Genomic DNA, 130,083 nt, shown 5'->3' on the forward strand with positions numbered 1-130,083 from the left:
GTATATACACTGTCTACAACATGTATCTTAATAATTCACATTAGGTTCGTCAGCCATCCCGATTTTTTTTTTTTATGATTTTTTTTTATGATTTTATTTATTTACTTTATTTAATTTAATTTATATATTTTATTATTTATATTATTTTAATTTATGTGTCTACAGGATTATTTGATGGAATATTCTTCTTCCATCCAAATAATGGTAACATTACTTATACCACAAAATGATATTAAACAGTAACATTGTATTAAAAACAGTAGAGAGATAAATTTAAAAATTTAATTTATTATAGTGATAAATTTGATCATTATCTTTAAATATAAATTTCCTTGATGGTTCAGCTTTGATGATAGATGGGCATATAGTCTTAATTTTGCATAGTTTTGTTAATGAGGTCACACTGCATTTTAATGTTGCTATTCATATATTAAACTAGTAATTTATTTGTTATTTAGTTTCATTCATCAAGAGAAAAATTGTCCACGTATATTGCATTTGTGTGTATTTATAACCTTTTATGTCTGTGTAATCGTCAAAACAATAACATTTAGAAAAAAGCTGCATGATTTTGCCTCTTGGTCTATTATTGAGTTACATTTTCTATGATGCATGTCTTGAAAATTAAATCAAAATGGAACTCATAATTTATAATTGTATTAGTTTCGGGTGATAATGATAACAATAATTACATTTGATTATTATCAATTTAGAAAGTATTAAAGTAAAATGCGTTGAAATTTTCTTATGTTAGCATTTTGGGTTCCACTATTTTGCTCACTGCTGAGTAGATAAAGCTTAGGTGGCTAGGATAAACATATTTCACTTGCCTTAGCTTGCAGAGTAATTATACAAGAAAGTTTTAAGTGCTTAATAAATATATAAAAAATATATAATCTAGCCTTTGCAACATAGCAAGCACCTGCCAGTGCCCGTGTGGTATGGTTCATTCTAATTAAACAATGCAAACAATTCTCTTTCTCTCTGTCCAATGCATATAGGAATAAGATATTGGTGAAAGCTAGCTAGATGAGTTCCAAATGGGAGCCTCCTTTTGACGTGAGGAGATTCTGTTTTGGCTTGACCATCGCTCGAAGGGGCAAATCCAAAACCAACCAACAGCATTAACAGTCTGTTATATTAATTTCCCACATTCAATTATTTTCTTCTTTGTTTGATGCATGTGGTTATCATTTGATTTCTTTTTTATAACATTTTGGCTTCAATGTTAGGTCATGTTTTGCAGCTGTAAAACCCTCTTCGTGTCTCTGTCTCCCGATTTCTTGGTAGCCAAGTAGCTCTCCAAGTTACGAGGAATACTCTTGACTCAGCTCGTGGTTTCTTCTCTGTTTATAACATTTTTTTTATGTTCTTCTTCTTATCATATGTACATATATATTTGGTCGTAAATTCTTTTCGTGGCTCGTTGAGGGTTTTTAAATACGTTACATAAGAAATTAGCATCATTAGAATACTAAATATAAAATTATAAAATATAAAATATAAAAATTTAAATATAATATACAGGATTAATCATTTTCTCCTATATAATTAGGATTGTTTAAAAATTATATATTCAAAATAATTTTCTTTCAATTAAATATAAAATGTAAAGTATATAAAAAAGATATATTCAAGATAATTTTCTCTTATATAATCAGGATTAATAAAAAAATAATATATTGATGAAATTTTAAGTAATAGTGTAACATTACAATTTATATTTAAGAATTACATAATAATTTATTAATTTTTAAAGATTAAAATCATAAAAAATAAAATTCACATAATAGAAAAAAAAGAATATGGCAAGTAAAAGATAAAACTCATATATGACATAACAAAAAAAAAAGAATATGATTGATGGTTTGTAAAAATTTGGAAAAGAAAATTTATNTCACATAATAGAAAAAAAAAGAATATGGCAAGTAAAAGATAAAACTCATATATGACATAACAAAAAAAAAAAGAATATGATTGATGGTTTGTAAAAATTTGGAAAAGAAAATTTATAGAAACTTAAAACATATAAGCAAATAGTATAAACAAATATAAATAAAAATAATTATATAAATTAAAAAAATAAAAAAATTAAAATTAAGTGAGGCATGTGAGATATTTTTTATTATTCTTTGTTTTTATTAATTATTAAATAAAAAATTATTTTACAAAAGCCTATTAAGTGATTATATTAAAAAAAATTTAATTTTATATGGTATAAAAAAAATTTTAAAAATTTTGAGGGGGCCATGGCTCCCCTAAAGTTAAAAGAGGCTCTGCTCCTGATTTTAAGTTTATTTACATGTGGACTTATTCAATTATAATGACAAACTGGTAAGATACATTATCCAAGTCTTATATAAGCGAGATGATTACAGCTCAAAATGCAAATCCGTCACTTAACCCCACTAATGCAAATATAAAACTACAAAAAGCATTTCTTTGGGACATCACATGCAGTGAATACACACACACACACACTGCCTAATCACCCTTACAGCCATGCACACGTGTGCTACGTGAACCTATGTGAAAAGAGAATGAACTACAAAAGACATCAACCTTCATTTTTTAGACTACTGGTGCACTAGAAGAGAGTAGCTTCCTTGTTGCTAAGTCTTCAATGAAGGTCGTAACTTCAACACTCCTCCTTGATACCTGTTTTGAACACTCCTAACTGCGATCTTAGGAACCTAAATGCCTCTCTAGACAAGCCTTTGGTCATTATGTCAACCAGCTGATCTTTTGTGCAACAATAGTTAACTTGAATTCACCATTCTTCTCAAATTCTCTGATGGCATGGCACTTAACATTAATGTGTTTGGTCTTATCGTGATTAATAGGGTTCTTAGTAATGGCAATGGTTGATTTGTTGTCAACAAAAATCTTAGTGGCTTCAAGTTGAGGATGCTCTAAGCCGAGTAGAATCTTCCGAAGCCAAATGGTTTGATTGGTAGCAATTACTACAACAACATACTTAACCTTTGTAGAGGATTGAGCCACTACCTCTTGTTTTTTTGGAATTCCAACAAAAAGGCAACACTTTCAAGTGAGAATACATAACCTAAAGTTCTTTTTGAATCATTAATACATCTAGCCCAATAATTGTCTCAGAAACCAATTAACTTGAATGTTTTCTAGTGCTCATACTTCAATCCAAAATTACTAATGCCTTGTAGGTATCTAAGAACTCCCTTTGTAGCTATGTAATGGAGTTGAGAAGGGTTTTGCATGAAACTAAAGAGCATACTGACTATGAACATTATGTCATGTTGCACAAGATATAACAAGTACTTAATAAAGCTTTTGTATAATAAGGAATCTGCCTGATCAACTTTGTCACTCTTTGAAAGCTTTTCATTTGCAGCAAGTGGTGTCCCTACTAGCTTGCAATGATCCATTTTGAACCTTTTGAAGATCTTAACGGCATATTTCTTCTGTGATAGAAAAATTCTAGGGTTTGAATAGAGCCTCGTGGACTCTTTCAAAAAAAGAGCCTCGTGGACTCTGGTATATACACCTATACAAATTTAGTCAAAATTTTTGTTTGCATGATCAAAATCTGAAAGCACCCTGTTTTCATGCCATCATTTTGTGGCATCCAGGGGCCTAGAGAAAAAAAAATGCCTTTTTTGCCAGGGTTTTTGATTTGGCCAGATGCTGTCCTGTCTCACTGGCATAGCTAAAAAGTAGTAGTGTTGTTTAATATATAGTTTCAATTTCCTATTATATTAAAATCTGCGAAACAAATCAAGCTGGTGTAAATTTATGTTTGATGGTTTTTAACTTGAATTCAGTGGTTTCATTGACGTGACCTGTGAAAATTTGAGCATATGGCTTCGTCCCTAGGATTCGTGGAGCTTAGAGGAGAATGCAACAGCTTTAGTGACATGGAAATAGTTTCGGGTTAGTAAAGTGGGTGGATGAGGCAGGGCTTTGATTTGATCATGCTTGACGAACTGCTTTGTTTACATATATTATGATTGAATACACAATTAAAAGCTTATCTAAGCAAACAAATTAATATCTTCTTCTTTCATCAAATCAGTGAGTATTTTACCCTTTTTTTCCCATTAATTTTATGCTTCACTTACTACTTATAACAAGGCAACCAAAAAATATTTCTCATTTTGTAGCACTAGCATTAGTGCAACATTCGTTTTGCGCCATCATACAAAAGATAGTTATTAGTGCAGAAACCTATTCATCATTGATCAAACAAAACCTCAAAGCGAAGGTCAACTCCTAAAAAGGGGAGAATAAATAAGGAGTGAGATGAGTCATAATACAGTTAGATGCCGACAAATTAATAATTAAGTGGCGTTTTATAATATTCAAAAAGTTGTAATTGAGTAGCACTTATCTCTTAGCATCACGTCATCACTTCTTGTCCGCTCAGTGATTCTTTTAATTTATTTTGTCACTTATTCAAGTTTCTCTTCAGTAATTACGCAACCAATCTTTATTTAGAGAATCACAAGCTTATTGCCTTAATATAGTTATTTAGAAACTAATGTTAATTAGATCGATGAAGAAAATTCAAGTAAAAAATTCCATAAGTAATACTAGGATTAGAGCTAAAAAGATAGCCATGATTGTAAGTAATGGTTGTTGGACATATAATGGTATTTCATAATGTTTCAATATCCTTCATTGTTAAAAAAAATAAAATTGAGTACTTTAAATAAGCAAATTCATTATAGGCTTGTTATAAGGAAGGAAAAAAGAGTGAACTCGCACGCACATGATATTAAGTTGAACCTTGAAAAAATTCAGATTTCTCCCATTGCATGCAAGTATACACGTGGACTAGGCTCCAATGAATTTTTTGTACCTTGGTTTTTATTTTTACCTACATGCTGATTGAGCTTTCCTGATTTGGTGCAATGTTCACTTCAATTTAACGTTAAATCCCCTTATTTGGTTTAACGTTCACTTCAATTCTCTAAGTTTTATAACTCCCTTGATTTGGTGCAATGTTCACTTCAATTTAACGTTAAATCCTTTGATTTGGTTCAACATTCACTTCAATTCTCAGCTTATAAATACCAGCCTCTACCTTAGCTCACAACACACCTCTCAGTTCTTGCTTTTCTCTATTTTCTACTTCCTCTGCCTTCCTCTTCTCTACTTTCTTGCTTTTGCTGGGTCCTTTCTAATTTTATTTTTGTTGTTCCTAGTATCTTGATAATTTGTGCAAACTAATCAAGAAGAGTTTGTTGAATACTGAAGGGGTAACCACTACAGTATTTTTGCATCGAGTTTAATACTCCGACGGGATAGAAATTATACTTAAGGGCAGTATTCCACACCTCGAACTTTCTTGAATTATTCCTGTGCTTTAGTTTTTTTACAACAATCTTAAGGATTATGGATTTTCACGTCAATAATATTGCCGTCACCATACTTGCTACCACCGCCATCGTCAATGGTTTTAACCCGACTCTTGCTACCTTGTCCATTCCTGCCATGTCCTCTGTGTCTTATGCAAAACTGTTTCCTAACATATCCAAAATCAAGGTCTTTATGGCAATAATTTCAAAAGAAGGCAAGAAATGATCTTTTCCATTCTTGATGTTTAGGGAGTGGCTTTTGTACAATTCGATTCCAAGCTAGACGATGTCAAAATGTTAGAACAATGGACGCATGCTAAAAAGGTATGCAAACTTACAATTATTAGTACACTTTCTAATAAGCCATTGGATGTTTACAGTCCTTACAAAGAAGCAAAGCAAATATGAGACTTAATAATTACCAAATGTACTACTGAAGATCTTTGGAAACAAAAGTTTGTGATTAGAAACTTTTATTGCTGGGAGATGATAGATGACAAGGATATCAAGAGTCAAATTAATGAATATCATAACCTGATGGATGACTTGAAGGCAGAAACATCAACTTGCAAGAAGAGTTCATTGTTGGATTACTTATTGAGAAGTTGCCAGAATCTTGGAATGACTACAAGCAACAATTGAAGCACAAGGAAAAACAATTGTCACTTGTAGACCTCATTGTGCATATCATCATCGAAGACACAGTCTGGAGGGCGATTAAGGCCTCCAAAGTTAAGGAGATTGCAACCAAAGCCAATCTGGTGGAATGCAAAATCCAACATTGTCAACAACAGAAGTACACTAATAAACTTGATTATAAACCAAGAGCATCTCATCACACCTTTAAAAAGAAGGATAGTTGTTTTGTTTCTAGGAAGCTAAGGCATCGTGTAGCATAATGTAAAAAGAGAGTTAAGGGAAATGACAAACCTACTAATTCAAAAGTCAATTTGGTTGAAGCAGATGAATCTGATGATATAATTGTTACGATAATTTCTCAAACAAATATGGTGGCTAGTGTGAAGGAATGGGTGGCAGACTCTGGTGCTATTAGGCATATTTATGTAAACAGAAATGTCTTTACCTCTTACACTCCAATATGGGAAAGAGAAAAGATAATATATCTAGGCGATTCTCGAACTACTCAAGTTCTTAGTAAATGGAAAGTCCTTCTTAAGCTCACATTTGGCAAGACCCTAGCTTTGAATGATGTTCTATATGTTCCTAATATAAAGGCAAACTTGGTTTTTGTGGCTTTTTTGGGCAAGGTTGGGGTGAAAGTGCCATGCGAATTTAACAAGATCATAATGACAAAAAATAAGGTGTTTGTGGGCAAAGGATATTGTAATAAGAGATTTTTTGTACTTAACATTGCAAATGTTATTAATGAAACTGCTAGTTCTTCTACTTATATGATTGACTCAATTGATTTATGACATGGTAGATTATGACATGTTCGCATTCTTTATATTAAGAAAATGCAATCACTAGACTTAATTTCTAATATTAAAAATGCATACTTTAGTAAATGTGTAACATGTGTTGAAACAAAATTGATTAAAAAAACTTGTATTTTAGTAAATAGAGAATTTGAATTGTTAAGTTTAATTCATATTGATTTGGGAGATTTGAAACAAACTATTACTAGAGGTGGTAAGTAATATTATGTTACATTTATTGATGATTATTCTAGATTTACTAAAGTTTATTTACTTAGGCATAAAGATAAAGCGTTTGACATGTTTCTTAAGTATAAAGCTGAGGTAAAAAATCAACTAAATAAAAAGATAAAAAGATTTAGATCAGATAGAGGGGTGTGAATATATACTGATAAATAATATTTGTGAAAATGAAGGAATAATTCATTAAATTACTCATCTATATTCCCCTTAATCAAATGGTGTAGCTGACATGAAAAATAGAATATTAAAAGAAATGATGAATTTTATGTTTGTTAGTTCTAATGCTCATAAAAATTTGTGAGGAGAAGTTATATTATCTGCATGTCATATTTAAAATAGAATTTCCTATAAGAAAACTAGAAAGACACTTTATGAATTGTGAAAAAGGCTATTCTTTTAACTTAAAATATTTAGAAGTATAGGGGTGTGTTGTTAAGGTTATGCTTCTTCATTTTAAGAAAAGAAAAATTGACTTTAAAACCTCTGATTGCATATTTATTGTTTATGCCAAACAGAGTACTGCATATAGATTTCTTGTATTAAAAAGTGATGTTTTTGATAATAATACAATTGTTGAAACAAAAACTGCTAAATTTTTTAGTACATTTTTCCATTGAGAACTTATACAACTTCCCATGCACTTTTTAGTAAAATGATTTTGAAATACAAATGATGATTTGAGAAGGAGTAAAAAAGCAAGGAAAGAAATTTCTTTTAGAAATATTTTTACACTTATCTTGTAGATAATGATCTTTTAACTTATGCTGATGAAATTTCTTCTAAAGAAAGTCCATTTTAAAAAGAAGGTATATAAAATGAGATTGATTCTATTTTACAAAATTAAACCTTGAAATTAGTTGATTTACCACCTGGAGCTAAATCAATTTGTTGTGAATAGATTTTTACAGAAAATTTAGTCCTGATAGTTCTATTGATAAATACAAAGTTAGATTAGTTGTTAAGGGTTTGACTCAAAAATAAAATATTAACTATTTTGATACTTTTGCTTTTATAACAAGAATTTCATCTATTCATATTTTAATTGCCTTAGCTTTGATTTACAAACTTATTATTTATCAAATGGATGTTAAAACAACTTTTCTAAATGGTGATTTAGAAGAAAAAATTTATATGACACAACCCGAGGGATGTGTTCTGCCTAGTTAAGAAAATAAAGTTTGTAAATTAATTATCTCTATATGGCTTAAAACAAGCACCAAAACAATGGCATGAGAAATTTGATCAAGTTCTTGTTAATAATGGATTTTATATTGTTGGAATTGATAAATGTGTGTACACAAAAACTATTGGTAGTGGATATGTGATTATTAGTTTATATGTTAATGATATGCTTATTTTGGTACATGAATTGATGTGGTAAGTAAAACAAAATGTTTTTTAATTTCTAAATTTGATATGAAGGATTTGAGAAAAGCTAATGTTATTTTGGGTGTTAAAATTATAAGATGTGATAGTGGCCTAATGCTAACACAAGAGTATAATGTTGAGAGGCTACTTAAAAAGTTTAGACATTTTAATGTCACACTTGTGAATACTCTTTATGATGCTAATACCTAATTAAAGAAAAATAAAGGTGATAATGTGGCTCAGTTTGAGTATGCACAGATTATTAGGAGTTTGATGCATTTGATGAATTATATTTGACTTGATATAACGTATGCTATGTGTAAACTGAGTAGATACACACAAAGTCTTAATCAAGATCATTGAACTGCCTTGAGCAAAGTAATAAAATATTAAAAGGTACCATACACTATGATATTTTATACAATAAATTTCTCGCTGTATTAAAAGGATATAGTGATGCTAATTGGATCTCAGATTCAGATGAGATAAAATTCACAAATAGTTATATGTTCACTTTTGGTAGGGGTGCTATCACTTGGAAATCAGCCAAACAAATAATAATTGTTAAATCTACAATGAAATCAGAATTTGTGGCTTTAAAGTTGGCTGGGAATAAGGCTGAGTGGTTAAGAAACATTTTAGTAGATATTCAATTGGGAATGAAACCAATACCTTCTATGTCTATGCATTGTGATTGCCATGCAATAATAGCTATTGTAAAAAATAAAACTTTCAATGGTAAGAATGGATACATTCGCTTAAGACATAATGTGGTAAAGTAATTGCTTAAAGATAGAATTATGTCTATTAATTATGTGAAGTTAGAGCTGAATGTGGCCGATCCTCTGATTAAACCATTGAGAAGAAAATTAATTAATGATTCATCGAAGGGAATGAGACTTAAGCCAATTGAAAAAAATCAACAATAATGGTAACCTAACCTATGTGAGTGACGATCCCATGTATTAGGTTCATATGGGTAACAACAAGTTATTTGTTGATAAATTGATACACTATTAAAATTATTGTCCTTTATATGGTGTGTGAATAGTGTAAGACTATAATGTAAGAGAGGTTGAGTTAAACTCTTAATGGATTCCATATTCTTTATGGGTGGTGTATTAAATTGTAGTATACACTTGATGGAATCACCTGTATAAGTGTGGAGTGAGGCCACCTTTATGAGAATAGTGGCAAATTCTTTAAAGCACTTATGAGTAGCTAGGCACGCGTATGACTTATTCGCGTAAAACTATGTTGAACAGTAGAAATTATGGGGATGCAATGTGATTGATGAAAATCATATTTTACATAAAGAATTTTTAGTACATACAAATTATAAACTTCATTAAAATTCTATGATTTATGTTTCATTATTTCTAGGCCTGGTTCATAGCTCAAAAAGCACCAATCTTGATGCATTAGATTCGAGTGAAATTAAACCTAGTAAAAACTTTTTCTATTATGAAACCTTATGAAATATGTGGGGGATTGTTGAACATATAGTGATATTCATAATGTTTCAATATCCCACATTACTAAGGTACAAAAAGAGGTGAGAGCTTTAAATAAGCAAATCAATTATGGACTTGTTACAAGGAAGGAAAAAGGAGTGGGCTCACGTGCACATGAGATTGAGCCAAGCCTTGAGAAAATTTAGTTTCCCCATGAGCGCGAGTATACACTTGGGCTAAGCCTAAGTGAACTTTTTGTACCTTGATTTTGTTCATTCACTTCAATTTAGCGTTGAATCAACGTTCATTTCAATTCTCAGCCTATAAATATCAGCCTTTGCCTCAATTCACAACACACCTCTCAGTTCTTGCTTTTTTCTATTTTCTGCTTCCTCTGCCTTCCTTTTCTCTACTTTCCTACTCTTGTTAGGTCTTTTCTAATTTTATTTTTGCTAATACCAGCCTCTCTCTCAGTTCACAACACACCTCTTATTTCTTGCTTTTGTCTATTTTTTGGTTCCTCTACCTTCCTTTTCTCTACTTTCCTACCCGTGCTAGGTCCTTTCTAATTTTATTTTTGCTATTCTTAGTATCCTTGATAGTTTGTGCAGCATTCACTTCAATTTAACATTGAATCAACGTTCATTTCAATTCTCAGCCTATAAATACCAAACTCTACCTCAGTTCACAACACACCTATCAGCTTTTGCTTTCTTTTTTTTGTTTTTTGCTTCCTCTACCTTCCTTTTCTCTACTTTCTTGCTCTTGTTAGGTCATTTCTAATTTTATTTTTTGTTGTTCTTAGTATCCCTGATAGTTTGTGCAAACTAATCAGTTTGTTGTTCCTAGTGTCTTTGATAGTTTGTGTAAATTAATCAAGAACAATTTCTTGAATCTTAGAGGATAAATGTTACAATCTTTTTGCACTAAGTTTAATACTCTGAAGAGACAGAAATAATCCTTATGGACAATATTCCACACTTCAAGCTTTCTTGAATTATTTTTGTGCTTCGATATTTTTACAACAATGGTAAGGACATAATTAATTACAATGAAGCACTCAAGTATTTGTCTTATTGTTGATGTATAATTTTTCTAATTAAAAAGTAGAATTCGAATATCTCTTTCTCAAATTCTAAAAAAAAAATTAATTACAACAAACACGAAGTTACTTTCTTATCTTTTTCTATTGTTTCTCTCATCAATCCAAACAAAGTGAAAAGTGAACTATTATCCGTACGGAGTTTTTAAGGAAAAAATGTTGTAGTAGTGAGAGTTTATGCAACGTTATCATGAAATTGGGGGCTAAGTTAGTTGGATGAGGGTAAATATATTAATACTGGGCCGACCTCAAGCAAGTCACACTTTAGGTTATTTCTTTTTTGTTTATTTAGAACTTTTGATGGTGTTCTGTCAGTGGCCACCACTATCTAAGGGAAGTTCTAGCTAGGATTAAGGTTTCTTTTTCTAGGCCTTGTTTTACTTATCCTTTGAACTCAATGGAAAGTTGGGTACACAATTATTTATCCAATGGAAAGTGGAGAGAGCAAGGGTGGCCACTCCCCTTCTCTAATTGCAAGCCTCAAATTGAAAGATTTAAATAGGGCAGTCCACAAGTTAACTAATTCATTCTCAAATAATCAATTTCCCAAAAAAAAGGGTAAAGAAAAGGGCTGATGTGTGATCAGGAGACACTGACAAGGAGAAGAGTTTGGTCAGTCTAAACAATGACACAGGATAGAGTAGTGTGCCATCTTCTAAATACAACTAATTTTTTTAAAATAAAAGTTCTGCATTAATTATTAATACGAATTTCACTTTTTTTGAGAATTCTATTGAAAAAGATTGATTAAATTATTCTTGTATAATAGTGCAAAAAAATAAAGGTATATATAACAATATATAGTTGTAGAAGTATGCATCATCCAATTCGTCATGGTGCACAGATTTTAGGGAAGTTAGATGACGAAAATAACACCCAAAAAGAAAACAAAAGAAAAACCCTTCTCCTTCGTTCGGCTTGCTCTCGTTTCCTCTGGAAACGTGTGCTTCCCACTTTTTGGTTGAAGGTCTCTATGTCATGAGAAGCGGGGACGTGTACGCAGCTATGGTGATCACATGCTCATGGTCATGGGAATGATGAGAAAAAAGATTTTGAAACTGGGACTTCGGCCTTTTGTCAGGCCAGCATTGATTTGGCGGCCATTGTCCCACTCGGACCAGACCATTTACTGCCCTTGATGTTCCTTTACATGGATGCTCTTCTCCATCTCTTAATTTCCAGTAACGTTTCTTCTCTCTTTCTTCTGGCTGGTTTTCGAGCGCGTTTCAAGCCTATGATACCACGTGGGTTTCACGTGGACACCATGTGCTTCAAAGCAATTAGGGTTTTAATAGAAAAATTTACGCTTTGCTTGCGTGCTGCTATTGTGATTTTTGCTTTTTAGGAGAATTCTCCTGCTTTTCACATTGACTGCTTTTTCGTCTTGGAGAGGGAATGCTCAAATTTTATACGAGTTCAGTAAATGGAATTATTCAAATTAGTGCGTAAGGAGGTCCCCTTAATTTATTCGTAAATTACTATTGGTATTAGACAGCCGAATTGAAAAGCTTAGCACAGCCGTAAAGAAACAGCCTTTTCCATGCAAATGTGAAAAGAAAGTCCCGAAGGCAGCCTATACATTTTTCAGAGATTAATTTGGACACGCCAGAGATGTAACTAGCCACAGAAACTTCCCATTTTCTAAAGCTTCAGCCTAAAAATTAAGTGCCTCCTAATTCTTGCTACACAAGTTAGCACAATGGCAATTCCAACTTTAATTCTTTGGGCGATGGTCTGATTTTTCTTCTTCGGGTGGGGGCTACTGCAAAACAATTCCAACACAACAAATTTAATGTTAATTTTTAAGTACATTAAAAAAATATAGTATCATTAATGCACTGGAAATTGTATTCTGTTGAGCTGCTGCTGGTAATTAATCGAGCGCAGCTTTCTTTGCAGATCACGTTTCATGTTTGGTCGCGGGCCTTTGTTTTTTATTGCTCTGACTGAAATCCTCATTGGTCTGAGCTTCCAGCTTGACCGAACAAGGCTCCTAATTCATCAATAGGAGAATCAACGAAAACTATAAAACTGATCAATTATCCAAAAGAGGTCATAATAAACCTCAATTAAGTGATCATAGTTTAAGGTGTACATTTTAAAAGCAGCTAGTCAAACCGAGAAAGTGACTTCCCTTGGCATGTTTCGAATGCCTTTTTATTGTGTGTGTGGTCACAAAGTAGAGGAAGAAAATGAAGATAAATAATTTTAAACTTTTGACTTAAGCTCCTCCATTTGCTTAATTTCTTGGATTATTTCACCTCATTGATGATGTATACCATTCCCACCATGCTGATAATATAATGAGTAGACGTTTGGGAAAATCATTCTATATATGGTAATAATTCACAAATTGATTGATGATGCACGTAATTAAACGGTCATTATACTTAAATAGTAGCATTAAGCAGCTGATTAATGGTCGGCCATCGGCCCACTCGTTCTCACATGACTAAATAATCCTAATTATTACTAGTGCTCTTGGTTTCTTAATCAAATCAACACATTCAAAGCCACTTGAAAATATATTGCATATGACGCTCGAACCCCACCTTCTAAATGCCCAAAACAAAAGTCCTTGATTGCGTGCTACGTTCATGTCTTCAGGTTTCTGATGAAGATAAAAAGAGCGAGGGGAAATAGGTTTACACTTCTCCATGTTTTTGTATGTGGGGATTAGAGTAGCAATGGTGGGTGGAATCTTCCGCATAAGCTGACAAAGCCCAACGTGATTTGTGTTTTTTATAGTAAAAAACTTTTACTTCCAAGCTCAGTACCAGTTTTGGAAAAATTAATTCTTCTATCCCTATTTTCAATCAAATCAAAAAAATATATTAATTTAAGTAGGGAACGTAATATTGATGTATCAATATAAAGACAAGGATTGATTATCTCTCCTATGTAATGTAATAAATAATCGACAAATACAAGAAAGCATTAATAGAAAAAAAATAACAAAAAAAAAACTTGCAGTGGGTAGGGGGAATTGACAATATGTTGATAATTACATACAGGCTTACTATCATTCATTGTACTTTGAGCATAAATGTTTTTAGTAATGAGCAGCAAATTTAATTAATTATTATTGCTGGCCTGGAAAATATAGAAGGAACAGCTTTCACAAAAATGTTGACCGTTTAAACTGTTTTTTTTAACATATTTTGTAAATATTTAACAAAATGATTGCCATAACACAACTGAGGCGTCGATCACTTTTTTTTTTATTGAATAATTCAAAGTATAATTAATTTTACTTTTTACTTTCAATTGGGAAGAGTTAGTTATTAGTAGTTACCACAACGGTTTTTATCATATATCAATGATACTGAAAGTAAGAGAATTGGTTTCAATTAATTAATATTTTAAACTCACTATGGAAGGTAAAGGAGATTGATATTGGTCGGTCCATTTGCAAACAAACAAAAGAGCATAATTAGAGCACAGTAATTGGACCAAATTAATCAATGAAATTTCCCAACATGTAGGGATGTGTTACAAATGTATGTCAAAAAATCATTAGAACTTTGATTATTGAGGTACCTGAATCTTTTAAAGAAGTGGATAAAAAAGATTCGTTCGTTTTCCTTTTGTTCACTTTTTACTCCCCTAAAATTCAAAATGTAGATTAGCTACCAAAGAAATAATTAAGATTTAAGAGATTGGTGTACCTACATTTTCTCTTTTATAGGATGATTGGACAACAACAAAGTCTAATTTCTGCACTGTGCTTTAGTGAAAAGAGAAGGTGAAGAAAGAAATTGTAAAGTCATGCTAGAAGAATATTCTCAACACTATATTCCACATGAAATAAAAGGTGAACATGTAGCATGGAAAGATAATTCTTGCATCCATTTTATGAGGGGAATAATGCAAAAAAAAAGGGTCGGTGGAAAATACAATTACCATAATGATTTCGATGGTTGGTAATAGGAGAAAGAAGAGCATACAAGAGAAAAGAAAAAGTTGAACTTTTTTTTTTTGGTGAGTCTATACCCAATGTGATCTTCATTTTCTGGGTGTGAAGACTAGACTTTTTGGACAAAACCTGCGATAAAGCTAGGTGGGACTCGTCTGCAATCCCACTTGCTGTTTCCATTTCTGAATGAGAAGTCACAAACCTAGACATGTAACTGTCATCCCCCATACAACCAACTTTTATAAACTTATGGCCTATATTCATTCTCCGGCAAATTAAAAAATTTTACATAATTAAAAGAACACCTAAAAAAGAAACTCAAGGATTTCATTATTTCATTATTTTTCGTTGGCGAGCTGCATTATTTGTTGTCTTTGAACCAAGAAGACAGAGCCAGCCAAATAGATTCACACGTTGGATAGGTTTTTTAGAATTTAATTATGAAAGAATATATAATTTGTTGTGGTTATATGGTGTTGGTTTATGCCAAAAAGGAGGGATGAATTGACTGTTTTCTTCTTGTTTTTTTTTCTTTAATATTTTAAATTTTTTATTATTGAGGTGATAATATGATTTAACTTAAACGAATAAGAGTTATACATTAATAATATATTAAATATTAATTTATAAAAAATAATTATAATAATTTTATATTAAAAAAATTTCTTCGACCTAGACAAAAATTACTATAACTTCTATCAATTATGCAAATTGCACTTGAAGTTTTATTGAAATTCTTGTTTTGTGTTTTATCTTTCCATCTAATCTTGGCTTGTTGTAGTCTTTATTGGTTTCAATTTTTTATCATCAAATGTTGTCTGAATCTAAGAGAAACCAATGTACCAAAACATTGGATTTCAACAATTTCCAACCGGTGGCCAAAGGCCAAGAGCGTTCAAAACTTTAGTGTTAATAAATCAATTGAACTAATAAAACTAAGAGCAAAAAAATTAAGATTGGATTTGGAGGAAGGCTGTGCAGGTAATTATAGTAGCTGGGTGACGTAGCAACAGTCACAATCGAGTGATGCAAGGACGAGGGAGTCTCTCTCTCCAGCAAGAGCGCATTTATTGGCTTTTGACTGCGTTAATTATACTGAGGCTTGTATGGGGAAAGGGGTCCTCCTCAACCGTTGGGTAGGTATTTCGGGCTTTGTGCCTCCAAAACACTTTTCTTCTAACGCCCTTTTCCCCCATTTCTCACCCAAACCATTAATAAAAGTTGCCTGTCGGTTACTAATGTCAAATGACAAATGCTATAAAGATTTTTGTTAATTAAGAAGAAACATAGTAATCTTAATTAAGAAGCAATCTTAAAATCAACAGGACTCCTAATCTTGAGTTAATTGTGAATCTTAATTATGTTTGTGAATTGATCACTCTGTTAATATACGTTAACCAGATTCTGGCTTTTATTATATAATTTTTTAAATCACTTCAAGTCTTCAGCCGACCAATGAACCATATCATGTGCTTTTTGACTCAGAAAGCTTGCCTATGCAGACAAGAAGGGAAAACAAAGAGAGTCAAATTAATAGCTGCCAAAACCCAAAAGACAAAACAAGCTACCAGTATTGTTTGGAACTGAAACGTGAACAACATTTTTCAAACTTGCAGATAAAAGAGAAGACATGCACAAGTATGCACCCACAAATAATACTTACTAAGCATTAAAAAATGGGGAACAGAGCAAACTCTGTGTAAAATATAAAAACTGGAAATATTTAATTTATTATCTACAATGTAGAAGTGAAAACTCAACAGATGAAAATGAGATTAAAGGAAAGAGGAACATATACCAGCTGAGCTCAAATTCTATAGCTGCATGCGAAAAAGCTACAAGCTGGTTCCTTCAAACATATAACCAAAAAATAAAAACAAAAGGGCTGTTAGGTTTCAATTTCCAGGAGAATCCGGGGATCTGTACTCCGAACCATCCCTCTGGTAAAAATCTCCCAGTACGGTAAAACTTTTTTTTTAAAACTTAATTTACGTCTAATTAAGCTTGATTCACCAAGGCCTTGGCGTCTATAAACGTTCCATGAAAGCCGTATGGAACCCTGGACTGTAATTTAATTGAAGCTTCGAGCTGTAAATTCATGGCGTTCACGATTTGAAGCTCTGATTTCCAAGTTTTCTCATCATGAACAAAGGAAAGAATATACCCATCATCTTCGGCTGACTCACAATTGTCGTCCCTAGGCAAGAAAAAGGGTTCCCCACCATACCGTCTATCACCGTAAATGTGTTTTTTAACCTCCCCAGTAAAAAGATCAACCTTGGCAAATCCCGACACTTTAGGCCATGGTTCAGCAATGGCAAGATAAGCGTACCGTGTCTTTCTTCCAAGCCGGTTCCGGTTCACCATCCCAGCTTCCAAGTTCACTTGCTCCGATTCTGAGATTATGGGGCGGCGAATGGACTCACCTGTCTTTAAATTAAGCCTAATTTCGGACAGCACACTCTTTAAACTCTCGTCACATTCGTTGAAAATAGAGTCGGGAGGTGTCATGCAAGAACCAATCACCACAACTTCATCCGATTCCGGCTCTTCCCAAGCGTTCCATAGATGAAAGCAGAAAGTATCAGGCGATTCAACCCATATAATATCCTTAGCATCACTTGCATTTTTAGAAAGAATCCCAAACCGAGACTTCTTGTTCTTGTCGTAAATCACAGGCGACCCACCGATAATCATTTCTTGTAGCTTGAACACCACTTGCTGATCAGGGATCACCACGAAATTCTCGGTGATGGCAAAATCATGCATCATGGTTGGCACGGGTAGAGGAATCTCGACATTGGGTGATTTTTTACCGTCGGGTAAAAACCTGAAGTACTTCAAGTAAGGCTTGTGTATAACATCGTAACTCAAAGCAAAGAGTTCCTTGGAGAAAGGATCAATTTTGGGATGTGCAATCATTGTGGATTTAAGTTGATCGTCGAAATTGTATCTTCCAACTGTTTCCAGATCACCTGAAGAAGTGATGCGCACGTGGTAAGGAAGATCATCTTCGGACATAGCTAGAAGTCGGTTATTGAAATAGACTAAACCAGCGTTAGCCACTCCAGTGCCTTGTTTGTGATCAACAAGACCAAAAAGCCCTCTAGCATAAAAAAGTAAAAGCCTGGCAATCCCTGAGTGGCCATGTAGTTCGCCAATTGCTTTAGGGAAAACAGGGCGGCCTAATTCTTTTTCTTGTAAAAGTCTTTGCGTCTCGGTAAAACGACAAGCGTAGCTGGCGTTTCCATTGTCAATGGTAACGGCATGTACCATACCGTCACCGTCAAAGAAGTGGTGGCCTGCAACGGGCTCAAATAAAGGGTTGGCGCCGTTGCGGAGATAAACGCCGTTGATGCAAGAAGGGATGGTGCCGTTGATGGGAAGAGATTGCTTGACGGGTTGTTCGGGGACTGGAGCAAAGTTTCCGGAGATTTGGACACGTGGGTCTGCGGTTTTTGGAAGTGGGTGTTGAAGCTCGCGTGAGACTAACGCGCTTTCAGCCATGTCAAGGGCCATAGCTGCAGCTTTTTGGAGGAGGTTCCACTGCGGCTGTTGTTGTTGGGGCTGGTGAGTTTTGGGTTTTGCATTTACGGGGGTTTCTTCCCTGGGGATTACGGGGTTTTGGTACGGTTGCTTTGGGAAATGGAGAACCGACGGAGAGTGCAAAGCTGAATGAATAATGTTGATGTTGTTGGTTCTTCTAAGAGTAGTTTTGTTGGGCTGCCGTTTCTTCCAGGAGATGGAGGTAGGGGAGATGCCCAAATCAACTGTGGAGGAGGAAGCAAGCGGTCGGGAAATCTGGGCTTTGGCCCAATGACCTGTGGAAAAAGCCATAGCTTTTAAAGGAGAAGGAAGTCGGAAGAGATTTTCTGGTTCCGGCGGTGCTCAAATTGCGGGCTAGGGAGAGTGTTTTGCGTTTGTTCGCTTGGAACAAGAAAGCATATAGTGAGAGAGAAGAGAAAGCGAGAGAGAGAGTGAGCTTTGGAGAGAAAGGAAGAGAAAATGGGGTATAAATAGAGTTGGGGGTGGGGGAGAGGGGTGAAAGAGAAGGGGATATATCGTATGGAGGTCCACCTCGGACACCTAAGGGAAGACCACGTGGTGGATACGTGCAAAGGGCACTTGGTGATTGTCAATTGCAAACATTTTTGTAGACTCACACACTCGTAGAGGGTCTCATCTCTTAAAGAGAGAAAAGAAAATTTATTTTAAAAAGATGCATCAGTCCGTGGGGCCAAACCCCAAAATGAAAATTGCGTGAGCCATAATTGGAGGGCAGAGGGTCCCAAAATTAGGGACCAATGAGAGTGAGATTTAGAGTCAGAGACACACTTATTCCCACAGAAAGGCGGAGAGAGTGAAAAATCAAATCAGTCTACTGTAAAACAAACACCCCCAACTTTTTTTTTTCTTTTCTATTTTTTTTGTTGCGTATTAAGCCATTTTTATAAGAAAATAAAAAAAATTAAAAACCCATTATAAAATCCAACTCCGCGTTCCTCCCTCTTCTTGGAGCACCGTCGACTGCCTCGACCCACGTGGCCTTTTCTCCCATTCCTTTCCAACCACGAAATCTTGGTCACATCGCATAGCCCCACACTCTCGGCCTCTTCAGAAAAGCATATGTTCATATTTTGCTCATATCCATGGCTCATCCATGTTAGCAATGTTAATAAAAATTTAATGCCATTGCCCCTTCTTCTCTATCAACAGCCAATCACTCCTCCCTTTATCTCCGACCACCACATTGCTAAATCCTAACTCATTCACCTCTGGCTAATCACCCCACTAAATTATTGTAGTCATTATTGTAGCCCCTGATATTTTCTTTGTCTCTCTTATTCTATATATATCTGGACACTAATAAAACCCCCTTCTTCAAGGTTTAGCAAATGTTTCCTTGTCTAACTTTTCAGCCGCGTATGGACCATAATGCTCATAGTCATGCATCTTTAGGTGAATTTGTCTCGAATTTGGTCATCTTCATTTCTTTTCTTGTTCAATTATGTCCACCTTAAAGAAAATAGAATAATTTTTTAGCAGAATTCTATTGAACATTTGTTGTTTCTTGCAGGTCCTTAGGTATGTAGAAGCTGTGAATTGTACTTATGGTTTCCTATCATATCTTTGTATAGATTAGCTTCTTCTTTTTTTGCATGCATAATTGTGGAATACTTTTTGTATTAAATCCTCGTAATAACAGAATCATTGAGTTACATACTGCAAATGTGCAGTTTAAGTATTTAGAAGAATACGGGCAAAGTTTAATTCCTATACGAACCCTGCCAGGTATACTTCCAAAACCCTTTTGGCTCCATTGCTCTCAAGTCGCAATCTTTCAAGCACAAAGTAGTACTCTATTTGGAGTCACTCAGTGTTGTGTGATGGGCAGTGATAAAAGGATGATTAGACTGCATGTTATCATTTTGCATATATCTCGTTGGCATTCCAAATATATAAGAGTGACATTCAGCTTTCAATCTTTTTCACCGCCTAATTTACCCTCTAAATTGAGGTTCTAAATCCTAACAATTAGACAAGGTCGGTCCTCATAGACAGAAACCAACTGTTGGGAGATTGTACCTATAGTACAATACAGTTGGGGCTCTCCTACCATCACTAGATGTATGTGATGTCCATTGGAGGTACGTAGAGCGGGTAATATTTCATTACTGTTGAGTTTCCTATCATGAAGATGTTAAGATGGATCTGTTTTTACCAAATGGAATATTGAAAAATTAAATGGAATAAATATCAGGCAGCAATTTTTTAAGCCATCGATGTCTAGTGCACTTATCACTTATCAATATCATATTAAATTCCATACCGAATATTTTCAATAGCATCCGCTATGACAATAACATCTTGATCGTTAGCCATGAACAAAATGGTCATACAGCTACTTGTTTAGAGGTCCCCCATCTGATCATAATCCATGCGAAAAAACGAACTCTTGTTGCATATGGTAGCATTCAAGCTGAAAGATGATGGCATTAATGCCTGTGGATGGAGGACGGCAAGGCTGGCTAAATGGTGCAATCGTTTTGGAGTTTAGTGACTATCCTGTTTGTGTTTGAATGCGGTCCTATACCAAGATCGATTTCAGATGCTGTCGAGGGCCAGCGGACAAAGAAGGATGAAAATGATGCCTAATGGGCATCTTTTTCTTCAACTTTCGATTGAAATGTAAGCCACAGTTGTAGATATTGGAACTCAAAGCAAGTGGGGTAAGATTGGTTTCCTGGATTAGGATTACCTAGTTTTTTTTTTTATATGTATATAGCTTTTTTCTCTTTTCACTTTTGGTGTTTCTTGATAAAGCAATGAATTATAAGCTGAAGAATCAAGAAATTAAAGGATGATTTCTTTTGATTTATTTTTCAAGTTTTTTCCCTTTATTGTCCCTTTGCAACTTATTCTAAAAGCTCTCCTCTCTTAAAAATATCTATACTAGTCAATTGGGGAGCAAGTGAAAGTTAGGTGCCTTAATTATATACAGCATTTGTACATCTGTTCAGATTGTCATGTTTCGATAGCAAATCTTTCATATGAAGATTTTATCCTTCTTAAACAAATTAAAAAGGGGATCTGCATCCCCTCTCTTTGAGTTCACCATACAAAGGGGGGGTTTCTAGTATACCCCAGTCACAAGTTACAGCCACGCTCTAATCTTTCATTTTATATGCTCTATAATCGGATTAATAGAAAAAGACATGCTTTCCCTAATGTCATGGATGACTCTCAAACAAGAGCGAGTGCGAATTTTATATGTTAATTTATTCAGTACCTTTATCATCTAATTTGAATAATAAATAGTCAAGACAGAGATGCTCTTTTTTGTTGCCCTTCATGCTTCACATCCTATTCTATTCTGACGTTTATTTTAATTAATACATCTAGATCTATTACTAGGAAAATGTATATGTTTCTTTTGGGATTCTATTGATAGTGAAACCACGCGATGCACAACTTAATTCTCTACTGCACTTTTCCTCTCTTTCTGTTATATACAAATCCATTTTCAACTTAATTTAGATAAGTTTGAAGGTTATTTTGGAGTATTTGAGTGAATAAATAAAGAAGATAGGGTCCAATTCATCTTCCAACTCCATAAATTCTACAATTGAATAACCAAGAAAAGAAGTTTTTAAATAGTAATACGTTGAAAAAATATATGTCCTAGACGTTTACAGATTTGCACTCACATTGGACATTGCCACCCTTATCTTAATTTGTTAATTATGTAATCTTTTCTACATGTCTACTACAAGGTAGGAGCTAAACCTTGCCACTAAATTTGACCAACCTAATTACCTAAACTTATACGGCAACTGGCAAATTATAAGCCTTCCATGGTGGAGGGCTGCGTACCACAAAAATGATTATTATAGTTTCTAGAAAATTTTTAAAATTTCTTTTAGAAAACAAAAAAAAAAAGGTTGAGTGGAGATAAAACCTAGCTAAATCTTCTTGCTATCGATCTCTTAAGGGTCCAGAAACAATTATAGGCAATCTCTATTCTCTAGCGTGTAAAACATGACGAATTCAATTTGCTTTATATATATATATATATGTATATTGCTTGTTATACTCTGTTCATGAAAGATATGACCAACTCAATATAGACAGAGAGCTATATAATTACATTTATCAAAACCTTGAACAAGCTATAACTTGATCAACAATGTGAAATTTAGAGTACTGCCTGGTTGGTATAGTGGAGAGCGGCGCCAATCGGTGTAGTAATCTTTATATTGTAATCTAACCATTATATATTAATAAGCATATAGAGGAAAGTGTGGAAACAAGGAATCTAACAACAAAGGAAACAGCATTCTCTATATCGATTGCTTGTTTTATAAAGTGATATGAATCCAAATAGGATCGCAATGAAGATTGCCTCGTTTGGAAGTATATATATATATATAATATATATATATATATATAATATATATACATATATTTATATATTAATTTGCTCCTAAATTTCTATTAATTTGGAAAGTATATTAATCTTTATTGATCAATACATAGCGTGATATTAGTTGTCAGCTGATGGTAATGATCATCTTAATAATAGAAATGATCATATTGAGTTAGGTTCAACTATTGAATTCGTTTTTAACTTAAAAAGGCAAGATGGAAACATAATCAAAATTAGAAATTGATATTCCATTCAAGTTAAACTTTATACTTTAAGAGTATGTTTGGATATACAATACAGTTCGGTGAGAGTTACTCTGTATCTTTTTTTTTTGTTCTTCCTTGCAAGCAGCCAACGTTATTAAGTTGGTATAATATTAATAACTTAATTTGCCGTTTGGTTACAATAACTCTTATGTCTAAGAGATGAAAGTTCGCTTTAGAAAGCTTGAAACCAAAATACAGCAGCAGTAAATGACAAACTTTCCTTCACTATACAGGCTGGAAAAAGGCCCCATTGCCTCACGTGATTACTGGAGCTAGCTATTCGATTATAACACAGACTTGTTCTATCTACTTTCACGACCATCATTTCTTACCACTTCTAAGGTTTACTACAATAATCATATTAATTTCACTATGTTCTTTAGACATATTAGTACTATTGAACATATTGATTAATTCTTAAATTCGAAACTTTCCAAATTCTATATACGAGAAAGATATTATAAAATTGATTAATTTATCTTATAGCACTACTTTTAGATCACATCAAACAGTTGTAGCTAAAGTCCCGGTAACTTGGATCATCCTTAAACAACATGAGAAAGATTGGATAAGGGCTAGTATTTTTGGAGGCAAAGATGTTGATAGCCAATATATATATAGCTGGGTTTTTAAAAGGGATAATATATAGCATAGACGAGTAGCCTTTCACTACTGTTTTACTTTTTGCTCGAAGCAATTTCATGTCATTTCATGCAAGTTGTGTAAATTTGTCGAGCACGAACAGCATGTTGTCATTCCAAAACCAAGTTCATAATTAGCTGCTTGAAAGACTTCCCCAGGGGTTTGGGGATGGGGCCGCCATGCCGTCAGGTAGGCGCAATTACAAGTTGCTTTTAATTGACCGATACTACAAAGTTCAAGCAACTTGCAAAACTTGCTGCTAATAATATATGAAATATATTTTGCTTCGAATCAGTAGGCAAGTAGTCCTAATATAAGATCGAATTTGGCCAATGCTTGATCATAACTCGGAATTGCTTTTTGTACAGAAAATTTCTACTGCGGTGAAACAACAAAAGAGCAGAGAGGCAGGACGACTATCCATTTCTGCATTATATCGAGTTGCTAGGAAAATATTGCTGCAACCCACTTGTGACAAAGGAATTGACATTTCACTAACCAATGAAGCATTCTCACAACCCATCTTATTGGCCTCTGACATTGACAATCCACCAAGTGTCTTCGTTACATGGGGACAATTGTACTATCTCCTGAAATGACACTTGGACTGATCAATAATGGCTTGTGATTTTGAGTTGTCTTTCTACACCATTAATACTAATCACGAAAATCAAGAGTATTAGTTCTTTTGCTAACTTGTGATCAAAGAAGAAAAATATCACGAGGAAAAGAAACGCGTATTCCTTTGGCATTCAAACTTTATGCTAGCAAAGGGGGCATGATGCTTTTCAATGTTGGATTTTGCTGACCACTAGCCTAGATAAGGCCTTGATAGATATTCCTTATTATTTGCTGAGAGTGGATTACCCATCATCGATGAAAGAATAGGATAGCTAATGTTATTGATACACGAGGCAGGTAGAGTTTCACATGGTTAGCACTGAAAATGTTTGTTTATTTCCCATAAAACATGATGTTGCCCGATCTTATTATTGGGAATTTGGTTTCTGCCCTTGCTGATTTAATCATCGTCGGTTATTGTCGTTATTAACGGTTGTCACATGGAATGCACAATCAAAAGAAATTCTTTATTACAGTAAAAAATTAGTTAGTGCCATTGTTAATGACCATTTGTTTAAGCTCTATAATAGCTAAAGTTATTCATTAACATTAATGGCAAATTTGGAGGAGTAAAGTTATACATAAATTAAACATTGGAGAGAAAGATAAACTTCTAAAAGAACCTACTTACCATGAATGTTAAGATTTGAGTCATATAATAAATTATATGGTAGTAGGTCGAACAAAGCTTTGCTGAGGAATGCTTTTGAGCTTCTAAGTCAGTTCTAAGTAATTTCTGGTTCTTTTGAGAAATATAAATGAAAGACCTTTGCCTAGATTCAATGATCCTTGAGAGAGCATATATAAATGAGGTCAAATTCATTTTGTTCCAAACTTCTCATAGTAATTAATAGCTAGACATGGCCCAAGTACTAACTAAACCACTACTAATCCTGAAATTAAAGTTGGCTGCCATCATTATTGATGGCTGCTAGCACATGAAATGCGCAATCTGTAACATGAATGAAAAAAATCTGGCAGAATTGGCATTGAAAAATATCTAGCTATAGTGCATCTTGCAGATGCATTAATAATGATTAGTGTAGTATTTCTAAATTGCATTGAAAAATATCTAACTATAGTGCATCTTGCAAATGCATTATATAATAAAGATTACTGTAGAGTATTTCTAAATTATTTATTTTCTCAAACAAGATAAATATAACCGCATCATCAACCATAGGTGTCGGATTAAAATATAGATAAGCATAAAGAAGCATACTCGCACAAAAACAAAAACAAAAGAAACTTAATTAATCGAAACATGAAGAAAAAAAAAATACAGTGATGGATGCACAAGGAATACTGGACTTACAACTATTGGCGCTCAACTCCACTTATATATCTAAGCTTGATTCAAATTTCAGTGTGTTAATAATCCTTGACTCACTTAGCTCATGAGGTTAACTAATTAATTAGTCAAATATGTAGTTCATATTAATATGACAAATAAAATTTTTAACTAATGTTTTCTCTAACTAAATGGTTGAGATGCTATTTTTGGATATCATAGGAAGTCTAATGGAAGAAGGGGATAACAAAATTTTAGACTTTAACCCTCAAGGAAGAGGAAAATAACTATTAGAGCAACTTTTGATAAGTAATAATTCTAAATTAAATATGATGTCGTTTTGAGAATTTCATATATAATTAAATAGTTGGATAGTTGAGGTACCATATCTACTTAATTTTATATTTTCATTAGATTATAAAACTTCTTAACTTTTTTCAGCTTAACTTCCTTGTCCATCAAGAGAAAATGGTTTCTACACCCTTTAAGATGTCAATTCACCCTTTATTATTATTATTTTTTGTTATCTTGTTTTCTTGGGCAAGTCTATCAAATAAGGACACAATGATCTCATTGGACAACTAATTAAATAAAGGTAAACTAAGGAATTCTACATCATATGGAGAGATAGTTTACTTGTAGGGCTTGATGATATGATTAGTCAGATTAATATTATCGTTTCTTTCTTTGGTGAAATGGTTTGGCAGGTAAGATTATGCAAATCAAAATGTAAGTATTTGATAATTGCCAATTGACTAATAGTTCCTTCTCTAAATCCATTTCTTACTCCATAGATTATTGAATTTTTTTAAAAGCCCCCAACACTTACTAGTGAATAATGTATGGGAATTGGGATACAAATCATGTGGTCCTCCTTTTCTTTAATCCATTTCTTTAATCAATACTATATTATAGATAATAAAAAAATATATGGTACCCAAAAAGAAAAGAAAAAAAAAACCCCAGGCAATTCCCTAACTGATCTGACTGACCAGAAATAAACTATCAACTGCCATACCCACCTAATTCTATCACCCATTTTTCAAGCTCTCAAATGCCATATAAATCTTGTACACAAATTAAAGGCAAAATGCCATAAGATTTAATTATCTTGTTTTTCTATGTTGACAAAAGGCTTATCTAATTAAAATCTAAAGATGAGCTATTTGCTTTAGAAAAAAGGAGGAAGAAAAAACTGAGATAGAAAGAGGAAGTAAATTCTAAAAGTGGGTAAGAGGGGTCCTCCATTTTCTCCTTATTTCTTGCTATTATCTTAATTACTTTCTTGCTCTTATGTGCATGCACTGGTCAAAAGGGGGTCAAACTCTTCTAGAAAATCATGATCAAGGTATGTGTGAAAACAAAATCCATCAATTAGGTATAAAAGTATTGTTTCGACAAGGGAAATGAGAAGAAAACCAAGCCAATATAATCAGAAGACAATATATAGTCAAAGATGAGAATTAGACAAAGGTAGGTTCATAAAGAAAGAGAGAGACAGAGGTCCATGATGGGATTGCGTTTGGTAGCACATGGTATGCATATAATATGGGGAGAATGTGAGGTAGTTGAATTCTTCATTTCAAAGCATAGCATCTTCCACAAATGGGACATTCCAGCAGAAGGAATAAAAATCAAATCCGACGAAGCTGCAAGATTTTTTTTTTCTTAGTTTTTCATGATTTATGGTGGAATCTAATGTGAGGATAAGTGTGTTTTAAACAATCACGCAATATTCCAACCAAGAGTTTTGCACGTTATTCCTTAAAATTTGTTTTACTACTATTAGTACTATACTACTTTTCCATCTCCATTCCATCATTCTTCAAATTTGCTTTCTTGGCTAAGTATCCAAGAGATTTTCTTGTCCTGATACCATGAACCAGACCATTAATTTGGTCTTCTATTGCAATGGGAAATTACACATCTTATTAGACTATGATTGGCCTTTTTCTATAAAAGTGATCCTCCAATATTTCAAGAAGTAGGTCAGTGGAAATAGATATATATAAAACTTTCCGTCAAAGGGTAGGTCCTAAATTTCTTTCCAATTTCCACTCATACTGAATTTGATCAACAATGTTTTTTTTTTTTGAAAAACGATTTCATTAACACTAGAGCTCTTGTGCCAACCAAAGTCTCTATGCTATTTGCTAAAAACTTCTTTTGACATATGATAACTGGCCCGTGCTTCACCATAACTCTACAATTCCGTATGGAACTATTCAAAAAAGAAGCTCAACTATACAGCAAAATATGACCCTCTGTCACTCCCCTGTAAGTAAGTGACCAGTACACGGCAAAAATTATAACCAGCCACTTTACCTAATGTTCTTTACAATTTGCACAAAACCTGCATGATCAACAACGTTTGAACTCCAAATTCAAAGCAGATTTTGCAGTTAAAATATTAATCCACCTTATGCGTCTTCATTAATTCTTGACATAGAGGTGTTTGAAGGACGCTAAATCATGTATGTGTGAGCAATGAGGCTGATATAGATAATAACTAGATAGGACATATTAATGACAACTTCCTTGTAATTTAACAATATTCAAAATCCTTATATTAGCCTTTCACCAATTTTAGCTATATATGTTTGTCATCAAAGACATTGGTTCCCATGCATCTGCATGTGCCCCATGCATTAATTCCCGAGTTAATATTTCAGGAGAAAAATGTGTGAAAGATTCTTACAATTTGCAGATTCAGCTTTATTCATATCTCTCCATGGAAAAAGCATTCCATGCATATTGAGATTCATTCAAAGTCAGTCGTGAGCTTATCTGGAACAGCCAAGTTGCATCCCAGGTAGATCGACTAGTCCAAGTCAAGAGCTTACAATGCAGCACCCCTTAGCTACAAAACATTCAAAGACGGCCGGAAGTTTCAATTAAAACCTTTCTGCCCTTTTTCGCAATACCAAAATAATTCAATCCAATCTCCACTTGTTAACAAATGATCCAACTCTATTATTTCTTCTCTTCCATGTCATGTTATCAACTTGTAACTGTAGGGCTTTCGCTATCAATCTTATTATTCTTGATAAACTCAATTGAATTTTTTCTTTCTTTTGATACATGCTATAATCGTGACTGGCGAAGAAACTTTTTCCCGTCTAATCGATATTCCTGTTTCGATTCCAAAAAGCTGTTCGATTGCAGATGATAATCTTGTGAAAAATAGCCAAACCAATAAGCCCTAGTGATGGCACTTCAGAAGAACCGCATGGAGAGTACTTGTGTCAACGCCTGCTATTTTGCATTGTCATGTCTGTCTTAATTATTGACTTTTGGGCGACATGTAAGTTGACATTTTCCTAAACAAAACCTATGGTTTAAAACTTTTGCTTCCATTCAAATGTCAAAGTGTTACATGGTTCTCCTACCAATATCAAAGGCGCTGGTAGATGTAGGCCATTATGGCTGCATATAAGTGGGATTAATCCCATTAAAAATCGTTCTTTTTCTTCCCTTATGTACATGAAATAAAGGGTAAGAGGAGTAAAAAAAAAAAAAAGAAACCGTACCCTTGGCATTGCCAATGGATCAAATCTTGCCCCCTGGTAAAATTCTTTTGTTTAAACTCTACTTTGACTTAATGTAAATCTAATCTTTGTAATTACGTCTACTTGAGACAAATCTCTTTAAAGAAAACTCAATAATGGCCCAAATCCAAAAGGAGCAAAATGTATCACATGCTTTCATGGAGGTAAATGGGAAAAGGGAACGTGGAATGCCCATGATCAGGCGCATGGTTCATTGCAGCTGCCTGAACTTATGTCTTTTCATGAAATGATATCACGTAATTTGATGACAATACTACTACGCATCAAGATTAATGTGGGGGTCACCATCAAAGTAAATTGATCAGAAAAAAAATAAGTCAAAAATTTCTTTGAAATTTAACCGTATACACTACAAGCATAAGTTCCTGTCATGTTTGGTGACATTCCACTTGCCATTTTGACATTTGCCATTTTGCTTCGACCAAATTCCATGGATTGTTTTGGTGCCTTCACGCAAAAAAATTTATTTTTGAAATGATAACTCAAGAGACCCAAAAAAATAAAAATCTTGTTGATTTTTAGATGGCATGTCACATATGCTTAGATACTTTTCAAAAAAAAAAATATGTGCTCAGATTATATGAACCAAATATAGAAGGAAGGCGAATAAATATTTTGTTCCAAGCTTCAAGTGTTCTGATTCTGGGTTCGGCCTGCAAAACTTCAGGTCGTCAACTTGGGTTGGTGGTATGTATCAATCAATCTTGATTAAATTCTAGGCCCACTCATTGGCTGTTTTATTAGATTAAGAGCCCAAATAACCAGAAAGAAGCCCATTTATCTACCTATCTTGGAAATGGATGGCCTCATGGGCTGTGGCGCCCTCAAAGAAAATAAGAAGAAAGAGGAAGTGCTTTTAAATTTGCCATGTGGTTTTAGCTTTCCTTCTCTCTATCCATCCATCAACAGCTCTGTAACTGGGCATGGTATTTCCATAAAAAATAAGGCATTCCCATTTCTTGTAGAGTTTTCCCATGGTAAGAAGCTTTATTTCATTGTTCCAACAGTTTTAATAGTTTTTTTCCTTTTATCTTTTGGGTGAATATGAGGGTATTGGGAATGTTCTTGGTATTCTTTAATTGGGAAGTTTTTTCTCTTTTTTCTTTATTTCTTTGAAGTTTCTATTTTTGGAAATTGTCTGTTGTTGTTTCTGTAAATGGGACTTTAGCAAGACAAGCTGCAAGGAATTCTAATCGTCTAGTTGTGAAAAATGTTTTTCTTTCCAAGAAAGTGAAAAATGGGATTTTGAGTTTTCATATTCCTCATAGTAACACATAACATTAGTATATTTTTAATTGGAAATCATCTATATATTGAAGCTAGATAAAACTAATCTGCCCCCTTCTTGTTTCTACCTTATTTGAGACAAAACCAAAAATTACCAGCTAAAGATAAGAATTAAAGATCAGATAAGGGGAAAAATGGTGTTTCCCCCGTTTATCTGATTGTCAAAACCCTATGCCCTGTAACTTTTAATGGGAATAAGCAATGGGGAATGATTGGTTGAGGTGTTGAAGATAAGTACTGGTTGCTGGATTTTTTTTTATATATTTGATGTCGGTTAATAAGATATTCTCATATTTATGATATCCAGTTTGGGGCCTCTTGTAAGAATGTGAGTAATTTTAAAAGTGATTTTTCGGTTTTTTTCAATAAGTGTGGATATTTTATTGTCCAAAATTCTAAATCTTGCTTGTCTTTAGGAATACATATTTTGCATAATTGCAGGTATCAGTTATGATCAATTGTGGGTTGGACCTCTGATTCCTAGGCCATCCTTATTCTTGGTGAGTAAGCTACAGTTGGTATCTAAATCTAATTGTGTTAGACTAATCAAATTCTGTTAAAGCAATTTTATTTCCACTCTTAAATGAATATCTTGAAATCTGCTTTCCCAATTTGCTTTAGTGTTTATCTAGTTTTACAGTTAGGTTCCTTCCAACCCCGTCTTCTTGTTGTGCATTTGCTTCATTGTTTTCCTATTATTTTATAAAAAGATCTAGATTAATTGTGGCTGTTGGCAACAGTAGTTGCAATGCTGGATTGTTTTTGGATGTTCTAGGGCTAGGAACACATGTTGGTAGCCTGTGGAAAATGCTGAGAATTATGTGAAAAATTAAATTGAAAGCTCTGCAAAGTTTACTTTGTAGGGTCAGTTGGATGGGTAAAGGAGAAAGAAGCTACTGTGATCGTGAATCAGATTAAAAGAATATAATATCAACTATAGTTTTTGTGGGAAAGACCATAACGTTATACCTATTAAAGGTCTGGTGAATAGTAAAGAGTGAAGTGATTAGCATAAGGGGGTTCCAATGAATGAATGTTTACTGCTTTACAAATAGGTTTGACTGGTATTTATTGAAGTCTCATTAAAAGAGTTGTACTTGGGTGATCTCTGGTAGTATTGTGTGCTTTTTCCTAAAATACTGTGTATTTAGGCAATCTTCCCCTTGGGGAGTTAATTGTTGTGCTTGTCAGTGGGCTTCCCTTCGATACATTTTGTATGGCACTTTTCGGCTTTCTTCTGGAAAAGCAATTTACCTTAAGAAAAGAGTGAAAAAATGAAAGAAGAAACTCATATCTATTAGGTCTTATTCGCTAGTGCATCTTTTGCTACTCTCTTGTGAATGATTCTGGATCTACAGGGGTTGTTGCAACGCTAAGAGCAATCATATAATAGTAATAGATATAGCGTAGCCTTGTATTTACTGGATATTATGATTTCAATGCATTAAGAGTGAGGTGTTTGTGGCAATTCTCTGTGCAATACATGCACCTTTTTAAGACTTAAATTGAGCTTCAACTCACTAGTCTAAATTTTGCACATTCTAGAATGGACAATTTTGAAGCTGCTGGGTATGGTTAGATCATTACTTTGTAGCAATGATGACCTTTATTACTCCAGCCCTTTTCTTTCTCATAATTTAGTAATGTCAGACGCATTCGATACCTTGAATGGACAATGGCATTTTGGTATGACTTTCTAAAAATTGAGAAAAAATAAAGAAAATTGAACATTCTTACATTGAACATGAGCCAACACTGATGCTAAGTCTAGGCAACGTAGATTGACATTGAGAGTGGGCCGTGGATGCACCAGGTTTCCTTTTATATTTTACTTCATGTTCCAAAATTACCCCTTAACTGACACTCAAAAATTATGTGCCAGATTGTTTTATGACCTTATGAGAGTTGGTGTCCTTTCTACATGGTCTTGACATTTGTTTTGCAAGATTTGATTCTTTCCATGGCCATTTATGACTATTCTAAATGCGGGTTATTGTGGACAAGGCCGCTTTAAAGCTGTTTAAGTATGGATCTTTCCTTTGGCAACCTTTTTTCCAATTTATGCTTTCTCTGGTTTCTTTTCATAAATGGCTTTTATTAGGATTGTCGTTTACATTAATTGGTGTGAACCACTAGGACCTATTTCTTTGCCCTGAAAGGGCTATAAAATGGGGTAAGAAACAATGCCTTCTTCCCCATCACAAGGTTTTCTTTAGCTAGCTAGTTTCGACCTCTTCTTGAAAGGAGCTGAATCGTGCATTCCTTTCTCAGTTTCTACCATGAATTTCCTTTTGGCAAGAGAAGATGCAGAGAAGCATGCAGGCACTAAATCATGCTTCTATTGCAACAAAGTGTTCAACAACTATCGAGCTCTAGGTGGCCACCTTAGGATTCATCAGGAGGATAAGACATCAAGGACCTTGAATTATCCTGGTCGTTCCAGTAATTCCATGGACATTACTAGGAACCCTCCTGTACTCCTACCAAACAGCCAACAGAACTCCTCGGGAGGGGGGAACAACCCAACTCCATTCTCTAGAGCACCACCTGCATTTGACTTCTCTAGGATGTTCTACTCAAATGAAATAAACCAGGCAAGTAGGAGCAAATACACTGGCAGCAATCCTGGAGTTTCCCAAACTCAGTTTATCATGTCTCCAGACTTCTCATATGGCTGTGGTAGTGGTGCAACTTATCACAGTCTAGCTTCAAGAGCATTTGCTCCAGCTGGTGCCAATGCAGTCATGTCTCCTGCTGCATTTGCTTCATCTCGTAGTGTTGTAGCCGCTGGCTTTCCTATAGATTCTTCATTATATTTGGGCACAAATGGAGTCTGTCAGTTTAATACTGATGAATTTCGGATTAGCCGGGATGGTTTGCCACCATCCTCTGGAGATGCCTTGCAGAACGTTCAAGGTTATAATTTTAGTAAGCTTCCAAATCACACATTTGCTATAACTAACCCTGACCATGGTTTTGGGTCATACCAGTTGCCCGGGTTCAATGAATCTATTGCTGTTTGTGCCTTTTCTCCAGGTCCTCATCCATGCTCAAGCGTGGATAAAGGTGGTCAATATGACGGGAGAAGTTTGTTGATGTGTGAAGAAGGTAAGAGGCCCTACTTAGCTGATGGATCAGGTGGTGCTGACGTAATGAATGCATCGAAAAAACCTAAGATTGCCCCCACTGAACATGTGGAACCCAAGAATCCTCAGAAGAAAGAGCTATCACTCTTCATGGATGTTGATGATTCAATTTCTGCATCGGAAACTTGTTGTGGTGCTGAGGAGGAAGGTCCAGTAGATGTAGATTTGTCTCTGCATCTTTAGACTTGTGTGTTTCTCTTTACAATAAATAAATAGTAATGAAGGAAAAAAGGAATGGTCACTCTTGCCCTTCCCTCCCTCCCCTCTAAAAGGAAGATGTTGTTTCTTTGTACTGCTGAACTATGTACAAGTTGCAGTTTGGTTATATTTTATAAAGTAATTTATTAGGAATTTTCTTGTGGATTGTGGAGTTTGATTAATCTTTTTCTTGCTTAGTGAGGATTTGAGTTTGAAAACTTGTAACCATGTTCTTATGATTGGTTTTTATAGAAACATGTTAACATGAGGTAGAGGAAACAACTGGAACTGGTAAAGGAGTTTGATTAATCGTTTCCTTCCTTAACAAGGATTTGAATTTGAAAACTTGTAACTATGTTCTTATGATTGGTTTTTATAGAAACATGTAGACATGAGGGAGAAGAAACAATTGGAACTGGAAAAGCAAGATTTGTTTTATACTTTAGCTCTGAATGCTGATGCAAGGGAACAGGGCTTAGGTTGAAGTTTAATATTTAGCATTATCACCTACAGTTATTGTCTCATATGTGTGGAGCAGTTTATATTCTTCCTATTAACTCTATTATTTATTTTAGTTAGAGTGCTTATCAGCACTACTGCAACTGTTCTAGAGTAGTCATTAGATTTAGAGCAATGGCTTATGGATTGCAATCTTTCTCTGTTCTTGGAGAATGCTTCTCTCCAGAGTGATTGGAAATAATTAGATAGAGATGCGGATGTCTTTATGATAATTTTCTTGGTATAACTTGTTTGATGCTACTTAGCTTGGCCTCAAATGTAAATACAAAATGTCATATGGTGTGATGTAGTGAAGGTGTGCTGCATCATCTCAGCAGTAAACCAAAGCTGAACTTTCAAGCGCACTGCTGTGAGGTCGCCTGCAATCCCTGCTTGTAATTTAGTGCTGAAATCAAATTCTCACAATCAGATCTTTCAGTAGAAATTAGACAAGGTGAGACGGTAGCGATTTTTTTTTTAATCACTTTTGACAGATTTGGCCTAAAGATTTGAATCATAAGTGAAAGGGATTAATTTGTATAGATATTATTGGTTGTCCAAGCAAGTTTCATGATCCCTTGGGTGCTTTTGGTGAGCAGCTGCTGCTTGAGAATGAAGTTGGTTTTGTTCTCAACTTTTCTATTTACCCTTAGATTTTCTCTTCAATTGCTGTTACTATCGTTTATGATCATTTTAGTGTCATCATATCAATATCTATACATAGACTAGTACCTATCATCATTTTCTAAATTTTTTTCAAAGATTTAGCTTAGGGTGATGATAATGATGACTTCAGAAGCTTTCAATGAACTGGTGCAAATTTCATGAAGAGAAGTGATCTCTCCAGAATTTAGTTTATGTTTGAGTTTGGCTTATATTTTGGCTTGCATCATCCTTTTCTTATTTGTAGACATAGGTGGTGAACTTCCATTCCATTTTGTGAATTTTTGTTATATGATATAACATTAAACTATTCATGAATCCCAATTAGGTATGATTTTGAGCAATCATTTTGACTTTATTGTTCTTCCCCTTTTGGAGAAGATTTCTTTTTTCATTTTGATATAAAAAAAAGAAAAAAAGAGAAAAAAATGGAAAAAGGAAAATTCCCACATTGAAGAAAAAGGTATGCATTGAATTGAAAATTCCAGTAACGGTAGGACAATGTTATGCCTCATAAATGCAGAAGGAGGTTGGGCTTATATGAGCCTCAAAGAGTCAAGATGCATGACTTCAACCAAGAGTTTTTTCCAACCTTCCATGCTACCAACCCCTGTGAAAATTAGATCAAAATTAAGATATAGAAATGTAAAAAATTTTGAGGAAAAAAAATAGCAATTTGAATAATCCGAATGTGAGATAAAAATAACATTTTCATTTTAAAATTTTTTATTATTTACATTTCCTTAAGTAATATTAGTTGGCAAAATGAAGTAAGGTTGAAAAGGATGGTTAGGTGGCTGTAAGTATTTGAACCTTATCTTTAGGAAATGTGGAAAGCGGAACCTCTTTCCTTTATGCCTAATGGAACTCCTTTTATAGCATAAACATATTATTATTATTATATATATATATATATATATACGTTCTTCTCTCAAGTTTTAACCCTAACTTATTTCTGTGCAGTAATTGTTTCCAAAGAGAAATGGTGGTTTTGTTGGTTCAACAAATAAAAGGGTGATATTAATAACTTTTACTAATAGAAAAAAACAATGAATAATTGAATATTTATACAAAGCCCACAACTTGCAACTTGCCAGCAAAAGGAAATAACAATAATTGGGGTCAGATTTTGCATATTACACTTGGAAAAAGAAAAAAGAGGTCACTGGTTTCTAGATCATCCAGATATTTTGCTTCTTCAATATATGGATTGAAAAGAGAAAACCTAAAGCTTTATATATATATTTATATATAAAGTATCTAAAGCATGATAATACCTTTGGTTATTTTTTTACTGCCATTAAATATGATATGGACTGCTTGCAGGGAAAACGATGATACAGACATGTCCCTTTGGAAAAAAAAAAACAGAATAATAGGAGAGAAATAATTGTAAAGTGTATTATATCATATCAAGAATTTAATATTGGTTACATCTTTCTAGAGTCCATGACATGACCAGTTATCAAACTTTCCCAATGAGAAGAAATAAACAATCTAAATAAAATAAAATAAATATACAAGCCAAAGGCCCAAGGTTACTCATTAGCACTGTACAGTTGTATTTGAAGTCTCAAGTTTTTCTTTAAGACCAAAGCTTGTTAAACAGATTGTCATTGGTTTGCTTTCTCTTTTTCTTTGATAGCATTTGTCCAATTCTTTTCACTCGTCATTATCCAACTTTAATCTTTTTCTGATTAGCCTAAACTACGCGTTTGGCACTTCGGGTTTGGACTTTAATCTGCCTTTCGGAGCTTGCGGGCTCGGGACAAACAAAAACAGTTTTAACTTTCAACACCCGCAGTTAACAGCGCGTGTCCACTGGTTGCCAACCCTTTTGCTCATTCTCTTCTAGACACGTGTCGGGATTTCTTATGTAGCGCGTGGTTTTAATGGCCGTACACAGAACCCTTTGTTGGCCACCGGAATAGCAGTAAATATTATAATAATCCTATACCTTTGATATTAAGAAGAATAATCCGGTGGAAGGAAGGGGTTACTTCTTTCATGCTAAAACCAGAGTTAAATCTCCTATAAAGTCACCCTCTTTATAGCAACTATTCAAGACAAATCCTTCTTTGTAAGTCTAACATATCGGTTTCCCTTCTCTTTTTCTTCTTCTTTGTGGTATCTAGTTTGTTTTTAAGCTATAGAGGACGAAATATTTTGTGTTTAGCCTCTTTTCTAAATTATCAATCTCTGCTTGCTGTAAATACTTCATTTTTTATGAGATATATGGCAGGGTTTTTATGGGTTTTTTGTTTTCTTATTGGGTAGGAGCAAAAGTTTAGATTTTTTGGTGCTCTGTTCAAGATATTACCATATGGGCTATTGATTTTTCTTTTCACCTTTTTTTTTTTTGTGCTTTTTAAGTATTAGATTATGTTTCTCTCTGCCTTGGCATGATATTTAGTACCTTTAGATTCCTCAAGTAGGTATCTTTGATAGGCCACAGTGGTGTACACAAAGAGCAAGAGTTAAAGTTGTTGTGGTTGATGCATAGGAATTTAAGTTTGGATCATTCAGGAAGGGATTTTATCGGTGGCTTATGATAAAGTCTTGTGAGGATTTTGTGTAAAGGGGAAACATGATTTTCTTTTAGGTGCTACTGTAATTTTAGTTATAAGAATTCTTCGCTTGCTCTGTTGAGTGTGAACGAACAAGCAACCAAGTTGGCATAGATTCTTTGAAGTTTTGATTGGAATTTGGATGTTTAAGTTGTTTGATTCTAAGTAAATCAAATTGGGTGACAAAGAATAGCTGGAAATTTCAAGCTGAAACAAGATCCATTGGGTAGTCTTCAAGGAATCTAGATTGTTGTGTTTTCAGATAAAGATGCAAAGGGTTCGATTATCGTCCCAACAGGCACTTGTGCATAAGCTAGGGGATTCTCAGATGACATTATCCCCAAAATTCAGATTAGCTGTGATTCAATCTTCATTGTTGAACCCTTCATCAGAGTTTGAGCTGTCACTTCAGGGAGAGCCCCTTATTCCAGGCCTTCCTGATGATGTTGCCCTTAATTGTCTCCTTCGGCTTCCAGTTGAGAGCCATGCAGCTTGCAGAGCTGTAAGCAAGCGATGGCATCTTCTGCTTGGTAATAAAGAGCGGTTTTTTACCCGAAGGAAGGAATTAGGTTTCAAAGACCCTTGGCTCTTCGTGTTTGCCTTCCACAAAGGCACTGGGAAAATTCAGTGGCAGGTTCTTGACCTTACCCACTTCTCTTGGCATACTATTCCAGCAATGCCATGCAAAGATAAAGTTTGTCCCCATGGCTTTAGGTGCGTTTCAATTCCTTGCAAGGCTGCTCTCTTTGTTTGTGGGGGTATGGTCTCTGATGTGGATTGCCCCCTTGACTTGGTGTTGAAGTATGAGATTCAAAAAAACCGTTGGACTGTGATGAATAAGATGATTACTGCTAGGTCATTTTTTGCAAGTGGCATGATTAATGGGTTGATATATGTAGCTGGGGGAAACAGTGCAGATCTTTTCGAGCTTGACTCAGCAGAGGTTTTGGATCCAACAAAAGGGAGTTGGCATCCAATTGCAAGCATGGGGACAAATATGGCATCTTATGATTCTGCAGTTCTCAATGGAAAGCTTCTTGTGACAGAAGGCTGGTTGTGGCCATTCTTTGTCTCTCCAAGGGGTCAGGTTTATGATCCAAGAACTAATAATTGGGAGAGTATGGCTGTGGGATTGAGGGAAGGGTGGACTGGCTCAAGTGTGGTGGTATATGGGCACTTATTTGTGGTTTCTGAGATCGAAAGAATGAAGCTTAAGGTTTATGATCCAGACAGTGATTCCTGGGAAACGATAGAAGGTCCCCCATTACCGGAGCAGATATGCAAACCTTTTGCTGTCAATGCATGTGATAACAGAATTTATGTTGTGGGTCGCAACCTTCATGTAGCTGTAGGCTATATCTCAAGCCTGAATCGAACAAGCAGCTCTGAGAAGAAGCAGAGCTTCAGTGTTCGGTGGCATGTTGTTGATGCCCCAGAACGTTTATCCGACTTGACACCCTCAAGTTCTCAGGTTCTGTTTGCTTAGCTTCTGAAGTATTCAATGTTCTGTCTTCTATCTTGTTAAATAAAATGTAATTCTACAAAATTACAAAGGCTGTAGAGTTGTAATGACTTTGTGTTATTGTAACAAATGTATTAACCATAGTTCTTTCTTCTTTTTTTTTTTAAATCTTCTCTGTATCTCTTTGTAATTGATCGGATATGTTCTAATTATCATGACTTCAATCAAAGATGTCTTCCTGTTGTTCTTGTATGAATCATTGTCTATAATTGAAGTAAATATACACCATGACAATGGCTGGAATACGTTGGTACAGTGGTCAGAGAACAGTTTTAGATAGGGAAGCTAAGAAATACTGGGGTCTTGGAAAAGCATTATCTTACATGTTAAGCAAGCTGTTGATGCATCAGCTAAAAGCCACAAGCATAGCCATGTATTATGGGGAAAAAGAAAGGCAGATTTTGAAATAACAAGGAATCTGATTTCGAGTGGTAGCTGCTAACAAAAGGCAAGATCTTCCAGGAATATTTTGAAGTATAATCTTGTCCTTTAACACTTCAACAAATGAAGTTCATTACCAGTTTCACTTTTATTATTGGAAATCTGATAAGGATTTCTTCAGAAGGAATCTTCGTAGTAATGGTAAGTGGGAAAACGTGGGTATGAAATCGTGTCTGAGTTGCTCTTGTATGATATTGCATTGGCATTGGCCAGCTGACCATGCACTTGTCAAGAAACTGCTTGTATGGACCGTTGTTTTATTTGCTGAGATTGGGTAATTGGATTTGGCCAAATTGGAGAGAGAGAGAGAGAGAGATTAATGGGTTTCTGATGATGACCGGACTTGGAATCATGACAAAGCTGATTGGAACCTCTTCTCCATGATAGAGGAATTTTCAGGCTTCACTGCTTGAACATCACTCTTCAACTTCCTTACAAGTGAAGGTTCAACCCCCTTTTTCTTTTAGGAAAAGAAAAAGAGGGTAAGTGAATCCGTATTCTTTGCTCCATTCAGACCTTTTTCTTTCTTTACTATTTCCTTCATCAGGGTCTAATTTTCAATCGTAAAATTACAAAGAGATGGAGGCTATTGTAGGTTTAGTGTATTCCAGATCCCCATATCTCATAAATTAGTAGACTCCCCGGCCCCTGCCTCTTTTGTTTCTTGATTTGGTAATTAGCAAACTATTTATAAAATGAAAATCAAATACTCAAAAGGATAAGGTTAAATTTACCACTCTACTTATTTTGATGTTCAAATTTACCACCAATCTTTTAGTAAGTGTAATTTTGGCACTATAAGTTTAATAGGCATAATGTTCAAAAAATTTCTTAAACTATTCGAAAAAAACTTAAATAAGTATTGATTCTTTTATCACGTTTAATCAAGCTCTTTATATCTTTATTTGGAGTTAAATAAGTCCTTATGACTAATAATTGATTAATTGTTATTAATCAAAATATCACTTGTTATTTTATATCCACATGACGCTGACATGAGATTGATGTAGAGGGTGAAAAATGTCACATAATTATATTATCATGTCAAATTAGCATATGTCATTATTAATTGTAATATATCAATGTGTCACATTATTGTTAATTACATTATGTTAACCTATTACGTTAACATTATGTGGTATAAAATGATAAATAACATTTTAACTAAGTCAATCATTAATCATAAGAGTTTTATTTGAGTTAAAATAAAAGTTTAATTACTATCTCAAAATAAAAATACAAGAGCTTGATTAAACGTAATAAAAATATAAGGGTTTATTTGAATTTTTTATAATAATTTAAGGACTTTTTCAAATGTTTGGCCTTATATATAATGATTTGCAACCACAATTTGATGTTGCCTAAAATAAAATTATTTTCCAAATTACCTAAAAATATACATGTCAATTTTTTTCCATTTATATGGTAAGTTTATCCAAGGAGTTGACTAGACGCATAATTAAATAATATGAACTTATGTAATATCTTCAAAGAAAATTACTTCATCTCAAATTAATAAAATCCTTGTTATTGTTAGCATATATAATGATTTATAATCTTAAACAATACTACCCCAAAATATTCGACAAAAAGAAAGTTGAATTCATAACTAACCGAAAACAAGAACCAAAAGTTCAAGGCCCAAGGAACAACCAGGATAGGACAAACCCCAAGAGAGCCCTAAAATCCTGCTATCAAGCGGGGCACATGTGATGGTGGGAAAGATTGGGCTTCAGACGGCCTGAAACCCAATTGATGGAGAAAAGTCAAAACAGTTCTTGAAAACCCAAAATAATTCTGAAAATCTTTTCAGGAAAGGCAGAGCTGATTAACTGAGTTGAGAGAGAAAATGGCAGCAATAACAAGCGCAGTGATAGCAATAGCAGGAGTGGTATTAGGATGGATAGCAATCGAGATCGCTTGCAAGCCTTGCCTCGAGAAAGGCCGCGAAGCCATCGACCGATCTCTGAACCCTAATTACGACCCCGACGACGATAACGACAACAACGTTCGAGCCCCTCTCAACCCAAGCCCAGATCTCGAATCTAAGGCTGACAATGACACCTCTCCTTCCACTTCAATCAAAGCCGTTTGATGATCGCTTCAAAATATATCTTATTCTTTGTTTCTTTTTTTTTTTTTTTTGGTATTGTCTTTAAATAAAAAAGAGTTGGGTAATGTTGTAACTTGTTCTTTCTTCCTGTCTTTCTTTTTGGTAAGAACTTGCGCCAAGGTGACGGTGTTGATGTCTTAAGGGTGTTTCTCTGTTGATGCTTGATTGAATGAATGAATATAGCTTTGGTGATCCATTCTGGTATACATCGGAAAATTGTTTTGGTTTTGTCTTTTCTTGAGTGAGAAAGTTCAACCCAACCGGGGCTACAAGCTTATGTTTTTTTATACATTGTAAAAGTTGAATGACGACATCGTAGAAAGAGACCGTTGTCGCGTCTGGTGTGAACCAATCAAATAGTAACTCAACTCCAGAGATTATTCGAATTCATACAAGATTTTAATTTAATTTTACACTAGTAGTTGTTCAGCTCCAACAAAGTCCAATCTCGAATCTCTAACAAGGCCCAGTGGTACCAATGTACCATGTTCGAGACTGCTTCCCATAGCCCTGTTAAAAAAATAAACAAACCCGACTGATTCTAATATTTTATGATGATTGATTTGTTGGCTGTTAAACCATGGTCATGCCACAGATTCTTGGGCTTATGAGCAAAGATTATAACCAAGTAAAATGGTAATACACCTTCCTTATTGAGAGGCTGGCGTAACCCATCCTTCCAGTTCCCCCAACCAATCTGATGTGTTTCTAAAAAGCAATTGTCGAAGCCCTTGTCAGCTATTACCCCTGCAAGCTGCTGCAGCCTCATACGGCTAAACCCTCCTTTTTTTACCATATAAAAAAAAAACATGTAAACACACACAAACGACCCAAGAAATAAATAATGCAACTTATTTCAGGTAACTCAAGTGTTAAGTCCGTAACAAGTATCAAAAACAGAGGCTAAATATGCTTTACAATTACAATCTCAATTGCAACAAAACAAATACTACAAGTTACTGTACATGGATCTGACAAGGGATTTCGGCGTCCTGCCTCTTGGAGAATACCAGAGTTTCCCGTGTCATTTACAAGGGGATATCTATCATCAAAAGGCCAAAAAAAAAAAAAGAAAAAGGTAAACTATGCCAGGTAATTGTATATCTGTGGGTTGTTCTTGTCCCGCTCCAGGTACTCCCTGTCAATGAGAGACTCGATTCTTTTCTTCAAATCAGCCGGTTTTATGGGAAACTTAAGCTGTTCAACGAAAGAAACTTATGCTTAATATGAGTATTGTCCAAATGCAACTTCAAAACATATTATCCCTTTAATCCCCATGTCTGGCGATCATCAATTGCAATAATTTAACCATGGTATATAAAGAGAATTTTCACCCTTCAAATAAAGCAAAGCACTTTGGCATGATAACTCTTAATAACAATACAGAAGCACCAACTTTCTGTTTATTTATTTCCAGATGTTGCCGAGGACTCTTTATATATCCCTCTTTTATGCACAATGCAAACAATCAAAACATGCTTACCTGTTGGAAGAGTTCAGTTATCAGAAGAGTGTGACTCAACACTTTCCTCGTCTTCATTATCCGAACAATAGCAGCATCAACCTGCAATACATCAAGCAAAAATGCATACATTTGATTGAGCTCCTTCATGTTAGATAACTTCCAGTTCTTTTCTTTCATTTTTTTAAATAGATAACTACAAAGAGAGAATGTGAGTGAAGCAAAAAAGTGGACCTGATATTGACGGTCTTGAAATACTCTTTCAGTAGTGCTTGTGTTCTCCTCAACTGTCTCTTTCATCTGGATTGCATTTACCTGCATCACAAAAGGAAATGTCATCTAGATGCCATATTATGTGAGTGGCAATCACACAGTATTCATAATAAAACTGCTGGGAATTTAGTGGTGTAGCATGGAGGTAAGCATGACAGGCATGTAGTTTAATCTAACAAAAAATCTTTACCCACCATAGTTTGAAATTACAAATAGATATACCTTTAAACGATAGAGAGGAGCAGTAAATCCCTCATTGAAAACGAATGAATCATCATCCTCCACGTCCCTCCCTTTTGGCAACTGCAGCAAACAAATCCAAAGATATACAGGAATAAGGATAATGGGAGGAAGAAAAAAGAATAATGTTACCAACTTACCAGCGCAAATCAGAAATTAAACTTGAAAGTGCAATAATGCAATGGGCACATACCTTTTGAAGGACTCGTACTTTGCCACAAGCAAGGGACTGCAAGGTCCTTCTCAATTCCTTATCCTCTATGCCAGTGGAGTCCTTAATGTCTTGAAAGCTAAGCTTTTGGGCATCGTTGAACAACATCAGAACTACAGTCTAGAGGTAAAGACAAGAAAACCAGAAAACTGTCAGAACCTCTCTGCTTGTAGAGAGAATTTGAAAACAGAACAAACACTACAACAGGAGAACAATGGTCCCTGAAACACCAAGACACCAACCTGAAATAGGGAAACTGCCAGCTCCTTTTTACCTTTAGGAAAATCTGCTTTCAACACACAATGACCTAATGAATTTTGCCACATTAGGCGCCTCCCACTGTACTTGCTTAAGTAGAATTCCTTAAAGATGTCCTGTTACACCAAGTTGAAGAAAAGGTGTTAGGCAACTGTAAATAAAAACTTGCTGGTGTCCATAAGGGTGAACATTTCATCCCAAAGGCTGAACCAAACCTGATAGACATTCAATTCATGAGGAAGCCTAACATCCATAGGTGGATATGTGGGCCAGTACCTGCAGCTCAACAACCAAAATAGAGTTCAATACCTCGACAATAAACTAATTGATAACTGCAGTTATGATTAATTAAAATAAAATAATGGTGAAATATGATTTTACCCTGTTGTTAAGACATGGACACTCATCTCAATTCCTGATGGAAGTTTTATCCGGGCCTGGGATGACTGCTTGAATGATTCATTTATCTCCTTTGATAGTTCAATATCCTGGATAAAAATCACGAGATTCCACACTCAATATAATTATGAGTCATATTGCAATTGCTCACAAATCAAACCAAACATGCACAGACATAAACACACAATGAAGGGAAGGACTCTTCGTGAAAATATATGACAGACATTTTTAAAGTTGCAAAGAATCTTCCAAGTCCATCCTCCCTTGTCAATTTCAGCAAATGACTTCTGGGAAAGAGCAAGGCCTCTTTGCCATAAAACCACATGCAGTGAGATCAAACATAGATCATGAGGTGATTCAATTACTAACAGAAGCCCATTATCTAGGCAGCAATTGCATTAATACCACATTTAAATTAATATATATTGCTATTTTTGCTCAAACAGGGTGTAACTGGAAAGGAGATTCACATGTGCCTGTCAATGGGCTATTCTTCCTAGTTTCCAGTTACTCAGCTACCAAAGTATAAACAATTTAAGAGTAAATGTGGTTTGCAGTGTAAACATATTCTAGGCACAAGAATCCAATCACATAACACTAAGTTCCAGTATCACAACTCCATCACTTTAGTAGATTGTTGGATCTGCAATTGACCAATTAAAAAAAGGGTAAGCCTAAAAACAAAAGATGAATTTAACTTCCTGAATCCTTTCCTCTTCTCTTCTCACATGATTCTATTACTTTAATGTTTATTTGTATGATCTATCCTCAAGGCACAATAAGAATATTTTTGTTACATAATCATTACATACTGTTTGTGAGGGTTAATCATACTTATCCAACTCATGTCAGGGGATATAACACTCCAGGTGCCAATACCACCAGCATTAGGGTAACATGTTCCTAGTGGTTATAACTTATAAGAGTTATTGAACCACCCATGTTTACGGACTTAAAAAGCACCAGCTCTAATTAGAAATTCCAGTGGCAACTTTTATTGACTGCATTTCTTGGACAAATTTATAGAAAATGATATATAGGCATACCTTGAACATTCCTTCAAGTTTGTTTGTAAACTGGCTGCCACACTCAGTCTTCAGCTGCAGCATCATAACAGTATAACAATTTAATACAATATGTAGAACAAACATCATCTGATGCAAAAGAAAAAGATACTGACCTTAGAAATCATGGATTTCTCCGCATCAATAGAAGCACTCTTTCCTAACAGCAGCCGTTTTGCAAGATCCTTCTTATAGAATGCTTCAAAGACATCCTTGCCCTTAATTACCAACAAAAACATCATTCACATCTCTAGCATTAACTTATAGGACAATAAAAGCAAGACATTAATGCACAAAAAGAGAACTGTTTCAAGGAAAAAGTAAATTTAATGATTTATAATGTGCAAACATGAACTCTACCTGGATGAACCTAAATAAAACCAAAACTTTATCAAGTGTACCCTCTAATTCCTCTTCAGAAGTACCCTTATTACCAGCACGGAGTTTTTCATCCAAAAACTTTGCAATCAGCTCAGCAGGTCGATTCTATTAAAGACAGCACAAAGTTAAACCATCAGTCAAGTGTGAAAGTATGGTAGTCTAAATTAGGAATATTACTTCACCAACTTAAAACTTAACAACAAGAATGCAACTTAAAAATAAAACAAACTAATGACCTACTACAAATGACAAAACATGCTAACCTGACGAAGGTTAATTAGATGCTCAAATGCATCCTTGATAGTATTGCAAAATGCCTCATTCTTGGAAAAGCTTTCTTCCCATATCGAGTCAAGTGAAGCCTTGAATTCTAACAAGGAAGGCACCATGTCCTTGTCTTTCTCTTCATCCAAGACAATGCCTTGCCCAGTTCTCCGAATATATGAGCTTAGGGCCTGCCTGAGTGATTCAAGAGCATTGACCCTTGAAAATAGTGAGTACATCCTCTGAAGGTCCTCAATACGATGCCCATCCATCAGCATCATAAATCCCTGAAAAAATCAGAGAAAATATAACTACTGAAAAGACGCAAATCCAAGCAGGCATACAAAGAGTAAATAACAACTGAAGATTCATATTTGCACCTTATCAAGAATGGCAGGTATATGACGTTCAAGAAGTTGCCTCTCTGCTGTTGCTATAAGTGGCTTTCTTGTAAGAGCATCCAGGTAGAGTAAGCATCTTTCATGTTCTTCATGTAACCTCATCTGCAAGAATACACCAAAAATCTTACAAAGACAACCTTACCTAAAAATCTTAGAGGGATAAGCATTTATATTCCATACAAGAGAGGAATAATATGGTAAATAAACATTCTTATTAGAAGGTAAAACATGTAAAGTTCAAAACACAGCAGCACCAATCACTGCTTATTGAGAAAAAAAAGATATTGAAAAGCACCTCCACATGCTTCAGGTAATCTGGAACATCAGATTGCTGCATGTATTTCATTCCTTCAGCTGCATAAAACTCAGATGTGCACTCCAGGAATGGCTTCTCAAAGCTTTCTGAGTAAATACCTAAAGCAGTAAACATCTTCAAAAGATGGTTAAGGAGCGTCCTCTCAACTGCTTCACCTAATCTGCATGGTCAAAAACAGAATGCTGTGGCTTCAAAGATGCAAAGAAAGTTAACAAACACTCAAAAGATGGAAACCAATCATCTAACAACTTTCATAAACTTTAGGTGGTGAAATTTATGCGCATGGCAACTATAAGTAAGAGGGAAAAATGTGTGAGAATTACAAGCAAGAAAGCAATACAATGATAAATTGCCTATCAATTGCTGGGTTCTTTCCAAAATGCTTGGAAGTACTAGGTTAGAATTGCATTGATCAGACATCCCAACCAGCCCTTCAAGAAACATCTTTCCACAATAGAAAATATTTTACCCTTCTTGCTGTTTAGCCTTTGCTAGGTAGCAAGAATCTTATGTCCGTTAGGCTGCTAAAATACAAGAAAAAAAAAGCAAAATAGATAGAGAATAATGACATTAGAACAACAATTTATGAGCTAATTCATGTTCACTCATATTCAACATGTTGCAGGTTGACTTTTTCAATTTTTGCCTCTCTACTTATTACTTGCACAGAAAATTCAGCATGGCATCAAATTGGTTTGATGGCATTAAAACAAGTTACTCCATAGTATAGTTTTATATCTACTACACTGTTTCATCAAATCATGATATGATTTATGTACTATAAGCAAAGCCAATCCAATAACAACCAATAGGGCAGCCTTTTTCAATTCATACCTTTTCTGCCTTTGTTCATCGCTAGTACTATTTTACCCCTTAAAGGTAGAGAGACCCTGCAAAGATAACATGCACCAATGGTGCAACAAACTTTCCACCACACCAAGAAAAGGATAATTCATCCATAACTTTTGCAACACTTAATGATACACAATCCATCACAACATCCATCTAAAACTATTATTCATCTTTTGCATAGGTTGATATTTTGGAACATACAAACAAAGACTAGAAATAAACAAATTGTATATTTCGAATTAAAATTCATTAGAATTACCTCTCACTCTCAATCATTCTTAAAAGACCAGTGACAGTTTTGTGCTCAACTTCAGAAGCAAGCGATAGATGTTTCCGGAAGAGCTGCAAGCCCATGTCCCACAATGAACGTACATTTGGGGTTTGTTTAACATATGTTCTGTCTAGATACAAGGCTATACCGCGAATCATCAACATTTGATCACAAAGATCTTGCCAACATTTCTCAACAAGTGATAAGAAAACCACCAGATCTGGGCTTTGCCCAACTAAAGATCTTAATGCCGCAGATATATGTTCTTCACACTCTTTTTCAATTCGTTGATAAAGGCTTCCTCCCATCTTGTGCAGGCAAAGATTATTGACAGCCTGAAGGGAGCACAGTGGATATATCAAGAGACAATGTTGCTCAAATTGAAGAAGGCTATCATAATCAAATAGAGAGGAAGAAGAAATATATGTGAATTTACCTGATAAAGCTTCTCCAAGTCACAAGAATCTGGTTGTTTCAAAAATATAGCATTTATGGCTGACTTCAGCTTTGCCCATGTTTCCTCCTCAAAATTTGTGGGCAATGTCGGTTTTGCTACAGAAACAAAACAAGAAGTTAAAGTTGCATTAGGAACCTTTCTGAATATATGTTTTATTTTAATTCCATTTCAGCAATGCTCTTCTCGTTTCCTACCATTAGTTCACATAAACAAGATAGTTTTGGAAACATATCTGATTTGCAAATAGAACCAAACTTGCTTCAACCCTTATATATTCCTTGCAAGTAAACTTACAAATAACAGGTTAAATCACCTGCTAACTAAAACCCATATTTATCTGTTTAGGAAGATGTACTGATTATACTTATGTGAGCACACACATATATGCTTACACCAAAATGATCTATAAGAGAACACAAAAAAAAAAAAAAAATTTAAGAAGATGAGGGGGTTTCAGAGTATGTCTCCAACACAGTATTCACACTACATTTTCCTTTGATAAACTGACAGAAACCGCAAACTGAAAAACAATACAAAATGAAGGAATAAATCGTTCAGAGCTTTTCATGTAAAGCTGCATAAGCAGTAGCCCTACATCTCAAAGATAAAAGAATTAACAAAGTAACCAAACCATATAAACTAACAAGTCAATTTGTACCCTCTAAATTTGTTTAGCACGAATAGATTGACACCAAGAAACCAAACCAATTTCGATATCATAAAACAAAATTCCAACAATAGTAAATGGTTGAAGTATTGACCACATTCACTGACAATGTAACAGGTATTAAGATCAGTTAATAGACCTCTTTAAAAATTTAGTTAAAAGCTACATAGGAAGTGATCCAAAGTACTTGGCTACTAACAGATCTCCAAACTGAAAAAGCTTCTAATTTACAAGACCAAAATGGCACAACTCAGAAAAAAATTCAATAACCAAATGTCCAGTAATTAGTATTAGCTCAGTAAAACAGTAACAAGAATAGAATCAATTAACCAATATCAAGATCCTAAAATCAAACAAACAAACAAACAAATCTCCAATGTCTACAATTCTCCTCCTGCAATCCCTAATTTTTCTATTCCAAAAACGACGCAACAACCAAAGCCCCTCAATTTCTAAGATCAAACGCTCATACTAGCTCAGAGAGGCAATTTTACAAATGACACGAAATAAATTTCACAAAGAAGACAACGAAACAATCAAATGAGATCAAGAAAACAGAAACCCAACCTTTAACGAGTTTGATGACAAGCTTCTTGGCGGGTTGAGGGGGGGTTGCTTTTTTGCGAGACAAATTAGCGGCGGCGGGAGCACGAGCATCGTCGGGCTTGGAATCATCGTCGAGGGCCATAGATGAAGGGTCGAAAACGACGTCGTTATCGTCTTGGTTGTGGTGGTGGTGAAGGCCGTTCTTGTTTGGGTCTAGAGAGCAAGCGACGGCTTGGGACTTGGCTTTCTTCATTGATGGGTGGAAGTGAGGAGAAGAGGAGGAAGAAGAAGAAGCAGTGGCGTTGGAATTAGCGTTGCTCAGAGAGCGTTTGGTAGGGGGGAGAGACATGAAAGTAATCAAGAGAGCATTGTAGAAAATTTTAGCTTCTTTTTTTCTTTCTCCGTTTTGGTTCCGCCTATTACAGTGTGCTTGCCTCCCCCTTTTTAGAGAGAATGGGGATGATTTGAGAAGGCAGCAAAAAGATAAATACTTGTGAGAGTGAGAGAAGGAGAGATCAACACAGAGAAGAAATGTTAATTTTTTGTAGGTTTTTCTTTTTTTTCATGTTTTTTATTTGAGCAAAACGTGTTTCTCTTTCTTCATTATTCGGCGCATTGGGCTACTTGGCCTTTAGGCTCATTTGAGGGCTGGCCCAGCTTTAAGAGGCCCATCACAAACCAAATATTTTACTCAAAATCTTAAAATAGGGTAAAGTTGTGTAGCCCATAGTTTATTTGGGCTAAACTTCAAATATTCCCGAAAGAAATAGTAATCCAATTGGATACAATAACTTCAAAATTTTGTTTTTTGTTCAGATAATAATCACTTAGAAACTTTTAGTCCCGATGACCTTGTCAACACCTTTTATAATAACATTGATTTTAGGAGCGCCCCAATTAATTATATATAGCTTTAAGATTATGTATATATATTATTCACCTTCAAATCATGACACAGTTTTTGATTTATATGATTTATAAAACAACCCTACTCTATGTATGTTTCTTTTTATTTAAATCAGTTCATATGTATTACTCACGTTTAACACAACTGTAAATCAAAGTATTGATGGAGTTTCTTCAGAGTTAATTCTAAAAGGTATCATTGCGTTTTTGTTTTTGTTTTTTTTTTCTCTCTATATTATGGATATTATGACTTTACTAGTCAAGGTAGCCTTGGCTAATTAAACCAGGCTCTTGATGAAATTTCCCGGATGTAATCATCACCTACTACATCATCAACCACGAGAGCCTTCACATATAGCTTGAGGAGGAGAATGGAGGGTAAGATAACAGATATTTGAAAGTTTTTAAGAAGAAATATGAACGCTATGTACTTGGGAACTTGAAAACCAGGGAACTCTGGCAGCCGCAAGCATGTACTTGATGACCAAATAATCTCGATTTTCAACTTCTCTCACTTTTCCTTTGAACACATGAGCACGAAGGTTCCTTTCTCCCATGATATCGGGCTTGAGTGTTTGCATGTGGAACAAATAAGGAACATGTTAAGTACCTTCCTTTTCAGTTTTCTACTCGCATAAAGAAATAATTTAAGTTTGACAAATTTCAAAGATCATAATCCTGATTATCATGTGCAGGGACAGAGTTAGAATATTTTTAAAAAAGATTAAATTAAAAGAGATTATTAACAGTTTAAAAAAACTTTATATATAACTCAAATTTCAATCACATAAAAGATTAAATAAAATTCACAAAACATTAAAACAATAAAAAATACATATTAACAATAATGATAGTATCATATATATATATATATATATATATAACTAAATAAAATTATAAAAGAAGTCTCTCTCACTTTTTGCGAACAAGAGTGAGAGAAAAAATAATTTTTTAAACTCAAATAAATTATCTTTTTAGTTTGTATGTTCTACACGTAATTGGTAGATTTTTGAGAAAGTTCTCTTCTTATTTTCTACTTGATTCTTGAATTGCTAATTAATATATTAGATTATTAGGTTGAATTGTTGAAATATAATATATTATGATAGGTTATTGGACTGAACTGCTAAGATATAATATATTGTGATAGATTTAGATTTATATTAAGATTTAGTGGGTTTGGATTAGTAGACTCACCTTTATTTTTTTAAAATTTGATAAAATTAGCATATTGGGCTAGAATTTATATGATAACTTTCTAATTTCATCAAATATATATAGTAAATAAAAAATTTTAAAATTTTTAGAGGGTCGTAGTCCCATGATAAGATCATTTTATTATTTTTTAATTTGTATTAATTATTCAATAAAAAATTATTTTGAGAAAATTATTAAAAATATATATAATATATATAAAATTTTAAAAATTTTAGAAGATCATGACGATGGTACACTCTGCCCTTGATTATGTGGGAATGAGATCAGGGAGAAAACAAAATATGAAGCAATGATATATGAAAGGGAAAGAATCTTTGGAAAATTGAAAACTTGAAAACAGAGGCTGCTGTCACAAGGTGGAAAGGAATTAATACTTATCAAAGTTGTTGATTGTGTTGTACTAATCTACGTTATGAATTGTATTAGAATACCTAAGAGAATATGCGATGAAGTAAATGTTGAAGTGTCAGTTTTGGTGGGAGCTGCAACAGGAGTAGAGAAAGATTCATTGGGTAAGTTGGCAAAAACTTACCTGTATTTGAAAGAAAATGGGGGAATGGGTTTCAGAGATTTGCATCATTACTATTGCGTTGTTTGCAAAATAATGTTGGAGGTTGCTTAATAATCCCAATGCTTATCGGGCAAAAATTATTAAGGGTATCTATTTTGCTGAAAAGTTCTGTGATGGAGGCAAAAAAGGGATCAAAAGCTTCCTGGACATGGTGTAGCCTGTTAGAAGGAAAGGATTTTTTGAAGGAACTCTTATTGCGGTAAGTGATGGGGGAGAGAAGATTAATATATGGACTGACAGATAGAAGCCCAAATGTAAATCCCTTAATATAAATTTGGAAGAGCAGAATTGTAAGTATCCTCAAAAAGTGGCAAAAATAATGGATAGAAGGCGAGGAAAATGGAAGTTGGATGGCATTCAAGGGGTGATATCTGCTGAAGACAATTAGGCTATTCAAAATATTCCAATTTGTCAAGAAGGTGGTCCTGACAGAACAGTATGGCCTGCAACGGCAGATGGTTTGTATAAAGTAAAATTTGGATATTATTTGTTGAAGAAAGATTATTGTAATGTCAATATAACTGGACCTTCTTCTTCTCATATAATTAACAAGGATGTTTGGAAATTAATATGGAGTTTGCAAGTGTCACATAAAATTCGAAACTTCCTAGGGACATTATGCATAAATACATTGGCAACTTCTCAAAATCTATGAACGAAAAAGGTGAGATCAAGTCCTTTATGTCCTATATGTCATATGTATGAGGAGACAATAGAGCATGTCTTGCTGCAATGTGATTGGGTTAAAACAGTGTGGTTTAGTATTGGACTTGGCTGTAGGGTGGATAGTAAGTATAGCAATCACTTTTAACAGATGATTTCAAATGGCTATGAAGATGGAATTATTGAGTGTTAACGAGAAAAAAAATGGTGTCTATCTTAATTGCTTTTACTTGCTGACATATTTGAAAGGGTAGGTGTGAGGCTAGTTTCCAAGGTGCGAATCCAAATGGGGAAAGGACTGTATCTAAAATAACATGGGCAGCGGCAGAAGATTGGAATGTCGTTGTTAAAAATGATGTTGCAAAGAATGTTAAACAGATGACAGTAAAAAAAGAGAAATGGGAAAGACCAAACGAAGGTTGGGTAAAAACAAATGTTGATGGGGCCCTTCAGTAACAATCCACTAACAGCCGCAGTTGGTGTGGTGGTAAGGAATAATCTGGCACTATGGTTCTGGGTTCGGGAAGAATGTAAGTGCATGCTCAATCAAGCTTGGAAACTGAAGCCATAGCAATGAAAGAGGTAACTAGATTTGCAAATGAAAAAAAAAATTAAAAAGGGGTATTGTAGAGGCAGATTCATAGTTGTTGGCTAAGAATTTGCATTCAAATAACTTTTGTTCTGTTTGGAAGTTGTTGCTTCTTGTAAAAGTAATTTGAAGGTGTGAAAGTTGAGTGTGTGAGTCGCAAAGCCGATAAGACTGCTGATCGAATTGCTGAGCAAGCCAAAAAAAGGGAAACATCTCATCCTTGGTGCCTATTCTCGATAAGGATGGGTCACATACACCCCTAGTAAATCAGTTATAAGTAGGGGAATATTGAGAAATTGATAATCCTGGTCGTTGTTTCTCAATGTTGTTCATATATGTTGTTTGTATATGTAAAAATTCTAAAAGGTGCCGCAATGTTTTTTTTTTTCCCCCCAATCATGGATATTATGACATTACTAGTCAAGGTAGCCTTGGCTAATTCAACCAGGCTCTTGATGAAATTTTTCGGATGAAATCATCACCTACTACGTCATCAACCATGAGAGCTTTCACATATAGCTTGAGGAGGAGAATGGAGAGTAAGTTGAAAGTTATTAAGAAGAAAGTTCCTGTTCGAACGCTATGTACTTGGGAACTTGAAAGCCAAGGACCTCTGGCTGCCGCATGCATGTACGTGATGACCAAATAATCTCGATTTTCAACTTCTCTCATTTTTCCTTTCACACATGAGCACGAAGGTTCCATTCTTCCATGATATCGGGCTTGAGTCTATGCATGTGCAATAATAAGGAACATGTTTAGCACCTTCCTTTTCGGTTTTCTACTTGTAGAAAGAATTAATTTAAGGTTGACAAATTAAAGGATAAAGATAAATATATAATCCTAAAATAAAATGTTTGAACAGAGCTCAAAATCAAAGAGAAATTTCTAGCGCCCGGACGACTAATTTGTTCCCTTAGAGTCAAGTACCAAGATTTTGTGTGCGGGATACACTTCTTGGTACACATATTGGATATGCCCTTTACCTTTCTTTGGAAGTGTGCTACTTGATCTTTTCCATGTCATTGTTTTCATGATAAATCCTTTGAACAACTAAAATCTTCGGGAATGAAAATCTGCCCTTAATGAGTGCCCCGTTTCTTGTCTTAATATTACGTCTTGTGTATTCTCACTAGTAATAACATATGTTAGGAAAAATTTTTCAATATAAAATATTTTATAAAGAAGTTTTATTTTTTCTGTTATTTGGATAAACTGTCAAAACATTTTTTATCGTTTGTATCATCCTGTACAAAATATTTTCCACTAGTAGAGTTATTTGGGTGTTAAAGATGATAAATAGGAATTGATTACAAAATAATGGTATCATTTGGTTTCTTTAATTTAAAATCAAATTAAAAATGGATATGAAACTCGACAAAATCAATAATGATATTTTTTAAAACATTTAACCACATATTTATAATTAAAGTAAGTTTTAATTTTCAAAAAAATTTCTATCTCATCACTTTTTTACTATAGCACTATAAAAATATCAATATTCATCAATTGTGTAAAATATTTAAAACCTATATTTTTGTGTAATTATTAAATAATGATCATTGAAACATTTTTTATTATAATTATTAGTAAGATTTATTCAATTTATAAATGAAAAATTTAATTGCATTGAATGATTTTATTAAAAAATTTATTTTTAAATTTTAATAATATCAAATAATTTAAATATTAATATTTTAAATTAAAAATTATTTTCAATTAATATTTTTTTAATATTTTAAATTAAATATTAATATTTATCAAACCTATATCCCTATGTTAAGAATAAGAGTTTTTTTTTTTCTTTGGAAAATGTCTTATACCATTAAGAAGTGTAAGATATTTTCCATCATCAATAAGTGTTTTTCCCATTGACTTGTAAAATATTTTATATTTAGAATTAATTTTTCATCTTCCAAATAAGTATAAGTTCTGAAAATATTTTTCAAAAAGTATTTTACGTCTAAACAAATTGACCTTAAAACTCATTTGTTTCCAAAACTCATTCTTTCTCATTCATTAATTTCTTTTTTCCTTACTTTCTCTCTTACAAAATGATTTCTCATTCATTAAAATGACGTTTGGTACTTTACAATATAATATGATTGCAAGTAATGTGATTATAGAGAAAATAACATTACAGTGTTTAGTATATAAGTAAAGCAATAATTAAAATATAAAAAAAATAACATTACAGTTTTTGGTTTACAAGTATTTTAATGAGATTGTAATGTCAATTTTCAAAATTATCTCTATTTATTAAAATGTAAGTTTAATATACTTGTATTTTTTTCTTGTTAATTTTTATATAATATCATCTCTTAGATATATTTTTAATGTCATATGTTTTATTTTTATTATAATTTTATATATTTTATTTTCATTTCTTAATATAATTTTCTGTACTATATATTTTATTTTAATTTCTTTTTCCTTTAAAAGATAATATAAATTTATTAATAAGCACTAAGGCAACTAAGAATAATAAAAAGACATTCTTGAAATCTATATAAAAAATAAATTATAAAATATTTTTAATAAAGTAACAAAGTTGAAAGGTAAAAATATCATTACTAATATTGCAAAATGCAATGTAATCTGATTACATTGGTTTTAAACTACAATCACATTACATCCATTAACTGTAATGTAATTGCATTGCAATATTACATTGCAGTGGTTTATTATAAAATAAATACTGTAATGTAATTTAATTAGACACGTTGTAAAGAGTGTGCTCTCACTTCCTATATACCAAACGCTACCTAATTTTTTTCCCTTATTTGTCTCTCATATTTCCTTTTCTCTCTCACAAAACATTTCTGGTTAATAATACATGGTGTTATTGAAGTATTTGTGTTTTGTCCTTTTTTTTGTTTTCTTGTATCTTTTATTGGTCTCATAGCAAAATTTGATCCTTTTTCTCAAAAGATCATCTCTTTGTCTTTCCGTTTGGTTTCTTTGGCTTTTGTTTGGGTTTTTTGTTTTGTTTTTTTTCTAGGAGGAAATCAAAGTAAAATCTTATTTCCATCAGATCTCAACCCAAGGCCAGATTCATTTGCTTTTCTTGTTGGAACAACAACGAGCAAAAAGATTCATCTATTTTTCTCCTTGTTTTGATTTATCTACGAACCCGAAACCATGATTCATCTGCTTTTCTTGCTGGAACAATTTGTGAGAGAAAGAGGAATTAAGAGAGGGAAGAAAAAAAAATTAATGAATGAGAAATGTTTTATGAGAGAAAAAGTAACGAAAAAAAATTTAATGAATGAGAAAGAATGAGTTTTGAAACCAATGAGTCTTAATATCATTACTAGTGAGAGTACACATAGTATCATATTATTGAAAGGGCAAGAGAAGGGGCACCCATTCGTAGCAGGAGATTTTCATTCAATCTTCGGTAGGGGTTTAAATCTCCTCTCCTTCCTTTTTAGTAGTCCTTAATTACTTTTCACCCTTCCTCCAAAAAAAACATTATAGAAGGTATACGTACAATTTTAATACAGATTTTTTTTTTATCATAAAGTAGTATGTAGAAAATTGGAAGGTTTTAGTGACTAACATATATTCAATGTTCATATATAGAATGGTTAAATTCTTAGTGTTATTGATATCAGAAAAGTACTACCATACAGCTGGTTGGAATTCTCCCTCTAACAAATGATCAGTACCGAACCACTAGCTGTCTTAATGGAGGAAGGAAAACTTATTCTCCCCGCCTCTCTCTCATTTGAAAATTACTTTTTATCTACGAGAAAAAGGGTTCAGGAAATAAAGCTAAATTGATATTTTTTTTTCATTTCTTCCCAATACTAATTAAATGCAGCCATATATGAGATAAAAACTCTAATTTCCCAATTTCAGCAAAGGATGCAAAATAAAAACATGGGCATAGATTCCATGCCACTAATATGTGGATTGTGTTCTCCTTTATCTCCCGTGAGCACTGTTTCAGTAATTACACAGTAGTATAGTATTGGAAGATATGAAAATGTTTGTCCTAAGCAACAACTGGCATATAATTACTGCTGCTGGTTTCAAGAAACTTGGCGCTGCGGAACAACTTGACAAGTTGTTCATCACTTTGACTGGGCTGACAAAGGTTTCAAATAATTTGACACCAAGAATCTTCACTCATCGAAATCTACGGAAAAACTCATACTGCCAAAAAAAAAAAAACCACCGTGAATGTATTTGATTTTAAGGGAACATGCATGAATATACATACATATTGATCATGATCAATTGTTCCCTTAAACTTACGTCAAACAGCAACTCATCCAAGGACCATGTTCTATGTTTCTCCTAAATATGTGGAGCTCGATCTTACAACAAGTGGAAGAAAAACAATTACTTAATTAAATGGTTTATATATAGTATAATATATAAAAAAAGAATTGATCTACTACTAATTCATTACCCTATTAGTCAAATATTCAATCATTGAGCGCTGTCAAAGTGTTAGTATATATTAATTTATAGTATTATTGTATAAAGCGTAACTTGCAAAAAGAAAATGCATAAATTTTCTCAAGTGGTCTAATAAAATACAGTCGTCAATGATGGAGTGAGTTGAGCGGAATCAAAACCCGGCTGTAATCTTGTCTCTGGTTCCAGCACGTGAATGAATAAAAACCCATGCAAGAGGAAAGACTTTCTCCTATTCCTTATATGCGTGCTTTGACGAAGAATTCTTTTGTTTTTCCCTGTTTACATACCAAAGGGTTTTGCTTTGACGAAGACTTCGGTCCGACCAGACTGCAAATCTGCCTTTTAACAGTCAACATGCTACGGTTTCTCCAATAAGTGTACAAAGCCCCCAACCCCACCTTTTTGGTATTGGTCCCCTCACCTTTTCCCTATATAAAACCATTTCCTCCCAAACCCTCCAACCACATTGCAACTTGCATGACATATCTCTAGCGCAATACCAAACTTTCAAGCAAAGAATTAGCTGTTAACTCCAGTTTTTCTGTATTCGTTTTTGTTCAATTTCCTCGATGGCGGCTACTGCTACATCTCAAGAAGATGTTAAAGTGGTGCTTATCGATACTCAGTACGTTGAAACTGACCCCGTCAGCTTCAAGTCTGTAGTTCAAAGGCTTACAGGCAAGGATTCTTGCGTTGCATGGATAGAGGAGAGCTCGTTTTCCGGTGGAAAGACCGAAACAAGGGTTGCCCTAAAAGGTGCAGCGCCTGAGAGATCATGCGGCCCTCTCGGAGGCGGCTTTGGTGGTGGTGTTTCGATGTTAACTAAGGGTTTATCCTTCAAGGACTTGGATAGAATGATCTTGGAGGCGCCGCCTGTGGACGAGTTGAACTGGTTGTGGGCTAACTAGCTAGAATTAATCTGCATTATTTTCAGATGTGTATGTATATATATATATATTCATTTTTCTTTTTTATGATTTCTGTATCAATTAATTTTGATTCTTTAAATTAATAATGAAGTTTTTGTTCAATTTAGAGTAGTTCCTGGAGGTTAGAGGAATGGTTTTTACCCTCTTGGATTCTAATCAAACTGGGTTAACAGTACAAAAGTAGTACTAAATGCATATCAATATTAGGAGCTTTTTTTTTATTTTGGAGTGTAGTCGACATAGCTCTAGGGTCGTAGAATGAGTGGTGGTTCAAGACCCCACGCCTCCACGGCATGCATAAGCAAATAGCAAGCAAGATTCCGCGTTCAAAAATATTTTATCCATAAAATTAATTAAAAATACAAATGCGATTATATTTGGAAGAAAAAAAATTTCTATTATTGGAAAACAATTAGTGAATTAATTTTTATAGTAAAATAATAACACCAGCTATAGTGCACACACATCCAAAAAAAAAAAGCTAGACTGGTTTCACCAATAGAGAAAAAGTATATAATAACCCATGGTAAATATTGCTAAGGAGTTTTCTTTTTTCTTGTTTTATTGGAGTAACAAATTCCTTTAAAGACAAAGAAACACATTAAAATCATCATGAAGTAGGGGCCTTGGGGAGGGGGGAGAGAGCGGGAGGTGAGGCTAGGGTGCTGGGATTTTCATCTGGGGCTAGAGGGGTTCGCAATGCAAAAAGAGAAGGAAAGGCAATGGGATTTAGGAGAACAAATATCTCTGTAGGACTATCCTTCTCTTCTTTTGAATTAAGCCACAGTCAATTTATTGATAAGGGCGGAAGACCACTGTTTCGTGGAAGGGCTGGGAAGCGTCACGGCGTTGCGTTATCATGAAGAACCGACGTACTGGTTTGGTTTTATTGAGGCAACAATGCTAAACCGGTAGAGATTTGGTCTTGCGAGGGAATTGAATCAAATTAGCTTTCGTTTTTTGTTCAGCAAACCCACAACTGGTCCTACTTTTGGATAGGTTTTTAGTTTTGCTGCAATGTGTTCTATGATGCCGTTTCTGGTGAAGGGCTGACAATATCTTTATGGGTGGCTGCAATTTTTGGATGAAACTGTACAAATCTTATCCAGCCTAAATCAATATTTCATGCCATAACAAGTCTCTCTCCACCTTGGGCTTAAGACTTGAAATGCCAGGATTGATTGCTGGATTTAATAAAAATTGCTTTTCAAAAAAAAAAAAATTATCCAAAAGAAGAGAAAACTGAAAATCAACTTAATCGAATAAGAATACTAAAATAGATAACACAAACATATATAGATAAGATAAAATCGGTTAATTGGAGCTACTTGAAAAGATACGGTTAAATATGATTGCAAGTGTACTGTCAACATTACAATTATTTAAAAAAAAATTAAAGTTTCATTTTAATTGATATTTTTATTTTTTACTAAAATAATAAAAATATCAACCAAGCAAAATTTAAGAATATTTTTTATTCTATTTAAAATTTATATTCGACTTGTCTATGCATTATAGAACTTTTAATATGGAATTTCAGCTTATAGCTAATTAATTATTTTTGTAGAAATTAACTAAAAAACGTCTTTTCAAAATCTTGTTAATTTGACCCAATTACATTAACAACTTTTGCAGTAGAGAAGCCAACTCTTTACAAGCTAGGACAACAAAAGGCACTCAATTAGGTGGTCAATGGCATCTATAATCCCATTAAAACAGAAGCAACTTCCATCGCAAAAATGGAAAAAAAAAAAACAAAATGGCACTGTAAAGAGAGCAAGGTAGCTCAGTGACCTCAAATAAACAGAAAATCGTAATATTTTTTAGATGGATAAACCCAAAACTTCCATGCATATTGGCCCATTAAGCTGGGCCATTTAATGCTGACAAACAGGCTCGTCCCATGGGCTACCCTACTACCTTTGGGCTTCTTTACCCCATTTAGTCGAGTTCAGTCTGCCATTTCCCTTCCATCATTGCCTGAGATACGTTTTAGCGAGAAAATTAGTATATGATTAAGCTGTACCGACCAGCCCTTAATTAAATATTGTCAATTTATTCAATTAACCCCTCAAGTTCCTTCCTGCAAAATATATTATTTAATCATCAATTTTTCTTTTGGAAAAATCATCAAATTTCAATATCCCATTCAATTTAATTTAATTTATTTTAAACACTTACATTAAATCAAAACTTGAATTGTTAGGACGATATAATCTGGAAACTCGGATTACATAACAGTAACCGTCCTCACCTTTCAATAATCTCTCAATTGTTGATGAATACCCAATCTGATTTCATCTTTCTTGATACAATTAACCATGATAAAAGGATTTTACCAGGTAAGCACGGACGACTAGCAGGCACTTTCGCATAATTACCTTTTACTAATTCTTTTTCTTCAAAGGGTTATGCTAACATTTATTGATGGGGCAATTCATGCACCATCACCATCATAGTGCCAAGATGTACAACGCCGGGCTGGAGAAATTTTCCTTTGAAGAATTTCCCTTTGGGCAATATATATATTGAAGAATTTTCAATTCTGATGATGATGATGATTTAACTGGGTCTTGCCTAGCTACTACAAGTACTAATTAATTAACTTCATCTAGTGGTCGCATCTCAATATCTTTCCTTTTAAATGAAGCATGGATCTCTGATTTGGAAGGAGTTGCGGGAAGGATCGGCACCTCACAAAGTGGAATGCTTCTATTGGCGATTGTTGAAAGGGAGGCTGGCGGTCAGACAAAGAACTTCATTAACCAAAATTATGTTTATGGTCTTTTGTGTAAATCAGGTATGGAATCCATTAACCACTTATTTTTTTCGTGCACTAAGACTTGGAAATTGTGGTATTGGTGCTCTGGGTTTTGGAATGTTAAATGGGTAGTGCATGAAGACCCAATGATATGCTTCCAATCTTGGTATGAGTTAGGGCATGGCATGAGAAATGGGAAGGTGTGGAAGATGGTTTTTTATGCCATTGCTTGGTCTATTTGGCTTTTCCGTAATGAAGTTGATTTCAAAGGAAAAGGGAACAGTGTTGAGACATTTGATCTTATTAAATTGAGATTAGCATGGTGGGTGAAAGCCAAATGGCCTAAGCTTAATCTCTGTGTAATTCATTTAGTTAGAGATCTTAGATGTGGTTTAAACACTCTCCAAGACTAAGAAAGCTAAACAGATTATAATGTGGGAAGAACCACCGCTAGGGAGTTTGAAATTCAACATTGATGCAGCTTGTAAGGGATGTATGGGAGAGGCCGGAATAAGGGGTGTTCTCAAGGATGATAAGGGCAGCATGTTACTTATCTTTTCTAAAGTAGTGGGAGTGATGGACTCGAACGCTGCTGAACTGATGGCACTGTGGGAAGGATTCCAGATCATAGTTGCTTCAGATTGGGCAAGGTCACACAATATTATTTTCGAGAGCAACTCCCATAATGCTATAATATGGGTTTTAAACCCACATCAAGTTTCATGGAGAATGAGAAGCACTATAATGAAGACTGAGGGGCTTAAATTAAAGATTGTAAGCTGGAGTGTGAGGCAAGTGCCATGGTCCGCATACGGCAAACGAGGTGGCTGACAACCTTGCAAAGACAAGTATAGGTAGGCAAAGTAAGTTGATGTGGTATAGTGGGGAAGATGTTAATGTTGATAGTGAAGGTGGTGATTAGTCAAGTCCCATCTTGTTTCAGCTGGAGATTTTTTTGACACCAACAGAAGGCCATCTAGGCCACTCTTTTTTTGTATTCTGTATATATTATTGAGATCAATACAAAGAGCTTTTTTTTTAAAAAAAAAAAGTATGGATTTAAAATGCATTCTCATCACATATATATTTTGTATTAAAAATTAATTAATAGAGAATATAAGAGTTATCAAACTAAAATTCTAGCTCATTAATTGAATTATATCAAAGAGCTTTTGATTTGATCCTACATCAAGTCACCACTAACCTAAAAATTTTGAAGTTATATGAGATAATTGGCCCCCGAATAATATTGGGTTCTACATCTTAGATGGGCGCCACCGTGTATGCAATGAGGTAAGATCCTTTTGCCTGCAAGAAATTCAGCCTATAACCAATAACCATTCTTGCTTTTCAATTCTTTTCAATCAGCTTATCTTATCATGATAACCTTTGTTGCAAAACTAATATTAGCCATTGTTTGTCTGCCCTTCCTTTTCAAAGTAAAATCCATTCAACAGTCCACTTCTCGGGAAATTAATTGGGTGATAATTTCTTACATTTTTAAACCAATTCCTGCTAGATGGGTCTGGAATCCCTGGAAAGAAGCATGTCTTTGGGCAAACATATTCATGTATAAGTACTATTGATCAAACCTTTCATGCATTGAACCTTCAATAACCCCTTTTTTCTTCCATGAATAGGTGCTTCCTCTTTTGTACCAAAATGTCTTTAACAAAAGTATGTCTCTTTGGTAATCTTCTTTCTGATATCTCTCAGTTCTCTTGGATATGAAAGAGAAAGAGAAAGAGAAAAAAGATGGCATTGACCAGCTAACAAAGGACATGTTGGTCTTCTATTTTGTATTGATTTATATCGGTGGAATTTAGAGATATGTATCTTTCTTTTGCCCTCTACTTTTTTTAGCATAGAGAGATCTAGAGAGAGAGAGAGAGAGAGAGAGAGAAAGCTTNACTTTTTTTAGCATAGAGAGATCTAGAGAGAGAGAGAGAGAGAGAGAGAGAAGTTGGTTTCTTAAAGCACCGAAAATGAGATAGAAATATTCTACAATCGTATCCATATAGAATTGATGAAAATGTGTCTCCTTTTAATCAAAGGCCTCTTTTTTAACATGAAGCTTCCTTTTCTTTTTTGATCTCTTTTACCAGTCAGATCACATGCATGGCCGGGGTTATGCCACTTAGTTCACAAGGCCTAATGGGAGCGCTTGGGTACAACTTGTCTCTCTTGCCGATCAGATATAGTATAAAGGTCTTTGTCAAAGTTGAGTACGTATAAACAGATTCTGGTGCCACCGTACATGCACTACTCCCCATTGAATCAGGCAGCTAATTAATTACGAATTGCCAATAAACCAGAAGCTTACAACCGTCCGAGATGAAACATTCACAAAAGGGCTTCAACTTTTGTATATATGATGAATCTGGTGCGTACTAAGATGATAACCTTCCTTTACCTTACACCGTTACTCCATTACAGTAATACAACTGCTAAAGAACATTTAGTTTTGCATTTAATATATTAGTCGGTCGACATATGTGTTTAATCAGATGTCATATCTCTGACAATCGCTATACTAAACTACATATCCATGATTTCGGATAATTATTAATTTTATTCATTCTTCTGTAATAAAGTATGGCAATGTAAGAATAATGGACAAAATTGAAGGTTTCTCAATCATCACCTGATGGCTTAGTTTTTGGAGAGTGGAATAACCAGTATTTTCACATACTTGGACTGTAAATTGGCTGCTCATTACATATAAGTGCAATTGGAATCATTCCTTGAAGTTCATAGAATCTGACTCATTTTTTTGCCTCCCAATCAAATAAATTAAACAGCGGTTTTTATTATTTGCCTGTAAGCTAGAATGCCATAACAAGTCTTAAACCTTTAGTAAAAGACTTCTAATGACATAAGAAAACTAGCTTTTGTACACCAAAGTCCTGTACAATTACAAATGTGTAAGCTGCTCAATAAGCCATTAACAGCATCCAAGCACACAGTGCCAGATCGCTCCCTTATACAAAAATTAGTTCCTATATCTGTTTCAAAAAGCGTTCTTCCCGACCATTAACGGCAACCACACAAAACCCAACAATACCCACACTAAGAAAAATTATAACCGGTAAGTTCCTGCATGCCTCAAATGGACCTAAAACAGAATTGGATGGGCTTGTGGTTCCTTATGGAAATGTTTTTGTACTCTCAGTGGGATCCCATAAGCAACCAGTTTTTCGTTCTTCCCCTTGCAGCCATGCTGGTATATTTTTGTAACCAGTTAGGAGCTGTTAATTGTAAAGCTTTTATGCAATGAATCTCATTTTGCCTTTGAAAAAATAAAATATAGTTTCTCAGATAAGTGCAAGCTTTTATTTGACGACTGCCAGACTGGTAGCCGCCTAGATTGATGAGTTCACTTAAATGAGAAGGGTCAAAAGTACGTCCCAGCTCAATTGGAGGGCTTATATGTATATTACTCGGTTTAACTTGAAAACTGCACTAAATCATCAAAAGCCGACCTTTAAATCCACCATTTACATGTGTCAACCAAAATTGTAAAGAGGTAGGGCGCAGGCGAAGGTTTCGTATTCAGGATTACCTATTTCAAATCTTAAGATATACCTTTCAACCTCGACAACGACTCTTTAGATTCTGCCACGACCGCCCAAACCCTACACCTAATAAACAAAAATCCAAACCTTAATGGAAGATGACAAGAACTGACGGGGCATTGAAGAGTCTCGCGGTGGCTGCTGCCATTGGAATATGGCAGCCGTAAACTAGGTAGTAGTAATTTGTGCATGTGCCGTAATATAGAAAGAAAGGTCTCTCTTTTTGACTGTTAACAGGTTGCCTGCGTGTACATGAAATGAAACCGGACCTGTTCTTGATGTTCTGCTCTGCGCCTGCCCCTGGAAAATGGAACAAGTGCTTTCAGGGTCTTTTGTTTTTTTTTTTTTTTTTTTGTGGGTGCATCATCTTTAATTACTTTAAGAAAAAGGATTGAAAAGAACCATGACTTAAGATAAGGATACTTATCTTTGGAAATTTCTACGTATACCATTCCTTATCCACTCACCAAACCTTACTTTTCAATTGGGTTTCTCTTTGGCCCAATTACTTAGTTTTGGTGATCTTTCCAACAATTTTCCCAACAAAAAATAATGTACTAAAACCATTGTGTTATACACACCTTGTTTGTCCCCTTCTCGAAAAAGCAGAGTTACAACTTTATTCAACTTGACCACAATCGCTAGCTAGCTCTTCTGTTACCTTTCATAAGTTGGTAATCCAAACTAAATAGTTGAGTTGGATTTCAGCTTCTTTTTTTTTCTTTCAAGGAGAACCACAACTGTCAATTAACTTATCATTAAAGTGACTCATGGTGCAGCCGTAAATTTAAAACCTCCTACCAAATCGAATGTAATAAAATAAATAAGTACATGCATTAGTCAATGAATGCAAAAGAGTTATAACTTTAATTGTAGTAGCCTAATAATTATTCATTTATCCCTAAAAACTAAGGAGGAATATATGATTCCTTTTTTGATACAGAAGAAATTAATACCCAAATGTAATTTAATTCATTTTAAGGTTAGGACTAAGGTCTCACTATTCGATTTCTGCCTTGTGCATCTAATTTAATCTGCAATGCTTAAAAAAGTGGCTTTACAATGTTCATTTTCTGCCTTCCTTCCCATTGATCTAACTGGCGCACATGCAAAGAAAAAAAAAAAGAGATACTAGTACTACTTGTTTATGCAATTTTCACTCAAAGAAGGCTTCAGTTGGATAGAATGGGTCATACATATAATCAGCTTCTGTTGTCCTCTTAGATAAAAGTGACTGTCTTAGAAGAACCTCTGCCCTAAAAGCTATAGGAATCTAAGGGTAATAGATAGTTTAAATTAATTAGAGTATGGGTTATTATTATTTCATTGATAGCTAAATTTTTCACCCTACTTTGAATATAGGATATGTCCTCCAATTCTTGGTCAAATTCTTGAAATTCTTCTTTAAAAATTATCAAATCAAAATTAAATTTGAAAATCTAAACGAATATATTTATAGAACTTGATGAAAAGATTAATAATGCATATAAAGTCAATAAAAAATAACATTTATGGATAAAATTTGATAAATATTTATTAAATGGTAAAAATCTTGTCAAAATTTTTAATAAGAATTTCTATTTAAAAAAGATATCAAAATAAATTCAAATTATTTCAAATTTTATATACTTTAGATATATAATAAGGTTGTTTAGTCTGTCCTTTAGATTTTTAATTAAATTTAAATTTTATCTACTTATTTTAAAGAGAGAGCCTTACAAACTTGATCTAAGAAACCTTACCTAAATTCTGACCTAATTCCTTGCCTCGAGGTATTTAACTATTAGTCTCTTAACAGAAATTGTAGCAATTAATATATTTAACCATGAGTGGGATTTTCCGTTTCCTTTTGTCTGAAGAAAGTGGGCGGGGCAATTGGGTCATAACGCATAAGAAATTGCGAGAAGTTGGCGTGTGTTGGAAAGAGACAAGCCAGTCCAAAAGAAAGAAATGGAGTCGAAGAAACTGAGAAAACCAAGTCGTTTAAAAACAAGTTAAGAGGATAGAAAACGAAGGCAACATGGTCAAGGCAAGCTAAAACCTCTGAGCCCTTGAAAATTAAGCTCAAACAAGCAAAGAAAAGAATTCATCTTCTTCGTATATTTCCTCCCTCTCTATCTCATTCCGAAATTCTTAAGACTCTCCCCGTCTGTCTCCCCTCTCTTTCTTTCTCTCTTCATGGCAACGTTTTTAAGAAGAGTTGTTGTGATGATTCATGTTTTCGTTCTACTTTCTCTCTGGTTTTCAGGTACTCGACCCCTTCTTTGTTTTGGTTTCCTTCCTTTGATATTCCATTTGCATCTCAATAGTGATTTCTTTGTTGCATAAGCTTAGATATTCCAGTTCAGTTCTGTTTGCGAATGTTGTATATATCTAATGTGTTTCTTGTTGCTTTACAGATTATGGTTTTCTACACGGAGTTACTTCTCTAGGCATCAACTATGGTCAAGTTGGCAACAATTTGCCTCCACCCGACAGGGTTCTTGATCTCTTAAGCTCCCTTAAGCTCACAAAAGCAAGAATCTACGACACCAATCCTCAAATTTTAACAACATTTGCCCACTCTAACATTGAGCTTATTGTCACAGTCGAAAACCAAATGCTACCAGTCGTAATGGATCCCCAACAAGCACTTCAATGGGTGAGTACCCACATCATGCCATATTTTCCGGCCACAAAGATCACCGGAATCGCTGTGGGAAATGAAGTCTTCACTGACGATGACACATCATTAATAGGATACCTCGTCCCTGCCATAGTGAGCATTCATGGTGCTTTAGTTCAATTAGGCCTAGATAAGTACATTCAGGTTTCGACACCCAATTCATTAGCAGTTCTTGAACAATCTTACCCTCCTTCAGCTGGTAGTTTCAAGAGTGAGGTCTCCGGAGTCATGTCACAACTTTTGCAGTTTTTGTCGAGCACCGGTTCTCCATTTTGGATCAATGCCTACCCATATTTTGCTTACAAAGATGCCCCAAACAAGATTTCCCTGGACTATGTTCTTTTCAACAGAAATCCAGGAATGGTCGATCCGTACACCAAACTACACTATGACAACATGTTATATGCACAGGTAGATGCTGTTGTTTGTGCCATGTTTAGGATGGGTTATGGTGGGATCGAGGTTAGAGTTTCTGAGACGGGGTGGCCATCCAAAGGGGACTCTGATGAAATTGGAGCAACCGTCCAGAATGCAGCTGTTTACAACAGGAATTTGTTGAGAAGGCAAATGAGCAATGAAGGGACACCTCTGAGACCAAACATGAGGTTAGAAGTGTATTTGTTTGCTCTGTTCAATGAGGACATGAAGCCTGGGCCGACTTCAGAAAGGAACTACGGTCTTTTTCAACCTGATGGAACCATAGCTTACAATGTGGGGCTGTCAGCCTTGGCCACTACTTCATCAACATCCTCAGCTTCCATTTCTCTTACTTCCTCTGCGACCAAGGTAAAAACATAGGTTTTGTTTTCTTGTAATCCATTTTAGCTTAAACAAAATTGATCAATAAAAAAAAAGGAGAATTGTACAGTAGAGGATAGAAAAATGTGCACATGAATGTATGCACCGGAGCAATATTGCTGTTGTAAAATTATATATAGGAGAAAATTATATTGTTTCTTCAGTAAAGAGTTGATGAGCGATAATCTAATCATTTTCTTTTATTCTCTTTGTTTTGCCTTCCTCTTTGAAATGGCATTCATTGTGAAACAGGCCGCAAATATGGAATATCAAAGCTTGGTGTACTGGATGTTTGTGTATTTGCTGACTTTCCACGTTTTTATGAGAAGACTACATTAAGCAAATGGGAGTGAACGTAAATTTTATATATTGGTAAGAGAAAAATTGGGGCTTTCCTTTTTTAGGTCTTTTGTCCTTCCTGAAGAAAACAACAATGACAAGGCCAAAGGTATCCCAATTTTGCACAAGTTAACCACCAAAGAACCTTTCTCCCAAACCCGATGATTGTTTCATGAGCATCCTTTCAACATACATGTTCAACAAAGGATCAAAGTAACCATCATGATCAAACGGGTATAATTACATAACATACCCTTTGTGAATTGTGTTGATTATTTGTTGATCGTGTTGAAGAATGGAGCAGATTAAAAAAAAAACTAGCTTATTAATTTGTTTCTTAGAGTAAACATAGCATTTTATTTCGTTTCATTGTAGCCCTATGCAAGATGTTGTAGAAGAATTATTAATTTCTCAATTCATGTAAAAAGAAGTATTATTAATGTTAGAGAGAAAGAATGATAAATTAATGCTATTGGTTGCAAAGAAAGCTTTCTTTCACTTTTGGACGTGGAATCCATAACTGTTCTTAGATATATATAAAGATTTCTCAAGACTTTGCCTTCCCCTTCTCTCTCTCTCTCATTCCCCAAATACGATAAATAAAAGATTATATTAAAATGAAAAAAGTTTATAAAAGAATATATGGGATAATGAAAAGTTTTAAGCTTTGTTTGGTTCTTTCTTTATCCTCGACCTGAAATCGGGTGGCCCAGCTTTATTCCCTGTGGCCACATAACCGTCAGCATCGGTCATATGCCATCCTTTTCGCAAAGGAGCTTTTGTTTTGGTGATCATCTCTTTTCTTTTTCTCTATAGGGATATAGGGAGACAATGTAAACTCAGCCTTAGTTAATCTTGATGGGGATGGTCTTCTCATCCTGCATCAGCTAACGTGATGCACATGCACCCCAACAATTTTTAGAGGCCCCCCACTTTTCCCTTCTTTTCTTTTTTTAACTCTCTATTAAGCAAACAAATTTAAAGGACCCCATAAAGGATTAGGAGATTTTGTGGGTGTAGTCGATATATATATATATATATGTCTGTGAACCTTCCAAACAAAAAAAAGGGCTATTCTATAGAATTGAAGGTGTTTTGTTTTGTTTGGTTTCTTTGGGCTTTTAGCTAATGACATGTTTCTACACTCTAGTGGAACGGATCATTTATTTGAGGTCCCATGTGCACGTAATATAGCATGTGCCTTTGCCTCGAAGAGAGGAGGGAATGTTGGCAAATAGGTGGTCTTTTTGTTTTTTCTCTCTCCTATCTCTTTGCTCCCTAAGAGCTTCATGAAATAATCTTGAATCTATAGCTACATGCATTTTTTCTTAGCCTCGATTCAATTTACTCACTTTCATTGAATAAACCTTCAAAATAATCTAAATATTATGAACGCAGAACTCCTTGGCCTCTTTATTTCAGGAAGTTATAGCTTTACAAAACTCAATTCATCAGAATTTTACAGCACCAAGTATTTTGAGTTAATTAAGGTGATAAATTAAATCATCTTTAAAATATGGCCTGTTATTTTATCTCTCAGAACCTCATTTCTTTTTTCATTTTAATGAGTGTTAAATTATTAGAAATCAAATTATTAAGCAATAAATAAATAAATAATGAAAATTGGGTACGTATACTATCTTGGTACCACGGCATATCCTATTCCTCCATCATTTTGCCGAGTAGACTATCAACTATTAAGGCAAAGCTCGAGACATGAACAATAACTAAAATACTATACTACTTTAATTACAAAAGAAGCTAAGAGTTAAAATAGTTGAAAGAAATTTTGATGCGTTAATGAACAAAACAGGCCAGGGGATTAAAAACCCTAAAGTCAAAATAATATTGTCTTTTAGCACGTGATTGCAAAAAGATTAAGGCCTTCTTAATCAATTCGCCAAGTTTAAATCATTTTAATCAATCAGTGATGGAGCTTTTAGATGTTGACAGGAGGATATTTGGGTACCATAGGTTAATTACGAACAAGCCAAAGTCAAAAAGGGCAAAAAGAAAAATCCTGTTGTAGATCACTTGTGCTTATTTATGCTTGTGTGTCGGCGCACTCAAATAACAATGAATCAATAGCTCCTTCTTTTGTATATTATCCTTAACTATTGGCTGGAATCATTGTATTAAACATAATTTGCCACATTGGTATTGTACTTGGAACAAAAAGGAAGAATTTAATCATGACAAGAAGAATTTCTCTCATCTTCCGAATGATGTTAGGTAAATAGAATTGGAATTTTTAAGCAAAGGAGAGCCTCTATTGTCATTATTACATTCAAAAAATTTGGGTGGTTTGGGTATTGTAAATCTAATTAATAAGAATTTGGCATTTATTAGTAAATAGGTGGTGACTTTAGAGATTCTGGGTAGGATGTCAAAGTTTTGAAACATTATTCCAAGCCTTGTGGAAGGGCTTCTTAGTTTCACTGGAAACGAGGACTGTTGCTAGGTGTCGGGAATGATGAAAAGATTCTGTTTTGGCATTCGGTGGAAGATAGGCCCCTGAAAGTGCTTTTCTCAATACTGTTTCGGCTATCTGTCGATAGAGATGTAAAGGTGATGGATTATTTTCAGGATAATTGCACTTTGAGTTCAAATTGGCAAATTTAGGTGTAGAACAAATGGGAAAATAGAGTTCTTCGTCAACTTATTTTCATATTAAGTGACGTTTATTTGATCGGTAATAGAAAAGATAGATTGTTTTGGAAGTTTGACGAACATAATATATTCTTGATTAAAAAATTTTCTTCTATTATTTGCAGTTGCTCAAAGGATTTTAAAAGTCTGTTACAATATTTTTATAATTAGCTTCCTTGGGGTGCATCCTTACAAAGAAATTTCTTTTATCCAGGGGAGGATTTAGATCCCGGAGGTGTTTTGCAGTTTGCCCCTGGTGCATGCCTTTCCTTCTTGGAAGATTGTACTCATCTGCTTATTCATTTTGAAACGGTGGGATGTGGCCTGTTGTCTGCCGAATTTAATCCCTCTCTTTTTACAACAATATTAATGTGATTATTTGGGTGGATAACTGATGTGCAAAAAATGATTTTTTTTTTTATTTGTGAAAAGTAGTTTTATGGTCTCTTTGAGGTGCTGAAAATGAAGCTAATTTTGAAGGGAAAAAAATGGGATTTGAATGATTTGGTTTCTTTAGTCAAACTTTGATCTGTTTTCTGGATGAAGGCAGTGCAGGGGGATGACAGTATCCTAGAAACTGTTTGGTGGACTGATCCGAGGTCTGCTTCCAAGTCATATATATGTCTCAAAGCATCTTCTCAAGGAATGCCTAGTGGAAACCTCCACAATCTAATTCCTCGAATTTTAATACTAATGGTTCTGTTAGAGGAAAGCCTGGTCCCTCAAGTATCAGAAATGTACTAAGAAACTCTAAAGTTATTATTCTTGTATTATTTTCAAACTTATTGCTATGTCTGATTATTTTAATTATGTTAAGCGATTTGTTATTAAATTGATTTTTGAAATTTTTGTAATTCACCGTGACTTGGAAAGATATCTTTAATCATTAAATCAGACTCGAAGATTGATGCTTTTTTGGGTTCTCAACTCATGCAAAAAGTCATGGAAGTTTTGAAGAATTTTTCAACTAATTGATATGTTTAGTGATACCATTAATTGTGTTTTCCTTTAGAATATCTTTAAAAAATTTTATCATTGTATGTACATACTCTCTTCCAAAATGAAAATAAACAGAAATAACTTGTTTGTGGCTTGATGCTGTTAGTAGACTTTCTAACTGCAGGAACTTAGAACTCCATTTCTAACTTTGCACAGAGGTTTTTCATTAAAAGAAAACAAAAAAAAAAAGGTTCATTTAATTATCTCTGATCAAACCTTTTCCCTTACTCATGAAGTCCTTTTGTTTTTTTTTTTTTTTTGTAGCACCTTTCTGACCTATAACCGCATCATCAACCACCCCCCCTTGCTGGTGGAATCCCATATGCGCTCCCTTTATAGTACTAAATCCTAATAATGAAATGATAAAGGCAATATAGCTAGGACATAACTTTCATAAACAATGGCAAAGGTTTCATACTCTCTTTTTCATTTCCAAAATCAGTCAAAGAGTGTACCCGGCATTGTCGGGTTTATAAATTTTTTGTTTAACTCCTCGCCTTGTTAAGGAGTCATCATTAGGCTTTTCTTAAACATCACCTTTATTTTTTAGCATAATTTGAGGAAGATGCTCTTATAAAGTAAGATCCCCTTTTTACTTGGAAGGTTTTCCTTTTTTTTCTCTCTCTACAGTTAGGTTAGGTTTTTGCTTGTACTTGGACCTAAAGGGGCACTAACTGCTAGGTGGGATTCTTGTCTCTTGATATGTCTCAATCGAATCCTCTCATTTTCCGGGGAGGCATCCCCTCCAATGCTTTTCCATTTCAATACTATTTAATAGACTAATTATCATTACTATCCACACAAAAAGACTTATTTATAATTTTTAAGTTCCAAAATTGTGATAAATGTGTCAAAATCATATGCATTGTTTTTAAGAATTTCATACAAAATAATGATTGTCTTCCTCACTTTATATTGAATACGTGAATATATATAATATAAATTTATAATAATATTTCATTAAAAATATTTTAAATTCAAATTCTCCCTTTTCTACCTTAAGTGTTACCAAAAAAATCAAGCATTCTGTAATTATATTTATTGTTTAAAAAGAAATCTAATTTTGAAAAAGAAAAAAAACGCTCAAGCTTATGTCTTGGGCCAGTCATTTAACTCGTCAAACCGGGCCGGACCCGTAGCAGTGGCGACCCAACTTTCGTCCCTTATATAAATTCAAAAATTCAAACTTCGAACATTTTAAGAAGAACTTAGCCATTGGCCATGGCGCTTTCCTCTGCGTTTCGAGAAAGGCTTGAAACCATGGAGCATTCTAGAAACCAACGCCTAGCTCTCCTCCAGGTCAAATCTAAACTCAACCTTCTGTTTGATTCCCGAGAAAAACGAGGCCAGAAAGTCCTAATTTTGTGTCTCCATGTTTATTTCCACAGGCGGAGAAAGAGCTTCAAGCGAACAAATCTCAGGTTTTGGAATCGAAGCTGGCTCATATTCGGTCCAGGGAACAGAGATGCTTGTGGCTTGATCAAAAGATCGCTTCGCAAAACTTTAAAATCTCTTCTCTCAAATCTGGAATTGAAAACCTCGACGCCAAATATAATTCCAGCTCTCAACAATTGAAGTGAAAATTTAATTTCATTAGTATAATTTTACATTTGCATCTGGTAATGTAGATTTAGCGTTCATTTCTGAGATGAGATGCGCTGCGTTGAATCTCAGGGTTTTGAAAAGTGAGATCGAGGAGCTTGAAGAGGTGGAGAAGGAAAAGGATAAGTTTTACGAATCGAAGAGTTCAGAAATCAATGAATTTAGGGAAAATGTGGGGAGGTTTTTGATGGAATCTCGAATTCGAGTGCAAGAGTTGAGGAACTCTGTGAATGAGGTAAATTGACGATTAGAAATTGAGACTTTCAAATGAAGAATCTAAAAGTTAAACTGTTCAGATGTTTGCTGAGGATGCAATCTCATTTTTAATTGACTAAGAGCAATGTTGGTTGGCCCCTTTGGGCATTATATTTTATCTGTGAATTCAATTTCCTAACTTAGGTTTATGGAATTTGTCAATTTGATGATCTCTCTTGCAGATGAAGTCAACTTTTATGGAACTTCAAGGCAACAATGGGTATACGAGTAACTACGAGATAGATGAGGCAGAGATGAAAAAGGCTGAACTGTTGGCCATGAAAGAGAATTTAACAAAAAGTTTGGCTTCAAATTACCAAATAAGAGCAGAGTTGCAAAAGCAGGTTGAGAATATGTTGGCTGCACAAAATCAAGAGAGGTGGAAACAAGATAACAGGTTCATGAAGTTTGCATAGAAGCCAAGCAATGTTATCCAAATATTAACCCTTCTTATAATAGGTTTGAGCTCTTTGTAGGTTTGGTAGGAATGAACAATAATTTGGAACTTCGATTTATGTTGTGGATCTATGAACCATAATGAAGAGCGAATATGAATTTTCGGTTTTTCTTGTCAGAATTTGGTTGCTTGTCTTACATGTCTGCTTGCTCGATTGCATCATACTCCTACTGTTGTTTTGGACGGAAATAATTTTTGGGTTTCCTTCTGCCTGGATATTGGATCATTTACTTCTTTTTTATTCTACTTTTAAGTAAACATTGGACCATTTGATGCCCCTTTTGATTTATAAGCCTGCAGTACTGAGACCTGAGATCAGCATAACATTTACAAGTTTATGGGACAAAACATATCAACACCAGCAAGGATGAAACTTTTTCGAATCGATCAGGAAAGAATGCTAATTTAAGGAACAATTCAACAGTACTGAGGATTCCAAGATCCTAAGGGAGCCTAATATTCTTGTGAAGTCGAGAGCACATGTTTACAATATTCTCCCAGGGCCCATAATGGGAATATATTTCTATATGCAGCATAATGTATCATACAAGTCCTCAAGCAGACCCCGGTGAGTTCCTGTGAAAACCAATATTTAGTTCAGGATAACACTATTAATGAGGGTTCCATCTAGATCTTAAGCAATCTATACAAATTAAAACCTTGAACAAGAGAACGTTTGTAAGTTTTTAATAGATATAATCTTTTTGATAGTTCTTTTGCTTCAAGAGAATGATGACCATCATCTCATTAAGCCATATTCTCCTTTTTTAAAGCACAAAGCAAATTGTCAATTGTTAATCTGAATTTCAAGACTGAATTTTTTTTTTCTCTTTCCATTTTCTTAAGAAAATCAGGCTGTCAAGGATGCTATATATTATCAGCAGTGGGTGAATTGCTTTGCTGAAGCATTTGACTTGCTAGAAGGATCTAACTTAGGTCTTACATACCTGTTGAGGAAATTCACCACTTTCCATCTGTGAGTTGATCAATAGTCTTGCTGCTTCGTGCAAAGGTTGCGGATCCAACTCAGCCTAGTTAGCAAGAAACATTTAGACCAGGAATTGAGGTTTGTGTTGAATTTGCAAAGCTAAAGGTTGATATCATGTTTTTACCACTAATATCAGCAGAATTTGTTTTCTATAATTAATATGATTTATCATACACATCACCATGATTTGAATGGATCATTTTCCTTAGCATATGGTAAATATACAACCCAGTCTTAGCTTCCAATAATCCAATTACTTGATAATATTACACTATATAGTAATATTCAATACCTAAATTTAGATTTGCTTATCCAAAAAGAAAACACACATATTTAAAATCTAACCTGTCCAGCATGAATCAGACCCATCATTGCCCATGAAGTTTGCACTAGATTTGAGCAGTCTCCTTCTGCTAGATGTTCATATTCCTGTTCAAAAATTGTGGGAAAATATTAGGAATATTGTATAGTCTCCTCTACTGAGTTTCAGAAGACAGAGTGATCGATTTCTTTGTGAAACGCCAGGGTTTCTTCTGGAAAATAGCCGATTACTGTATGTCCAGTAAGGCAATAATTACGGCTATACATGTTTTTGCTTGGATTCACTTAATTCATGCTCCCTAGCTCAGTGATAAACTGATTAAGTAACATAAGAATGGCAATTACCAAATTGGGGCATGACAGATAGCTTTCTCCCCATCCACCAGACTCTTGCTGTTTTGAAAGCAAAAATTGACAAGCTTTACGGACAATTTGGCTGTTGTGACAGGTCTTCCCAACAGCAGCCAGCCCTGCTAAAGCAAAACATGTGCCATATGTATAGCAAACTCCCCAGCTGCCATACCTGCAAATATTAAGTGATAATCTTAGCTTAAACTTCTATTATAACTTTTGTTCCCATTATCCATTCATGATTTTGCTCAAGTTAAGTTAAACTACAGAAAGGAATTCAGAATCACCAAGAACCATCTTCCATCTGTGAACCTTCTAGAAATTGCACTGCATTAGTCACAGAAGTTTCTATGTCTTTCTTTCGATATCCAGGATATAACTGGGAGAACAACACAAGAGCTTGGATGGCCGACGAAGTGCATTCAGCATACCTAAGACCACCAAATTACTAATGTTAAAGAAAATTTTTATATGATGCTTTAATGATAACATAATGCAATTACTGATAATAGGAACATACTCCCGCTCAATCGCTGCTGCAGCAAAAAGTTCTGTTGGATTTAGCTTCTGAAAAAGAAAAGAATCCCACAATTTAAACTAAAAAGTTGACGCTGCGTTAGAATTAAGCAGCAAAATTGCAGCAAAGTATGACTTGCTTGGCAAAACTTTGAACATTTGAGCATGAACTGGAGAACACGTGCACTTTTGATAAGTTTTACCTCCAGCCATTGTGGTCCTCTTACTGGCTCCCAAGCAGTAAAACCACCATTTTTGCTCTAATAAAAAGAGAAAATGGAAAATCAAGGCCAAGGATACGAGAATTACAGTTTTCCATAGATATCCAATATGCAAGAAAACAGAGAGAGTTTTCAACAAACCAAAGATAAAGATGTCTTCATACCTGCAACGACAAGAGGACATTCACAGCATCATATAGTCGCTCTACTTCAACTGTTTCACCTACAATTTCTGGAGGTAATTTTGAGAGTAACAGTATTGCCTGCAAAGAAAAGAGTAATTAATAAACGTCTGCTAGCAAATTAAATTTGCTAATTGTTTTTTTTAACTTAGAGAGACAAAATAAATTAATACAGAGGAGCAAAGTCACCTTCAGAGCTTCAGCTATGCCGTCTATGGTTTGCCATCCATCATCTTGAACGGAGAAAGTCCAAGCTCCTTTAGACATGTGGCGATGCATACTTTGGAAGTCTCCTGACGCATTTTCTTGAAGCTGAGAGATTTGTTGATGCGAGAAATAAAGTGAGCTGATTGAGATAATAGAATTAATACAGATTAGTTTAAGAAACAAAGATTGGGGGAATAGGAACAAACCTGACACTGTTTTATGAACTCATGCGCTTTTCTGAGAGTAGAGCCATATTCATCCGTTAGATTACTTGAGATGATTGCTTGGGTAGTTAAAACGGTATCCCACAATTGGCTACCACCGTTTAACTTCCAATACAAACGAATTAGCAAATTTAATCAGCTACAATTAGAAATGTAATACAAGCATGGTAAAGTTGGACATGTGCAGTGGTAAGGTGGATTATTATCACCAAACCTGCATTTTCATTCCATCTTCAGCTACCCACAAGTAATCAGGAACTCTGGCGAGGTGAAATTTTATTGAATCTGAAGTTGGATCCTCTGCCCAACAGGCCATCATATGCAAAACCTGCAATTGAAGCATTTGCAGTAAGCATTCTGATACCACTTGGCTGCCCAATGTCAATAATATGTTGTACTCTGGTAAACTCATAGATTGCTAACTGAGCTTTGACTCTGCAGCAACTTAGGACAACTAGATTAAAATGATGATGGTGGCGCTCTGGAGCATTTTAATACCAAATATCCATGCTCAATTCATCAATGTTTTATGGAGGATACCTTCTGTATACTTCCTTGAGTTATGTATCGAGTGTTCTCATCCTCATAATGGATGAGCTTTGTTACTATCTGTAGAGCTTTCTCTCTTAGCTTGGAGAAGGGCCAGCATTTTAAAACTGGCTCGGCAATGTAATAAAGACTGTCCCAAAGCAGAATTTGCACCATGGGATAAGGGTGGTATACATCTTCCTGCAGTGAAACCAAATCATAAGCTTGCCAGGCTTTGGAAAGTTCAAAAACACCTTCACCTGTGTATCCCCAATTCATCTCATCAGCACTGCAAAATTCTTGGCAGTATAGATTAACAGTATCAACAAGCATGTGGATAAATATGACAAACCTTTAAACAGGAATGGCGTGCTTTATTCCAATCTATCTTTTCATACGGTTGGATGTAAATTTCTTCTCTCAATGATAAAATAAGCTCAGTGATTGGCCCGACAAATTTCTTTCCATACAAGTAAGACATAGGTGCATAAAAGTTGCGCATGAAAGACCATAGCCTCGCTGGGTGCATATGAGAAGATATATAATTAGTGTCAGCGAATAAAAGAAAAAGTTAGGTTTTACTATAAAAGAAATTTTAGATTTACCTGGACTGAAAGGAAAATATGAAGGGAGAAGCTATAATTCTGGGGGCATTGGATTGCACCCTGACCATTCATATAATCCTAGTACCTTTACATTAAAATTTTCAATAGATTAAAGTGTATCTAGCAGTAAAGTTGAGGAGGGAATTGAAAGATATCTCAATATGTGAAATTTTAAGTTTTAAACTAATAATAATAATTTTTATTTAAGAAAAAAATCATATAGATTAACCATTCATATATATATATATATATATATATATTGAGATTATGATAGTCAACTAAATAGCAATACTTACCAATTTATATAAGACATGTACAAATCCTAGGAATATGATTATAATTCAATTCTAATTGGTAGTTGGATAATGTCTATGTAAATGTATTAATGAATTTGGATTCACTTGACTAGATCCATATTTCAACAAAACATAATATATATATATATGAAACAGTAATTAATGTAATAATTTATTTATTTAATAAATAAATAATAAAATTGATTTTTAAGGAGAATGTCTAACATGAATAGCACCAACTGAGTTCACTTCAGCTTAGTTTAGGTGGTTGAAAATGTGGGGTTTGAATTAAGATTTCAAATTCAGCTAGTCAAGTCATAGTGCTATCCTCTTTGACCAAGAAAAGAAAAGGCTAGTAGCAGAAAAAATTTCATACCGAAAGATAAGCCTTTCCCAATGAGGGTATCATCGTTGCACCCCCGTGATTAACTATCCAATTTCTAGCCTTCTCGACAGCCCCATCTTTGCCACCTTCAGTTCCTTCTCCAAGCAAACGAAGGGCAATGTAATTTAGAATCGTGGTCAACATGGTGCTGTGCCCCTCTACGTGGAAACCCCATCCTCCATCTCTATTCTAGCCAGGGGGAAAAAAAAATTGAAGTACTGGTACTATTAAGTATCTCATACTGTACTAAAGAGAACTTTCATCCATGTAAATGTGTCAAAGAGTTGAGGTTACTACTTGATGATTGTAAATGTAGCGAAGAACTTCCCTTTTGTGTTCAGAAGATAGAACGGTATCAAGTGTTCCAGTAAGGTATAAGACCATAACCTGCAAGTTGTAAAAGCCGCAACCATGAGGTAAAACTTACATTTTGGACACTTTTTCCAGGATCTCTTTCTTCGTCTTTGAAGGGAAGAATTGAGCATAGAAAGCATATGTACCAGAGGGCGTAAGGAAAACAATGGCCCTGAATCTTCCGAGAGCCAATGTCCATCCCATGCTTGTATAGCTGAAGTGAATCGAACAGCTTTCCTCAAAGCAGTCGTGACTTTTTCACGAGTCACTTCTTCATTGTCTTCCAATCTCACTGGTGCTATGCTTAGATCTACCTGGTTATCTTGGATGAGCTGTAATTTGGACCAAAAACAGTTTAACATATATAGTTGACTCAAAATATTATGACAGTGAAGTTCATGCAAGAGTGCCAATTTCTTTGCAAGTAGAAACTTTTCAAAGAAACTAAAACTTTAACTACCTGAAAATTCTTAAGCATGTCGCTACTTGCTTTAACATGATGCCGATGTAAGGAGAAATTTTGTCGGAAGTTTTCAATTAGAGCTCCTTCCTCTGACGTTCCGGAACCAGCGTCGAATTTCCAAACCTGTCTGCCCATAAATTTGTTTGTAGTAAAGAGCCACGGACCAACGCCTTCCGCTATCTCCAGCTTCCACATATTTCTTCCTACCTTTGTTGCTGCACTCTTGGTCTTATACCAGTAATTGAATTCCGTCCCATCCCTTCCCTTGGACCCCTCTTAAACAATCGCATATATAGACGAAAATGCCTAGATCAACCGACAACAAATTAATTAATTTCTTTCTCCCGATACCCAATGCCCTCAAAATTGTTACATTTGTTTTACATGTGTTGATTCACGTGATCGATTACCTTTCCAATTGGGACTATAAAAATACTCCTAACAATACATATTTTCTTCTGCAAAGGCCGACTGTCTCGCGAAGGAAGAAAAATTAGAAAAATACGGAGAAAATCATGAAAAATAACTTTTTTCGTAAACTCAATTTAAAAATATTATTTTTATAGTTTTAATCAATTTTTGATATGACTAAATAATAATACTCTTTAAATAATTTTAGACAAATTAAAATAGTTTTAATTTTATCTATTCCGTTATCCAGACAAAAATTTTAAAATTAAATCTTGCTTTCTCTCTTTAATCAAATATTGTCTATCTCACCGTTCAGAGATGATATCAAGTTCTTTCTTAATTTATTTTATTTTTTTAGATGATGGATCTTGGAGTTTTCAAAGACAATGAACAATGATTTTGCTCTTTTATGGTGATTGCAGGCAGCATGATGAATTTGGTAATTGGATACTTTCTGTTGATGACTTGCTTCGAAACTTGTACTACAATGGAGATGCCTGTGTTGATGAGTTGGATCAAATTGGTTAAAATGATAGGCTCAAGGAGAAGAAATAGCTAAAGTATATTTGATGAGTTTTATAGTTGTTCATGATTTTATTGTGTCTGGGATTGAAATGATTATTAAGCACGTTTGTTGAGAATTTTGATTTTTTTTATGGAATTTTGAATTGAAATTATTCAAGGAATATTTTGTAAAATGAGTATATTTTGTTTTTGCATAAGGGAAGTGAGCAAGGCTCTCTCGAAAAGGATTTATTTTGTCTTGCTTTGGAAGGTTATGAAGTTTTGTAACCTATTTTTTATGAAATGCACAATTTCATGGCTTAGTAAAAAAAAAATATGTGTTTTAGGTTCTTAAGTTTATTGGTTTATTCATGAAACCCCAAAGTTAAAGAGATAAAATTGATTAGACTGATTTTTAAGTATTGCGAGATTAATTTTAGGCATTACGTGACTTAATCACTGTATGACTGATTTTTAGGTATTATGTAATTGGTTTTAGGCATTGAGTGACTGGTTTTTAGGCATTGTGTGATTGATATTTAAATAATGCTTAAGTCACACAATGTCTTACTAACTAGTCACGTAATACCTTTCTAACAAATCACGTAATGCTTATCAACTAGTCACGCAATACCCAAAGTCAGTCAAAAACTAGTCACGTAATACCTTATCAAAAACTAATCACGTAATGCCCAAAGTCAGTCACACAATATCCAAAGTCAGTTACGTAATATTTAAAAACTAGTCACATAATTTTCAAAAGTCACAAAAACTATTGAATTCTATTTAATAAGATCAACAACTTCAAACGATACATTATATTCCATTTAACAACATAATTAATGAATATACCTACTTGATAAATAATACTCAAAATGTTCAAAAGTTTTTTTTCATATATCAAAAATCACTCTAAAATGTTTAAAAATACTCAAAACGCTAATAGATTTTCTTCGTGTATCAAAATCTACTCCAAAATTCTCAAAATGCTTAAACGTTTATCTTTCTGGTAAGAAATACTTCAGAGATGAATAGTCTGACGAGGAAAACTCAAATAATATGAGTCGATTTGAAGCGCAGACTTAAATATACTCGACCCGTTAATAGGTTTATGGTTGAGACGCGAAGTCAAATAAATAGGTCAATTTTATTAAGGATAATTTTATCCAAATTTTAATTTTCTTGACTAAAAATACTTAAAATTATAAAAAGATCTATTATCAAAAACACCTTAAGCCTATTTAAAAAAAAAACTCAAAAATATATCCATGCTTCCAACGTGCATTTAGCATAAGCCTGCCCCAACGTCACGAATGAGTCCCTATTTTCTTTCCTTTTTTTTTTGGCATTATTTTTTTGTTTACAATGCCTGTAGAATCCGTTGTGCAATTATTTAATTATTATAATTATATAAAAAAACATTAAAATCTGATTCTTTTATTAAAGATAGGGAGCGCAACACCGACATATCCTATGGGCTTAAATAGAAAATAAGGCCTGATTCATTTCCAGGTTGGGTTAGAATGCCCAATTTTCAGTACCGTTGAGGCCTGATATCCCCTGACTCAGCCCAAAGTACTAGACCCAATTTTCGACTGACACTTGTCACTTTCTCATTTTCTTTTTCATTAATCAGAAAGACTAGAACTTTCTTTGCTTCTTCCAAAACCCTAATCGGCTAAATCATATTTCCATTTATTAATTATGAAAATCATATTTTTGGAAAAAAAATCCTGAACTTGCCAACTGCTTCCTTTTCGAGGTTCTAGTATCTTCTACAGAAAAATAAGCCTGTCCTATAAATAAGCTACGCTTAACCATCCCTCTCATTCTCTCTGATAAAAACTAGACACCCTAAAGAAGCTGAATTTAGAAAATGGCGGAGGAATTGGCGCTTGATTTAGAGGAGCTTAGGCAACTCCAAAGCATCGCAAAGAGGCCATGTATTCTACCATTCAGATAAGTTAATTTTTGACATGATTAAATAACAATACTCTTTAAACAATTTCAGATAAGTTAAAATAGTTTCAATTTTCTCTATTTTACCATTCAGACAAAAATTTTAAAATTAAATCTCGATTTCTCTCTCTGATCAAATACTGTCTATCTCGTCCTCCAGAGATGACATCAAGCTTTTTCTTATTTTGTTTTATTTTTTTAGATGATGGATTTTGAAGTTTTCAAGAACGATGAAAAATGATTTTGCTCTTCTATGGTGATTGCAGGTAGCATGATGAGTTTGGTAATTGGATGCTTTCTATTGATGACTTGCTTTGAAACTTGTGCTGCAATGGAGATGTCTGTGTTGATGAGTTGGATCAAATTGGTTAAAATGATGGGCTCAGGGAGAAAAAATAGCTAAAGTATGTTTGATGAGTTTTATGGTGGTTCACGGTTTTATTGCATCTGGGATTGAGATGATTATTAAGTATGTTTGCTATGGATTTTAATTTTTTTTATGAAATTTTGAATTGAAATTGTTCAATGAATATTTTGTAAATGGAGTATATTTTGTTTTTGCATAAAGGGAGTGAGCAAGGCTCTCCCGATAAAGATTTATTTTGTCTTACTTTGGAGGGTTATGGAGTTTTGTAACCTATCTTTTATGAAATGCACAATTTCATGGCTTAGCAAAAAAAAAAGTATGTGTTTTAGGTTCTTGAGTATATTAGTTTACTCATGAAACCCCAAAATTAAGGAGTTAAAATTGATTAGACTGATTTTTAAGTATTACAAGACTAATTTTAGACATTACGTGACTTAATTACTACATGATTGGTTTTAGGCATTGTGTGACTGATTTTTAGACATTGCGTGACTGATATTTAAGTAATGCCTAAGCCACACAATGCCTTACAACTAGTCATGCAATGTCTATCAACTAATCACGTAATGCCTTATCAAAAACTAATCACGCAATACCCAAAGTCAGACATGCAATGCCTTATCAAAAACTAATCACGTAATACCTTATCAAAAACTAGTCACACAATAATCAAAGTCAGTCAAGTAATGTATAAAGTCAGTCACGCAATACTTAAAAACTAATCACATAATTCTCAAAAATTACAAAAACTACTGAATTTTATTTAATTAGATCAACAATTTCAAACGATACACCATATTTCATTTAATAACATAATTAACGAATATGCTTACCTGACAAAGAATACTCAAAATGTTCAAAAAAAATTTTCATATATCAAAAATTACTCTAAAATCTTTAAAAATACTCAAAAAACTCACAGATTTTCTTCATGTATCAAAACCTATTATCAAAAAGACCTTATACATGAAGCCTATTTTAAAAAAAAAACTCAAAAATATATCCATGCTTTCAATGTGCATTTAGCATAAGCCTGCCCCAACGTCACGAATGAGTCCCTATTTTCTTTCTTTCTTTTTTTTGGCATTATTTTTTTGTTTACAATGCCTGTAGAATCCGTTGTGCAATTATTTAATTATTATAATTATATAAAAAAACATTAAAATCTGATTTTTTTATTAAAGATAGGGAGCGCAACACCGACATATCCTATGGGCTTAAATAGAAAATAAGGCCTGATTCATTTCCAGGTTGGGTTAGAATGCCCAATTCTCAGTACCGTTGAGGCCTGATATCCCCTGACTCAGCCCAACGTACTAGGCCCAATTTTCGACTGACACTTGTCACTTTCTCATTTTCTTTTTCATTAATCAGAAAGACTAGAACTTTCTTTGCTTCTTCCAAAACCCTAATCGGCTAAATCATATTTCCATTTATTAATTATGAAAATCATATTTTTGGAAAAACAATCCTGAACTTGCCAACTGCTTCCGTTTCGAGGTTCTAGTATCTTCTACAGAAAAATAAGCCTGTCCTATAAATAAGCTACGCTTAACCATCCCTCTCATTCTCTCTGATGAAAAACTAGACACCCTAAAGAAGCTTAATTTAGAAAATGGCGGAGGAATTGGCGCTTGATTTAGAGGAGCTTAGGCAACTCCAAAGCATCGCAAAGAGGCCACGTATTCTATCTCTTCTTTCCTCCGAAATTCGCAACTTGGAAAAGGTTCCAATCTTTCCTCTTACTAGTACTATTTTTTCTGGGTATTGAAATTTTGATATTTCGAATGAATTGGGTTCCATATATTTTGATTTTAGGAGTTCTAAGTCTGAGTTTTTTACTTTAGTTTCTGAGTTCTCGTGGGCCCTGTCCATTTTGGAGTTCTTTTCCAATGGAATCTGAAGATTTAATTTTTTTTTTATTTGTCCAAAGTTGAAATTTAATGGGAATGGTTGAAATGTGAAAACCATTTCAACAAAACAATCTGTATCGGTTCAAAGATATCATGGTTCTGCAATTTAATTTGAGATTGGTTATTGGAGAAAGTGTTTGGTATCTTTTCATGATTCTAAACTATGGATTCTTCAGTTGCAGACATCAAACGAGGTTGCAAAGGCACCTACTCCTGCTACTGTTTCACAAATTCCAACTCCCATATCAACTTCAGGTAAGGTTCCTGTTAACCCAGCATTGAGTTATGTAACGCTCGCCTCGTTCAGCTGGGATCAGGATAATGATAAAGTCAAGGTAAGAAATTTATGTTCTTAGAGATATAAGTTTTTTTCCTCGTTGTGTCTGTCATTTCCAATACAAATATCAAATTCCCAAGTCCCAACATTGCAACCTGAAAGAGAAATATAATTCATTGACTTGTTGGAGTACATGATGTGGTTATCAGTAGTTTCATCATCTTAAATAATGTTCTCTACGACAGAGCAGGAGCTTCTTAGAGTCCTCTGAAATTATGAGCACTACATATTCTGCATTATGGTTACACTGCTTTTTTTTTTTTTTGGCTTACTTTGTGTTTGTCCGACAGATATATGTCTCTCTAGAAGGAGTTAACCAGGAAAAAATTCAGACAGAGTTCAAGCCAATGTCATTTGATGTTAAATTTCATGACGTCCAAGGAAAGAACTATCGATGTGCCATTCCGAAATTGAATAAAGACATTGTACCAGAAAAGTGCAAGGTGTTAGTCAAGCCTACAAGAGTCGTCATCACATTGTTCAAAGCTTCCAAAGGGAACTGGTCTGATCTGCACTACAAGGAGGACAAGGTAATTGCCAACAATATAGGATGAATAAGAGTTACTTTTAATTTCCATCCTTTGCAGTTAATCTAAAATACTTTTTTCTGTTCACGCAGCTGAAGCCAAATTTGGATAAAGAACGAGATCCCATGGCTGGAATCATGGACTTAATGAAGGTAAGTTTACTTCCAGAATTATTGCATGTTGAATGTGTTCGACAACAAATTTCAGTGGCTAATTCCTACGACTTTTTCCCTTGACATTGAATTGTGCGAATTACAGAATATGTATGAGGACGGTGATGATGACATGAAGAGAACAATTGCCAAAGCATGGACTGATGCAAGGTCTGGCAAAACAGCAGACCCTCTGAAAGGTTACCGGTGAATCCAGTGCCAAAGGAGATTGATCAGAAATGATTTTTTTTATTCAGATGTTTTTCCTGCATTGGCCTCCTTTTGTGTTTTGTGGAGCTAGTCATCTCGTGTTTAAGTTTAGTCTGGACATTTTGTTCTTGCTATGAAGTATCATTGCAAATAGGTTGGTGCTCTCTTCATGTTATCCAATGTTTCTTTATGAGATCTTAATTAGAGCCTTTGCTGATTAGCGGTTGCTTTAACAAGACATGCAATTTTGGCCGAAATTCTCATGCTTTAAAATTACGGCATGATGCTTATGTCGCAGGCCGAAAATAGGTTAAACTCTTGACCTCGACAATTTTCCTTGGTGCCATTAACCATATAAAGTTTTGGAAATATTGCTATCATTATCACGATTATTAGAAGCTTATTTTTAGGGTTTTACGCCTCTGGTTTGTCCATACTTGAGAGGCCTGTGTTCAAGACTTAAATGAAATTTGAAGAGATGTTAGGATCTTAAAGCAAAGAGAAGTTGAATTGAATGAAATCTGAAATTGTTTTAAAAAGTACTAATAAAACAATCTTAAATTTTTATTTTTATTTTTTTTAACAATTTCCTAAAATAACAATCTCCCTGGAAGTGAAATTTTTATTAAGATACTTAAATATAATGTTATATCATAGTCGTCTATGATTGATTCAACCATTTTATCTCAACTGAGAAAAATGGTCCCCTACCGCGAAAGGGTCCTAGACCTGGGCAAACCAATGAAAAACATTCCAGGCCCATATCGGACTTGCGGAAAACACTTAAAAGGGGGCAAAAATATATTCTAGTCTGCCATAAGTAAACTGAGTAACTGATTAATAAGATCTAGAAAGTTTACATCTTCACAGCAGTGTGCCGTCATTGGAGAATTTGGCTGCCATAGTCTGTGTTGAACTTCTCATAGCGATGAGCATGTAAATGAGCTGATGGTCTTGTGTTCTTCAAAGCAGTTTCTATATCATCCGGCGTAATAGGCCCAACCTTCGGCAGCTCTGCAAACCAAATATTACATTTTGAGTTCATGACTAAACTAAATGCTGCAGGCAGAAATTTATGAGACAAAAAGAGCTCTTTTTTTCCGGTGATCGTTCTTGCCTATTAATATACAGTAAGGAAAACAAAATGGAAAATCAGAGGAAATAAAACCTTTAAGTGAAACACATACCATCGTCAGGCACCAGTTCATGCCTATCTTCAAGGACTGTCATTAAGCGTCTCAAAGGCTGCATTGCTGCTTCTTTGCAGAGTAATCGAATATCTGAACCTGAGTAACCTTCTGACTTTTCCACTAATATATCATAAGGAAGAGTCTCCTCACCATGCTGTTCAGGCAGGAGTTCTTCAAACATGGCTCTTCTTGCTTCTGGCTCTGGGAGAGGTACAAGGATCTTTTTTAACTTGGTTAAAGGCAAACTGCTTCATTAATAGCATATCTTGAACTTCTGAAAGATTTTCTCATTCATCGTGCAAAAGATTCCATCAAACTTAATTGTAAGTAGCAAGTGATAGAATAACAATATATTCAAGGCTAAAAAGATTAGGAGACAGCATAAGCCAACTATAAAATGATTTGCACCACAATCATGTCAGATTAAAAATTAGTGCTGTTGGTTTCTAAGCTTCGATCATGTCCCGGCTTTGTAAGTAAAGTTCTTTGTCCATGCAAAAGTAAATATGTATATTAGAACCTTCTACCATAATTCTTAATATTGTTCAAAATACAGAATAGATTAACATGTCAAAGGATACTCGCTTCTCAAGACGACGGAGCATGGCTGCATCCAATTCCCAAGGGAGGTTTGTTGCAGCCAAAACAAACACAAGCTCATCTGACCGTGTCAAACCATCCATCTGCAATCTAATCCTAATGATCAATTTTTGAGATAGTATAGTTGAAAGCTACCATGATTTCATTTTAAATTACCATAGACTAACTACTAGTAAGGAAGATGTAAGATCACATGTTTGATTTTAAATACTTTTAATTATTGCAGATGACATTTATTATATGATTAAAACAACAACAAACAAGAATGCACCTATAAAGCTGCTGCAGAATCAGTTTAAGATTCCAACTATATTCTAGTTAAAAATCACTAGGCTGAGCAAAAAAAAAAAAGTTAAAAATCACTAATAAGGATAACATAGCTTAATTTCCCATGATGATTATTTCGCTTGATTTTTAGAGCAGAAGACATAACTAAAATAAACAGGTTATAATACCACCAGGTTTGTTGTTACACACTGTGCAGCAGTTCTACAAGGCATTTGATACTAATGCATGAATTATCAATCCAAATATTAATAATATCACACACACAACGAACACATTTATGCCCCAAAAAATAAGAACACGACAAAACATCACCTGTATAAGTAGCTCAGTTTTCAAACGCCTACTTGCTTCATGCTCACTGCGTCCTTCACCACCGCGCTGACTTATAATTGCATCAATTTCATCAAGAAATATGGTAGATGGTGCATGGTGCCTTGCTAGGTCAAACAGTACTTTTATTAACTTCTCAGAATCACCTGGAATATTGTGAACTCCACAGTTAGATAACTAACTGCTACTTTTATAACAACCATAAAAATTATTGGATCGGGTCCCAACAGGTACATGGGCTCATCTCATGATCTTATAAATTACAATAATATCTAGCAACTTTCCATTTTAGAGACAATTCTTCATAACTTTCATACCTAGGACCAAGTCCCTCCACAAATCAAATAAGATCTTGGAAAGATTGTCTTTAACATACCACGCCATTTGCTGACTACAGATGATGCTGAAATATTGAAAAATGTGGTCTTGCATTCTGTTGCAACAGCCTTTGCCAGCATTGTCTGCAACCAGAATAGTGATTCAAGTATAAGCTAAAAAATAAATGAAAAACAAAAGAGAAGAATGAGCACTACCAAGATATAGCAAATTATTTTCCCCGATGCATAACTTTTTCTCCCAGTATTGAGGTGATTGTACCCTACTGTTAATCAGAATTTACCATGTGACTATGAAGAACATGCTTCCTCTGTACTAATCAAGCATATCTACTACATTATGGAGATGGCTTGCGTAAGACAACATTAATTTATTGGAAACAATTAACAACATACAGACCTTTCCTGTCCCAGGGGGGCCAAAAAGGAGAATACCCTTCCATGGCGAAAGAAGACCGGTGAAGTACCTACACGAAATCTTATCAACTGTGAAATGAAAGCTTCAAATTCCTTCATAACATATTATGGAATATTTCATTAATATTTCACTAAATCAATAGAGAAAAATTAAAAGCCGGTGCTTGACAAAATATTCCCATTGATCTCAAGTACGGGAAAGAGAACCAGCAAATGAACTAATATTATAAGGGTGACTTCCAAAGTTTTCTAAAGAAAAGTTTGATTTTCTTTGTAATATAATCCATGCACTTTCAGAGGACTAGCTTTTACAGCACCTAAGCCATCACAAGTAACAACTCTTGACAAGAATCCATATTCCATGCACTTCTGAGAGTACTAGCTTTGGAATCTTATTGACTTGATAACATTGTCCTAGAAAGGCACTTGTTAATCTTTGTTGCTCTACCAAAGGAAAGTTCTGAGCCAAATGGAGGATTCTGATTTTGATATTTAGGACAAGTACAAAATGCTTTAGCCTCTACTTTCTAATTTTCATACAAAAAATTTCTACTTACTCAGGCAGACATGCTGCTCACTTTATTCATTTGATATGCACAAAATGAAACTTAAATATAGGGGAAACAGCACAAAGGGTAGGTTCAAATACAATGCAGAAGGCAAGAATGCAAGAAATGTCATATTTTTATAGATCCAGTAACATAAGCTAGCAATCCAGTTATAAAAAGGAGGCAATGGCAGTCAACATACCAGTCAGACTTTTCAAGGACTTAAAAGGCTAGTGATGTACATGTGCACAGCATTCATGGTCAAAGGTGTAGCAAGACTTACTTGGGATATTTTATTGGCATAACAACTGCCTCTTTAAGTAAACGTTTGGCATTCTCTAATCCCTTGATGCTTTCCCACTTAACATCTGGACTCCCACGAACAATGTCCCTAAAAAAGATATGATGTAAGATGATATGAAGTAGACAAAATTTTCAAGTTCTAATGTAAAAGAATATACCACCCAAGCAATTCAAATACAAGAAACAAAACTTCTTTTCTATCACCAATGAAGATACTGATATCCATAATTACCTACTTAAACTCTCTCCTAAAGCTCGCATTTCAGCAGTTTCAAAATCAGGAAGCAGAGACTTTTGCCTGAATAAAAAAGACACATCAAAATCATCAGTTTTCAAAGAACTGGAGAATCATATCTTGATCCCCAGTATCTACTAGGATTCAACTCGAAACAGAAAACATTAATCACGTGATCAATGTCAAGAACTATACCATATAAAAACCAAACTTAGATCCATCCATCTTATATTCTATAGTGTAACTAAACAAATTTATTAAAGTTACGAATCACAGGAAGAATGAACATACGGTCTCGAATCAAATCCATTAGCAACCGCACCATTTGAGTTCACCGAGTTGGTATCCTGAAGCCAAACAAAACAATAACAACTCATCCAATCAAGAAACACAAAAATGCTAAAAAAATAGAGCATTTAAATTTAAAATCGCAATGGCTAAAAAAATGAGCTACCCGATTTCGATACTGTTCATAAATAGCCATATCAGACGTGTTCTTGACAGAATGGTTCCCATTTGAGGTCACATTCGAAGAAATGCCGTTGGACACGGGCGTATCAGCAGCTTGACCATCTTGCGGCTCAGGTAATCTCTTCCTCCCAAACTTAGCATCATAAAACATTTTAAAATCCTATAGATAATAACATAATTGCTTCAAGAAAATGCTTAAACTTTTCTTTTTCTTTTTTTTTTTTTTTTGTGACCAACATTGCTTCACACAGTTTGATCACAACTTAAAATTTTAAAGACCACCAAAAAAAAAGGAAAGAATAAAAAATTTCTTGAATCCGATGTAATCTAGGCTAATAAATGAGTAGAAAATTTTATTAGAAAAAAGGAGAGGTACTCGAAGTAAGTCAAGTAACTGCATTCAGTTCAGTTAATTGAAGTGAAATCAGGAACAAAACAACGATTATTTTTCAAAAAGAAAACAAAAAAGTCTCTATTTTTCTTTGCTTTTGTTATTTCGGCAACCAAACAGCAAACAGGAAAAGGGCGAGAGGGAAAAAGGGAGTACCAGAAAAGACCAGCGAGTGACAGAAGGTTCATCGGCCATTCTTTGATGGAATTTTTTTGTAGAGAAAAAATAGAATAAGAAGAAAAGAGAGATTTTTCTCTGTGCAAAAATTTACTCAGATCTCTCTCTCCTCCTTTCTCTCTATGTGTTTGAGTCCGTTTGTTTTGATGTAAAGTGCAACAAAGAGGAGCGAGTACTTTAAATCCTGTTGAGAGAAAATGGGCAATCAATTGAAGATTTTTTTCCTTCTTTCCACTTAGGGAAAGCAAAATAAATAAAACAACAAGTTCTAGCTGTCATCTAGTTTTCTCTTTCATTTTCTTCTTTTTAAATTATAACGTGCTTAAAGGAGAAATGGGAAAATGGGGTTGTTACCGTGCTCTGCGTCACGGGTGAATACGATTGCCTGTTTTGATTTACCTTCCGATCATGTTTCCTGGTGGTAAGCGGGAAAGAAGTTACCTGCTGGTGACGTTGACGAGTGTTATTTCCAGTTGCGTCTTTGGTCGGTGAAACTAAAAATGAAACAAAAAATTTTTATATTTTGGAGTAGAAGAAAAGGAGAGAATAAAAAATGGTAACTACAACATTATTTTGACTATTTTCACTCACGTGGATTACGCGATCATTATTAATTAATCTAATTTTATTATCGTATTCACAAATTTGTAGATCTACCTTTGTACAAAATTCATAAGCGGTAGTCTTATATGTTGTCACTCGCATTCCTAGTTACTTGAATTTGAATGATTAATTTATGAACCAAAATACGACTGTGGACTAGAGCAGTACAAAGTCATGGAAATTAATAGAAATAATATTGAGTAAGTGTAATGTGGAATCTAATCAAATCTGCAATAGAAACGGCACATGGAACACATCGAGGGAGGGGCGGAGCGTCCCTTTGTAACGGGTGGCCATTTTAGAAATTTTTTATATATTATATATTTTTAATAATTTTTTAAAATAATTTTTTATTAAATAATTAATATAATTAAAAATAATAAAATAATCTTTCATTCAATTTTGTTCAATTTCTTAATTTTTTTTAATTTTTTGAATTTCTCTACCCATCTTTTTCTCTTTTCTTTTCTGTTCTTATATTATGAAATTATAAAGAGATAAAATTTTTATTTAATTTTTTTATTTATTATTTTCAATTATATTCTATTTGTTCATATATTTTAAATTTCTATAAATTTTTTTTTTTAATTTCTACGAATCATCAATCATATTCTTTTTTTTTGTTATATAAGTTATATCTCTTACTTGTCATGATTTTTTTCTATAATGTGAATTTTATTTTTAATGATTTTAATTTTTAAAAATTAAAAAATTATTGTATATATAATTTTTAAATATAAGTTCTAGTGTTGTATCATTGGTTGTTGTTTAAAATTTTACTAATATATTATTTTTTATTAATCTTAATTATTTAAAAAAAATATCTCAAGTATATGTTTTTAATGTGCTTTACGTTTTATATTTAGTTAAAATAAAATTATCTTGAGTATAAGAAGAAATTATTAATTCTGTATATCATATTTAACTCTTTATATTTTATGTATTATGGTTTAATATTTAGTATTATAAACTTAAACATAATAAAATAAGAATAATGGATGTTGACTACATTAATTTTTTAGTTGTTTATATTAAGAAAGAAAAAACTTTGAAAGAAAATGGATGATGAGTTTCTTATAAATAATTTAATTATTTATATTAAAAAATATATTATTATCGTCGAACAAAACTTTTCTAAAGCACTATTATAAGTTTTTTTTTGTTTCTTTTTATTTATATGTTATATAAAACTATTATCTATTATAAATCTGATAATTATTAATGGTTAAGTTTAATATATTAATTTTAAAAATTTTTAATTTTTAATTTTATTAACCTTTGACCTCCCCAATAAAAATTGATTAGCTCCGCCGGGATATCATCACACATACAAAGAGAGGCAAAAGCTTGGGATATTCGCTTCTTTCTTTTTTTTTCTCTCTGTGTGTTGTAAGATTGGCAAGTTTATTTGGTCTTTGATACCCACGTTAAGTGGATTATTTTATTCGATAACAAAGTTCTTTAAATATCAATGTAAAATTACATCATAAAGTAAAATTGCTAACTTGCATGGATGCGAGCCTTAAAGTTATATAAATTAAAGGAGAATCTTCCCATCATTCTTGTGATTGAACTTTCAACAGTATTTGAAGTGATGTCATTTGCTCTTGCTCGGCTCTATGATAAAATCACCAAATCACTTACTTTGGGTTTCAACTTTTTACAATTGTATACTAATATAATTAATTATATTAAAAATATATAATAATTAAAATAATTAATAAAATATCTATATATTCTCTCACTTCTTAAATTAAGTACCTAACAAATATTTATTTTCTCTCACCTCCCACGTCCCTATTAATTCTCAATTATTTACCTTATTTTTTATTAAAAAAATTAAAATCAAGATAATTAATAAAATGATATATTTTCTCACTTTTTTAATTTTTTATTACTTCCCAATTTTCATTATTAATTCTCAACTATTTCTCTTATTTCTAATCAATTTAATGATATTATGTATTTAATAATTTTCAACAATTATTTTTTATATATAAAATTAATTTTTTTTTCAATTTATAATATAAAAGTTTAATGAGAAATTTTGCATCTCAAAAAGTTAGAAAAATAAAATTTTAATAATTTTTTTCTTAATTTTTATAAAAATAATCTTATTTGAATATCTAGCTTTAAGTTTTTGAAGTTATTGAGTCACTCATACATATGTTAATGTCATAAATTTCATATTAGTAAAAAATGAAATCAGTCTTGACTTATATATAACAATTTTCCTTCACGATATATTTTTTTGATTATAAATGCGAGTTCATGATAAATGGTATTAGAACTTATCAAACTTATTATTATTTTTTAATTAGGGAAAGGAGAAGTCTAAACTTGCTTTTTAAACAAAGTATTATATACCAAGTAATGAGCCAATTAATTTGGGGAAGCAAAATTCTGAACTTGCTATTTAAATAAAAGATTATGTATCAATCAATGAATTAAATGTTCGGATGCTTACTAAACCTTTCAGTGACGTGTAACTTTAAAAAAAAAAATAAGATTGAATTAGGTCAAGATCAAAGTAGATCTCTCTTCTGTATTGAAAAAGTTGATGCAATGAGAGCGTGACACAATAAGTGGATCGAATATGACAAATTTAGAATAAATAAAAAATATGAGTCTTGAGCTTGTGTATAAATAAAAGTCTTCTCTCATCTAATAATCATATTTTTATATTAAAAATGTAAACTTGTGGCACACTTCATTGTAGGGTTTAAAAAAATCAAAACAAAAGATTGAGTAACACTAACACAAGTAACAACAAGTAGTCGGATGGCTACATTCTTCGTATCCTACTTGCAATAGTGGTTTTCCTTTCAAGTAGTGGGTGAGATTGAACGTTGACTGTGGAACCAGTCATCCAAGAGCATTTCGAGCCAGATACTATTGAAGTCAAACAATCACCATAAGCGGATAATAATTGATTCAAAACAAGCATTCTGAAATAGCTAGGCTCCCTTAGTCAACGAAAGCTTGGTAGTTGCTTTCCTCCAAGCTGTCGTCAGTAGAGCTTTTGCTACCCGCGATGGGGAGGCCATCCTACGTAAGCGGCTTCTAGCTGCGTTGAAGTGGCACTGCTGTACACTATCTTATCCAATTCTACCAAACCCTTCCACTTCCCTCTCTATTTATATACAGCATCAGAATTTGAGTGGACCATGTCTTTAGCTGAGTTTGCCTTCGGATGGCAGCTCGATGGAAATTATTTCTATAGAGTCGATTAACAGGTACCTATAACACTTGTTATTAAAATTTTATTTTAAAATAATATTTTTCTATTTGATACATCATATTCACTAAATTCGAAAGGAAATTATATATTAATTACCGTTTCAAATCTTGAAAATCAGCCAACCTCTAATTCATTTATGTGATGAATTATTCTACTATCACCTTAACCCTTCTAGTGAAGGTAGCTGGTACTTAATTTTTTTTGGCCAGAAAAGTTGTATAAAATAATTTATGGAAGTAGATAATATAGAGAATCCATTTTTCATCATTTCGATAAAATTGGAGTATTGCTAATGGGTTTGTGACCAAAAAAAAAAAGATTTCAATATTAAGGATTGATGTAAAAAAATGGTACATTTGATGCTTATGCACATAAGATGAATTTTTTTGAATCTATGGAAACGTCTTATATAATAATAAAAAATATATATCTTGATTCTGTCATGATTTATAATTTCTTATTAAATCAATTTAATGTAGGATTTATCCCTCTTCTTCTTCTTTTATATTGCAAATTAGCAATATATATCTCCTAAAAAATCAAAAGAAACAAAAATGGAAGCTTTGACGATTTTTTATATTTTTGTCATTCATATGGTATCAATTTTTAAGTTACATCTTCTTATGCCTTGAGCCCCAAAAGGGCCCCAAACACAAAATTTTAGGGTCTTGCATCTTATACGTAAAATGTTGGGCCCTGGTCGAGTGCATCAATATTTAGCTCAAAAGGCCCCAAATCAATGGGCCTTTGGACGCTCATGAATCTGGAAAGAATTTATACAAATATTTTCTTTTCGTTGTACTAAAAAGTTATACAAATTTATGGAAAAGCTAAAAAAAATACTGCTTTTATCATCTCTGAGGGCTTTTGCTACATGAGTTATGTATCCCATTATATTACCGTCATCTACCTGTCTCTTCTTTTGTGCGAAAATAATGGTTAATGTGCTATTTGATACTAGTGTTTAGCTGTGCATTTTGACCTTGTGTACTAAAATGAGGCATCACATCTGGCACCGAAGAGGTGATTATGGAATCGGATCCACTAACATATACCCGAAAGTCAATAAAGAAAAAGATTCATGATATTTTACCTTAATGAAAAAAGGTCAAACGGTACTCCTCCCTTTACTAAATTCTTCTTCTTAATTATATCCTTTCTTGTTCTGCAAAGTGTTTTAGGATCAAATTTCTTGCCACACGGCATATGCCTTACTTGTTTTACACCCACATCTACACTCGTATGGTCTGCACTCTTTAATTATATTATGCAAAGGTAATTCTTACCTTCAATTTCTTGCCAAATTCGATCTCATGCCATCAACTAAAGCATTAATATTGAACTGTTGGAATCTCATGGTAAGGATAAATTTAGCCTATGCGTATCCGTTCAAGTCAATCATCGAGTTTATAATTGATAGAGACTAACGGTAATTGTCAATCAGATGAAAAGCTCGTCATGGTATTGATTGCTAATGAAAAAAATGAAAACATCTTTCAAAAAAAAAAAGTAATGGTAATTAGCTTTCCGAAATGTCACATTACGTAAAAATATTTATCATTAGTCTTTTGTTGGGTGCAGTTTTCACGTGTTGAAACTTTAACTTAATTTCATGCATTTATGAACTTTGAAAAACAAGCCCTTATTTCTGTGGTGCTATCTTCTCTTCTATCTCTTTTACTTTTGTTGTTTTGTAAGTCGATGGGTCTTGGTCTATGAATAAAAATCTTCTCTCAACCGATAAAGATGTCTTTTAGATTAAAAATATGTAGTACACGGTAATTAATGAATTCTTTTTTTTGTCTTTTTTGTTAGGTTTATGGCTTTTTGATTCCATAGCTAAAAGAAACGCAGCCTTCCACGTTCAATTCCCCTGACCTCTTATTTGGTCCTGCCCACAAGAAAAGAAAGTTATGCGTACTATCATAAAATGTGAAAACAATATTGGTATCTCTGAAAATTGCCAAATTATTCTACCGAACATGCAGTGTTCTCCCTTTCCCCTCTTAGAGGGAATCTAGTCTCATGCAATATTCTTCTCTCTTTATTTATTTATTTTTGCCTTTAAGGTACTGTTTGGTTTTTTGTTTTTCAAGATCATCATAGTGATCTAATTACAACGTTATGGGGTGATCTTCTCACTACAAGTATACTACTATCGTTGGTGAATTAAGATCACCATATTTGATATGATTTTACGCAATTATCTTTAATTACTAGCAATTGCAGATCATTACCATGCATGGTTGGTGTCTCATAAAAATTAAACGTCATTTTAAACTTCCAAAATAATCATATTTTAAAAGTTCATAAATTAAAAACTTTAATATTCCATTAACATATCAATTTATGAAATATTAAATATCTTATTTCTTCAAAAAATTATAATTAGTTAAAGCAATATATAATATGAAAAATATATGTACCTTTGATAACTAACTTTTAACCTTTTAAATTGCATAAATAATCTTTAAAGGGAAAAAATGAATCTAATTTATCAAAATAATAAAGAGTTTGCTACCCAAACAAAGATTATATACATAATCAAAGGGGGGGAAATGGAGAGAAATATGTAATATTCTTTGCGTTAGCTTCAAAGAATATTTGAAAAAGTAAAAACTTACTACTTAAGAATTTATTTTTAATTTTGGGAGGTATTTTTTTTTATGCACACATTTAAAAAAGGAAAAATTGTCCGAAAGTGATTTTACAAATCACTGAACCTTGATGAAAAAAGTATTGAGTATTGAGTGTTGTAGCAAATAAAGATAAGTAAAGGTAGAATTTAGGGAAGAACTTAGAGAGAGCTTGAGAAAGAATATCTTAGAGAGAGAATCTATTGAATTTCTAATTTGTCCTTAATGAATTGCCAAATTCTCAACTATTTCCATATTTGAGCTACTTAGTCAAATTCTCTTAAATATCTCAAAGGTAAAACTTATAACTCGTAAGCTCTATCATTTATTTCGAGTTAGTTTTACTATTATTCGTGTGATATAATCGTTTTACTTATTTTAATTATGCTCATTACTTTTTGTATAATATTATACTTGCTGTAAAATAGGTTTTTTAAAATAATAAATTAATAATCAAAATCAAGAATCTGCCTAACTACACAAGAATTATTGGTTTTAAAAAATACAAAGATGAGGAAGGAGGATTTAGCATCCAATTCGAAGGGCAAGCCCTTCTCCCACTCGAAAACTTGTCGATTGACAAATTGAGCATATACATGTGAAGGAATTCTAGTATAAACTTAGAAAATTAAACTTCTAGAATGGTTATTAGTTATGAGTTTGCCTTGGGGATGTACTTTGTAATAATATAATAATAATGTTACGTTCTGTAAATAAAGTCTTGTTAATTTGCTATGTGGAAGATTCTTACGCTCTTTATCTTGCCCTTATTTTATACCAGAATTACCGTCTTTTAGCAAAAAAAAAAGTCTAAAAGAATGGTAGGTGTAACCTACTGTTCGAACAATGTTGCAAATAAAGAAAACAATTAGTAATAAATTAGATTAATAAATACTGTCGCCATCTAATTAATAATATAAATTTGCGCCAATAGTCTTAGCTAAACCTTAATTTGAGAATTTGAGGATATCAAACATATATTCCTTAGAATCTAACAAAGGAGATTGTGCCATTACGCCATTGAAACCACTGACCAAAATTTTATACTAATATTAATAAAGAGGCCACGTTCACAAACATTCTTCCTTTTCCCTACTATATGCCCGAATCACAATTCACAAGCATGTCGATCTCCTTGGTTAAAAGGAGGTGATGAAATGATACGTCAGAGCTGAAAGGGTGGATCGACGGATTGTGATAGTGAAGAGAGCACTTGGATGGTCAATACAGACTCTTTGTGAGAGTGACTTTGGCTAAGCCCTTAATTTCCTTTTCAGAATCTTCAGTCTCTCTCATATATATTTCTGTGGGGGACTCCCCAAAAACCATGAACTCTTAATTCCACATAGATGTGCCCTTCAAAAGACATTTCAAAAGAAAGAACCAGTTTGATCTAGTCGACTCAATGGATGACAATCAATCAATTTTTCATCAGTTGCCCTGTGTTCGTCATAGTCGCTAAAGGTAGCTAATACTGCTTGTCGGCTTGATGTTGTCCAATAGATTTAGACAACCATTTCACAAGGATTGAATGGAATTATTACCGGATTTCGGTACTATTCTTACGGACGTAAAGAAGCTTGACGTTTTAATTGTTCACATGTAACAAACAAGATCTATAATTCTACATTGAGTGTAAACATGTGGAATTTATGTTACACTTCTTTTCCTTACCATAAATGTAAAAGACAAATAAAATAAATAACCTGGTTTGTTGCTACAGATCGGCTGTTTAATTTTTTTACATTTAATTATTTAATTTATATATATATATATATTAATATATATGAAAAGGAAAAATCCCGATGGTCATAAATACTTTGTCTATGGGTTTTGCTTCTCTTTTTGCACAGGATGGCTTGCAGCCATGAAAAATGACTTTGAGTTTTGATTAGGTATATTGCAAACAAGTGGATATATCAATCAAACTTCTGTCATCTTGAGATTTTTGTATTTTTGGACTTACTCTCAGGATAGTGAGTTTTCTTCACACCCGTGGTTTAATGACACCTTATTACTATTCAAAAACAAAATACTTTGTCTACGAGCTATATGATGTGATAGCTAGCACAATGTTGTGCAATGGCAAATTTTGAAGCCAAATTCAAAGTCCTTCATTGTCGAAAACGTTTCTTTCACTTTTTGTCCTAGAAAGGGGATAGAAACGATATTCGCAGTAGTTTATCCAATACCATCAAAGAAAGAAGAAAAGCTTTGCTCTAATATTGAGGAAGAAGGAAACCCAAATGGTAACATGAATTTAACTTTTAGGGTCACAGATGGAATTTCACAAAGCTTAGAAATACTATACATTAGGACATGATGATAAACTTGCATTGATGGTCGAGGGGGCAGCCCTTGTACATATAAACCTGTAGAAAGAAGAAACAAGAACAGAGGGAAAAGTCATGGGATGATGGGGGAAGGAAAAGAACAACCTATTTGGTTTCCATCTATGGCAAGTCGAGTCAACTTCTCTGGCACCTGTTTTTAACTTTGACAAAAAACCTAAATTTAGCTAACATGGGGAATTTGACTACAACATCAATGGCCTGCATTTTTCTCAAACAGCCCAAGCCTATAATCAGCCAACCTCGACTTGTAGGCAGAGGTCTTGTATTCCCACCAGGTGAACTCCTTGTACAAGCTCTCTTCTCCTTTTGCAACCAGCGAGGGTAAAGGCGCTATCTTTTCACTCAAAGGTGGTCCTCCAAAATAGATCATGGAAACTCTTGATTTCAGCGATTCTGCCAACACCCTATGCCTCACACTCTTAAGCCTTCCATTAGTCATTACCTGGATCATAACAAATCCACACCCAAATTAATCAGAAAATTTTGTAATAAAGAAGAAAAAAGGACAACAAAAGAACCCAAGGTTTTAGGAAAGGTTAGCGTTTTTTTTTCTTTATTTTGATTTTTAAACGGACAAGTGTCAACATTAGAATTAGAGGCAGGCCCATGAGACAAGAGGTGGCAGTGGCACCACACATGATGCTAGATTGAAGGAATCCTTTTGAACTTGGCATAAAGAGGTACAGAGAGAGAAAAGAGTTTTTGAGGAAACTTCTCTAGCGAGAATTCATTAATATAGTGACAGATAATTGGAAAGTAAAAAAAAAAAAAACTTCTTCACCCAGACCCAGTTTGATATTTCTCTTTCCAAAAAAGTTTAAAAGACGGTTGACATGATATATACCTGCAAGGCATCACCAATATTGATGAAAAAGGAGGTCTGATCAGGTGGGACTGAAACCCAAGTCCCATCTCTCAGACAGATTTGCAGGCCTGACGTGTTGTTGGATCTTAGGACAGAAATTATCTGCGGGTCTGTATGCTCCCCAAACCCAATCAAATTTCTACCACTCAATGCCTGTAGCTCTGGGCATGGTGGGTAGTAGTTTAGCCTGAAACATGAGTCACTCTTCTCATCCCTTAACAGCCTACTCAACGCATTCCTCGGCTCAATTTTCAGACCCTCGGCCATCAAGTCCAGCACTTCAAATGCCATTCTCTTTACCGCCAGGATATAGTCATTCACAGCAGAGCTGCTTCATAAGAATGCCAAAATTAGTCTACCAATTTTATTGAAGACGTTAAAGCAAACGATTACTCAATCCTTAAAACTGTTACGCAAGCGCTTAACTTTCTTTCTTTTTCTTTTTCTTTTTTGAAAAACAAAAAGGACGGTAAAGAGTTTAAAAAAAATTCCTCTGTAAAAAGTTTTACCGGAAAATTTCAGGGTTTTGCCGGAATATGGTAAGAGTTTTGAGGGAGGTGACTTGAGGGTTGGTATTGAGAAGGAGATATTCAATCCATCCCACATCACCATTTGGTCCTATTCTCTTGCTGCCATAGCCAAAAGGTTCAGGAGGACCAGCTTTGTCTTTCACAGACTGGGGCAGATTGAAGAACCTGAGAGCTTCAGTTTCCAATCTGATCATGAATTCCATAGGAACACCATGATTGACCAGCTTGAAGAAGCCATACTCCTCACAGGCCTTAACCATGAGGGTCTTTGCCTCAGGGTCTCTCAGGTTTATCACTGGAAGTCCTGTGAAAACACTGGTAGGCTTGCATGTTTTGATCGAAGTGTAATGGTCTAATGCTGGCTGTGACAGGACAACCATGGTTTGTTACTAGCACAGACAAAGAGGAAGGAAGAGAAAGAAAGCAGAGAAAGCAAAGAAAGTATAAACGAGAGAAAGAAGGATGGGAATGGGGAGATTGTTGGGGGGGGGTTGATGGTATTTAAATGGGCAAATGAGCGACGCTTTTGCTAATGCATGAATGACAGAGAAAGAGAAAAGCAGAGGCGTTACTAACTATACAGAGGTGCCATCTGGCCTTGTGTGTCTGCTTGGCAATTTTATGGTATCGAGGGGGAGAAATGAGAATGAAATTTTCTTTGCCCTTTTCCATTTCCCCTTTATTTAATGTTTACAGGAAATGGAAAGTCAAATCAACCATGACTTTAAAACATTGTATTAAAACTTATTTGTGTTTTCTGGGGTCGGTCTCATTTCTCTGCCTTCCCACTGTTGAATTGGATTAATTAAAAGACTATATCTGGTCTTTGCCAAAATCCAAGTCTAATTTCAAGTAGTACCTCACCTATTGCTGATTTAACCTACCTTTGGTGGAGAGAAATTCTGTTTCTTCTTATCTTCTCCCTTAACTAACATACTATTAAAACAATGTTAAAATATCCAAATCCTTGATTACTCCAAACCCCCCTTTTTGCGAATTTTTTCAATGTTTCACATGATGGATAGGACAATGACAGAGCACTTAAATAACACAGTGAATTTTTTCTATCTTTAGCCTGTGCATTCAATCTCAGCAATCTAAATTAGAAAACCCAGTCGCTTTCTAAGACTTCCAAGCACAATTTTTCCTTTCTAAATCAAGGGAGTAGCATTCATGGCATATAATTTAAACGGCAGCTGTATTTTCTTTTTCCATTTTTCGTTTTCGGTTTGGGAACAAAATGGTCCACATCAATACCAAGATTCCTTAATTAATTGAACGTTGGTTGGTTTTCTTTTTCAATTTATTTGTAGGAAAAAAAGAAAAAAGAAAAGCTCTCTTATCTGTGAACTTTGAAGCAAACTAAATTGGGCGCTCCATTCAGTGGCCACAGAGCTCAGCTGAAAGGCCCTGCACTTTCATGTATATACATATCGCAATCGTGGATCTGTGTTGGCTAACCGTGTCAAGATCTCTCCCCGTTGGCATCCAAAAATGGGAGTCTCTCCACTGCTCTGACAGTGACATGTCCTAAGTCGTAACATCTCCAGTGAGTTCCGTTGCAGACTTGGCCAATTTCCAATTGTTGGATCACACCTTGGATTTTGTTCTCTTTTTTTCTCGTAATACTATGATCTAAGGTTTGAATGTCACTCGTTAAAATAGTTCGATTACGCAATAACATAACTGTTCCGTTGTTCACGAGAGTTCGTCAAAGGTAATTAGGTGAGATTCGATATCACGTTTTCTTTACAAACTTAACAACTCTATTTATGAACCCGACACATTTGAAATGTGCTATATTAAGAAAATCCTCTTTCCCTGTTTTACCCGATTCCCCTCTAACTGTTAAATTTTCAATCAAAGGCTCTAGTACATTGTACATGTTTAAAACAATTGGGAAACACGATTGACTACAGGTGAGGTGTAGATTTGCATTACTATAATTTGATTCTAATTGTTTAATGCAATTACTGCTCGTAATGTATTATTAGTAATTTTTTTTATTTAACGATACAATTTTAGAAAGGGAATAATTAATATGTGTATTTATTGCTAAATTAACTACTCAAGTAATTAAATAAAATAATTTGTTTGGTAAATATTTAATACATGAATCCAATATTATCCCATCCAACGTCCAAACTCCATTGTTGTAGATTCTTTAGCTACTAGAAGTCTAGAATAATAACTAATGATAATCAAGTCCACAAACGGACTTTTTAACAGTTAAAATTTGAAATGGTTTAACGTCACAAAATTAAATATTTGAGAAGAAAGTTTTTTCTTTATTTAGAAAAAAGAGATTTGAGTTATACTCTTTTAAATAAAGAGATCATGTATCAACTAATAAGTCAAATGCTTTACAAATATATTTGAGAAGAAAGTTAAGATTTATGAGATAAAATAAAGACATAATGTTCGAAAAAAGTTTTAAATTTTTAAAAAAGTTTTAAATAAATCTTTACTCTTTTGTTTCATTCAAATAAATTTTTATATTTTTAATTTGGATCAAATAAATTCTCATGAATAATAATTAACTAATTTTTATTAGTAAAAATATCATTTTTTATTTTCTACCTATATGCCATTGATGAAGTGTTGATGTGGAAAATAAAAAATATCATATTGTCATATTATTATGCATATTATTATATCATATCATTATTAATTATAACATATCAACATGTCGCACTACCATTAACTATGATATATCAACATGTCATGTAATATAGAATAACAAGTATCATTTTGACCAAATTGACTGTTAATCATAAATGCTTATTTGGTTCAAAATAAAAATATAAAAATTTATTCGACTTAAAATAAAAATATAAAATTTGATTAAACGAAATAAAAAATAAAATTTAATTTAAAAATTTTTAAAAATATTATGCCTATATTATAAAATACAAATCTAAAAAAATGCTATGATTAAAAACTAAATTTCACAAAGTTAATAATAAACGGGTTGCATAGCAGGGGATCTATGGTCGAGTTGAATAAAGCCAATTGCCCATGTTAAAATCTCAAAAACAATAAAATAAAAAAAATGAATGCCTAAGGGATATGGGTAAAGGATTTTGAAGATGTCCAACAAGTTACCCACCCTAAATTTGATTATTGAAAGGAATTAAGAAGGAAAAAAAGTGGGTTTCAGTGGATAACACCAAAAAATAGTTAGCCTTTTAAACGTGATAAATGGGGGGCGTTACAAGTACAATATAATTTGAATCTCCCAAAAAAAAAAAGAAGAAAATCGAATTAGGAGAATCTATTTCTTTCTAGTGTTGGCGTGGGTACTTAGAATTGAGACCATAAGCGGTGGGAATGGGCGAGCCTAAGGTCACGTCGTGCCTCCTCCCCGAAAAACTGGAGATAAAATCTTCACTGTACAAAAAACGGCAGGGTTTGTCTATCCAGTTTGGACCTTTGATTTGAGATTTGAGTGCTTCGATTTTCTCACACTCGATCACAACTCTACAGCACGATAATGAATCTTCAATTGTTTTTTACTTTTTATTTTTTTTTATTAATGAAATTCATTATGTTGAGAAAGTGATTAAAATCATCGATTATTATTTTAGATCTTTTTCAAATTTGCAACGATTTTTTTTTTTTACAAAAATAAAAAATAAGGTTTGAATCTTTTATTCTTTTTGTTGTTAATAAAGAAATCATTTGTATTTTTTTATATATATTTTATGTGAAATTGAAATTAAAACAACATTTTTTTTTCAAATAATATCAATGGTCTCATAGAACGATTAACAATTAGAATCTCAATTAATTATTATTTTTTATTTAGGAATCTCACTATTCTTATTTTGATGACTTGTCGGTACGCGTGTGCTTGAAACTTTTGAAGTGATTTATTGACAAAAGGAAATGCTTTAACAGTTGCCGCCAATCATCTCGTACAAACTTTAATGGCACGTTTGTATGAGGAGCAGCTTAGCCGTTCCTCCTATTTATTGAAAATAATTATTCCATTCTTCAAACTTTAAAAGTTTGGTTGGTTTTTGAAGTTGAGAATAAACATTCCAAGTAATGATTATTCTTCAAAATTTTGATTTTGATATTCTCCACTTTCCCACGTTAATGGTTATTCCATGACTATGGAATAGAGTCAAAAATTTATTAGACTAAAATATCTCTATTTATTGAAAATAATTACAACACACATAGAAAATGAAAGTAAAGAAAAAGTAAAAAGAAATTAAAATAAAAAATTATATTAATAATTTAATAATAATTTTTTAATATTTAATTTTTAATAAAAATAGAAACTAAAACATTAAAAAATGCAAATACAAATAGCTAAAAAATAAAAAGAAATTGAAATAAAAAATCATATTAATAATTTAATAATAAATTACTAATATTTTAAAATTTTAATGAAAATAAAAATAAAAGATTAACAAAATATTATTAAATTATAATAATGAGTAATTTTGTTTAATTTACTAAATTACAATAAAAAGTAATTGTTTTATTTATTTTTTAAGTATTTCAAAACTATTTCCACCAACTAAATTAAACATTAAAATGAATTATAATAATAATTCTTATCTTATTTTATTCTATAAATCAAATCACATTATAATTATTTTATTTTATTTTTATATAATAATTATTTTGTTGTATTTCATGAACCAGGTTCATGTAACATTTGAAACTAGCCTTAAATGGGAAAACATCTTGTCAAGTGCCCATTAATATTTCTAAAGAGGAATTTCTGTATTCTCAGAATCTCAGTGTACCGCAGCTACTGCCTTTTAATGTGATGTGACCTTTTTTTACAAGCTCATTCCCATTCTCTTGCAGGAGTGTTTAGTATGTGAAAGTGTGACTAAGTTTTGATTTCTAAAACATATTTAGACTTAAGATCAGAAGTAGATATTTTTTAAGGGATTATTCTAACCTTTATTTCTAATTCATTAAGGATTTTAAATTAGAAGTTTCATAATTTCATTAGAAGGTTAATTCATATTTTATATTTTAAATTTTTATGTAAAAATAATAGGAATAAAACTTTAAAAAAAGTTTTTGAACTATTCAAAAATATTTAAATAAACTTTTACTATTTTATTCTATTTATATTTTTATTTTAAATCAAGTAAGTATTTATGACTTAACAATTGATTAATTGTTATTAGTTAAAATGCTAATTATTATTCTATGTCATATAATGTTGATATGACATATTAACATATCATATTAGTTGATGACATTATCATATAATATTTTTTATCTTTAACTTTAATAACACAAGAATATAAAATAAAAAGTAATAGTTAACTAATGACAATTAATCAACTGTCAATTATAAAGTTTTTTTCGTTCAAAATAAACGTGCAAAGGTTTGATTGAACGTAATAGAATAATAAAATTTTATATGAATTTTTTTAAATAATATAAATTTTTTTAAGACATTCAAACTTAGGTTTTTAATCTTTTTTTTCCTTTACATTTTCTTTAATATATAATGAAAAGAATCACTCATTTTTATCATTTGCATATTGTTTCAATTTTAAAATAGTGCTTTTAAAAACCAATATTAAATGTCACAAAAAAGTTCTAATCTCAATTTTTATGTATAATACAAGAATCTCAATTATTTTTAATTTTTTGATGATTAATTTGTACGTGCTTTAGACTTTAGCCTTTCTTGACATAATGCTTTAAGGTAGTGTTGGGTTTGAGAGAAGTGGGAGCACATTCTCTATAATGTATCTAATTAAATTACATTATAGTATTTGTTTTGTAACAAGCCACTGTAATATAAGATTACAATATAATGACATTACAACCGAGAGATGTAATGTGATTACAGTCCAAAACTAATGCAATTACATTACATTACATTACACTTTGTAATATTTTTAAAGATATTTTTACTTTTCAATTTTATAGTTTGTAATGTTATAATTAAAATTTTAAAAATAAAATATATAATATAGAAATTTGAAATTAATAATAAAATAAAATATAAGAAATTAAAAATTTATATAATATAGGAAAAAGATTAAAATAAAATATATAAGATTATAATAAGAAATGAAAATAAAATATATGACATTAAAAATATATTTAAGATACGATATTATATAAAAATTAACAATAAAAAAAGTATATTTAACTTGTATTTTAATAAATAAGAGTAATTATGAAAATTGATATTACATTCTCAACGAAATAATTGTAAATCAAACGCTCTAATATTATTTTTTCTACATTTTAATTGTTACTTTGTTTGTATACAAAATACTATAATATTATTTTCTTTAAACTCAAATTACTTGTAAACACATTATTTATAATCACGTTACATTATAAAATATCAAACTTCACTTAAGAGTCCGTACCAAAAATCCAAGTAGTCTCCATTTTGTTGGACATGCCACCATCTTCAAAGCCCCAAATCGGAAAATACCCTTTCAGCTTTTATAGGTTAGGATAGTGCCTATTTCCCTAGAGAGGCATCTCATATGGTACTGACTCTATATTGCATGTTGCTTGTAAATGTAATCTGGACTCTAATCTACAGGGTCGTTTTCAACCTCTTTCAAGAGTGTTGGGGAAAATATATATGTCTGAATTTGATTTTTAAAACAACTTACATTTGATCACAACTTTAAGGTTTATAAAGGAAGTCTTAATTTTAAATTAATGTAAGGTGGGAAGGATTGGAGAGAGTTTTTTTTTTTTAATATGGAGAGAGTTATTTAATATGGTATATCCTAACATCATATATACCAAAAAAAATAATTCAAATTTCTCACTAATTTTTTATCCTTTGCAGTAATTAAAATGGTATTAAATGTTTCACATGGTGAGTCACATCTAGAATCTCCATTATTATACAGGAACATCAATTATTCTTATATTGATTATATTAAATTGAATGTGATTAGGCTCAAGTGTTTGCTTGACAAATGTATACCAATAATCGCGGTGTCCTCCCATTTCTTGGTTATGCCACGATCTTCATGGTTTTGAAGCCTTGAATGGATAACATCCACTCAATAATATATCATCCTTTTTGGGAATTAGGAGAGTGCCCATTTCCCTAAAGAGGCAACTTCTCCTGCATTCTCCATGTACTTGAGGGAGCTACTGCTTTTGAATGTGATGTGGACCTTATTCTATGGACTCATGCTCAATCCATTCCTTACAAATTTAATCAAGTGTATATGAGTAGGAAAGCACGATGGAATTTTGTTGGATTATATGTTGTGGTAATCGTCAAAGGGAATGGAGCATCCCATCAGAGCTCCCTCATCTTCAACTTGAGAATTTTTTTGTCTTTAACACTTCATTTGATACGAAGAATATATAGAAAGGAAAAAAAATTTTAATCCAAAGCTGAAGTACCAAATAACAAATGTGGTTATGAATTTCATCTATTAGATTAAAAAAATTTTCATGTCCTACTTATCAAACAAAGCCTAATGACAATTATTTAATTAAAGAGTCCTAATCTTTTACAAAAACTACTTGCCTCTTCCGTAAAAAGATGAGTAATTTTGCCCCATTAATTTTTTTTCCCTATTGTTTATTAATCCATTTTGAATCGAAAAGTCACTTGGAAAGCACTAGCAAAGGGATGCAACTTAAAAAGCAGATGAAATATGTATTAGAGTTGTAGATATCAACAGTTAGCACAACATGCAAATAAGTCTTAAAACTCTTTGGATGTTAAAACAAAAGCTCAATACTCCAAGTGAATGGAAATGTAAAGGCAATTTTATTTTATGTTTAATCTCTTATATTGAATTTTTTTATGGTATCAGAACCATTGTAAGCTCCATCAAATCAATAATATTTTTTGATTTTTTCTCAATCAATCATATATTTCTCAAACACAAAAAATACAGCCCCATCTAATCATACAATTATTTTCTTCGTTGAACCAAATGCCCAAATTACTATTAATGTTACTGCACACCTATTTAAAAAACTCGCCCTTTTCAATTTTCCCTCTTAGAGTATTCAATTCAAGATTCTCGTAATTGGATATAAACTATTCGGATATCAAGTTATATCCCTAGGTTGTGTTTTTAATTAGTATTATGATTTTTTATTTACTTAATTTGAAGGTTTAGAAATAAGACCTCACACTAGATTTTGTGGGACCTGGGACATAACCAATGTGATAATTATTAAATTAAAATTAGTAAAATAGAAGTTTGACCTTTAAAAATGAATTTTTTAAATTGAGATTTTTTTCGAAAATATAGATGGAACATAGACATTCCAATCAGCTTAGAAAGAGCATACTGTCGAACAAGCAAGACAAGTATTTCTCGGAATCATTACGAACAAAATAAGACTGACCTTTCTAAGAAACAAACTTCGAAAAAAATGCTTCGCAAAATGTCACATTAATAAAGACAAAGAGGTCAAAATGAAATAGAACAATACATCTAGAAATTCTCTCGACAAAGATTTTCACTAAATCCAATCACATAGTAAAACTAGGAAACTTTTTTTATATAGGTTATTAGTTGGCATCAACAAAATCAAAGAAGCTGATGTTAATTAAACCAATACCTTCCATTTCTCATGATTTTGAATTTTATCATGATCACATGATGTATAAAAAAAATTTATCATTAAAATTATAGAATGTTGTCGATGATTATGTTATTAGATTCGATAATAAAATTCTTTTAATGTATTAGAGTTTGACACTCGAATTAAATAAAAAAAATAAAAACAACTATTTCTACTACCTTTACACTACAGAATTTTATTGAAACCCCATCTTAAAACTTAAATACTAAATAGATCTATAGCTGGTTTTGGATTAAATTCCAATAGGTCATTCAATTTATTTATCGCTTGTGCCTTTTCTTTTTCTCTTTTGTTTTTTTCTGTCTTCCGTGGTTAATTAATCTCGGACAATGATTTAGTTTTGGAAACCGTCGAAAGTGCCGTATTATCAATGTGTCTTGTCCGAAGTGCTATAGAAATGCAGTGTCAAACTGTCAATAATCGATCCATTTCTCTATCATGAGAACGTGTAATGATCATATTGGTGTCACGTTTTGACAGGTAACCCACACGTTCTAGCTAGTTTAGTGATCATCTAGACTCTACATGTTCACCCTTCGAGAAAACCAAAAAGCAAACAAACAATGCATAATCAATTTAGTAAGGTTAGTGATAACAGATTTTATTAATAAAGTTATAAGCAAAAATTTACAATTATAATCAATTATTACATTTTACAAAAAAATTCAATAAACTAAACCAAAAAATAAATCAACTAAATCATCAATTGTAGTTCGATAAATTCAAGATTAAATTAAATATATAAACAATAAATTCTAACTTTGAACATGTAGAATTAACTATGTTGATTATATCAACACCCTTCTTAATTTTTCACAACATTTAAAAGAAAAAAAAATCAAAATTAAGTATAGCAGTTCTTGTCCAATTTGATGACTAAATCCTATCAATGTCAGATAACACGCGGCCGCCATCCCTGGGCCTCTCCTGTCTGCCTTGCTCGGCCCCGCCCTTTTTGCGGAATTCAGAAGTCATTTTCTTGAGAATGCTTTGCTTTGCAGATAAATGATAAATCAAATGTATGGCTATTTCGTCATCACAGTACAGTCAAATAAGTTCTCGTGGTCAAAGAGATCAAGTGAGACCCGTGCGGAATGAACAATGCCAATCATGGCTGAAGTCACCTATTGAGCCATTGATAAACAGGAAGGAACTGAATTTGGGTCTCTGTCTCGATCCCATTTTTCTTTTCCTGCAAATTAACAAAAACAGCAGTGATTCCATACCGATCACATAATGTAACAGCTAAGTAGTTCCGGGTGGAGCACCGGTTGCTTGCTCCTCTAGAAATGAAGTTCTTCAATTGGTTTGTGGGAATTAATGCGTCACACGTTTGAATAAACATTAATGTGGTCAATAAGGTTTTTGAAACATTGATGTTAATTTCAGCGGAGTACTTGATGCAATGTCCCTTTATCTATGTATACCCTTATAATTGTGGCAAAAGATTTTCAATACCAACACTTAATTTGAGGTTTGATTGTGCTTTCCATGTTTGATGATGGTATTTTACTATTTTATAGCATATTTGATATTTAAAAGATTCAGTCATACACGTCAAGTTTTCAAGATGAAAGGTTCCATCACTTATGGATTTCTATTATTTGGAAAATCTATGTACGGCTACAAGTTATATCCCAAAAGTTTAGATGCTGAAATCAAGTACCTTCCATGTTTCAATTTCCAAATTACTTAAAAACAGGAAAATTTAAACTACATATATAACTTTGTTGGAAAGGATGAGAAAGCAAAGTAGGAAAAAGTTTTCAACGTAGAACGTCTAGTAATAATTTCTCAGTGTAGGCTGAATATCAAAAGCCAAAATAAAAAGTCTAAAAGTTATAAATGGATATGTTCATAATTTTAATATTTTCCTTGTTAGGTTAGAGTCTACATAGAAATTATAGATATAATAGAATTTTTTTATTTAATTTACTTGTACTAGGACATTAGGATAGTGATGTTCTAATTAGAAATAAAATATTTATTTTATTTAAATCTCTTGTTAACTACTCTAGTTGAACTAGATAATCAAAAGTAGAGTTTTATTAAGATTTGGACCTATAATGCTATAAATAAGACCCTTAAACTTAGTTTTTAAGATCATTGAATAACATTACTGAGTTTTCTCTCTCAAACTTGAATTTAAGTTTTAATACTTGAAACTTGGTAATTAACCTTAAAAGCTTAGTCAAGTGTTAGCCTTTACTTTCACGCTAACTCACTGCATCAGTTGGTATCAGAGTGGGAAAAACTCACCTAATCTAATGGCAAGTGACCCAGTTATGGTAGGCAAACGTTCTCATGGTGAAAATTGGAGAACTGAGACTTTGCGATTTATAGTGCAAGATCAAGGGGTGACGTTGAAGGCTTTAGAGTAACGAATGGATATCAAATTTCAACGTTTAGAACGACACTTTGAAAAAATTACAGATCAATTTGATGCTCTAGGTATAGATGCCAACAGAAATCGGAATGTCGAGAGGCCACGTACCAGAGATGATGTAGCTCGTAGACAACTTGTTAATAGACTTGTTCATGCAAACGGACGTAGACAATAAGTCTACATGGAAGATTCAAAAGAGGAAGATGATTATGTTGCAGAAATATATGCTGGATATGGAAGGAATGATTATGGTAACAAAGATACTCACGATTTCATATTAAAGATAGATATTCCTTGCTTTAATGGGAGTCTGAATATTGAAGATTTTCAGGATTGGATTTCAGAAATAGATAGATTTTTCGAATATATGAAAATTTCATATGGAAAAAAAGTAAGACTTGTTGCTTGTAGATTGAAAGGTGGGGCTTCTGCATAATGGGAAAGGTTGCAATCTATAAGGAATCGTGAGGGAAAAGCACTCGTTAAAACTTGGTATAGGATGAAACAGTTGGTACAAAAAGATTTTTTTCCTCCTGATTATGAGTAGATTTTATTCTAGTAATATCAGAGATGTCATCAAGGTCAGAAAACTGTACATGAATATACTGCAGAATTTATGAAACTAGCAGTGCAAAATGACCTAAGGGAGATTGAAGGGCAACGGGTTGCTAGGTATCTAGAAAGGTTGAAGCCAGTTATTAGAGACAAGATAGAGATATAAGTATTACGAAATTTATCTGAAGCACGAAATATTGCTTTAAAGATTGAACTGATGTTGCGGGAAAAGAATAAACTTGATTATTCTCGCAAGAGTTACAGTGGGGATAATTATAGAGCATTTAACGATAAGAATAAATCAGTTCATGATAGTTCTACATGTAATGACTAGTACAAGGAAGAGAAGGCAACTGGAAAGCAGAAAGTGACAGATACGAAGGATGGACACAAAGCTACAAATCCCTATGCTAAACCAAATCTAGGGAAGTGTTTAAAATGCAATCAACCTGGTCATAGATCTAGTGATTGTCTTCTCAGAAAAGTAGTCCATGAGGTGGACTGAGAAGAAGATGATGATGAGATTAGTTGTGGTCTAGATGGGGATAATGACAAGTATGAGGATGATGACGATGGTTAGAACTATGTGATGAGAAAAATGATGTTGTCTCTAAAATAAAAGGATAATACTTAGCGACATCAATTATTTCGAACCAGGTGCACCATCACTAACCGTTTATTTAACATGATTATTGATAGTGGTAGTTGCGAGAATATTATTAGTAAAGATATTGTGAAAAGTTTGGGATTTAAAGTGGAGAAACACCCTAATCCTTACACTATTGCCTAGATTGAAGCAACAGAGAAGATTCATGTAATAGAACGGTTTAAGGTACCTTTTTTCAGTTGTAAATATAAGGATGAGGTATATTTTGATATTATGGATATGAATGCTTGTCACCTGTTATTTGGTAGGCCTTGACAATTTGGTGTTGTAGCACAGCATGATGGAGGAGAAAATACTTATAAATTAGAAAAAGTTGGCATAAAGTTTACTTTATTACCAATGAAAGGAAGTGTCAAAACCAAAGCTTCTCAAACGGAGTGGCAGACTTTCTTTACTCTTACTTATTCAGGGAATAAGATAGAGACTGCTTTCAAGGAGTTAAAAGAAGTGCCTGCTTTGATTGTAAACTGGTGTTGTCAATTGAGGAGGATTAGAAAATAGTAGAGCATCAAGAAGCAGTCAAATCGTTACTAGTAGAATTTAGTGAAGTGATTCCAAAAGATTTTCCTAATGGTTTACCACCCATAAGAGATATTTAGCACCATATTGACCTGATTCCTGATGCTAGTTTGCCAAACTGGCCTCATTACAGGATGACCCCAAAGGAGAGCAAGATTATCAAGGAAAAAGTGGAGGAATTATTACACAAATGACATATCTAAGAGAGTATGAGTCCATGTGCAGTTCCTGCCTTATTAACCCCAAAGAAAGATGAGAGTTCGAGAATGTGTGTGGATAGCCGGGCCATCAACAGAATTACTATTGGATACAAGTTTCCAAGTCCTAAGCTAGATGACATGCTTGATAGGTTACATGGGGATAAGGTGTTCACAAAAATTATCTTCGTAGTGGATATTACCAAATTTGAATTAGACCTTGGGATGAGTGGAAAACAACTTTTAAGACAAAAGAAGGGTTGTATGAGTGGCTCGTAATGCCATTCGAGTGGACCAACGCACCTAGTACCTTTATATGATTGATGAATCAAGTACTGAACCTTTTATTGCAAAACTCGTGGTGGTTTATTTTGATGATATCCTGATTTATAGTCGATTAGAAGATGAGCACCTTTTGCACCTGCGTGAAGTATTAACAGTCTTACAGAAAAATAAGTTGTATGTGAACTTGAAGAAGTGTAACTTTATCACAAATAAGTTGTTATTCCTTAGGCTATGCAGTTAGTGCAGATAGAATTTAGGTGGATGAAAAGAAGATTCGAGCTATTAGAGAATGGCCTATCCTAAAAACAATAATAGAAGTCAAAAGTTTTCATAGGTTGGAAACATTTTATAGGCGTTTTATCAAAAATTTCAGTAATATTGCAGCAATTATTACAAAGTGCCGAAAAAAGGGAAAGTTATAGTGGAGAGAAGAAGTTACAACCAAATTTGTTTTGCTAAAGGAAAAGTTATGTATCGCTCTCGATTTAGCATTATCAGATTTTGATACATTATTTGAAGTTGAATGTGACGCTAATGGTGTAGGAATAAGAGCTGTTATTTCACAAAAGAAGAAACCAATAGCTTATTTAAGTGAGAAGCTCAATGATGCAAGGTGCAAATAGACCACGTATAATAAAGAAATTATTCTATTATGCGTGGTTTGAAAAATTTGGAGCATTACTTGGTTGGACGAGAATTTATTTTGTACTCAGATCATAAGGCATTGAGGTACTTGAATAGTTAGAAACGGATCAGTAAAGACATACATGTTATGTGGTCTCAATTTCTGCAGAAGTTTCGTTTTAAGCTAAAGCACAAGGTTGGAGTACGAAATAAAGTAGCAGATGCATTGAGTAAACGTGTAGATTTGTTGGTGACAATGAGCCAAGAAGTTGTGGGTTTTGATACAATCAAGGAATTATATCATACAGATGAGGATTTTCATGATACATGGGAGAAGTGTACCACCAATCATCCTATTAAGGATTTTTACGTTCATGATGGTTTTTTAATGCGAGGCAACTAGCTTTGCATTCCTATATCTTCATTGAGAGAAAAGTTGATTAGAGACTTGCATAGCAAAGGTCTTGCTGGTCATTTAGGCCATGATAAAACGATTGCTACTGTTGGAGAAAGATATTATTGGCCACATTTGAGAAGGGATGTAAGATTTGTGCAACGCTATTACATATGCCAAACCGCAAAGGGATAATCCCAAAATACTGGTTTGTACATGCCTTTACTTGTTCCAAAAAATATTTGGAAAGGCTTTTCTATAGATTTTGTGCTTGGATTGCCTAGAACGCAAAGGGCTAGGTACAAGAAAGATGCATATCTACACCGTAGAAAGCAGATTTTTGACGTAGGAGATCAGGTGATGATGTTTCTATGATAAGAAAGGTTTCTAGTAGGGATTTATAGTAAGTTACAACTTAAGAAGTACGGACCGTACTAAATTTTGAAGAGGATCAATGATAATGCATATGTTGTGGATCTGCCAAACATAATGGGATTTCCAAAATATTTAATGCGACAGATATTTAACCATTTCATTCATCTGATGAACCCTTGTATACAGATATACAAGTTAACTCGTGGTTGAGTTTTTCTCAAGTGGAAGGAATTGACGTAGAACATCTAGCAGATAATTTCTTGGAGGAAGCTAAGTGTTAAAAGTCAAAAGAAAAAGCCTAAAAGTCATAAATGGGTATATTCATAATTTTAATATTTTCCTTGTTAGTTAGAAGTCTACATAGGAATTATAAATATAATAAAAAAATTTTATTTAATTTACTTGTACTAAGACTTTAGGATAATGATGTTCTAATTAGAATAGAATATTTATTTTATTTAAATTTTTTGTTAACTACTTTAGTTGTATTAGATAACTAGAAGTAGAGTTTTATTAAAATTTGAGCCTATAATACTATAAATAAAATCTTTAAACTTAATTTTTAAGATCATCGAATAACGTTACTGAATTTTTCTCTTAAACTTGAGTATAAGTTTTAATATTTGATACTTATTATTAACCTTAGAAGCTTAGTTAGGTGATTTTCACGCTAACTTTCTGCATCATGACCAATGATTTTTATACACAATTTCCTTCTCAATCACTCTGGCAAAAGGAATATTTTCTCAAACAGGGAATAATACTATTTTCTTGACTTCGGAAAACACAATGTCACGAGCGCTGGTGTATAGGAATTGAAATTGCTCTCCATCACAATTCAATCCTTTTCAATGAATTGACGAATAAAGCACCCCACGAATGAAATTGCAAGCCCGGTTGTGCCTTTGTCATTGTCGCTCTCATTGCAAAATTCAATGCAGATGGAAATTCAATGCACAACTCCTGCAGCTACGACTATTTTATTTCTTTAATATTGTGTTTTTTGTTCCTAAGAGAAGGTTGGAGAGAGAGAGAGTTGAAATTACACATAATTGAGTGGTCAACACAAACTGTGCAAAGAGCAAGACTGACGGGCTATGAAGTAGACGTCTCTTTACAAAGTTTCAGCGACTTTTTATCCGCTAGGAGAGTGCCAGTGGGAACTGTGCGTGGACCATGACCTCCACCTTTCGATGTTAACAGAAAAATTGTACTGCTGCAACATTATTGACTGTCGTTCTCAGAATAAAAAAGCTATCAAATCGCTGCTTCAAAAATGAATCAATTCTCAATCATAATCATGGGTTGGATTCCTCCAATGGTACTACTTGTGCTCAATTCAAAGAAAGAAACTCGGAAACACCAATAATTTTGGGATTTTACTACATATTTAGCAAAAATGGCAATAGTTTTGAAGAGTGAAATGGATGAAATTGAGCATAATTAATCTATAGATAAAAGTTTGCAATGATTCAGCAAAATGTTACGTAGTGGGAAGAGAGGATCTTCAGCATTCAAGATTGGAAACTACACCATGGGAGATGGAGCGAATAAATGTAATGAGAAAATTAATCAACCTAAAGCCACGAAGACAAGGTCATTGAAAACTATATACATATATACATCTATATAGTTATATTATTTGGGTGGGGGGGTTTGTTTGATTTTTCTCTTTTGAATCAACAAAAAGAAAGGGCATTTTCGAGGCCTTTTCTTTTAGTGGACCATTTGATAATTGACGGCGTTTCCCAGGGAGCTATGAAATACACAGTATGATTCAGTGACATGACAAGGCACTGCCCTTTTTCAGTTCTTTTCCTTTTCATTTGGCATAAAAAAAATTAAAAATAATCAAAATTCTGTACCCAGGATGAAATCAATGTCGCTCGAGTTTGCTCTCTCGCTTATTGATTCCCGGCCGCTAATCCTATCTTTCTTGGGGCATCAAAAAGCGGTTGAACTTTTAACGAATTTCGATTTCTAAAATCTACCGCTGTACGTGGGCTATAAAGCCCACGTGCTATAATATTAAGCTCACATAAGCTCCCGCCCCCGGTTGTTCTGCTCGTGACACGTGGACGGCTAGGGTGAGTCGGCGTGGCCAGTTTTGATTCGTTAACTTCGTTGTCGGTCACACGACACGGCCTGCCCACCTTAGCTACGGCGTACAGGTTGGCCAGCTGGCTGCATAAAATGTACTACTCACTGCTTACCATTTTAGCTATGGGTTCTCGTGGTTATGGCTAAAGGCTAGCCTGACTGTCACTGTTTGGGTCCCATTTCAGGACTGCACGAAATGCTTCACAATAAGGATTCATGCACATCCCCATAAAATATGTTATATATGTTGCCATTTCTTCACTGGACGTGAACCATTCTTCTTTTCTCAATGTTTAGCTCCAATTTGATTTGTCATTCTTATTTACGGTCACACTCAACCCAAACATTTACCTCAGTTAGAAAAACATCCAAGTTTCTGTTCTAAGACACTGTCTTACAAACAAATCAATATCTCTTTAAGCAAATAGAGAGATTAGATAACGAGAGAATGAAATAATAGTTGAAAAAATGACAATCTTTATCGAAGCTAATTTACCTCTATATATAGGGGAGCAAAATAATGTTCATGTTCTTTAGTTAATTAGTACACATAACACCTAATATATACTATATCTCAAAAAAAGGAAAACAAAATATTTGCACGTTAATTTGTGTTTTTAGGGTGTTCATTATCAAAATCCTTTGAATACGCAGTAATTAAGAATGTGAAGAATATAGAAGCTAGTTTTATAGGGCAAAAACAAGTTGTCATCGATTAATAGTTGATGAAACAAAGCCAGAACAATTAGGTAGGCAGTACCATTTATATGAAGTTTTCATGGGGAGTGACCAATGGGTGGGGTTGACCATAGAGGTATAGCGCTAGGTTTCATATAATGGAAAAATGGTCCGAATCAAGAAGACATTATTGACTTCTTTTTTCTATCATTAAGGTTTTTTTTTTCTCTCAAGTTTTCCACAATCGTTTTCTAATGATGCAAACACATGACTTTTTTTTTTCTTTTAGAAATTTGATGTGCAACTTTTTGTTGATGTAAACGTGAGAGACTGATAGCCCAAGGTGGTCCGAGACATATAGGGACCAGGATACACACGTGGTCTTCTGAGGTGCGGGTGACACAGGTGGTTGTCAAGATTGTTTGACACGTGGGAAACCAAGGACAGAGACTGAGATTGGCAGTGCACGCGGTTTTGAATGAAGGGCAGCATGCAGGAAAGGAAAATCCGGGGGTTGGATAAGATCATTTCATGGTTTATAGCCGACTGGAGGGATCAATCAGCATGCAGCGCAAATATCTTCATTCGTGTTGACTCTGATAAAAATATATATCTTTTTGTCAATTCGAAAATCAATGTGACACCAGGGTCACTCAGGCCGCAAACGTCAAAGTGAGTGAGTTTTGCCTTTTCTCTTCGGGGGTTTCAGGGGCTAAAAAAAGTCTTTGTGCTCTTATCGTCTAAGTTGTTAGGTGGGAAATGATCCTTCTCTTGATTCGAGAAAGTAAAACCCCAAACCAAATCAATATTAACCTAAAGCGATGGACTCCTCCCCCCCCCCCCCCCTTCCCCACCCTTTTCTTTTGTTTTGGCTTAAAGTAATATGAGATTATGCATGGAAATCCTTGCCTACCTAGCTAGGTAGAAGAGATCGAGAGATTAGATAATAAACAGCTTGCAAGTAATGATTCTTTAATCAAGATCTTTTGACTAATTGTTAGAATTATTTTCCATTACGATTATCAAGAAACATGATATAAATATAGATTAATAGGAAATCTAGTTAGAATGCTGTTCAAAAGGTAAATGCATCCTAATATTTATTTTATTAATTGATGCATTATCTCTTTATCTAAAAAATAATATTTAAATCTTTTTTTTAATTGTAAAAAAAAATTAACTAAAGAAGAAATGCATATAAGAAACAAGCATAGCCATATTATAACAGCTATTAGTGTCAAATTAACGTCAAAATTGAGTAATAACTTGACTAACCTTACAAGATAAAAAATATTTAAAATCTCAGTAAGATAAGTGCGTACTGACCTGCTACGTTTAAAATTTTTCAAGGCAGAGATCTTGGTTGGAACTTGGAAAGAGCAAGATGATTAATTTTCAAGTGACTGTAAGGAAGCACCGGTTGAAATGAATTTTGTGCTAAAAAAGAAATAATTAGAATTCCTCGAACTCTGTTTGCATGATATCAGGTTGTTTCAATTTGTTGCATAAGCCATTAATTAAAGTCATTCCGCTTAATCTTTCGTGTAATATGTAGTACGACGCACATGGATTAGGATTGAGAAGAGACCACGAGGGGCCAGGGACGAAGGGGTGGAGCCCATGACGTGCATTGGCCCAGAAGTTGCTCGAGTATCGGGTGCCTGGTCATCGCACTTGGTGGCTTTTATGGCTAACCATCCTGGTTCCTCATTTCCCAGCGCATGCGAACTACGCAGTAGAAATTAAGAACATTTGCTACTTGGTGGGGAACATGAATACATAAAGTTCCAAACCTGGCGTCCAGCTTAATTTCATGTAAAAAGATTTTTCAACTATCTCATTTCGGGCTTAGACCATAGATATTTAGGTAGAATTATTGGGAGATGCATGTTGTCTTTGTGCTGGTTTTGGACTACAGGGTAAATAATAAATATGTTTTGTTAAAGAGATCTCAGGTCCAGAGCAACTGGGCATGTTGTCTTTGTATTCGAAACTCTGAATTTGTCTACTAAATTGGGCTTGTGAAAGTAATTGCACCAACCACGGTTCAGGGCAGTGTATATAAATATTGGCCCATATCACAAGAATTGGGGGTTGGCCCATTTTGCAATTGATTGGTGAATCTTGCTTCTACTTCTACAAGGTAGTTTACTCAGAATTTAATGTATCTGTAATCTGTGGCCCTTATTTAGAACAAGACTGAACAAAGTAATATTGTTTTTCACATCAACGTATTTGGAGTACAATCTAACCACAGAATAGTGGTTCATTCATATCAGCAACCCTGGCATAGAGGCTGAATACATGAAAGACTACTTAACTTGGATCATGGAGTCCGACCCTCTTGTGCTGTAATAAAATTACTTTTGTCCATCGTTTTTACCCCCAACTCCCTGTCTTCTTATGCCAATTAGGAGCCAGAGGGCGAAACTTCGCTGGATTTTGCAAATTCTTTCCATAACCGCTGCGCGTCGTCTTCTTTATCCAACATGGTGTATACAATAGCCTGTCGATGTAAAAGGAAAGAAAGCAAAAAAACAAAAACATTGACAATCAAAGCAGATTTTGACCTCAACAAAAACATTGACAAGAACTGATAATAAAACAAGATTTGTCTCTTTGAGCATGTCAAATTTAGTGCTGAGTAATCGGTTTAGGGCTTGAGCCATTCTCAAAGACTTTAAAAAGATGAAAGCTGATTGCTAAGACATCCTATAAGCACAACACATTGGCAAAGAACTTGGATTGGGCCTCCATTTTCACCTTTTTGTTTGACAATGCAATAGCTTGCAAACAAAATGAGACTTGAAAAGGGGTTATAAATTTGGCAAATACTGGAAACTATGCCAGCTGAATTCTGATAGGAAAGGTCTTATCTACTTCAGAAAATATATTCTGCAAATTAAATTTAGATGGATGAACCAACCTTGTAAAGAATAGGCCGAACATCAAATTCCGAAACATGTTGATCGTGATCTGCAGGCAAAAAGTTCAAGGCTTCTAGGTATTTTCCCTGTCCACAGAGAATAATCAGAGATTCTCAAACAAAAAAGAAGAGGAACATAAAATTTAATCCAGTTTCTGAACAGGGAATTTAATCAGCTTCACCGCCCACCCTCCGGCCGCCTTTTTGGCCCAAGGAGGAAGCCTTATTAGCTCGATAGTTCAACCATGCGCCAACATATATATATGTATATGACCAATTACGGGATTCATGTAACTAAAACCTGCAACTCTTAACGAGAATCTTACTCAACTTTATTCGTTTTGCCAAAATTTCGACAGACAATAAAATTTTGAAGGTGTCTTAATTAAGTGGACTTCCATTTGAAATCCAAATTGAATTAAGCTAGTTACTTCGAAGTGATCAGTTTTGGTGAACTGAGACGAAATGATTTTGGTGCTCTAGTTAGGCAAAGCAGATCAGGACCAGCTATTTAAACTAATATAACTAGTTACTTACATTTATTAATGAAGTAGAACTAGGAAAAGTTTTAGCAAATACCTGAGAGATGAGAATTTCTGCTAGTACCATGCTCATCTCGTAAGCGGACTCACCGTCCAATCTCTTGTGTTCATTCTTCAACATCTGCAGTGCCTGATCAGGCTTCCCACGTTTCATTAGGCCCACCGCCGCCAGCTACAAAAATTAAACTTTAGTAAGATAATGCATCATAGCAAACTACAGTGACCTACAACTCAAAATCAGCATTTAGTAAAAGCTCATAGTTATTATCGGAATCTGGAGTTTTTATTGGGTTATCCGCTACACAGATTCTATCTAATCAAAGGTTAGGACATATTCCATGAAGCCTAGAGGATCAGTTTCAGGAATGTTAAAGCATAATGCTGGCTAGTTTTCCTAGGCTGATTCACAACCCAATCGATGAGCAATTCTGAATTGTTATATATACATGCACTTGAGTTCAAGAAAAGTAATTCCCATTTCCTGACCAAGAAATCAGGGCAACAAACAAGCCATCAAGCCTTTTTTTTTTTTAAAGGTAACAAGCCATCAAGTCTCTAACACCAGGTTAAACATCCAACTAATAAAAACTGATTGATTAGGCGGATGTGTGGCATAATTATGCCATTTAACAGTGAATTAAATGATTATCAGACCATTTTGATGAGCTTCTTGTCCAGATTATTTTTTTTCTCCCGGACTGCTTTTTAAATTAATTAACTGTTCATCACCGATCCCATTGACATTATGAGGACAATTAATCGCACTGATAAGAACAAAGACAACGTAAGGGAAATTAGAGAATCCTAAGACTACAAGTCTAGAGTAGCAAAAGTTAAACAGACTTAATTAAAAAGTTGTGTACAGAAGTCAACCTTGAGCTCTTCAATTTGCTGCTTGGACAGAAACGGCTGCCTTAGAGTAGGCGACGGTGTCAACGTAATACCCTCCTTCACCCTTGTTTCATCTTTTGAAGTTAGGATCACAGTCACATCCAACAATGACTTCAGTGCCATTTTCTTCGGCGGTTGAGGTGTTAATTGCTGGAAAGACGGAGCTTTCCGATAAACCTGCTGTTTGGGACCGGCAATGGCTTTAAGGTTCATCTTGCAGCTGCAACCGATGATACTTAGAGCACAAGCCAAAGCTAGAGAAGCCCCTACAGCCCCTCGAACAACCTTCCCACCATCCTCTTTTGCAGAAGGCATTGAATTATTAGATCTGTCAAGTGCAAGAGGTCCGGAGGTACTATAGAAATGATGACATTTCCGGCGGTTAGTAAAACCGCTAGAAACTGACATAGAAGAATGGTTATAGCCGAAATAAAGTTTGGTGGAGGCTGGTGAGGTAACATTGGTGCTGGAAGGCATGCGAAGGGAAATGCTTGGCAGAGGGCCATAGCCAAGGCAAAGTGCAGCCTCCATGAAGAGAAATGGTTTTTTCTTTGGGGGCAAATCAAATCAGAATACTATTGTTTATTGATTGAGTTAAGCCTTTTACTATTTATGGTTTGCACATTGCTTTAAAGCACAATTTCAGAATAAAAAGGGCACTACTCCGATTTGCAAACTTTCAAGATTATCAAGAAAGGTATCATTTTATTGCTTTAAATGGAAGTAGTGCTTGTTTATTGGCAAGGCATCAGCTCTATCTTCTTAAACACCCAAAAAACTAAGAAGGAATTCTAGCTTTATTATACTTATAATGAGGACTATCTTAGACAAAATTATTAAGAGATAAATCAAGTCCATCAATCCTTAATATACTTTTATTTGAGTTTGTTACAATGCTCAACATATATATGGTGATATATATATATATAGTTAAGGTAAAGGAGGTATGTTGAGAGTTAACCAAACCTCTATAAATTCTTGTATTTAATTTCTTTTTTGCTGCTGTTTTTAGTTTACAAGTATTATATATAATTTCCAGGTATATTTACTTCATGTTTATCATTTATTACCTTTATTTGAAGTGCAATTGGCAGGCAAAATATTCTTTTATCTTGTTTATTTAATAAAAAATCACAATAATACTACTTGCAAGTCACTTTAACAATATGAGGATTCTATTAGTCATGAATTATGATAATTATTTTCAACTAAAGTTTTTTAACTGTTTTGTTTTTGCTCAAGTTTAAATGTTTAGAATTTGCTATTTTGTTAATAAGCTAATCATTTTCAGTTCAGATTTTCCAATTTTAGGATTAATAACTTTCTTGAAGGTTGCTTTTAGTATAGTAGAATAATAATTTGACTAATTAAAAAATAATTTTGTAACTATAAAATAATATAATCAAAATTGATAATAAGAGACAATTTAGTCTTAACAAAAGTATTACACTGTTTAATTTTATATAGATATAGATTTTCATTATTTTCGCAAACTTATTAAAACTATTCAATATTTTTGGATACTATCTAATTTACCCAATTCTGAATTTTTATTAAAATTTGAATTAAACATCTCCCCCCCTTTTATTTCTTCAAAATATTTCTTTTGCGGATTTTGGTAATTTTCCTTGAAGGTTGGGGAGATTTGATTATCTATCCTAAACCTCATGTTTTGGTCCAATGATTTAAGCTTAGACGTTCTCTTCTAAACAAAAAAAAATAAATACATACTAAATAAAAATAGAAATTGCATTTGTTTTTATGAGAATGTATCCTACTATCAAATATTTATATTGTATATAAAAGAAAGTCCCAACGAGATTTCCACACTTGGCCACCTGAAAGTTTTAGAAAGAATTGTGAAGTTTGAACAAGACTTCCAACAGGACTCTTAAATTTTACCACGAGTCCCTTAAAGGAAGGGAGTTGCGATATGTTTGGTGGGTGGATCAGGTTGTCTGCAACGTACGAGTTTACCTCTGTTGCATTATAATTACAATAGAGTGCTGTTGGAATAGTTGGTGTAAATTTCCTTACCCACCAGATAAAATTAAAAATGAGACTGAAAATCTATGAAAGACGTAGTGGGAAGCATAATTTTCATATTATTATACTAGAATATTATTAGGACTTGTCTTACTGCATTGGTATGTCTTCAGACTCCAGAAATTCCTTCATATGCTGTACCAACATGGTATGTATGATCGTCTGTGGAAAAAAAGTGAATGACAAGAACTATTAAAATGGGAATTTAACCAGTAAACTTTTTGGAAAACTACTTAATCCTGTTTTTCCTTGTGTAAAATTCAGTAGGAGAAACCTTTGTAAAGTTGGGGCCGGCAATCTGATGAGTGGCTTCCCCTGCTTACACAGGCATTCACATTTCAGGGCTTCCTCCCAAGCGAGGGACTGCCTGTCAGTCAGTTACTTAATTTGGGCAATTATTTTTTTGGCTAGGAACCTCCCTGTCCTAGCTGGCTGCAAACTGCGGAATATTTCTATTCTATGCTTCATCTCTTGAAATCATTCTTCTGTATCTTGATACAATCTTCAACGGATCGTATGGTTCCAGCTACTTGTTTGCAGTCACGGGAATTCTAATCATTACGGGATTCTCGTAAAAGGCTCAATTTAGTTGCTCCCATACGAAAAATTGAAGCTTTCCTCAAGTTACATACATGGTTTTGAATGCCTACAGAAGATAATGTGCATATATAACTGCTAGGACATGATAGTTATGTAAATTATCTGAGTTATAATACAATATTATTATTTAGTTAGATTACAATATTTAATTAGAATTAACTTATGAATAGAATTAGTCTTTTATATATATATAATTTTGATTTATGTGTAAAATATATAATTACAGAATACAATATTTCTCTTCTACTTTAGTCTAATTGGATAATGATATTATATTGTAACTCTAACTAGATAATTTATATAATTATCTTGAAAGTAACATTAATATAATAAATCATAAAATTATTTTTATAATTATCATCTTAACAAATGTAATCGTTAACCTTCTCCGTTTTTATATTACACAAACACTATTTAACTTAATAAATAATTAACTTTGGACATATCTAATTCAAACAAAGACAACGGTATAAATAGATTATTGACTAATTAAATTTTTTTCAATTAATTATTATCTACTTATTTAAATTATTGTTCTCATATTATAATTTTTTTTCTTTTTAAAAAGTAATATTATGAATTGAAAATCTGGCCAGGCATATTTCCATAATACATATAAAAAAACATTAACAATAAACGACGGAAAATTAATAGCATGAGGGGTGCGAAAGAATTTATTCGAACAACCAAAAACATCGTTCTTTTACTTGAGATGATTGTCCGTAGAGTGCATTTCCATCCTTCTTGGTGCGGTCGGATGGGTAAGAGGCTAAGAGCCAAAGAACGATTACCAAGCTTATTATCTGTGGTTTTCCTTGGAGTTTCTTCCCGGTTCGTTTTATCACCGCTCATGCGTCCAGTGATTGGAAAAGGACGAGCAGAAACAGTAGATAGCCATGGTACTACAATCCCTCTCAAATTTTTCTTTGCTACCCCTTTTCACTTCTTGGAGGCCTTCTAGACCTTAGAGCCACAGGAATTGTAGAAGCACTGGAAATTAATGGAAAAGAGAAGAATAGGTGGCATGGAAACAGTTAACTGGGCAGTGAAAGTTGGCTGTGGAAGCCTCACGTTGAGGCATATAGTAGGCGTCCCACTGAGCAGGGAAACTGCAGATTCCAGAGAAAGGTTGATTAATGCGTGGTTTCGAAGTTGAAGGATACTGCTCTGCCTTTTAATGTAGTGGGGTTTAGGAATGTCACTCTAATAGTGCTGAGCAGATGTCATATCAATCTTTAAATAATCAAAGCTAAAGGAATAAAGAAATAAGTGCTGTATATTATCTTTTAACAGGTTGAAGCAAGGTATTATTACTCTTTTTATTTGCTTTTAACTGAAGTAACATCTCTTTACGAACCCTCATTTTCTTATTCACACACTAGAAAGCGCTTGTTCCACATATGGCAGTCTGTTCGTGAGTTTTTTCTTCTTTATACAGATTCTCTTTGAACATTTTGTGATTCCATGAGAAAGCTTATACCATAAAATTATGGCAAAAAATTTTAAACCAATTTTCTTTATTAGCTGACCCGAGGACAAGGCTAAGGTATAATTGAAGTTTTTCCTTGAACATCAGCTGATTCCCAGGGGGTTGCCTTTACCCATAAAGCAAGCCAGAAATCAGATAATTGAACCTCCTGATTACATCGCCAAATTTTCTACATCCCCGCCAAATTTCCTTCCGCTTTGATATTGGGTAAATTTTAATCCATAGTACAAACATTTTTCCCTCACAAAAAGTTTAGATCTCTTATGGCAAACTCGGCTAAAAAGATCAATAAAGAGAGTACGTATAGAACAATAGCTGTGGCAGCAACGCCCATTATCATCCTTGGCGGTATTTGCATTGGTTTTGGGTGGAGATATGTGAGGCGTGCTTGGAAATCAAAGCAAAATCATGTAAGGTCCGTGTCCTTGGCAGCCCTCCAAGGAGGTAAACTGGCTTTGGATAGATTGGTTGATTATCAGAAGTATCGGGGCAAGGCAACAGAAACAGATGTTGATATAAAAGAGCTGGAGACTCAACTTGGAAAAGAACATTCTAATTTCAAGGAACTTCAGGTTTGAACACCTCTATTAGTCCAAGTCACAATTTTCAGCCAAATTTCTCTGGTCTTGTATTCTTCTTCTTCCTTTTTTCTTTGGTAAACTTTAATTACTTAATTTTTTTTACAATTCCAATTATCAGTTTCATGATTGCCTACTATACTATGTCTAATTTTCTATACGCATCTTGTTTTATGCCCAATGATTATAACTTTTGTGTAAGATATGAGTTTAAATATGCTCTCTGCATTTGATTTGAAAGCGTGTTCTTGCGAGGCTGGAAATGAGCAGAAGAGAAGATGAAGCAATAAAAGTGCTAAAAAATGCATTGAAAAAGGCCAAGAGGGAGCGCAAATCACATGAAGCTTATGAAATTGAAATGTTGCTTGCAGAAATGTTCATCTACAAGGTTTCTTTCTTAATTTCTTGATTTGCAGAAATGTTATTTCTTCGACTGTTATTTTTTACAACTTAGAGAGCAACTTCACCAAGACATATTAATGTTTTCAAACAATTTGCTCTTCATGTATGGGATTTGCTTTGATTGGCCAAATTCAAAGCTCCATATGGGATATGCTTTGATTGACCAAAATGGCTTGTGAATGAACATGAGCAGTAGGCAGAGTAGTGCCTGCTATGATAATGCCGCAAGAGGTGGCTTCATAGTAAATTGATAGAGGTTGGTCTAGACTTAGTGCTGCCGGTCAGTATACCTTTGTTACTTGGGATCCAATCCTCATCCAATTGTGCTTCACATTTCTTTTTTGCTTCAAACAATGGCATATGCATCCAACTTCTGGGACAAAGGTTTCTTAAATGGATTCTGCTTCGAAATTTCTCTATAGGGAGATTTTGAAAATGCTTCGAAGTGCAAATGCTTAGCGGCAGGGGAAGAAGAAAAAGTTTCTGATCCACGAATTCCTCTTTATAAGGTGATCATACTGCACTATCAATCAATCTTCTTGACAACAATTCAATCCTTAGATAGATGTGAAATTCCATATGTTTTGTTTCATATATATATACTCTTTTTTTTTTGGTAGGGGGGGGGGGGGGGGGGGG

At 33.7% G+C, this 130,083-nt stretch overlaps 13 protein-coding genes and 1 pseudogene across 22 annotated transcripts in view; 8 read left to right on the forward strand and 6 right to left on the reverse strand.

Moving 5' to 3' along the window:
- On the reverse strand, positions 16,556-18,847 carry LOC18596487 (probable 9-cis-epoxycarotenoid dioxygenase NCED5, chloroplastic). Its single transcript, XM_007024996.2, has one exon. It carries the CDS (start codon positions 18,690-18,692, stop codon positions 16,854-16,856), a length of 1,839 nt encoding a protein of 612 aa, XP_007025058.2. The 5' UTR covers positions 18,693-18,847; the 3' UTR covers positions 16,556-16,853.
- Positions 30,008-33,977, forward strand: LOC18596489. Of its 6 annotated transcripts, none has more exons than XM_018123886.1 (4): positions 30,008-30,148; positions 30,875-30,958; positions 32,730-33,386; positions 33,495-33,977. In XM_018123886.1, exons 3-4 carry the CDS (start codon positions 32,738-32,740, stop codon positions 33,785-33,787), a joined length of 942 nt encoding a protein of 313 aa, XP_017979375.1. In that variant the 5' UTR covers positions 30,008-30,148; positions 30,875-30,958; positions 32,730-32,737; the 3' UTR covers positions 33,788-33,977. The 6 variants fall into 6 exon arrangements, 4 of the variants coding, with proteins under 4 accessions (XP_017979375.1, XP_017979374.1, XP_007025060.2 ...); XM_018123885.1 differs by having other exon boundaries at positions 30,009-30,148; positions 30,900-30,958; XM_007024998.2 differs by having other exon boundaries at positions 30,009-30,148; positions 30,900-30,958; positions 32,730-33,374.
- On the forward strand, positions 36,910-39,244 carry LOC18596490 (F-box/kelch-repeat protein At1g30090). Its single transcript, XM_007025000.2, has one exon. The coding sequence runs from the start codon at positions 37,799-37,801 to the stop codon at positions 39,014-39,016; it is 1,218 nt and encodes a 405-aa protein (XP_007025062.2). The 5' UTR covers positions 36,910-37,798; the 3' UTR covers positions 39,017-39,244.
- LOC18596491 (outer envelope membrane protein 7) lies at positions 41,084-41,812 on the forward strand. The gene has a single exon (XM_007025001.2). It carries the CDS (start codon positions 41,343-41,345, stop codon positions 41,586-41,588), a length of 246 nt encoding a protein of 81 aa, XP_007025063.2. The 5' UTR covers positions 41,084-41,342; the 3' UTR covers positions 41,589-41,812.
- LOC18596492 (cullin-4) lies at positions 42,440-50,210 on the reverse strand. Its single transcript, XM_007025002.2, has 17 exons — positions 49,690-50,210; positions 48,435-48,550; positions 47,987-48,333; positions 46,855-47,035; positions 46,539-46,661; positions 46,158-46,445; positions 45,874-45,999; positions 45,630-45,731; positions 45,496-45,549; positions 44,432-44,538; positions 44,266-44,326; positions 44,035-44,166; positions 43,775-43,912; positions 43,564-43,644; positions 43,303-43,383; positions 43,090-43,170; positions 42,440-42,803 (listed from the first exon to the last, which is right to left on the reverse strand). Exons 1-17 carry the CDS (start codon positions 50,015-50,017, stop codon positions 42,690-42,692), a joined length of 2,460 nt encoding a protein of 819 aa, XP_007025064.2. The 5' UTR covers positions 50,018-50,210; the 3' UTR covers positions 42,440-42,689.
- On the forward strand, positions 58,523-59,020 carry LOC18596493 (VQ motif-containing protein 10). The gene has a single exon (XM_007025004.2). It carries the CDS (start codon positions 58,616-58,618, stop codon positions 58,952-58,954), a length of 339 nt encoding a protein of 112 aa, XP_007025066.2. The 5' UTR covers positions 58,523-58,615; the 3' UTR covers positions 58,955-59,020.
- LOC18596496 (glucan endo-1,3-beta-glucosidase 14) lies at positions 67,213-69,419 on the forward strand. The gene is made up of 3 exons (XM_007025007.2): positions 67,213-67,559; positions 67,711-68,762; positions 69,027-69,419. The coding sequence occupies exons 1-3, from the start codon at positions 67,490-67,492 to the stop codon at positions 69,111-69,113; spliced, it is 1,209 nt and encodes a 402-aa protein (XP_007025069.2). The 5' UTR covers positions 67,213-67,489; the 3' UTR covers positions 69,114-69,419.
- Positions 73,961-75,192, forward strand: LOC18596497. The gene is made up of 4 exons (XM_007025008.2): positions 73,961-74,060; positions 74,150-74,337; positions 74,436-74,598; positions 74,801-75,192. The coding sequence occupies exons 1-4, from the start codon at positions 73,983-73,985 to the stop codon at positions 75,032-75,034; spliced, it is 663 nt and encodes a 220-aa protein (XP_007025070.2). The 5' UTR covers positions 73,961-73,982; the 3' UTR covers positions 75,035-75,192.
- LOC18596498 lies at positions 75,427-80,941 on the reverse strand (annotated as a pseudogene).
- On the forward strand, positions 83,341-87,316 carry LOC18596499 (calcyclin-binding protein). Of its 3 annotated transcripts, XM_018123612.1 has the most exons (6): positions 83,341-83,569; positions 85,635-85,683; positions 86,047-86,205; positions 86,498-86,737; positions 86,827-86,886; positions 86,993-87,316. In XM_018123612.1, exons 1-6 carry the CDS (start codon positions 83,508-83,510, stop codon positions 87,095-87,097), a joined length of 675 nt encoding a protein of 224 aa, XP_017979101.1. In that variant the 5' UTR covers positions 83,341-83,507; the 3' UTR covers positions 87,098-87,316. The 3 variants fall into 3 exon arrangements, with proteins under 3 accessions (XP_017979101.1, XP_007025073.1, XP_007025072.1); XM_007025011.2 differs by lacking the exon at positions 83,341-83,569 and having other exon boundaries at positions 85,387-85,683; positions 86,053-86,205; XM_007025010.2 differs by lacking the exon at positions 83,341-83,569 and having other exon boundaries at positions 85,407-85,683.
- Positions 87,701-92,594, reverse strand: LOC18596500 (katanin p60 ATPase-containing subunit A-like 2). Of its 2 annotated transcripts, none has more exons than XM_018123610.1 (11): positions 92,361-92,594; positions 91,797-91,973; positions 91,634-91,689; positions 91,340-91,405; positions 91,088-91,195; positions 90,240-90,306; positions 89,881-89,965; positions 89,487-89,650; positions 88,868-88,969; positions 88,284-88,506; positions 87,701-88,110 (listed from the first exon to the last, which is right to left on the reverse strand). In XM_018123610.1, the coding sequence occupies exons 1-11, from the start codon at positions 92,397-92,399 to the stop codon at positions 87,977-87,979; spliced, it is 1,221 nt and encodes a 406-aa protein (XP_017979099.1). In that variant the 5' UTR covers positions 92,400-92,594; the 3' UTR covers positions 87,701-87,976. The 2 variants fall into 2 exon arrangements, with proteins under 2 accessions (XP_017979099.1, XP_007025077.1); XM_007025015.2 differs by having other exon boundaries at positions 91,797-91,946; positions 92,361-92,593.
- Positions 101,065-103,099, reverse strand: LOC18596501 (gibberellin 2-beta-dioxygenase). Of its 2 annotated transcripts, none has more exons than XM_007025016.2 (3): positions 102,590-103,099; positions 102,060-102,408; positions 101,065-101,657 (listed from the first exon to the last, which is right to left on the reverse strand). In XM_007025016.2, the coding sequence occupies exons 1-3, from the start codon at positions 102,988-102,990 to the stop codon at positions 101,406-101,408; spliced, it is 1,002 nt and encodes a 333-aa protein (XP_007025078.1). In that variant the 5' UTR covers positions 102,991-103,099; the 3' UTR covers positions 101,065-101,405. The 2 variants fall into 2 exon arrangements, with proteins under 2 accessions (XP_007025078.1, XP_007025079.2); XM_007025017.2 differs by having other exon boundaries at positions 102,060-102,411; positions 102,590-103,098.
- LOC18596502 lies at positions 122,136-124,928 on the reverse strand. The gene is made up of 4 exons (XM_018122697.1): positions 124,312-124,928; positions 123,476-123,610; positions 122,897-122,983; positions 122,136-122,476 (listed from the first exon to the last, which is right to left on the reverse strand). The coding sequence occupies exons 1-4, from the start codon at positions 124,858-124,860 to the stop codon at positions 122,381-122,383; spliced, it is 867 nt and encodes a 288-aa protein (XP_017978186.1). The 5' UTR covers positions 124,861-124,928; the 3' UTR covers positions 122,136-122,380.
- Positions 128,515-130,083, forward strand: part of LOC18596504 — a 2,192-nt gene continuing 623 nt past the window's right edge. The window contains exons 1-3 of the mRNA XM_007025021.2: positions 128,515-129,036; positions 129,284-129,430; positions 129,867-129,953. Of these exons, the coding sequence (XP_007025083.2) occupies positions 128,728-129,036; positions 129,284-129,430; positions 129,867-129,953 (543 nt within the window). The 5' untranslated portion in view covers positions 128,515-128,727. The remainder of the gene's footprint in view (positions 129,037-129,283; positions 129,431-129,866; positions 129,954-130,083) is intronic.

This window comes from Theobroma cacao, chromosome 6 (assembly GCF_000208745.1).
Source record: "Theobroma cacao cultivar B97-61/B2 chromosome 6, Criollo_cocoa_genome_V2, whole genome shotgun sequence".
Classification (NCBI taxonomy): domain Eukaryota; kingdom Viridiplantae; phylum Streptophyta; class Magnoliopsida; order Malvales; family Malvaceae; genus Theobroma; species Theobroma cacao.

What these genes read in the sequence shown, in the direction of transcription:
- LOC18596487 (XM_007024996.2), bottom strand. Translation starts at nt 18,692, where the DNA reads ATGGCTTTTTCCACAGGTCATTGGGCCAAAGCCCAGATTTCCCGACCG.
- LOC18596489 (XM_018123886.1), top strand. Translation starts at nt 32,738, where the DNA reads ATGAATTTCCTTTTGGCAAGAGAAGATGCAGAGAAGCATGCAGGCACT. An exon ending in CGTTCAAGGTTATAATTTTA is followed by an intron (nt 33,387 to 33,494) that starts GTAAGCTTCCAA and finishes CCTTTTCTCCAG; the next exon opens with GTCCTCATCCATGCTCAAGC.
- LOC18596490 (XM_007025000.2), top strand. Translation starts at nt 37,799, where the DNA reads ATGCAAAGGGTTCGATTATCGTCCCAACAGGCACTTGTGCATAAGCTA.
- LOC18596491 (XM_007025001.2), top strand. Translation starts at nt 41,343, where the DNA reads ATGGCAGCAATAACAAGCGCAGTGATAGCAATAGCAGGAGTGGTATTA.
- LOC18596492 (XM_007025002.2), bottom strand. Translation starts at nt 50,017, where the DNA reads ATGTCTCTCCCCCCTACCAAACGCTCTCTGAGCAACGCTAATTCCAAC. An exon ending in ACTTGGAGAAGCTTTATCAG is followed by an intron (nt 48,334 to 48,434) that starts GTAAATTCACAT and finishes TGCTCCCTTCAG; the next exon opens with GCTGTCAATAATCTTTGCCT. An exon ending in ATCTAATTAACCTTCGTCAG is followed by an intron (nt 46,000 to 46,157) that starts GTTAGCATGTTT and finishes TGTCTTTAATAG; the next exon opens with AATCGACCTGCTGAGCTGAT.
- LOC18596493 (XM_007025004.2), top strand. Translation starts at nt 58,616, where the DNA reads ATGGCGGCTACTGCTACATCTCAAGAAGATGTTAAAGTGGTGCTTATC.
- LOC18596496 (XM_007025007.2), top strand. Translation starts at nt 67,490, where the DNA reads ATGGCAACGTTTTTAAGAAGAGTTGTTGTGATGATTCATGTTTTCGTT. An exon ending in ACTTTCTCTCTGGTTTTCAG is followed by an intron (nt 67,560 to 67,710) that starts GTACTCGACCCC and finishes GTTGCTTTACAG; the next exon opens with ATTATGGTTTTCTACACGGA. An exon ending in TTACTTCCTCTGCGACCAAG is followed by an intron (nt 68,763 to 69,026) that starts GTAAAAACATAG and finishes ATTGTGAAACAG; the next exon opens with GCCGCAAATATGGAATATCA.
- LOC18596497 (XM_007025008.2), top strand. Translation starts at nt 73,983, where the DNA reads ATGGCGCTTTCCTCTGCGTTTCGAGAAAGGCTTGAAACCATGGAGCAT. An exon ending in AACGCCTAGCTCTCCTCCAG is followed by an intron (nt 74,061 to 74,149) that starts GTCAAATCTAAA and finishes TTATTTCCACAG; the next exon opens with GCGGAGAAAGAGCTTCAAGC. An exon ending in TGAGGAACTCTGTGAATGAG is followed by an intron (nt 74,599 to 74,800) that starts GTAAATTGACGA and finishes TCTCTCTTGCAG; the next exon opens with ATGAAGTCAACTTTTATGGA.
- LOC18596499 (XM_018123612.1), top strand. Translation starts at nt 83,508, where the DNA reads ATGGCGGAGGAATTGGCGCTTGATTTAGAGGAGCTTAGGCAACTCCAA. An exon ending in CTCCAAAGCATCGCAAAGAG is followed by an intron (nt 83,570 to 85,634) that starts GCCATGTATTCT and finishes CATCGCAAAGAG; the next exon opens with GCCACGTATTCTATCTCTTC. An exon ending in AGGATAATGATAAAGTCAAG is followed by an intron (nt 86,206 to 86,497) that starts GTAAGAAATTTA and finishes TTTGTCCGACAG; the next exon opens with ATATATGTCTCTCTAGAAGG.
- LOC18596500 (XM_018123610.1), bottom strand. Translation starts at nt 92,399, where the DNA reads ATGGCCGATGAACCTTCTGTCACTCGCTGGTCTTTTCTG. An exon ending in ATGCCAATAAAATATCCCAA is followed by an intron (nt 90,307 to 91,087) that starts GTAAGTCTTGCT and finishes GATTTCGTGTAG; the next exon opens with GTACTTCACCGGTCTTCTTT. An exon ending in TGTAGTCAGCAAATGGCGTG is followed by an intron (nt 89,651 to 89,880) that starts GTATGTTAAAGA and finishes ACAATATTCCAG; the next exon opens with GTGATTCTGAGAAGTTAATA.
- LOC18596501 (XM_007025017.2), bottom strand. Translation starts at nt 102,990, where the DNA reads ATGGTTGTCCTGTCACAGCCAGCATTAGACCATTACACTTCGATCAAA. An exon ending in CAAAACCCTGAAATTTTCCG is followed by an intron (nt 102,412 to 102,589) that starts GTAAAACTTTTT and finishes ATTCTTATGAAG; the next exon opens with CAGCTCTGCTGTGAATGACT. An exon ending in ATATTGGTGATGCCTTGCAG is followed by an intron (nt 101,658 to 102,059) that starts GTATATATCATG and finishes GTTATGATCCAG; the next exon opens with GTAATGACTAATGGAAGGCT.
- LOC18596502 (XM_018122697.1), bottom strand. Translation starts at nt 124,860, where the DNA reads ATGGAGGCTGCACTTTGCCTTGGCTATGGCCCTCTGCCAAGCATTTCC. An exon ending in CAGAAATTCTCATCTCTCAG is followed by an intron (nt 122,984 to 123,475) that starts GTATTTGCTAAA and finishes CTCTGTGGACAG; the next exon opens with GGAAAATACCTAGAAGCCTT. An exon ending in TTCGGCCTATTCTTTACAAG is followed by an intron (nt 122,477 to 122,896) that starts GTTGGTTCATCC and finishes TTACATCGACAG; the next exon opens with GCTATTGTATACACCATGTT.